Source organism: Lissotriton vulgaris, chromosome 1_1 (assembly GCF_964263255.1).
Source record: "Lissotriton vulgaris chromosome 1_1, aLisVul1.2, whole genome shotgun sequence".
NCBI lineage: Eukaryota > Metazoa > Chordata > Amphibia > Caudata > Salamandridae > Lissotriton > Lissotriton vulgaris.
This window is the reverse complement of record NC_141685.1, coordinates 602,336,210-602,480,388: the sequence shown is the minus strand read 5'-3', so window position 1 is coordinate 602,480,388 and position 144,179 is coordinate 602,336,210.

Here is a 144,179-nt window from a genome sequence, read left to right as displayed (position 1 = left end):
CTGCATACTTTCATCACGAAAGAACCATGACTCCGCAATGCCATTATAACGCATGGCATTACATTTTATATGCTTTTACCACGCATACATTTACAACGAAATTCGTTGTAAATGCATGAATGGTAAAAGCATGTTTTTTTAATGTTTGGATAAGGTAAGTATGGGTATAGGGGTATATGTTTTGGGGTACTGAGGTATATGTTTTGGGGTGTTTGGGTATTTTAAGGGTTCAGATATAGTTTTGGGTTATGGGGTACAGGGGTAGTTTTAGGGTTTAGGGATAGGTATGGGTTTTGGGGTACAGGGGTAGTTTTAGGGTTCAGGGCTAGGTTTGGGTTTTGGGGTATAGGGGTATTTTCAGGGTTCAGGGGTAGGTTTGGGTTTTGGGGTACAGGGGAATTTTAAGGGTTCAGGGCTAGGTTTGGGTTTTGGGGTACAGGGGTATTTTTAGGGTTAAGGGCTAGGTATGGGTTTTGGGGTACAGGGGTATTTTAGGGTTCAGGGGTAGGTTTGAGTTTTGGGGTACAGGGGTATTTTAGGGTTCAGGGGTAGTTTTGGGTTTTGAGGTAGAGGGGTATTTTTAGGGTTCAGGGCTAGCTTTGGGTTTTGGGGTACAGGGGTATTTTAGGGTTCAGGGGTAGGTTTGGGTTTGGGGGTACAGGGTTATTTTTATGGTTCAGGGCTATGTTTGGGTTCGGGGTACAGGGGTATTTTTAGGGTTCAGGGTAGGGTCGGGTTTTGGGGTACTGGGGTATTTTAAGGGTTCAGGGCTAGGTTTGGGGTTTGGGGTACAGGGGTATTTTAGGGTTCAGGGGTAGTTTGGGGTTTTGGGGTACAGGGGTATTTTTAGGGTTCAGGGCTAGCTTTAGGTTTTTCTGGTACAGGGGTATTTTAGGGTTCAGGGGTAGGTTTGGGGGTACAGGGTTATTTTTATGGTTCAGGGCTAGTTTTGGGTTTTGGGGTACAGGGGTATTTTTAGGGTTATGGGGTAGGTTTGGGTTTTGAGGTACAGGGGTATTTATAGGGTTCAGGGCTAGGTTTGGGTTTTGGGGTACAGGGGTATTTTTAGGGTTTAGGGATAGGTTTGGGTTTTAGGGTACATGGTATATTTATAGGGTTAAGATGGGTTGATGTTTAAGGGTGTTGGGGTATTTTAAGGAGTAAGGGTGAGTTACGATAATGGGGTGCAGGGGTATTTAAAGGGAGCAGGCTGGACACCCGGAGCCGGAATGTGCAGAACCTGGGAAGAAAAAACAATGAAATATTGGGCACAATGCTCGTTTTTTTCCCGTAATCCCGCGCCTCGCACACACCCAGGCCCCCAGCACACGCCCACAGCACACGATGTGAGACATGGCATGAAGGGCGGAACGTACCACACGCCCCCAGCGTTTGACACGCCCCCAGCACACGCCCACAGCACAACGCAGACACGCCCACAAGGGACTACTTTGCTGGCACGGTTCTTTTACATTTTAAATGTATATGGTGAGCGTCTGCATAGCCTATGTCCTTCTGCTGCAACTGCCCTTTCCAACACTGTATTGGGTGTTGTGATTGGTGCTGTGGTTCCTGAGAATACCCGCCTCAAAGGTTTGGGTTCTCTCTTTATTATATTAGTATAGATATTTCCACATTGGAGGATGAAGAGTTAAAGGCTGAGAAAAAATGCAAATTGCTACTGCATAGCACGTGGAATTAAAGTGTATAATGCAATAAACAGGAAAGTGAGAGCCAAGAATCAGGGTGACATTTCCCTGAATGCCATAGACGACCTCAATACCTATTACAAACCTACAGTTGCGTGGGTGTAGATAGGTATAAGTTCTTCCATAGAAAACAGGGGAAGGAAGAATCTATCGATGACTTTGATCTGCATTAAATAACCTAGCCTTCAATTGCCGCTTTGGTGGTTTACACAATGAATTTATTAGAGACCAGGTAGTTATGCAAGGGTCTAATTCCAGCATCCAGGATAGTCTATGGCCAAGGGGGAATACCCCCTACAATATATCAAAGACGTTGTGAGGAAAGCAGAGCTACCTGATCGCTGTGCTAAGGCAGTACTTTTGGAGGGTGAAACAAGATGGAGACACAGTTACTAAGGTGACAGAATTCAAACACAACCCTAAACAGACCTGGAACAAAAAAAGTTCTAAACCTACATTCAACAATAATCAGTCTAGCAACAAAAGTTGTTGCTACAGGTATGGAAACACGTCTCATATGGCGGATGACATAAAATGTCCTGCTCGCGGAGTAAGGTGCTCCTTTTGTGGAGTCATTGGGCACTTTCTGAAAGGCTTGTTCAGTCAAACTAGTTGATGTGGAAGAAGCAACTTACTAAGACATGTCTGATGTAGACGATGTCAACATTTTTGTGCTGAGCAGGTGGTTAAAATCACTGAAGCTAGTACATGCAAAACTAAGAAACCAGCTTGCAACATGACGATTGTGGTGTTGACATAAATATAGTTGCTGACTCAGGTTCCCCATACACCATTGTCAACAGTAAAGTCTGGAAAGTGATATTCAAACCAGGCATAGGTGAGTAACTTGATAAGACTGAAATTACCATCAGGTCATTTACGGGAGACCCCAGTAAAGTATGCGGTTTCAGGAAGCTTAACTTCACATTCAAGGGCAGGGAGTCAAGAGGAAAATTATATGTGTCCCAAGTAGGTCCATCAGTACTCGGATGGATGGACCAAGGTAATTTGAGAATTATACTCAACCCCAGCACCCTGGCCCTATATTAGTTGTCTCAAACAACGATGACTATGTCAAAAACTTGTTGAACAAATACCCTACAGTTTTTAGTGGTGGATTGGGGGAACTTAAAGGGTACCAACACAGAATCAAAGTTAAACTCTTTGCCAACCCGGTTGTACATAAAGCGAGAAATCTGCCATTCTCCATTAAGGATGAGGTGAAGGCAGAACTGGACAAGCTCCTAGAGGACGGCATGAGCAAACTTGTAGAATCTTTGGAGTGGGTGGCGCCCTTGGTCATTGTCAAACGACCCAATGGAAGACTTGGGTTGTGTGTCAACGAAAATATAGTTGTTGAACGGTTTCCACTAGCAAAAATAGGCAAAATGCTGCCTACCACTAAAGGGATTAAGTGGTTCTCCACAACTGATTTGAAGTCGGCCTACCACCAGGTGCATGTACCTCATGACAGGAAGAAGCTTACCAACTTCATCACGCCTTCTGGGTGGTTCCGGTATACCATGGTACCCTTTGGGCTGGCTTCTGCTACCGCGATAATCCAGAGATTTATGCATAACTACTTTAATGGAGCTCCTGGCATACTATTGTTCCAGGATGACATCCTCGTGATGGGCAAGACTAGGGAAGAACATGACAATAAAGTCATCCAAGTGTTGGAAATCCTGAATGAAAAGGGGTTGACGGACGAGCACTCAAAATGAAAGTTTGCATGCAATTCGGTAAGCTACCTTGGTCATGAGATCACTGGTGAAGGATTCAGCCCCAAAAGAGAACTTCTGCAAGCTATAAAGGATGCCCCTGTGCCCAACAGCAAGGATGAACTGCAATCCTTCTTGGGACTAGTGGAATTTTACACGAAGTGCATCAAAAAACTTTTGTGCCAGACTTTCGTGTTGCGGCAGCTACTCAAGATGAAAACAAGTATGAATGGACAGAAGTGTGTGAACGGGCTTTCAATTCCCTAAAAAAAGAAATGTGCTCTGCCTTACCCTTACAGGGTTTCGACCCTTTATTGGAGAACATTGTCACTACAGACCCCAGTTCATATTGTTTGAGCACTATACTTACCCATAGGGATACTATAGGTATGGAATATACAATAGCTTTTGCTTCACGCTCCTTGACCCCTGCTGAGGAAAAATTCTCGGTCATAGGGCTTGAAGCACTAGCGTGCATCTGGGCCTTAGAACCACTGGCGGTGCATCCAATGGGGGCATTGGGGCGTTGCCCCACTAAGCCACATGGACAGCACTGTCACGCTAAAATGTAACTTGTGCCACAGTAAAAGTCTTGCAGTCTGACCAGTCCACTAGCGTTTAATTTCAGCAAGACTGCCAGTTTTGCTGAAATTAAACGCTCCGGCCCTGAGTCAATCGGAAGGCGCTGAAGGGGGTGGGGCTGCGGCAGCTTGAGTAACAGACTGTCACTGACAGCGCTGCTGCAGCAGCAATAGTAGTGAGCATGTTCATTTTTGGGCTGGTCATTTTTAGGACCAGCCCAAACATGCGCACACTACTCTACTTTTAGGGTTCAGGGGTAGTTTTGGGTTTTGAGATAGAGGGGTATTTTTAGGGTTCAGGGCTAGCTTTGGGTTTTGGGGTACAGGGGTGTTTTAGGGTTCAGGGGTACGTTTGGGTTTGGGGGTACAGGGTTATTTTTATGGTTCAGGGCTATGTTTGGGTTTGGGGTACAGTGGTATTTTTAGGGTTCAGGGTAGGGTCGGGTTTTGGGGTACTGGGGTATTTTAAGGGTTCAGGGCTAGGTTTGGGGTTTGGGGTACAGGGGTATTTTAGGGTTCAGGGTAGTTTGGGGTTTTGGGGTACAGGGGTATTTTTAGGTTTCAGGGCTAGCTTTAGGTTTTTCTGGTACAGGGGTATTTTAGGGTTCAGGGGTAGGTTTGGGGGTACAGGGTTATTTTTATGGTTCAGGGCTAGTTTTGGGTTTTGGGGTACAGGGGTATTTTTAGGGTTCAGAGGTAGGTTTGGGTTTTGAGGTACAGGGGTATTTATAGGGTTCAGGGCTAGGTTTGGGTTTTGGGGTACAGGGGTATTTTTAGGGTTTAGGGATAGGTTTGGGTTTTAGGGTACAGGGTATATTTATAGGGTTAAGATGGGTTGATGTTTAAGGGTGTTGGGGTATTTTAAGGAGTAAGGGTGAGTTACGATAATGGGGTGCAGGGGTATTTAAAGGGAGCAGGCTGGACACCCGGAGCTGGAATGTGCAGAACCTGGGAAGAAAAAACAATGAAATATTGGGCACAATTCTCGTTTTTTTCCCGTAATCCCGCGCCTCGCACACGCCCAGGCCCCCAGCACACGCCCACAGCACACGATGTGAGACATGGCATGAAGGGCGGAACGTACCACACGCCCCCAGTGTTTGACACGCCCCCAGCACACGCCCACAGCACAACGCAGACACGCCCACAAGGGACTACTTTGCTGGCACGGTTCTTTTACATTTTAAATGTATATGGTGAGCGTCTGCATAGCCTATGTCCTTCTGCTGCAACTGCCCTTTCCAACGCTGTATTGGGTGTTGTGATTGGTGCTGTGGTTCCTGAGATTACCCGCCTCAAAGGTTTGGTTTCTCTCTTTATTATATTAGTATAGATATTTCCACATTGGAGGATGAAGAGTTAAAGGCTGAGAAAAAATGCAAATTGCTACTGCATAGCACGTGGAATTAAAGTGTATAATGCAATAAACAGGAAAGTGAGAGCCAAGAATCAGGGTGACATTTCCCTGAATGCCATAGACGACCTCAATACCTATTACAAACCTACAGTTGCGTGGGTGTAGATAGGTATAAGTTCTTCCATAGAAAACAGGGGAAGGAAGAACCTATCGATGACTTTGTTTCTGCATTAAATAACCTAGCCTTCAATTGCCGCTTTGGTGGTTTACACAATGAATTTATTAGAGACCAAGTAGTTATGCAAGGGTCTAATTCCAGCATCCAGGATAGTCTATGGCCAAGGGGGAATACCCCCTACAATATATCAAAGACATTGTGAGGAAAGCAGAGCTACCTGATCGCTGTGCTAAGGCAGTACTTTTGGAGGGTGAAACAAGATGGAGACACAGTTACTAAGGTGACAGAATACAAACACAACCCTAAACAGACCTGGAACAAAAAAAGTTCTAAACCTACATTCAACAATAATCAGTCTAGCAACAAAAGTTGTTGCTACAGGTATGGAAACACGTCTCATATGGCGGATGACATAAAATGTCCTGCTCGCGGAGTAAGGTGCTCCTTTTGTGGAGTCATTGGGCACTTTCTGAAAGGCTTGTTCAGTCAAACTAGTTGATGTGGAAGAAGCAACTTACTAAAACATGTCTGATGTAGACGATGTCAACATTTTTGTGCTGAGCAGGTGGTTAAAATCACTGAAGCTAGTACATGCAAAACTAAGAAACCAGCTTGCAACATGACGATTGTGGTGTGAACATAAATATAGTTGCTGACTCAGGTTCCCCATACACCATTGTCAACAGTAAAGTCTGGGAAGTGATATTCAAACCTTGCATAGGTGAGTAACTTGATAAGACTGAAATTACCATCTGGTCATTTACAGGAGACCCCAGTAAAGTATGCGGTTTCAGGAAGCTTAACTTCACATTCAAGGGCAGGGAGTCAACAGGAAAATTATATGTGTCCCAAGTAGGTCCATCAGTACTCGGATGGATGGACCAAGGTAATCTGGTAATTATACTCAACCCCAGCACCCTGGCCCTATATTAGTTGTCTCAAACAACGATGACTATGTCAAAAACTTGTTGAACAAATACCCTACAGTTTTTAGTGGTGGATTGGGGGAACTTAAAGGGTACCAACACAGAATCAAAGTTAAACTGTTTGCCAACCCGGTTGTACATAAAGCGAGAAATCTGCCATTCTCCATTAAGGATGAGGTGAAGGCAGAACTGGACAAGCTCCTAGAGGACGGCATAAGCGAACTTGTAGAATCTTTGGAGTGGGTGGCGCCCTCGGCCATTGTCAAACGACCCAATGGAAGACTTGGGTTGTGTGTGAACGAAAATATAGTTGTTGAACAGTTTCCACTAGCAAAAATAGGCAAAATGCTGCCTACCACTAAAGGGATTAAGTGGTTCTCCACAACTGATTTGAAGTCGGCCTACCACCAGGTGCATGTACATCATGACAGGAAGAAGCTTACCAACTTCATCACACCTTTTGGGTGCTTCCGGTATACCAGGGTACCCTTTGGGCTGGCTTCTGCTACCGCGATAATCCAGAGATTTATGCATAACTACTTTAATGGAGCTCCTGGCATACTATTGTTCCAGGATGACATCCTCGTGATGGGAAAGACTAGGGAAGAACATGACAATAAAGTCATCCAAGTGTTGGAAATCCTGAATGAAAAGGGGTTGACGGACGAGCACTCAAAATGAAAGTTTGCATGCAATTCGGTAAGCTACCTTGGTCATGAGATCACTGGTGAAGGATTCAGCCCCAAAAGAGAACTTCTGCAAGCTATAAAGGATGCCCCTGTGCCCAACAGCAAGGATGAACTGCAATCCTTCTTGGGACTAGTGGAATTTTACACGAAATGCATCAAAAACATTTTGTGCCAGACTTTCGTGTTGCGGCAGCTACTCAAGATGAAAACAAGTATGAATGGACAGAAGTGTGTCAACAGGCTTTCAATTCCCTAAAAAAAGAAATGTGCTCTGCCTTACCCCTACAGGGTTTCGACCCTTTATTGGAGAACATTGTCACTACAGACCCCAGTTCATATTGTTTGAGCACTATACTTACCCATAGGGATACTATAGGTATGGAATATACAATAGCTTTTGCTTCACGCTCCTTGACCCCTGCTGAGGAAAAATTCTCGGTCATAGGGCTTGAAGCACTAGCGTGCATCTGGGCCTTAGAACCACTGGCGGTGCATCCAATGGGGGCATTGGGGCGTTGCCCCACTAAGCCACATGGACAGCACCGTCACGCTAAAATGTAACTTGTGCCACAGTAAAAGTCTTGCAGTCTGACCAGTCCAGTAGCGTTTAATTTCAGCAAGACTGCCAGTTTTGCTGAAATTAAACGCTCCAGCCCTGAGTCAATCGGAAGGCACTGAAGGGGGTGGGGCTACGGCAGCTTGAGTAACAGACTGTCACTGACAGCGCTGCTGCAGCAGCAATAATAGTGAGCATGTTCATTTTTGGGCTGGTCATTTTTTGGACCAGCCCAAACATGCGCACACTACTCCACTGCTAGCTTTCCCCTTTGGAGAGCGACTGTCTGGCGAGGGAGCCGAGAGTGCTTAATGCAGCTGCCCCCGGGACCTCAAAATGGGCGGGGAGTAACCCTGCTCTAGCCAATCCTGGCACTGCTAATGCAGCACCTGGATTGGTTGACACTCCACCGCGCAGCCTGTTGCATTTACACTAGAATAACACTGGCCGCTTCTGTGCAATGTCAGTGGACTGCCGCCTTTTGCCATCGTGCCACATGCAAGCCCAGCCCTGGTGCCTCATAGTGCCACTCCCAGTTGCTATCTTCGATTTCGCTACTACACGAGAGACTGGTATACACCCACGCAGCACCACACAGCTCTGAACTGCCCCGCTGTCCCTCTGCCGCCACAAGCAGATTTTTGTATAGGGGCCTGCTAGAGTGGTCGAGACACCTGGTTGCTGTATCACTGTATCTCCAGGACTTAGTGCTGCCTCTCCCCCATGCCAAGGTGGCGCGTGATCCGATCCGGAGTGTAGAGAAGGAGCGGAGGAAGGAAAGTTTCATTTATTTTAATTACTGTTGGCGTCCCCCGCGCAACACTCCTGTGATTGTCCCCCCACCCCCCACCCGCCAGTCTTGTTGGCCGCAACTGCAGTCATACCATATTCCTTCCCGCAAATGATCTATTTGGATAGGCAACCATCCACCCCTTTATGTGCAGCACCAGTTCGGTTGTTTTACTTTAAGCAAATACCCCTAAAGACTCCTGTTCTCCACTAGGACGATGGGTAAGAGATGTTAGTGCTAATTCCTTGTCTACCTTTAGGTTGTGTTTTTTTAGACTGTGTTCGCAGTTCTGCTGAATTTCCTAGTATCAATTCAAATTATGGAGCCAGCAGTGAAAGGGATAAACCTTTGTTCAAAAGGGGCATGCCCTGCTGTCCTGTGTGTGTGTGGGTGGCGGGTGGAAGTGTCTTGCTTGCAGTATACACTGTTTCCACTTTAGCTTTCAAAATGGGTAGTGTATACAGCACTGAAGGTAGTGCTGCCAGGTGGAACTCTGCGAAACTATGCAACGCGTGCCGCAATCCTTGTTGTTGACTACATCAAGACGCAATCATTTGCAACACAATCTTGAAAATTGCAAATGAGGGAGGACCTGGAAGTAAAATCTCCAGTTAACTCCTCTGGAATAGTATCCTACAAATAGGCCTCTTGACTTCGCCACTGTAATTTAGGAAGGACTGAAAGGCTCCTCTTTTAAAGAGTTTTTGCTCTCTTGCATTTAACAAATATCACTTGAGATTGTACAAAATCTCCTCCCATCGGTCTTGCATTTGGCAAAGGTCCCTTTGTCCACTCGCCAGTATTACTGACATCAGAGGAACCTCAGCTCTGTAGTAAACCTTTGAGGTGGTCCTAAACACACTGGTAACATCACCTCTTGGGACTTCCAGCTGTGGGAATATTTAATTCTGTATGTTGCACTGCCCTATATATTGTTGCACCCCCTGGTTGTTGCCCTGAACTGTCAGTTGCTGCGCTGCCACATGCGTTGTTGTGGTGTCACGTCTATTGCAATATCTAGTCTGTTGTGCTGGCTTCTGTGTTTCTGCTGCACTGTGTTGTTGTGCACAGCCCTGCATGTCACACTGCCTAGTGCGTTACCCTTCCCTGTGAGGTCTTGCGTTGCACTGACTGTTGAACTGCCCGCTCTCTGGTTCTGCTTATCTGTCTCCTCATGTGCCCTGCATTACCCTAATCGTTGTGCTGCCCTGCCTGCTGCATTTCCCTGTCTGTTGTTGTGCTACTCTGTCTGTTGTACTGCCATGTCTGTTGTTACGCTGTCCTGCCTCTTACACTGCTCTGCTTCTTGCATCTCTGCACTGGCTGTTAGACTGTCACCCATCTTGTTGGTCTGCCCTGTCTTTGAAATCGCCTGTCTCTTACTAATCTGTCCTGCCTGTCGGACTGCCCTTCCCATATTCCACTTCCCTGTCTCATGTTGTGCTGCACATTTCTCCTGTTGGGCTGCCCAGTCTTGTGGTGCTGCATTGCTTCGTGTTGTGCTCCCTTTTCCTTTGTTGTGCTGCCATTTCTCTTGTTGTGCTGCCATGTCTCTTGTGCTGTCTCTTGGTGGTTGCCAGAGACTGTAGAGAGAAAAACAGAGACAGACACAGAGAGTGAAAGAGGGTACAAAGAAGAGAAAGACAGACCCAAAGAAATATGGATGTAGATAGAGATAATACGACAGAAAGAGATACAGGCCTAGAAAGAGAGAAAACAGATACTTGGAGATAAAGTCAATGGAAAGCAAAGAGAAAAGAGACACAGAACGCACCTGTAAAGCAACATGTCATGCCTGGTGGGTAATGGAACTAACCTGAAGGTAATTGATAACATAAAAGAGAGAATAGAATGATAAATAAAGCAAGAGAGAAGAAGAGAAATTGAAAGAAAGAGGAAGAACCAGAATGAGAGAGAGGAGAGAGTGAGAGTGTGTGAGTTGAAGAGAGAAGCGATGGATTGTTAGAGAGAATGAGAGATAGGGGGTTGAGACAGAGAGAGATGTGGCTAAGGAGAGCCAGAATGAGAGAGTGTGGCAGAAAGAGAGAGGGGTATAACAAGTATGTTGAGCTAGAGTGAGAAAAAGAAGTACATAGGACAGATATAGGTATGAGCATACGTACACAGTTATCTCTACTATAATCAGACACTGGAACAGACCATTGAATGTTGGAATGTAAAATCTTGTCCCGCTTTGGAGTAACTTACAATTTTGTCTGCTGCCCCTCTTAGGTTGTTCGGGTTCGCTCGCTACACTTGCACGCCGTGGTGCTGAATGCCAATCATTTTACGCCTCACCACTTTCAAATGTCACCAGCCGTCACTGCTTAGAACATTTTAGACAATTTGTTTGGGGCAGCAGAGTCACCATATGCACCGACCGCAAGCCCCTAATGAAATTTTCACCAAAAAGGGGTTATTTGCAGCTTCACCAAGACTTGCTAGGTTATCATTGCACTTATTTGATTGCATGCACACCATTCAATATGTTCCAGGGGTCAAGAATGTTGTGGTGGACTTTTTGAGCAGAATGCCTGTTGAACTTACTAACAATGACAATATGTCCGAGGCTGAAAAAGTCTTGCATAGCCAAAGTACTTGAAGAACCTAATGGTATCTCAAAGGAGGAATGGTTAACTGAACAAACTAAATACACCGTTACATGGCAGGTTTTAAAAATGTTAACCGATGGGTGGTAATGCAGGAGAAAATTACCTGACACACTGCAACACTTCTGCGAGGTCAAAAATTAGCTATCCCACGAAGATGGGGCGTTGATGAGGGGAGGAAGAGTTGTACCACCCAGTAGCCTTAGGATGAGATTACTCAATTTGTGTCTCGAAGGGCATTTAGGCATAGGTAAATCCAAATGAAGGGTCAAAAATAGCTACTGGTGGCGAGGCATTAGTTTAGCAGTAGAAAGGATGGTCAGGGATTGCACCCTCTGCCTCAACTCTGATAAAACACAGGTCACTTTCAGACCACCACTGCACCCCATTTCTAGTCCTTCCATGCCATGTTAGAGGATAGGTGTAGACATCTTGGGCTCCATATAAGAACTAATGGAGCAGTGGTAGATCATAGTCATCATTGACCATTTTACCAAGTGGCCCGAAGTAAATTTTGTTGAAAAACCTGATTTGTTGAGCATTGTCAGATTTCTTGACGATGTGTTCACCCGGGAGGGTCTCCCCAAACAAATATTCAGTGACAATGGGGCGCAATTCATGTTTGATACATTCAAAACTTACATGCAAGGAAAACAGATTGAGCATAAGACAACCTCAGTTTACCATCCAGCGGGCAACTGCGCCGTTGAACGCTTTAACGGGGTCATAAGAGGCATAGTTCACTTGGCCAGCAGCAACAACTTATGCTGGAAACAGGAGAACCTCAAAACTCTTTAGGCTTATGGCAATACACCTAGCAAAACCACTGGTCACAGCCCCTCTGTACTCACGCGGGGTAGGACTCGTTTGTCTAAGGACAATGTGGGTTGGGTCAAAGTGGCCAAAAGGGTACACTGGTCAGCTGACCGTGTAAGAGTCCAATTGCAAGGCCAGGTACGACCTCAAGCATGGTTGTAAACCAGTTGAACTCAAAGTTGGAGACAATGTCATGATATAAAGAAGTGGGCACATTGGCAAGGGTCAGGACAGATCCACCCCACCTTTATCAGTACACAAGATATATTGTAATTCCGCTCTACTGAGCGATGGATGATTGTGGCATTTCTCTGCCCTATGCGCCCGCAGACAGACCTCAAGGAATTCCAACAATACCCCACTCAATAATTCCTCCAGCGAGTGTAACAACACCAGCAAACACAGTTTTGCCCCACGTGGAGTGTCAGATGATGATTCTGACCATGAGCCTTCTGCCTCCAACACCGCAGCTCACAGCACCATAATGCAGCCCACATCTGAACCCATGTGTGGTTTACCCAATCTCAACACTACGGGAAGAGTCAGAAGACAGTTGCCTTCCACGCACACCACAACCTGTCAGCACCAGCAGGGCTGGAAGAAGGTTACTGCCACCTGTTAAACTTGCAGATTACATTTGAGACTAGATTCTCACGTTTGTTACTGTAATAGCTTGTTTCAGTGTTGGGTTATTCTTCACTCCGTTCTTTTTCTCGTTCCTTGTCACTCTCTCTCTCACTTTCTCTCCCTCTCTCTCTCTCTCTATTTTTCTCTATCTCTCTCTTGCTCATATTCCTTTCTTAAGGGGGGGGGGGGTGTTGCGTCTTATAATTATGTGTCCCTGCGTGGACACCGTACCTTTCTGTGCATTCCAATGACTCTGCTTGGACACCGTACCTCCTGCTGCTGTCACCAGCTTTCCCCTGTCTCTTGACGGTTGACAGCTGATGACTCATGGAGTTGCCGCGTTCCTTGCGCTCCACCTGCTATGCGGCCAATGCTGGTGTACTTAATAAAGAACTTATTCTTGCTGCATCTTCATCCATGTGGACAGTTCTTAATAGGATATTACAATTATTTCTGCCATTCAATTCGCATCAACGAAAACGTTAGAAAATGTCATGCAGTAACAATGAAAATCAAATGGTGTGCTTCCACTAAAACATATTAGGGACACAGACAATGGCAAATTACCTTGTTCTTGTGCAAGGTTGTGCTTGCAATGAGGCAAGGTGATTCGGGTATGCTGCACTTTCAAAGAGAAGGGGGTTGAATTCACAGCGAGCCATTGGATGTATCTCTTCTTGAAAATAAGAGTGTTTATCTTCTTGCTTTTGGCCTCAGTTTGGGTCACTCTATATCTGGAGCCCTCAAAAGAGGAAACGATAGAAAGTATTCCAGCATAGGAATCCTCAGCCTTATATTAATGAGAGCGCCTCCTGCTCTAGACTGGAATGGAGCAGGCCAACTCTTTGTCACCCGACAAAAGGCCCTTTCGCAGTGATGTTCAAGGAGCTGCAAAGAGAGATCGGGTTTTCTAAGGTAAGTGACTGTTTTCGATTAAACTCAGAAACATATTTAAAATTGTGTGAGTGACCTGGCCCCATCCATACCTCAGCCTTTCTAAACTAGTAGACCTATCCATACTTCAAATTGGACGGTACAAACTTCATGCATTAGGATTTGTCCATACTGGGTTGAGAGGATTTATAGGCTACTCTGTCGAACTGTGTAATCTCCTGTCACACACAAACTGGAGCTATTCACACACCTGCTCTTCAGGAACGTTGTTAACACCTTCCCCATTGCATAGTATATTCACCTGAAGACCCACAAATGTAGGGAGTATATAGCCATATTGATGCAGTTGGTACCTAAGGATGATTAGAACATTGAAAGATTTAGAGCTCCACTAAAGAAGAAAGAGTGGCTCAGGACCAATGATGGCCAGAATTGGCCTCCCGAGCCAGCATTCCAATGTTTGTCTTTCTGTTTGTCGCTTTTTAATATAGAACATTCTACCCTCAGTGGCCTTATAGCTCTTCTGCCTCTGGCTATAGCAGTTGTTAAAGACCCTCCCCATCATCATAGACCTTTACCTCTATCTCATCCTATAGCTCGAGTTCAGAGACTTTAACAACCAGCCATATTGTTTTCCATGGGCCAAGTTCACGGACTGACTTGCACACTTAAGTGACACTTAAAGTACACGAACATTAGCAAATAAGATTGTTACCCACAAAATGTGAATTTGCATACGTAAACGGACTAACAGTATGGTGTATTTTTACATGTGGGTACATTTCCGTAGAGAGGGGAGGTTTGAGCATTCCAAGGTGGGGACACCTGCAAAAGTTGTTGGAACCGTATAAATGCTCATGTTTGCTCCCATACATAACACCTTTGCTGTTAGATTCCCATCATGAAAATAGTCAAATATTTACTGCTGGTAGGTGAGGAATGAATTCAATTTAATGGAGGAAAGGGAACAGGCACCTCTAAAATGTGCAGGTTAAAAGGGAAAAGTTTCTCATGCGGGAAAGAGTTGCTCATTGAGAAAAATAGAAAACACTTAGTAAGTGCATTCTACTGATTATTTGCAGAAAGGACATCATCAATTACATTTTGAGTACATAATCTTTAAAGTATATGCATTCTATATGGAAGTTACTTCCCTAGAGCACTCATTGATCTCTTTGTGAACGGAAAGAAAGTCAGAAATCGGTTCTAAATTTTGAATTAAACCACCCGGACCAAATGTTTGGACTGGGTACACATGCAATAAGCTCACAACAGGAAAAACACACTCACAACATACCACGTTCCATATGCTATATGCTTCTAAACATATCCAGCTTAGCAAAACATTTTCTTTTAAAATGAGAAAATATTACACAATGTCTTCATTCTGGAGGAAAACAGCTTAATGTTATTTTTCTCATGAATGGGTTAAAACTAAATGCTTTTTCGTAGAGCTGTGCACATGAAAGACCAGTAACTGTTGATAGCTCAACATCAGAAGCCGTTTTACAAGATTCTTTAAAGGAGATGTCATTTGCAAAGGAGGAAGTGCAATGCCTGGATGCACTTAACAAAAAGCCATGTGCTCAGAGGGAGTTCTTCCATGAGGCCTGGGTGGATTCCGTCTAGCGTTGGGGATACTGTTTGTCTCATTTCTAAACATTAAATTAAAACAGGGTAAACCCCAGAGGAGTAGTGTACGGCAGATGTCGGTGCCTACACACCGGCGAGAAAAAGGAACCGCATCGATACGATACAGAATACAGATCTGTAATCCTAACATCTGTACGGCTAAAGGATCTGGTATCAATTATTAGAAGAGACATATACAACTTCAATAAAGGTTTAATTAGATTAAACATATTTTTCAGACATACTAAAAATTAATGAGCACATGCCTTGATGCTGAAGTTAAACGAGAATGCGGAAGTACGTTTTGGAATTTTTATTTTCTGGTAAACAACAGCTGATAATAATGCATAGATTGAAATTGAGCTATATGGAAGAATAATTGGATTATTTTTCTAACTACTGTAACGAATAACTGTAATTTTTAATATGCATTGACGAGCATGTTATTCATTACATCTATATATGTTCATCTCAAGAAATACATTAAAAACAACTCATAAAATGCTTTGGGAGATGATCTGTAAAGCTGTCAATACAACAAGTCAATTTAATATATCGATCAGTTTAATAGACCCACCCCTCTTTCTTTTCCATCCTGAAATTTAAAAAACAGGACTCCAGAATTGTGACCGGAAAACTTTAAACAGAGCAACACAAACGACTGCTACAGTAGTTGTCATTGCTCATTGTATGTGCTGTGTGAGCTGGTGACTTCATGCTAGAGACAATTTAATGCTGAATGATCCGCTGCACATCAGGGGCTGTATTATCATGCCGTTTTCTGTGCTGCATCGCTGCAGAAGGGGTCTGTGCGCCTTTTTTTTGGCACCTTCACCACATACATTTACACAACGCGGAAGCAGTTTCTGTCCTGTGTCACCGAATTCTACTGTCAGAAAAACATGCATTAACTAGGAGAATTTGCAAGTTAATTTATGCACTGAAGACACTAAAAAGAAGAGAATAGACCTTTTCTGAGCTGGCACAGCAGAGAAAACAGCATCATGATACCACCATAGAAATGGTCAACTGTGGCAATTACAAGCAGCCCCTCTGTGCATGTCATGACATTTGCCTAGTCTTATTAGAGGTCATGCCTTCTGGAGTAGCACTGAGATGCCAACAACAAGTTTGAAGATGGCCTCCTTGTGGTTACCTGCAAAAACACTCATGCTAGGTAACACTTGCTGGTGGCTTACCTTGTTAACCATCAATGTTTTACTTCATTCCACCCTTCATTGTTAACCATTTCCTTCACAACTACTCGTGTGGCCTCCGGTTACGCTGCAGCCTGGAGACCGCTACCTTGGACATTGAAGAAGGTGCCTTCCTTAAGTCGGGCTCTCCTTTAGACTCATGCCCTCTTAAGATTTTAAAATGGTGTCGAGATCTCATTATACCACATTTTACTGTGGTTCTGAATCTGGCTATCTCTGATGGACAGTTTACTTTATCCTGGAAGACGGCTGTGGTCAAGCCATAGTTGAAGAAGCCCTCTCTCGATCCGGTGGAGCTTAAGAATTATCGCCCGATATCATTGCTCCCGGTTCCTGCCAAGATCCTTGAAAAGCATCTTAATTTTCACCTCTCTTCCTATATTAGTGACCATCAATTGCTGGATTATTCACAACATGGCTTTAGAACCCTGCATGGTACGGAAACGGCCTTATTGTGGTGTTCGATAACATCCGTATGCAGGTGGATGCAGGCCACACTACTTTACTTATCCTTCTCGACCTCACAGCAGCCTTTGATACCCTGTCCCCTGTGAGGCTAGTGGATATAGGATTCGGGGGCTCAGCGCTGGGGCTTCTTGCTTACTTTCTGAATGATTGGACCCAGATGGTGAGCCTTGGGCCTTTCTTTTCTGCTCTCGAGACTACGGGGAGTGGCGTCCCTCAGGGTTCTTCCCTGAGTCCGACGCTTTTTAACATTTATGTGGCCCGCTCGCCAAAGTGGTTAGATCGTTTGGTATGGATGTTTTATCCTATGCAGATGATACGCAAATTATGGTTTCTATCACCCATAATATCAAAGATGCGTCTTCCAACTTTAGGCTCTGCATGGAAGCAGTTGCATCCTGGATGAGCTCAAACTTCCTTAAATTAAATGGGGAGAAGACTGAGGTGTTGATTTTTGGCAATAGTTTGGATATCTGGTGCAGTGATTGGTGGCCTGATTCGTTGGGCGCCTGTCCCTGCCCTGTCTCTCTTCCAAAAAATCTTGGTATTTTGGTGGATAACTCTCCCACCATGAGTAGGCAGGTGAGCAGGACAGTTTCTACCTGTTTCGGGATCATTAGAATTTTAAAGAAAGTCTCACTTTGTCTTTCATTTGATTCCCGTACACAGGCTGTGGCCGCACTTGTGACATCCAGACTGGATTACTGTAATGCCCTCTATTTGGGCATTAACAGAGGTCTTATTCAACGGCTGCAACTGGTGCAGAATGCGGGGGCTAGGTTGGTGATTAACCTACCCAAATTTCATTCCATCTCCCCCTCTCTTAGGGCATTACACTGGCTTCCCATTGATCGTTGGATTCTTTTTAAAACCTTATGCCTAGTTCATAAGGCTCTTTTTGGCACTGGTCCAGAGGGTATCAAAGCACTCTTACATCGCTGTAATCCCTCTAGGAATCTCAGGTTGGTGGATAAGAACCTGCTTATAGTGCCAAGGTTCAGCAAAGTTAGATGGGGAGGTCGTGCCTTTTCCCCGGTCGTCGCCAAACTTTGGAACTCCCTTCCTCATGATCTTTCCAGCCTTTCTTCTCATTTGTTGTTTCGGAGAACCCTGAAGACTTGGTTCTTCCCTCAGTCTATAGCTTAACTCTTTCTGCCTCCTTCACTTACAGTCTGCTCTAGCGCCTTGATGCCCTTGGGCTAAGTTCGCGCTATATAAGATCCAATTTATTTCATTCATTCATTCATTCCTGACCACAGACAATGATGAGCACTGCCTTCTGTTAAAGCTAGACCTTTCAGCTAGCTTCAACACAGTAAGCCACTCCATTCTCTTACACTCCCTGGAGTCTTGAATGGTAATGCGCTTCACTGGTTCGCCTCCTACCTTTCAGACTGACACCACTTTGTTCAGATGGGAACCTCTAGGTCACAAAAGATCCCTATCGCCATTTGAGACTACTACAGTTCCTGTTACTTTTAACCTTTTTCTTGGAGCATCTTGGTCCTCTTCTCAAAGAGGACTTTCGCTTCTCAGAGACAACCTTTTTAAATATTGAACAACATTATGAAAATGCTGCATCGATGATGTCTTGATGATATGGAAAGGCGAAGAGAGTACTACTTTTCTTGGTTGAATTCTCAAACTACTGATATGCAGTTTTCCATGATTTGTACTAAAACAGGGAATAACATTTTGGATCTGAGAACTAATCATGAGGAAGGCAGGATTTGCACCTCTTTATATACAAAAGAAACTGACTGCAACATGTTTTTACATCACTCCAGTTTTCATCAGAGAGCTCTGAAGAATAAGTAGTTTCTACATATCAGAAGTAATTGTTACAGAAGGATGATTATTTTATAAACCGTAATTGTAATTGTATTAATATAGTGCTTACTACCCATGACAAGGTGTCAAAGTGCTTTTCGGTGAGTAGTACGCTACTCCAGAACCAAAAAAGAATTTGTCGTATATTAGTATAGGGAGTTATGAAATTAATTTGAGCAGTTGACATGTGAGTTTGTTATTTGAATTGAAAAAGGATAGTGGAAGGATAGAAGATGGGAGAGTTTGTATTATATAGCGCTTGCTACCCCTGATTAGGTGTCAAAGTGCTTTTCGGATGTTAGCACGCTACTCCGAAACCCAAACAGGATTAGTGGGAAATTAGTATAGGGAAATATAAAATGTATTTGAGCGGTGAACTTATGAGTCTGTTAGTTGGATTGAAAGTGTTTTTTGGGAAGATTATAGCAGTAGAAGGGGGTATGGAATGAGTAAAGGGGTGGTGGAGGGGGGGAAAGTCAGAGGGAAGGATTTAGAAAGGCTTGTTTAGGGGATCTGAATAGTAATGGAGGTTTCAGATGATCTGAGGATGGATAGAGAAGTGAAAAGTATGGAGAAGGTTATTAGGGAGATCATTCTAGTAGAATGGGGTTTGGGATGAGTCAGAGTGAAGGTAGAGGATATATTGAGAGAGGTATAGGTTGAGACATAGGGTAGTGCATCGGAGAGAGTAGTTGACTGAGATTTTGTATGAGGCAAAGAGGGGAGGATAGAGGATATATTGCGAGACGTATAGGGTGAGATATAGGGTAGTGCATTGGGGATGCTGAGTTAGAAGTAAAGTAATACATATAAATACACATATGTACACAAAATATATATGTAGAAGGAAGGTAATATATGTAGAATTTTGTATTTAATAAACTCAGACTTTCAAGTGTTGCTGTTCTTCAAGCCAATTTATTTGTTTTTATAATTCTTGTACATTTCTTTTTTATAATTCAATGATAAAGCAATTGTAGATAGTTTTGATAGTTTGTACTTATTTATGCAGTGACCTATATACATGTTAAACATTGAATGATATAACAATAAGTAATATATACATTTGTCAAGCAGAACCAACGAAAATATATACATTTACAAACTCAACTATTATACATGTTCGTACAAAGGAAAGCACATATGTAGGTACACACATATAGGCGAAATAAATGCGCACATACACATGGGCACATTGCAAATCTATATTTGAGCATAGTGGTTATGTGGGGAAGAGCCAACTTTTGAGTAGTCTTCTGAAGATAAGGTAGTTATTTGTGGATCTCATGTTTGTGGGCAAATAGTTCGATAGTTTGACTGCTTGAACAGAGAAGGATTTGTTACCTATTTCTTTTTTACACTGGGGTTTTGAGGTGAGGTGCCAATCCAGAGTGAAGTTTCCTTTGTTGAATGTATTTGGTGATTTTATTTCTTATGAAGAGCTGTCCTGTTCCATGTATCACTTTGTGGGTGATACAAAGCAGCTTGAATGTGGATCTTCTGGCAACAGGTAACCAATGTAGGGCTTTCATGGCAGGGAAGATGTGGGTTTGTGGCTTTATATATAAAGGTATTCTGGCAGCAGAGTTCTGAATCCATTGTAGTCTTTTCATAGTTGTTAAAGACAATCCGTGGTAGAGGCTATTGGTGTAATTGAGTTTAGACAGAACAAGAGAGATAGAAGCCTGGAACTTGTGTGGAAATCCCACATGGGGGATGATGAGTCACAGATTTTTTTAATAGTAGCAAAGCTTGATCTTGCTAGTTTGTCCCCTAGGGCATTTCTTGATAGCTTGGAGTCCATGGTAATCCCTAGGTTTCATACTTCCTTAGATATCCAAGATAGTCAAACCAGGCAGTGAGTGGGTCACATTTTTCTTATTACGTATGAGTATTTCTCTTTTAGGAGCATTCAATTTGAGATGGCTCCATGTCATTCACTGATCAACAGGTCTGAGGCAACTGAACATTTTTGATTTTCCTGGTTCTTTGGTGCTTTCTAGTTTAATGAGTATTTGTGTGTTGTCTGCATAGTTGTAGCATGTGCGATGAAAATTATTGATCAGTGCTGGTAATTACTTCATGTAGATGTTGAAAAGCATGGGTGAGATGAAAGAGCCTTAGGGAACGCTGCTTTTGTGAAGTAAGATTTGGATGAGAAAAGGGATTTATGGATAACATTAGTTCTTTTTCGAAGGTAGGATGTGATCCAGTTGAGAGAAGTCCCCTCCATGCCAGCTTTGTAGAGTATTTATATTAGATTGTCAGGGTCCACCGTGTCAGAGGCAGCTGAGAGGTCCAAGAGAAGCAGTGCAGCACCGTTCTGATCAACAGTGTTCTTAAAGTCATCCCAGATGGCAATGAGGGCAGATTGCTAATGTGCTCATTGAGAACTTAGTGAAAGGCAGTATCCAAAGAGGCTGAGTAGGAGAGCTATGAAACACGTCCGGTATACATGCAGGAAAAGCCTTTTGGAACCGCAAAGTAAGAAGTAGATGAACTGTCTGGCCTGTGCCACCACTTTTATGTGATTAAGAAGGCAATTAAAATTTGAATATTATTTCAGATTTACCACAGTTTCATGAACCTCCACTTTTTACCTGCCTGTCACGTAGAAACATTAATGGTAACTTGGTTTGATCTAACACAACAAAGTCTACAAACATTAAGGATGTTAGGACATTTTTTAGTCTCCCCCAGTGCAAGGGCACCACAGATGTGGAAATGGTTTCACATGTTTCAGCACAACTAATGGTGTTGAGTTCAGACATTTTAATGAATTAATAAGACACACTGATTTCACAATTTGTAAAACCATGAACGTGATATATTGTCTAATTTGCCCTTGTGGCAAAGTATATGTGGAAAATACTAATCAGGAAATTATGAAATATATCACACAACATAAATCTCAGATCAGATGTCGAACATTACAGGCTCCCATGGTACACCATTTTGTTGAGATGAACCATACTGAATCCAGTGGTGTAACAAAGGCCCCTGTTGCCCCCAGGGTGCGGGGGCCCGAGCTCCAGGGGGCCCCCTCAACACAGTATCCTGGCCTGTGAGCTCCTTACTGACTCCGGAGGGGGGCCCTCCCTGTATTTTACAAGGGTCCCCACAAGTTTTGTTATGCCAGTGACTGAATCTGATATGAAATGAACTGTTCTCAGACATGTGAAAGGCCCAAATGTAGACAACTTGATTGGAGAATGATTTCATTTTACGAGTCCGGTTTGCGGAGGTTGGCTTGAATATGATGTCTGAAGTAGGCAGTATATTTAGCTATGAACAGCTTCTCTGAAGTTTTGGAGCATGGTATGAAAGCAAAGAGTACTAATTTAATTCAGTAACTATAAATGAAAGGTGGACAATGGAGAACTAATAATTCCAGGATCCCCAGAGACTTGCCTCATTAAAGGCATCTGTTCATGACTACAGCAGTAATGAAAGATTTAGAGATATCCCTCTTTGCAAGCTCCACTGGACATTATTGTATAACAGTATCGTTTGTATTACATTGCTTTTGAAGCACATATTACATTGATTCACCTACGTGCGACATGCCCCAGTATTCCTGTGGCCACATGGTACATTGCTTTCACAATGTAGTAATTACACGTGATGGACTTGATTAAGCGTAGCAATGTTTACATGCCGACATTTGAAGAGGACCGGAATATGAATTGGACCAGAAAGTAAACTGTCGGATTGAAGAAGCAACATTCGATTGAGCCACAACGCCATGCTGCTGGGAAAGAAGGGACCAGGAGAGGACAGAGAAGTCAGTTCCTGGATCCAAGCAGCAGCAGACGCTTTAATTATTAAGTTGCAATGCTTAGAAAGAAGACACTGGGATAAGGATGACTGTATATATGTGAAACAGTAAACCACGTTTGGTTCCAAATGCTCCAGACCACATGCACATTTTTTTTATGAATATCCTAAATATGTGTCCATTTTACAGGCTATGATTTGGTAAAAGAGGTACAATTAGATCCCTGAAGACACAATAACATTGACTGCACAACTAGGATGTCCACATGCACCACATTTATGGTTTGGAAGTATGTCATGAGTTGTTTCCCCATGCCTTCAGATTAAATGCAGAAGACTGTAGACATTTATTGTCTCTCTCTTTTCACCACACAGTCATGTATTAAAGGTCCCAGCCATGAGGAAGATCTTCGGCTTACGTTGACCCCTTAGAAGGTTGAAATGCATCGGCATCATGCAGTGGGATTAAGGGTGACCTGTCCTCAATTCAAAGAAGGAACAAGACTGGATGCACACCCCACCTCTAGGCCTATTGAATATTTTCCAATCAATGACAAAGGAATTTTTGGTTGAAAGGGATCTGTGGGACACTTTTCTTCTCTATGAAGAACATATCAGACACTTTGAATGTATATGTCTTTGCAACACTGTGATTTAATTTAATTTCTTTATGATTCATGTTACTTGTGACGTTTTTTGTGACTAGTGGTTAATTCACACTAATACATTTAGCAACATATAAGTTCATTATTCTTCATTCTTCTTCTGAAATTTATGAGAAAGGCGTTCCCTACTGAGCATTACAATATGTAAAGTTTGAAAAATATTTGAATGTATATACCCAGAGTAAGCATGTGGTGTAATGTGGTAAAATCATTTTGATTGATGTATGGTTGTTGGGGCACAACAGAATTAACGCTCCCCGATATGCTGACGATTTACAACTCTACTTGAAATTCTCACTGGCTTCAGAAGTCGGAAGCCTCAAAACAGAGCCTACACATCATCCAGACGTGTATATCTAACGCCTACATGAAGCTCCATCCATCCAAGACAGAATTCCAGTTATTTTTCAAGAACAGCAAATAAGAAATAGCACAAACACGGCAAAATGACATCAACCTTCCTGGCTTTGCTCACCAATTTTCAGTGAATACCTTGTCACTTGGATTCACCCTAGGCACAAACTACGCCCTCAAGGAACGCATTTCCAAAAGAAGACAAGGAGGGCCAGATACCAGTTCTCCCTTCTGAAGAAAGTGAAATTGTTTTCTTCAGAAAGAGACTTCAGAACTGCTATTCAAGCCCCGTATGTCTGCATCTGGATGATGGTACTGCCCTACTCCATACCTCTCTGACTCTACACTGGCACCCCTTATGGACATTCTATACACATCTGCATGTCTTATTCTAGGCCTGAAGACATATGATCACATCATCTTCCCCCACTCTGAATGCATAGTGCTCATCCTTATGCTGCATTATTTAATTTCAACTTGCTCTGTCTGCATGGACTTGATTGCAATGCAGTATTTCTTGACTCAGTTTCCCCTCTGTTAGCACAAAGCTCATGGTGGTTGCATGGTACCTCATTTACTTTCTCCTTATTATTCACAAAGCTTGCTCAGCCTAATCTCCTTCCCACTCACCTCATTGTAGCTCCGCATCCCCTCATTCATTCTCTCTTTGATCTTGACAAATTTTATGAATTTCTGCATCACATCGATATTCCATCCTTTTTCTGCAAAGACCTCATTCATAGCCCTACATCACCTCGGCATCTGAACTACACACACTTGCTTTGTATTCACAAGGAAGGTGTACTTCCACCATTCGCAACCTTGAACCTCCCACCTTGAACTCCCATTTCACTTTCAAACTCCACCATTCACAGTGGACAGACACCATTGCTGCTTTGTAAACGTCATCCTTTGCCAATCGTAACCCCACATTAAACAAATGCAATTGGTGCTAAATCAGAGGGTAGTCCTAGTGAATTTGCCCCAAAGCTATTTGAAACATTCTAGGCACCTTCTACCATCAATACCATGAATGATTGTCAAAGCTTTAATTTTAAGAGCAAGAGCAAGGATTCTGAATCTGCAGTAGCTTCTATTGTTATTAAATGAATGCTCTCCTTTTACGTTCTGTAACTTTATCGGGAATGTGATGTATTTTGTTCTGGCTAAGAAAGAGGTTATCTGCATAACTCCAGTGAAGAATAAAGGATCCTTGCCATAGTCTCATTTGATGTTTATAAGAGGGTCCTTTCTTCTGCATTTATATTTGTTTAAAAACATGAGAGCCTGTTTCTGAGGCAAGATTGTCTTAAGGCATATTTTAGTAAGTTCCCTTGTGATTTCATAAAAAGTCACTGTTAATACTGCTGATGCACCACCCTCGGAGTACACATGCCAAATGGGACTCTGTCACGCCGTAGATTAAGAAATGTGAGGTGGAAGATCTACCATTTGTGCTGCTAAAGGGTAGAGTTACTCGATTTGTGAGACATGGGGAAACATCAATAAGGAAATACTACAAAGACAGAAGACATTATTATGGAAACAAATTGATTAGAATGATACAACCATGTATAGCCACAATTTATGCTTTTCCTGAAGAACATCTACATGAATGAAAAGCGTGGTTATAAGCAACTCTACAAAAATAAGAATAAAAATATGAAGCCCCTGACAAGGACAGGTGTATATTGTCTGACAGAAAAACTGAATTATCTTCATAACCTTAAGGTACTCACACAGAGAAGGATGTGGAGTATCTAATGTGATGGAGTGAAGAAAGACAGTTGGGGCAAGCATCAGAGATCAGGATATTAATAGGTTCTTCAGTGTTGAACTCATTCACTTTCATACCATTTTTCTGCCTTCTGTCCTTCAGCAATCACAGTTTCCTAGACAAGTAGGCCAAAAAGGCCATTGGTTCCAATTGCCCTGCAGGTGATACTCGTGGTATTGAAGATCACCATGGCCTGGAGAGGAAGCCAGTTAGTCCTTCAACTCAGATGTGATATCTTCATTCAAACTTCTTTAATCCTTCAGTGAGGCAAACTACGGGATGTAGGAGACTTTCAAGGGTGCCTGGTTGAGGCATGGCTGGCAGTTGAGGTGAGAGGTGCATTCATCAAAACAGGAAATGACCAGGGTTTTACAGTTCTTTTGAGATTAGTTTGTCATGGAGGAAGAACTTGTAGCATGCCCAAGCCTTTAGGCCCATCAATAAGAATGGGCCAGTAAATATGCTGGATTTTCCACAAACCCAGAGTTACCAATACTGAGGTAGCAGTAACACAACAAGTGGGGAAAATCCAGCACATTATGAGAAATTGCCAGGCTAATTGGAAATCTAGGTTTAATCCCCCAATAATTCCCCATTTTGAGTTAGGCTGTTACACAGAGATTTCAGATGCTTTTAGTTGCTGACATCTCATGGTTAAAGTTAAGAGACCTGTGGTGCTTCCATAGATGTCAGAAATCAGATGGTGCTGGTGCTGGTACCTGCCATTACTGATCCCATCAGAATTAAGAGGTCACTCGTAATGATGGCCAAGGCGTGTTTAGAGCAGGTGCACTAAGGCAAATTTATTTAAATAATTTCAGTATCATATGTCCTGGATTAGAATTCAGAGACCTCACTGTTTCTTGTTTCTTTCATCCTTATTTATTTTTCCCACTGCATACTAGTTATGGTAGGCCCGAAAGTGTTACACTTTTAATTTAGAATACAATTCATACACGTACCCGTCCTCACTAGATATTATTTGAACTCATTAGTAAAATAGGACTCACTTGCAATTCTAACCCGATATGCTGACGATTTACAACTCTACTTGAAATTCTCACTGGCTTCAGAAGTCGGAAGCCTCAAAACAAAGCCTACACATCATCCAGACGTGTATATCCAATGCCTACATGAAGCTCCATCCATCCAAGACAGAATTCCAGTTATTTTTCAAGAACAGCAAATAAGAAATAGCACAAACACGGCACAATGACATCAACCTTCCTGGCTTTACTCACCAACTTTCAGTGAATACCTAGTCACTTGGATTCACCCTAGACACAAACTACACCCTCAAGGAACGCATTGCCAAAAGAAGACAAGGACGGCCAGATACCAGTTCTCCCTTCTGAAGAAAGTGAAACTGTTTTCTTCAGAAAGAGACTTCAGAACTGCTGTTCAAGCCCCGTATGTCTGCATCTGGATGATGGTACTGCCCTACTCCATACCTCTCTGACTCCACACTGGCACCCCTTATGGACATTCTATACACATCTGCATGTCTTATTCTAGGCCTGAAGACATATGATCACATCATCTTCCCCCACTCTGAATGCATAGTGCTCATCCTTATGCTGCATTATTTAATTTCAACTTGCTCTGTCTGCATGGACTTGATTGCAATGCAGTATTTCTTGACTCAGTTTCCCCTCTGTTAGCATAAAGCTCATGGTGATTGCATGGTACCTCATTTACTTTCTCCTTATTATTCACAAAGCTTGCTCAGCCTAATCTTCTTCCCACTCACCTCATTGTAGCTCTGCATCCCCTCGTTCATTCTCTCTTTGATCTTGACAAATTCTATGAATTTCTGCATCACATCAATATTCCATCCTTTTTTCACTTGTAATGATGGCCTAGGTGTTTTGGGAGCAGGTGCACTAAGGCAAATTTATTTAAATTATTTCAGTATCATATGTCCTGGATTAGAATTTAGAGACCTCACTGTTTCTTGTTTCTTTTATCCTTATTTATTTTTCCCACTGCATACTAGTTATGGTAGGCCCGAAAGTGTTACACTTTTAATTTAGAATACAATTCATACATGCACCCGTCCTCACTAGATATTATTTGAACTCATTAGTAAAATAGGACTCACTTTCAATTCTACTAAAATGCAATGCACTCTTGATCTTAGAATTTATTTTGTAGTGTACGCCTATTTGTTTCAAAGCGTTCCAAGACTACCTAATCGTCAGGTAATGTCCTGGTTTATTATAAAAATCATGACTGTTTGACCCAAGAAACCATTCTTACCTCTTTTTTGTTGGTCTTACTCCAAAAATAAAGTTTTGTGCCACATGCCTGATGAAAAGCAGGCCATGGAGTCTCTTCTGTTCTTGCCCTTTCAGAAGAGGCAGGCTGGCAGCACCTATATTGTTATTGTTATTGTTAACTTAGTTTTCTATAGCGCCAACTCACCTACAGGTCTCTAGGCGCTCAAGAGTAGATAACAAACAACAGTGATTGAGGACATGAGAGAGGCAGAAAGGCCTATAATACAGCTTGTTTAGATGAGCCGAGTGCCTCCCTAAATAAAAGGGTTTTTAACAGCTTCCTGAAACGCAGGAGATTTGCTTCTTTCCGAAGTGATTCTGGTAGATTGTTCCAAATCTGTGGAACCGGAACCGAAAAGGATCTCCCTCCTTTGGTTTTTAGCTTGTAGCGAGGGCAGACCAGTAGCTGGGAATCAGCAGACCTCAAGACTCGCTTGGGGGTATACACCTCCAAGCATTCTTTAATATAGGCAGGGGCTTGCCCATAGATAGCCTTATGGGCCGTGCACAGGCTCTTGAACTCCACCCTTTTCTCAATGGGAAGCCAATGTAGCTTGATCAGTAAAGGAGAGGCGTGGGATCTTCTAGGTAGCTTGAAGATCAGACGCGCCGCATCATTCAGGACCACCTGCAATCTGTTGGTCGGGATTTTAGGCAGACCTAGATAAAGGGCGTTCCCATAACCAGCCTCGAGACGATGGTAGCAGAAACAACCATACGGTGTGCGGAAAAGGAGAGAAGAGGGGCCAACTTTCGCAGCTGTCTGATCAGACCAGTACACATCCCTTCTAATGAGGAAATCTGACTGGCCATTGACAACTCATTGTCAATCTTGATACCGAGACTTTTTACTTTATCACACGGTATCGGTGAGGGACCTAATTCCTCGGGCCAATAAAGGTCACTCCAGGGTGAGGCTAAGGTGGAGACCACCAGAACCTCCGTTTTTTCCGGATTTATTTTCAGCAGGTTTGCCGTCATCCAGCCAACCGTATGTCTGAGAATGTTCTGGGCATCTATCAATTCTGGTATTGTGAGATACAGCCTCTCCTTTGCCATATCATACATGTTCAGGTTAGTGAATATACATTGGTCGATTCTGATGCACAGGTGGATGCTCCTGGTCATATGTTAGGTAGATATGCCATGGGAGTATCGTTTCCTGGGTTGAGGCAAATAGGGCTTCTTTATGAAACATTTGTTAACCCGCAATTTGAGCCGTCGTACCCAATGTTTATTTCCGGCTAGAGCCTTTTCTTTGGTGCTGAAGGGCTCCCTTCTTCTTTTGAGTGGATGAAACATTCCAGCAGTTCTTCTGTAGTTGAGGCCAAGTCCGGTGCTTCCACAGGGCAGGGCAAGGCTGCAGGTTTAGGGTGACATGTAGTGGTGGCATAAAGTGCAACAAAAGTCCTAAATGGCCTTTTATCTGCCTATGGAGAGCTCTCCAAGAGATTAAGGGATATTGTGTCAGAAAGGCTAAAAACACTTGCACCATTCCTAGTTGCTTGACTATGGACCATCCATGTTATTAAAGAATGGAAAGAGGAAAGAAGTGGAGATAACTATGAGCATTGAGTATGTATGTGCCAGAAACTGTTCTTTGGCTTCAACCAGTGCTTGTGGTTTGTTGGTTACTTGGGAGAGGGTTAAAAGAGCCTGGCCTTTATGGGCTCTTTCTTGCTTAAGTAGGATGGACCTTGCTCTCTAAAAGGACATTGTTATCTGGGTAAGGCTTTATTAAAATACAAAATACAAATATACAGCAGGGCGATCAAGATACATCAACTTTGATCCCCCAGATGGAGATTCCTTCCCCTTGGAGTTCCCAACATTCCCTAACCATGGAAACAATAACACTCCATGGTTAAGACTGAACACATTCTTCCCCTTATAACATTAAACAGCAAAGATATGTCAAAATAAATAAGAACATTAACAATACAAAATATGGTACATTGAATTAAACATAAGAGAAATTCAAAAGTTCTACGTTCATGAGTGCACGCCTGCCCAGAAAGTACAAAAACATAATACAACTATATGGACATGCGTGCACCACTCACCAGAAGGTTCAACAACAAAGCCATGCATTTCATTAACTTAGAACATAATCATGAAATTTGTTTGGCAGATTCCTTCTCTTTCGTGACACCCTACAAAGGAGTGCCCAGTTCATCATTCGCCTCACCATTCACTTCACCCCCTCACTCTTTTTCCTGACCTCAATCGAGTCTCCACACACCAGATCATGTGCACCAGATATATTGTCTATACTCCACCACGTACCATCCTTTAATCTTACCTCACCCTTCCTCACATTCAACACCTTCTTAGGTGCAGAATACAGGAATCGTATTCATCACATAATCTCCAATTGCCATCTTTACTTTTCTTCCACACTTGCCCACATACTTGCTTTATATCTATAACATTTTTTGAAACTGAAAATTGCCCATATCCTGCCTTATCATCTTGAAAGCAGGAATCCTGCTTCTTATCAATAAAAAAGATGATATTCCAGTGTCAGCATTAGGAGTAGTGCATACAGCCCATCACAATTTCCTCAGTTCTAAAATGCAAGTCGACCCATTGGCCTTCACCAACTGCACACTGTCTTTGATGACTCTGTTAAACCTATCATCAGTTACTCCTTGGATGATACAATGAATTGTTTATATGATTGAGCCCAAAAAATCAAAAAAATCAAAAAAGTGGCCAAATGTGAATTAACTCCCATTGTCTATTAAGGACTCATCAGGAATTCCCTCCTTAGCAAAAATGGAATCTAAAAAGTCAATTTCCTCAGAGCTATTGGAAGTTTTCATAACTGGAACTTCTGGCCAACAACTGTAGACATCTACAATCACTATGCCATATTCTAGCATGCCCCCTAAGACAACCATGGGACCAATGGCAACCATTTACTCAAGGCTTTGTTGGGCACTCTTTGGCTAACATGGGACTTGAAACAATGACTTGAGATTTGTCACAACTGGCACAACTCATGCAATCTCTTACATAGTGTTTAACACTTTTGTCCAGACCTTGACGACAACATTTTTCACAAATTCTCCTCTTAATTGCTCGCAAGCCAATGTGCCCCTTGTGGGGCAAGGCTAACATTTTGTTCCTTATTCCTCCAGGCACAGATAAAACATTTAAAAGGAATAAAATCCCATTGGCAATGGAGAAATCCACAAATACCTGTTTGTACCCTACACACACCCTTCCTCCTAACTTCACTGAAGACCACCCTTGAAGGATACTCTCTCTTACCTTTATCATTTCCTCATCTGAACTGCATGCGGCTAACCCTTCAACCTGTGACATTGCACTTTCGGAGTGACTCTTAATAGTGCACTACATCCCTGCCTCATCTCGACACAATTCTTCCTCTTCTACATCTTGATCACGTCCTGGGAAAGGAGAGAGACAATCGGCCAGCAATTTCTTGCACCTGGTACATATTCCACCCGATAATCATACTTATGAATTCTGTACTTACATTAGGCAATTCTTAGGGTAACTCTTTCACCTCCTTTAGTGGAAAACAGCTGTATAAGGGGTTTATGATCAACAAGTACAGTGAAACGTGTACCCCACAGGTGAGATTTGGAGTGGCTGGTCCCCCATCAGAAGGCCAGGGCTTCCCTTCCTATTACAAAACATGATGATTCCGCCCCCCTCAAACTCAATGAAGCAAACGTTACTACTTCATCTCTCCCTTCCCTGTGTTGTAGGAGAACTGCACCTAGACCCTTCTGGCATCAGTCATAGTTACCCTTTTATCCCTGGTATCAAAAGGCTTAAGTGGAATAACATGAACTACTTCATTCTTTAATGATTTCACCCATTGGCCTTATTCACTGCTCCACTCAAATTTTTTATTTTTCTTCAAAAGGTTTCTCATATTGTATGCTTTTTTTGCACACCTGGGAATAAATCTTGTGCATAATTCTACTAATCACATGAAGGATTACACTGCAGACTTGCTACCTGCCAGACTTATGGGTCCACTAGGGAGCACTCTGGGCCCTGACGTTCAGAGGCTAGTGAACCTCTCACTTACATCTGGAGTTGTTCCTCAATGCTGGAAAAAAGCTCTCGTTAGACCTATCAGGAAGAATACAACTCTTCCCTGGACTAATTTGTCTAATCTCAGACCTATTTCCCTGTTACCATTCTTAGGGAAACGTATCGAAAAGCATTCCAATAAACACCTATCCACCTATTTAGAGCAATCTAGCAGCCTCGATCCATCTCAGTCAGGCTTTAGGCCAAAATATAGTACCGAAACGGCCTTGCTGTCGATAACTGACGATCTTAGACTGTACCAGGACAAAGGCTATTCTGTGATCCTGGTGCTGCTAGATCTATCGGCAGCGTTCGACACTATTTCTCATAACATCCTTATCGAACGCCTGTCTGGGAGTGGCATCGGTGGTACAGCACTGGAATGGATCAGGAGCTTTCTCTCCAACCGCACCCAATCTGTCACCATGGGTGATTTTAGGTCGGAGGAAGTTGACATCACCAAGGGGGTCCCTCAGGGTTCATGCCTTAGCCCGACCCTATTTAATACCTATGTGGCCCCCTTGGCAGATGTAACTAGAGCTTTTGGTTTTCATCCAGTGTCATACGCGGATGACACGCAGCTGCTTTTCCCATTTAAACATCTTACTCCGGAGATAATACAATCCTTCTCCGAGGGGATGAAGGCAGTTGCAAGGTGGATGTCCTCCAATTTCCTCCAATGCAACGTTGGAAAAACGGAGGTGATGCTTTTCGGGGAAGTAAAGGTCCTTTGGTCTCCTGATTGGTGGCCTCTTGATCTGGGCCCAGTTCCCGAGCCCAAAACAGTAATCAAGAATTTAGGAGTCAGATTAGAACCAGAATTGACCATGAAACATCATGTCACCACTACAGTAGGAACATGTTTCCACGTAATAGGTCTTCTCCGGAGGATCTTTCCTTTCCTCCCTGACTCATACAGGAAAACCTTAGTCCAGGCTCTTGTTATCAGCCGTCTTGATTACTGTAATGGACTTCTGATGGGAGCAAACAAAGAGGTTCTGGACCGCCTACAGGTGGTACAAAATACAGCAGCTAGGTTAGTGCTTAATGCACCTCCTATGTCCCCTTCGAAACCACTTCTTCACAAACTGCACTGGTTGCCTATTCGGCAACGAGTGAAGTTTAAGGTCTGCTGTATTATTCACAAAGGCCTTAATGAATTGGGCCCAGAGTACCTGGCTACTAAATTTGTTCCATATGCTCCCACTCGTAGCCTCAGGTCTAGTGATCAGCTGCTGCTAAACATTCCTAAAATAACTAAAGCTAGGCTAGGAGGCAGGGCTCTGTCTGTGGTAGGCCCTAGTCTCTGGAACTCTCTTCCGCTCTTCTTAAAACAATGCAGGAATCATCTCAAGTTCAGAAAATGTCTGAAAACCTTTCTGTTCAGCTCATTTTAATATGCATGCTGTTGGATCTGTATAAATCCCCGGATATATTCTTCACTACTGTAGCCTAATACCTGTTTTATACCTGGTGTCATCAGCGCGGAGATACTCCTCCGGGAGTTTATTCACAGCGCTATATAAACCTATAAATAAATAAATAAATAAATGTATCCTTATTTTCAGGAGTATTCAAATATTCAGTTCCCTTTACCAGCCAAGCATTTGATTCAATAGCCTTGCAGATGATACTCCTGCTATCCCCTTGGTCAGATAGTTTGTATTCTAGGTGATCAATGTAGGAAGAGTATAATTTGCATTCTCCACTGTGAGGGTCACTCCCCTCCCTTTCAAAATGGACAGCACTCGATGCTTTGTCTTGTCATGCTGCTCTTGATTACCAATATAAACTAGCGCCATCCTGAAATGCTACAATGCCATCCAGACCCTTGAACAAACTCTCAACCACTCTTTGAAAGATGGCAGATGCAAATGCTAACCCAAAAGGCATGATTTTAAATTGATATAGTCCCTCAGGAGTTCTGAAAGTTGTGAAATGCCTGGAAACTAGATGCCGTTTTTTTAATGGTATGCAGAGGTCCTGTCTAGCAGATTGAAAACCTTGCCCTGAGTGTGGATGACATTTCTGTGATATTTGCAAAGGGATGACAATCAACCCATATCTGGTTGTTCAAGTCACACAAATCCACACACATTTGAATGGATCCATTCACCTTGTGGGCCAAGACAATCATTGTGACCCAGTCTGGACACTCTATAGGTTCAATGATGCCCTGCACACACAGCTTAGCTAATTCCTGCTGTAATTCAGAGCACAAGGCAAAGGGCACTCTCTGAACCATGTGTACTACAGGACGTGCATTGTCTATCTCTCTTATTTTTGTACATAACCCTTACACAGACCAAGATTCCTTTGAAACACTTCAGGGTAAGCATTCGCCCGTGCATTTATCTCAATAGAAAGAACAACCAAGATTCAATTGTAACCTTTCAGGGTAAGCATTCTCCCATTAATTTTTCTCAATAAATGGAAGTTGGACATTATCCTTTCTCGGTATGACTTGAGCAGGGTTACTGGGATCCAAGAGTATATACAATTTATTTTGATTCTACCATCTCAAGAAACAAGTGTCATCACCTGCCACATATATTACACCCTCCGTGATGCTATTCTTAAATTTAAGTTTTGCCACAAACTCACCCACAACTTCAATGGGTTTGCCCTTGTAACCAACCATCAGCAAGTCCTCCAGCTGGCTTCCACTAAAGGCCATACTTTTTTGCACAGGAAGGTAAAAGGAGAACCCTAGTCTGCCATAATCCTTCCCCCCCCCCGCTTATGCTCAAAATGCAAAAAGGCATTTTTGTCTTACTCAAAGACAATCTCCACCCTGTCTTATCCTCCACATCCTTGAAAAGTTTCAAAACTTCTCTCTCATCACTTGTGGAAATGTCATTTTCACTCAACTTGCTGCCTCAACCCTGTGTATTTTGCTCATTCCTTAGGGATGTACAAGCCCTGGCAAAATGCCATTTTTACATGCATTTGGCAAAAGCCAAATCAATGGCAGGGCAAGCGCTAGTGATTCCCAAGTGAGATGTGCTTCAACACCTATAAAACTGTACCTGTTTTAGTGGCTTCTTTCTGTAAAATTTCTCAGTCCTTCCTCCTTCCCTGCTTGTGTTTATCATTGTCTGATAAAACATTTTGAGCATGAGACTTAGTGTCTGTTATAGTAATTTGTTCTGTAAACAAAGGTGTTCTTTCAATTCTGGCTGCTATTTCCTAAGCTTTCTCTAAAGTTCAGCTAGAAGTAGATACAAACACCCACATGCATCAAGCAGAATTGCATTCGCAAACGGTGCAAATCGCAAAATTCGGCCGTTTGCGAATGCAATTTCCTTTTTTGAGATGCATCATGTGAAAAAGCATTTTTCGCAATTTTAGAAATCGCAATTGGATTTGCGATTCCTTAAAAAATCGCTATTTTAAGGAATCGCAAAATTTTACCAAAAAAGTGTATGCATCAATATTCGCAAATTGCGATTTTCTAAGGAATCGTATTTAAGAATTCTTAAATTTAGAAGTACTGAGAGCAGGTGGTAATTTTTTTTTTTTTTGGAAAACATGTGAAACCAATTTGGAGGGTACTTAAGGGGTTCCACAGTTGAGCAAGACCTCTTTGAGGATGGCAGCAGTCATTGTCCTGGCACGTAGGTGGAGGTTGAGAGCAGCAGGAAGGAGAAGGAGGATGTTTAGTGAAAGAATATTTAGATTGCGCATCACTTTGTTTGGCCAGACACAGGCTGAAATATATGATAAGTATAGGCGTAATGCTGACTCAATTTTAGATTTCATTGCTGAATTAGACCCTATTTTGCGTAGAGAAACTCGTAGGACCCTAGCCATACCCACCCATGTGCAGGTGTTATGTTCTCTACACCTTCTAGCCTCGGGCTCCTTCCAGGGAGTTATAGCTGTTGCTGGGGGGTCTCACAGAGTGCACTATCTAGATTTTTTAATGATTTCCTAAATGCAATGCTGCAAAGGATACGTCATCACATTTATTTCCCAAGAACACAGCAAGAATTGATGGAAACAAAATTAGACTTCTATAACATGGCTAATTATCCCCATGTCATAGGCTGCGTAGATGGCACTCATGTTCCCATTTGTCCCCCATCTGTGATTGAGTACATTTTTCGCAACAGAAAGAGTTATCATTCTTTAAACATCCAAGTCATTTGTAATTCAAAATCACTCATCACAGACTTAGTTGCAAGTTACCCTGGGAGTGCCCATGACTCCTACATTTTCAAACATAGTGCCATCCATGCTCGACTGCTGTCAGGAGAATTTGGAGATGGATATTTGCTTGCTAAATACTGTTCTTTTTCCAAAACGTCATTTTGTACCATGCAGTGGCATGATATGTTAACTGCATGTCTACCATTTTCCCACCCCATAGGTGATAGTGCATATGTTGTGAGATCATATATACTCACACCATACCTTACTCCAGCAACCCGCAAAGAACAGCACTACAACCATGCCCATATATCCACCCGCAATGTTATAGAGAGGACCTTTGGTGTCATGAAGTCTAGGTTTCGGATACTGAACAAAACTGGTGGAGCACTGCAATATCGTCCTGAGGTGTGCTGTAAAATAGTCGCAACATGTGCCATGCTGCACAACATAGCCACAAGGAGAGGCTTGGGACTGGATTTAGAGGATATGCTACCAAACATTGACAACCAGCCACAACAACCACATGCAAGACTTCATGGACCAGATGCAGCAGAAGGAAGGAGATGGAGGGCAGAAATCACTGAACATTATTTTTAAAAGAGGTAAGAAGCATGTCAATTTTCAGTAAATCTGAGTCAAATTTATCTAGAAACATAAAATGAAGTAATGAGAAACAAAGGTCACATTAATGCATGACAAGTTTAAATGATAGAAACATGTTGCTTTGACTTTCAGCAGTCTCTGGGCAGTATTTTCATTTTGTCAATCCTTCAGAAGGCAGTCCATTCATATCCAAAAACTTTGTTTTCTTCCTCTCACACCTAAAGCTTTGCTTTTTGCATTGTTCTGAACTGTAGATGTGTTACTTTTTTGTTCAAAATGTCTTGAGCTGTGGCGTTCAACAACTGGAGTAGGTTTTGAAGTACAACTGGGTTTAGCACTCTCATCATTATTGCCCCCTTGTACTGACTGAAGTACACTTATGTCTGCTTGCGTGACATCCTTGGTATTTTTTTGGGACATGATCCCTTCAGAAAGCTTAGTACAACATTTACTTAATTCCTTTTGCATGCACACTGTATGTTTCATTTTTTTAGCATTGCTATTGCACAAGCTATTTATTGCTCTGGTGTAAGTGTGCATGCTAGACATTAATCTCAATTGCAAATTGCAATTGGCAATGTTCTGTGCCTGTATTGCTTCACACATGGTTTCCATGGCTGTTGCCATGCGGTCCAGTTTATTACTTGACGCCATATGTGCACTTTCAATCACATTTGTCAATTTAATTAGACTGTTACTCATGGTACTGATGTCTTGACTGATATGATTGAGTTTGCCCTTCATTACCCTTATATCTTTCCCTTGCAGCCTTTGGACTTTGAGGAGCTTTTTTTCTACTACACTGGCCTGGCACTCATCTTGTGAGGATGATCTCTGGTTTGCTGAACGTGCCCTTCTTCTATAAAATTGTTGCAGTCTACTACGACGACTTATCTGTGTCTTTTGAATTGCATTCATTTCAACAGTTTGCTGCGTGTGTGCATGTGCATTGGGCTCTTCTTCAGTGTCTGAGTCTTGCAGTTGCTGCACTGTTTTCCTTGTTTTTTTCTTTGAAACAGTGGGTGATGAAGTCATTTCATTTTGTGCTGGTGTGTTCTCAAATTCAGTATTGATAGTGTTGCCCAGATCAATTGTTTCACTCTCATTTTCTTTATCTATGAATAAAAAATTTATGTAATCTGTACTTTCAAATTTTCTGTTAATTTGGGTCTATTGTGAAAGTATGCATTTGTGTTTTAAAATACACATCCATTTTGCTTGCAAACGTATACTGACAGATGTGATAATTAACATTGCATTGGGAAATCATATTCATCAGAATGCAACTTTTCATATGGAGAAAAAACTACATCTCCCATAATAAAGCATTGCTTCATTGCTATATTATGACTATTTGTCCACCTTCTTTGTATGCTCTTACGGTTACATGCTGGGGATTACTTAAATCCTTCAATGAAGATTAAAAAGGCAGCTACACTCTGACACATATTCAAAAGAGAAATAATGACAATTACACACTTACCTTGCGATGTGCCAGCATGCTCAGAGGTGTCTATATCAATCACCCCAATGACTGCTTCAGTGACCAGGGTCCCCTCAACCATGTCCTCCAGTGGGGTATTTGGTTTATCCTTTGGGGGACCACCACCAGTTTTTTTGGAACTTTTAATCCTGCTAGCAATTTTTTCCTTGGCACGGCTGCGTAAATCATACCAGCGTTTTTGAAGATTGGTGATGTCTCGGTGGGCAACCCCCACAGCATTAACTTTTAATTGTATAGCCAGCCACAGTCTTCTCTTCACTCCTTCAGGGACCTTAAGGGAATCTTTGCCAAAAATCTGATCATGCCTCAAAGTAACCTCTTCTATTAAAATCTCCAGCTCCTGGTCACTAAACTTTATTTTCCTTTTTCTGGCAAGCAGGTCTTCCACAGCATTTTCAGTAGCCATTTCTCCTTCAAGAGCACACCAAAATACTCCTCCTCTTGCTGCAAGCAGAGCTCCAACTGCCAAAAGCCACTCCTGCAGTTTGAACTAGGCTTCAGGTGTGTGTAATCAGTCTCCTGTCTTCCTGGGTGTGTCCTCATTGATATGCATCAAATTGCGAATTCGCAAGTTGCGAAATCGCAAATTGCGAATTTTCACTTAAAAAATCGCATTTGTCTTGCGATTCGGTAAAAATTTCGATTTTTACCGAATCGCAATAAAATTGCGAAAACATTGATGCATAGCATTTTGCGATTCTTTATTTGCGAGTCGGTATTTTTCGCAAATAAAGAATCGCAAAATCTTAGAATGATGCATGTGGGGGATAGTCTCTTTGACCTTTTTGTTATTAGCATTTTTGAACAGTTAAAAAAGTTAGAGATTCTATCCCCTTGGATTCGCAAACATTCCCTAACCATGGAAACCCAACACTCCATGGTTAAAACCTAACAGTCTCTCTGAGCATTTTCTATGTGAGAATGATTTTGGATAATTTTATGGTAGCATGGTGCCTGTGGTGATTAGTCAAAAAGTCTAATCTAAAACATTAAATAATGAGATAAGAATGAGTGAATTGGAGTAGTGAGAATTATTGGTATTTATTTAATCTCAATATTTCCTATGTGCTTTTTTCTTTGTCAACTATAAATGTGCATTACAGCCACATTGATGACAGGTGATTCGTTTTAATTTAAGAACTCATTATTAACTAAAATCTATTCTTAGAAAGATTTTAACATGTCATAGGAAATGAACGACTTTTTGTTTTGACTAGAAGGTTTGAGAAACAATAATTATTAGAATATTATACGTAGGGCTCCCGGTTTTATGGTATTTATTTTTTTAACATTTCCGTCTGTATTTATCCATATTTATTTTTTGGCCATCTTATTGGTATGTACCTGTATTTATTTTGTGTTTTCACAATAAATGGAATCAATAAATGGTATATTTCCACATTTATTTAGCTCTTAGACGTGCACTCATACATGTATGCCGGTCACAGGGTGTGGCTTGGAGGCCGATGGAGCTGGCCGCTTGAGCGCCAAGCTCCATGAAGATCCCACAGTGATCCTGAAATATTGAGGCCCTTCGGCCCGATGGTGTCGGGAGTCGCTGGCGTGAGGTGACCCTGTCTTGGTGGCTGCCCAGCGACACCCGAAGTGCGGTGTGGGGGCTCTGGGACGTTTTCCAGATGGAGCGCAGGCCGAGAGATAGTGGAGCAAAATGGTGGCAATGCTGGGGTGAAGCGCCTGACCACCAGCTGAGGTGTGGCGGCGCTGACTGAGGTGCCGAACATAACCAGAGCTGCAGTGAAACACGGGCGGGTCGGCCAGCAGAAGGACTTTGGCTGAATCACAGCAGAATTCAGCCGGTGGAGGGCTGCGTGACGAGAGGCCTGGTGTGGGCCGCTCGGGCCTGGTGAGGCGGCGCCATCGAGCAGGAGACGATCGCCGTACGGGGGCTCACGCTTCGACTCCCTACCCGGCGAACCCTGAGTAGCGGTGGAGCGCTGTGGAGTGCTACGCGGCGGAACCTGGCCCCTTCCTGCCTGTCCCGGTGAGTGAGGCATGGGCTGCTCTGTGGCCAGGGGCTGCAGAGGCGGTCGCGGGCCGGGGGATGGCTGCGCCTTGCGAGCTGGGGCGGAGGTAGAGGGGGACGCGGGAGAGAAGCGGAGGACCGGCTGCAGGAGGCGGCCAGTGGGCCACTTTGAATTAATGCAGGTGGAACCCTGGAGCTCCGTCGGCCCGCTACATGAAGGGGGATGCCCAGCAGACCGGGGCATAGGAAGAGGAGGCGTGCAGTCCACCCAAAGACAAGGCTAGTGACGCTGCAAGGCATCATCTGGGAGGTGAACTGCGGGGCTGAGGCATGAAGTGGTGATGCTGGCAAGAAGAGCACAATTAGACTAGTGCTAAAAGAGCAGTGGTGCACAGACTCCCAGGAATTGACCTGGCCCTTACGCTGAGTGGCGAGCAGGTGCTGAATGGTGTGGCGCATGGGACAGCAAAACCACCTTGGCTCCCAGACAGGCGGGGCTGGGGTTCATCCTTTTGGCACCTCAACTGCTGTGTGCTGAGGCCTACTAGCACGAACTGAGAACTGGGGTGATCTGGTTCCATGACAACCACTGGGTTTTGGGGTACACTGGTGTGTTCAAAGCTGCAAGTGGAGGGAAGAAGTGGTTGTATTGTTGTGATGGGGACTATACCTGATTTACGATGTATTACCTGCAATGTAAGGGGGCTGCACACGATGACGAGGTGCCACAGGGTTCATGCATATCTGGTCAGAAGGGGAGTGCACATAGCGCTACTCCAGGAAACACACCTTAATAGGTCGGAGGGATTAGCGCTGCAGCGTAGATGGAGAGGACAGGTATTTAGCATGTTGTACTCGGCGTTTACGCAGGAGGCATTGATTTGGATTAGGGCAGGAGTTCCTTTTTAGATGCTTAAACAGACAATAGATGGGGAGGGCAGATTTGTAGCGGTTGAAGGGCGCCTATATGGCATGGATGTGACCATTTGTAGTATTTATGCCCCTAATATAGAGCAGGCACGATTCCTGGATCGAATGTCGGGCACTTTGGCACAATTCCTGGCAGGCCCGCTCATAATGGGAGGGGATTTTAATTCAATAATGAACACAATCATGGATAGGTCTCATCCCCTATTGCCTGATTCCCCTGTTCATCGACTGTCCAAGCATAGGCAAGATTGGCAGGCTAGGTGGCATCTGATAGATGTATGGAGATCGCATCACCCGCAAATTAGAGATTATTCCTACTTCTCGGCGTTACACGAACTGCATTTTAGACTGCATGCTATGTTGTGCTTCCCACTGGTGGCATCCGCGGTGACCAGCTCTGAATATCTCACTAGGACCCTGTCCGACCATAACCCGCTCCTGCTCACCTTGCATTGGACACAGGAAAGGGCGGAAATTCCCACATGGCGATTGCGCCCTGAAACCTTAGAGGATCCGGTGTTTCATAGGGAGGTGGAAGAAGGGATAACACACTACTTTAGTGAGAATGCGGGGTCTACTCCTACTAGGGTGATGGAATGGGACACCTTTAATGTAGTAGTATGGGGATATGCATAAGTAAATATGCTGGGGTGAGGAAATCACTGCTGCAGGATGTTGAGAAAGCAGATGAATGGTTGAGGTTGGCAGAACAGGCACGCCCTGAGAACCGGGTGCGTCAGAGGGAAATGTTAGAAGCTAAAGGGGTGCTGGCCACAGAAGTGGAGAGACTGCGCTGCTTCGATTATCGGAAGTATGTCTAGAAGGCACACGCAGAGTGTGAAAAAGCAGGAACGCTGCTAGCTTGACTAGCTAACCCTATACCACATAACTCCCCGATCCTGGCACTAAACCCGGTTAGGGGAACGACAGTCTATACCCAGAGTGAGATCATGCATGGGTTCAGGGAATATTATGAGAGGCTTTACAAGAGTACACTAACGGCGGACAAAACTGCTATTGTGTCCTTCTTGGGAAATGTGATGCTTCCTGAGTTGGAGGAAGAGCAGGCGCGGCATCTTGGTCGTCCAATTTCGCTTGATGAAATTCGGAGCGCCATTAAGCAAATGGCAGGGAATAAGACACAGGGGGTGGATGGCTTACCTGTGGAATTTTATATGCAATATATTGACATATTAGCACCACGGTTGCTGGAAGTCTATAGCGAAGCGTGGGAACTGGGGCAGCTACCGGAATCGATGCGCGAGGCCCTAATTGTCCCGTTATTAAAACCGGGACGGGATAGTACGGATACGGCAGCGTACCGCCCATTGTCAATGCTCACTACTGTCTATAAGATCCTTAGTCAGATCCTGGCATCGCGTTTACTGCAGCATATGACTGTCTTGGTACATGAAGATCAGGCGGGGTTTATCCCTACCAGAAATACTGCCACCAATGTGCGGAGGTTAGTGAGGGTCTTAGGAGAAGCTGGGATAGATTCTTCTATGGCTGCAATCTTATCTGTAGATATAGAAAAGGCCTTTGATAGCCTTGAATGGCTGTATTTGTACAAAGCGATGGGACACTTTGGACTGGGCGAGGAGTTTGTGAGGTGGACGAAGGTACTGTATACTTCAGCGGTGGCTAGAGTGAAAGTGGAGCAGATGATTTCTCCCCGTTATGTGGTGACCCGTGGGACACGACAAGGGTGCCCGCTCTCCCCATTGCAGTTTGCCCTAGCGATAGAACCGTTGGCACGACCAGCTCGGCTGGGACAGTGGTATGAGGGCCTGGCCTTTAGAGGAGAACAACAATACATATCATTATACGCGGATGATTTGCTGTTATTTTTGGTGGATACAGATGGTGCATTGGCAGGGCCAGAGCGATTGTTGTCAGATTTTGGAACGGTCTCAGGCTAAAGGTCAATTGGACCAAAACGTCCTTGTTCCCGGTGCAACCGGGGAGGATAGCGCCTAGGATGCCGCAGAATGCGAGGTGGGAACCTTCTTGCTTAGCATACCTCGGAGTTCATATTTATCATGGATCCGGCGATCTGTTAGAAGGAAATATAGGGAGATGTATACGCGCCCTTAAGGGGAGCATGGCCTTTTGGAGTACCCTTCCACTCTCAGTGATGGGTAGGATAGCTTTATTGAAGATGGTGGTTCTCCCTAGACTGCTGTACTTTTTTAGGACGCTGCCTATATGGGTGATGTGCTCAGTTTTTACCAACCTGAAATCTATGATTGTGGGATTTATCTGGAGATCAGGGAGGCGCAGAGTGGTGCTGAAGACATTAATGAGACCTAAGGTGGACAGCAGTTTGGCGATTCCTGATCTGGAGTTGTATTATATAGCAGCGCAATTGCATGTTCTTACACAGGCAGTGGCCAAGGAGTTTAGGGGCACGGAAAATGTGAGAGGTGGCGGAATCCCGAAACATATTCTGTCTTCCATAGTGCTGCAACAAAAGCTAGACCTTAGGGATCTCACTTTAGAAGAAAAGACTCTGCAGTTGTGTTGGAACAGGAGCCAGCGAAGGGCTGGTGTACAACACCCTTAAGCGCCTAAGAGTCCACTAGGGATGCTGACAGCATTTCCTCATGGTGGAGATTGGTCGTCATTCTGGGAGTGGGAGCAAGCAGGGGTCCACATGCTGGGGGACTTGTACGACGATGGAGTGCTGTTATCCCCAGCGATGGCGGAGTGTTGCCGGCGTGTAGGTCTGCTGGCGTTCTCATCTCGAGGCGAGATGGCGAGATGGGGATTTTGTGGTTTTCTCGGCTGTGTGGCAGTGAAATGAAGTAATTTCTGGCCTCCGTGGTGCTTCTACCCCGCAGCCTGCTCTGATGTGAGAGCATTCCTGATTACGGCGTTTGTGCTTGTCTGTCCCCCCCGGTGGGGTCGGAGGTCGGAGCCCGCGGCAGGGGAGAGGGGGAGAACGGAGAGAAGAGGGTGAGCGGAAAAAAAATGCTGCGGTTAATGCTGTGGTGGCGGCTGTAAAGTGATTGTAAGCACATACTTTGATTGAAGTCACATTTGCTGCAGCTGGTGAGGTAAAGGATTTCATAATCTCTGCAAACATTACGCTGCTTCTGGGACTATAGATTGTTCGTATGCTTCGGCGGTCAGAGAATTTGCTATAATTCTTGAGGCACTTTTTAGACTTTGTCACACGCTGTTTGGGGCTGACTGCCATTACTTGCCTGAACTGCTTGCAGGTACGCTGACCAGGGGCTGTTGACATTGCGCTTCTCCTCCACCGCCGCCGCAGATCTCCTGCGGCCACCGAGTGTGGACACAGGGGAGACTACAACTCCCAGCGTGCCCCTGCTTGTCGGGGGATGGCTGACGACGCCTACTTCCACGCCCGGAGGTGCCTAGAGGAGAGCTACTCCTCCCGCGTCGCCCGGGACAAGGGCGGGACAGTCTGTGGCAGTCCGGGGCAGGACAAGGCTGGGCTGGGCCCCAAACCATGGCTGTTGCAGCTCGCGCCTCCTACCCCCCTATTTTTAGTGAGACATTTAAACTTTTTAAGACTTAAGGACTCTGATTTGTTATATTTGTTTTAATTCTCTGCTTCATTGCTTTTCCTTCATGATAGCTTTTGGATTTTAACATAAGTATTGTGTGCTTTGCTGGCGGCTCTACGATGTCTAAACAGAAAACTGTGAAAAAACCCTCAGTGCCTGCCACAATGGATAATTATTTAGTTAAAGTTGTCAAGAAAATTAATAGTGACCGGCGATTATCACTGGGCCGTGGTAGCCCCCCCACTCTGTCGACTTCTTTAGACGTATCTGCATTAGATGATAGTCGCGAAGCAGAAAGTGTGGATATTATAAACAATGAGGTACCAGTTGTAGCTGTATCCAATCAGGTTGTGATGGAAGATGACACCTCCGACACACCAAACACACCAGTCCAGGCTTTCCCGACCTGTAGATTAGTTAGAGTATGTAGGAAAGTACCTAGTAAACGTGGGGGTATTCGGAATAAAAAAAGAGTAGCAACCCCCCCCAAAAAATATAGTAGGCGAAAAGTGTGCCACGGAGAAAGAAGGTACAGCTAAACTGAACAGCTATTAGACCTCCTGGTTAACCTTATTGATGCCAAGTTAGAAAGCATTATTAAACCCTTGGTGGCTAAATTAGATTTGATCTCTGCAGAAGTAACCAGATTAGGGAGCCTTCTGGATACCCACATTGCCTTGGGTGGAAAACATAAGATTAACAAGAAGGGCCCAAGAGTGAGCAAAGATATAAAAATTCCTTCTGAGGGGAGGCATAGTGTTAACAATACGGTCCTACTAGATAGCCCACCAAGAGTCAGTCAGGAAAATAAGGCTTCTTCAGTAGCTGAGAGCATAGAAGGGTGTACAGAAGTGAAGAGAAGGCATCATATTAACCTTCCCCCTGATTGTGCTCCTTATGTGGTCGTCTTAACTAATGTTCCAGCTACAGATACATGCACAACCCAACCCGAGCAAGAAATACATGACTCTCTAAAAAACAAAAACGTTTCATGGTTGCATAGGCAATGTGGGTTCCAAGTTGCCTATTCCGACCAAATATTAACTACTAGAAGGGTCAACTGGATCGGAAACTCCACCAAGAATAGCAGGGGTGATTGTGTTATTATTAATTTTAAACACCCCCTACATGTAGCTACTGTTTTGTTAAGAGCTGCATCCTTACCGATTGCTGATAATACTGTCTGTGCCCGTCCACTTGGTTATTTTTATAGCCACCTCATCAAAGCACCCCCTAATGACAGCAATAGTACCAGGCAATTTCCATGTATTTACCGGCCTGGCTTGGTTATCCCATTGCAAAACCGATTTCATGCTCTTAATAGCTTAGACTCTAATGATTGACTTCCCCAGATTCACGAGCCCCCCCCCCGTGTGAGATCACAGATACCTTAGTAACTGAGACAAGTGAAAATCATGCGGGCCATGAGCAGAACCGGGAGGACAACCTAGATCAGATCCACGCACTTGGGGTCTTATCAAATGGAACTCAAAGGGAGGAAGATAGTAATAATGTAACAACGATATCAGATACTATTGGAAGAAATGGTAAAGGGATAACAATTGCTAGCTGGAATATCGCCGGGTTGAAGTCAAAGGGTAATGTGCTAGATTGGCTGATCTTATTAATACCTATGATATGTTATGTTTTCAAGAAACGTGGCGCAGGGAAGATAACAATTTTGAGGGGTTCGTCTCTTACAACTTGCCGACGTATGGCGCTGGCCCAGGTAGAGCCAAAGGTGGTTTATTGATATTAGTTTCTATTTATTGCCCGGTTGTAGTTAAAAGGTACACAGCTGTGGGAGCACATGTGCAGATACTTTGGTTATATGAGGACCAAGGAAGTAATATTCTGCTGGTTAATTACTACAATAATATTTTTGACAGCTCAAGGGTAACCGTAGTACATGATCTGGCAAGTGCCATTGAAAATCTAATCTTGATTTCATATGAGTTGGTGACTTTAATACTCCATTATGTGAATTCTCAACACAAAAAGTCTGTGGGTTCACAAACAACGCCGGATTCGATGACTTGCATTTTGGTCATAACAGCTATGGTGAGGCATTAAACTCACTCATGGGCTGCTATGATCTGGAAATTTTGGGTTTTGCAAAAGATAAAAATGGTGAAACTATTCCTACCTTTAAGAACCGGCACACTAGTTTGGTCATCGACCATGTGATTATCTCTTCTAGCATTATTTCTAGTTGTGCTGTTCCTAGGATCGAAGAAACGTTTATAAGTGATCATAACTGTATCATCCTGGAAACAACTTTTTGGGGTGGAAGTCCCGTTAATATGAGTACTACAGTTAATAATGTGGAACCACACAGACCAAATGGAGTAAGATTAAGATGGGCGGGGGACAAACCTAATGAACTAATCGGTGCTATCGTCAGGGATTGTCTGGTTGATATTACCTTCATCCTTGACAATAGCACTGACTTCGGGCAGGTTTTAGTCTCTTTTAAAGATATTAATGAATCAATTGATGCCAGGTTCACTAGGCCAAAAAGGGCTCAGAGTAGAAACAGTCCTGGTTGGTTTGACCATATGTGCACTAGCCTTTTAACTGAATTGAAATATGCTCTTGCCAAAAGGCCAAGGGACATTAACAGCATAAGAAATTTAAGAACAGAATATAAGCATGCTCTGAAACGGAGGAAGTGTGAGTAACAGCAGTTGGCCTGGGACTCTCTTAACGAAGCTGCTGAATTATCTAACAGTACCTTGTTCTGGGCCACTGTTAACTCGCCTTTTCTGAAGGGAGAAAATACACCAGAGTTAACCTTGAATGTCTCGAGTGGAGGCTGGGTTGCCCATTTTTCAAACATTTTTGACACAAACAGCTGTGTAGATCCCAACCTTAGTAGGTGGACTGTTCTACCATTGGATATTACGGTTAGCGAGGTTGAACTTGCCATACGTGCTAGTAAGGGGGGGAAAGCCCAGGGCCCCGATGGGGTACCCGTCGATGTTTATAAAGCAGCGCCTGAGACGTGGAGCCCTCTCTTGCCCATTTTTTTTAACACCGCCAAAACATGGGAGGAATCTAATATTATCCCAATATATAAAAAGGGCAGTAGGTCTGAAGCGAAAAATTATCTCCCCATTTTCCTTCTTAACTCCTCAGTTAAGATCATGAGCAGAGTCATGCTGGCCAGGCTAGAGGAATGGGCTGAGCAAGAGGGAATCCTTGCTGATAGCCAGTACGGTTTCAGAAAGGGTCGGGGTACTCTCGATCAGTGCATAATCCTTGACTTACTGATCGGGAAATATACCGAAGCAAAACAAGGATCACTGTACCTTTGTTTTGCAGACCTAAGTAGCGCTTTTGACATGGTTGACCATTCTATTTTATGGCCAACCCTGTTAGAGCTAGGAGCACCTGAGGGTATCATCTTTTTCCTAGCGAGGTTGTACGGGAAATTACAAACATCTGTGCGTTTCGGCGCAAAAGGTGAATGCACCCCAAAATTCAGTGTCAAGAGAGGGATTAGGCAGGGCTGTGTATTGGCCCCCTACTTTTTATACTATTTAATAACGGAATCGATACAATCTTAAAAAATGATAAGGCAGATGCCCTCCAGATCAAGGGTGTATCAGTCCCGGTGTTATTATACGCCGATGATGCTGTTTTACTTTCTAGAACTCCTTTGGGACTACAGCGCCTGCTCGATAAATTTTCGGTCTTTATCAAAGACAGAAAACTGATTATCAATAAGGGGAAAATGCACACCATGACTTGTGGGGCCAAAAGTAAATTTTTAAATGCCTTTTTTTAGATCATGAAAAGGTGCAACAAGTAGATACGTTTTGCTACCTTGGTATAACCTTTTCCAAGGATAGAAAATGGTCCAATGAATTCAGCAATATCCGCATTAAAATGGCCAAAAGTGCTCATGGTGTTTTTAGATTTGCTGCAAAGGTGGGGGACAGACGCACCAGGGATATGCTTAAGATTTACCAAGCAAGATGTGTTACAATCGCTCTTTAGAGGGCAGGCGTGTGGGGTCACAGAAGTGACCATCACTTGCAGCAGGATGAAAACTCTTTTTTACAAAAGCTACCGTGTTTATCAACCTCTGCTCCCACTGAGCTAATCCATCGGGAACTGGTTTCCAATTTTCTAATTGATCTGTTATCCCTGAGGCCACTTATGATTTGGCGGTCAATTTGGCTCCAGGATGAAAAATCTTTTAACAGATCAATTATTGAGGATTGTATCTCGCTGGATAAACATCTAAATATACCCATATTGTCGTCTGTTTTTCAGAGATTTTTAATTTAAATGTCTTGAAAGATCCCAGTGCAGCATCCCAGATACCCAAAATAGAGCTGAAAACCAAATTCTTGGCTTTTACAAAAAGGAAGCGGGCCTTAGCCAATGGATCACTATCTACTGTAATGTTTTATATTAGCTATCTCACCACTGGAGGTTTCCCTAATTATTTGGTTTGGGTGACAAGGCCATCCCACAAGTTTGTGCTGACCAGACTAAGTTTTGGAGTAGCACATCACTTAGTGGCCCTGCCGAATTTGAAGAGACACCCGCTAGGGACATGTATGTGTGATGACGTATCTAAAAAGAGCACTTTGCACTTTTTACTTTTTTGTAAACTGTATATGAATTTCCGTACTGCCTTTCTGAAACCTATGTTTGTTAAATATGGCGTACGCACAGTTAACCAGGCAATGAGTTCAATTTTTAACCTGCAATCTATCGATATCTGTTTTTATACTGCGACGTTTTTAACCCAGTGTATTCATGTCAGGAAAAGTATGTGTTTTTAAGAACCATGTCTGTAACGTTCTTTTGTTCTTTGCCCTGAAATTTGTTGTATTTTATCTTATGTATGATTCTTTTTGTTGTGCTTTTATGGTCATTTTATATGTACCGAATAAAGCTTCATGAATTGATTTGAGTGCTGTTATCTTATCAGATACTGCAGGAGAGGGTTTTGATCTCCCCAGGGGGGATTTTCTGCTACATGCGGCCCTGGTCCGAGCCATCCAAAAGTAATGGAAGGGGGGACTGCTAGAACCAGAAATAACGCAGGCGTGTCAGTACGTGGTGATGGCAACAGGTACATTCAAAGCAGTTACATGCCTCTACTCTACGAATGTTAAATGAGGGTTTGGCCCCGCTGGATACGCTTCGTTTGAAATGGGAGGTAAGCACAGGGAGCCCATAATGGAAACCACATGGGGACACATTGTACGGAGGGCATGGAAGGGCACCAGGAATGCACGCTTCCAACTAGTGCATTTCTTTGTAATACATAGGGCGTATTTGACTCCGAGTAAGATCATGGAATATTATAATGTTGGGGAAGTGATGTGTCCTAGGTGCTGGACATTGGGAGCAGATTTAGATCATATGTTGTTGGGGTGCCCGAAGATGGGGAACTATTGGGGGGAAGTGGGGGACATACTAAACCTAGTTACGGAGCGCCAGTTGACATTTGATGTGGCTACATGCATATTACACTGGTACCCACACACCTCCAGAACGTAAAGTAACAAGTAAGTTTATAGATATGGGCCTAGTACTGGCGAAAAGGGAAATAATGATGCACTGGAAGGCGAAGGAAGGTCCAAGCAGTAAAAGGTGGAGTGCTGAGTTGCTTAAGTGGTCTAGTGGGGAGGGGGCTATACGTTCCAACAAGCGTGACGCCTGAATAATGCAAAGGCGCTAGACATAGCAAGGGCATGGGAAGACCTGGTTCAGACGCTGAAAAACCAATTGGCTGAGGACAATGGGGAATAGTGGGTTGTGGTGAGGTGGGGTACTGGAACGCCCATTACAATTACGTGTATCTTGATTGTATGTCAACACAAGCTCTAGATGCTGAATTGTTGCGAATAGTTGGAACACAACGGTGGGAGGGAGGGGGGCTAGGGGGTTGGGGGGGAGATCCTTAGGGGTTTGCTTAATAAGATTATGCCATGATTCTTGATTGAAGCATGGGGAACATAAGTTGTGAATACTATTGGACAGTAACGTGGACCTGAGTCTGCAGATAACAATTTGATGGGGGAGAGAGATGTTTGATTATTGTAATGTTGAATATCTGATTGCTGCACTGAAAACTCAATAAAATGGATGCTGGTCACATTTTAGTAAATTAAGCAGCCATATAACACTACAACAAAACACTACACCTATAGGTACATATTAGTGTTATACTACACATATATATAATATATGCCTGTACTTAAGCAAATCTGATCCTATTTTGTAACTCCCCATGCTGCGTATCTGCTCAGCTTTTGCCTGGAATTCATGAAAGACAGCATGGAGAGTCTTTTATACAAAGCACAATTTTCTGCTTTCAAAAATAAATACAGACAGGAAACACATTGTTTTCTATCTGTATTTATCTGTAAAAAACAGTAAAAACTGAAAAATTGGAGACTTAATTATATGCTATGTGTATTTTTTCTTAGGCTTCTCCGTCATTTATGTTCATTAGTAAATTATCAAGGTTTTAGTGTACTTTCTGAGTACACTCAATTGCCCTGTTTAAACAGTACAGGTATCGCATGTTGAAAAAAAATTATGGCTGCAGTAAACTGAGCACCCTTATTACATAGAGAGCCGGAGGGTCTAATTTTTACGAAGTGACATTTGTCAATGGAATCTTTTTCAGCTCATTTCCCAGCCTACAATCTGAAAGAGTTTGTTATAATCAACGGGAAAAGGGCACTTTTGGCAGTTAGGGCTTTAAAGAGGAAATTCCCAACGTATGCATCTAAAGGCTTCAATTTCAGCACACTTCAGTGGAGCATACATTTTTCCATTTTTGTAAATTCCGTCAAGGCACATATCACATCCCTTTCTACTTTCCACGTAGCAGTAAAAAACGTTTCTTTTAAATGTATGAACAGAAGTAGAATTTACATAAATGCAGCTATGCATTTAGTGTTGGGAAATGTAAGGTCGCACAGCTTGCATTTGATTGTAAATATTAGTCACATTATGAAAATAACTAAAATCACTCTGGGTTCAGCCTTCATAGGGTTCAGTGTGTCTTTTACTTGTCTCCTAGTACCTTCTGTGGAGAAATGTATTTCTCTGCTTTATTTTTACCCTGTAATACATGTTTTATTTAGTTTTGTTTTCCATGTAAGATTATTTCCTTATCTTTCTTTTCTTTACCACTACTAATTTTTCTTTATCTTCCCACTCATGCCTCTGTTAACTGCATTTTTTCTTCTTTTTCTGTAGCGTAAAAGGTGTATTTGTAAAGCATATGTTCATCCAGAAGGATAACTCAGTGTTGTCATCAAACTCAGTGATGCAGATTTTATCAACCAAGTAAGGGATGAAAGACTGACTGGGCCCTTTGGGGTTTGGATTTGTGACCATGAGGTCAACTACAGATCCCGTTAGTATGTAGAGACATTAGTATGTAAAGACACCAGAATTGGCTATTGGCCATGGTCTCTCTTTCAAATCTCTATTCATAGTAATTTGTTATGTCTTCTAATTCACTCTGTTTATGTAATCCAATTCTTGTTTCAACTTTCACCTTTTCTTCATGGACTTTGCCCATCTTCCTTATGGAAAAAAGCCCTTTATCTTGTATTTGTAGGCTTTTTTTCTTTCATTCTTTATCTATTCGTAAACAAATCAATATTTCTCTGCTTTCATACTAAAGATTATCGAGTGTGTTTTTCTTCCCCTCTATTTCTTTCCCCATTTTACTCATTTCTCCCAATTCTCAGTTGTCACTTTTACACCTGGTTTCTATTCTCACTCCTCTCACACTGTTCTCCCTATGAAAATCTTAATTAATTTGTCTTTTTGTCATCTTTATTTTACCATAAGTAAACAGAAAGTTCCTGTGGGTCTTCGAAGTGATTCTGTCTACGGCATGAAATCAACATATAATAGACTATGAGGGAGGTAAAGAACAAAAAGAAAAAGAGAAAGGATGTCCTATGTGAATATGGCACAATTGGATATCTCCAGGGTATGAAGTATACCCATCAGTTATCGTCCGATGCCGCCCTTGTCATCATCTGGGACTCCTCACACCAAGGAGAGTTCAAATTGTAGCCACTTGTGTAGAAGTGGGTACTGAAGGACCAGTAATATAAGATGGATATGGGAGTATCTGAACAGATGTATCAAGATAACAAATTGCAACAGTGAGAAGTTGATCTATCTCATTACATGCCCTTGTCAGCTAGGATATGTTGGAATGACAACAAGAAAAATCAAGCTCCAAATCTCTGAACATAAAAGCACGATTCGATGTAAAAACAGGCCACACGCTTAACGAGTCATTTCCTTGAGGTTGGTCATGGTCCGACAGACTTTACATGGACCGTGATGGAACAACCCTTCATTCCCGACCATGTAACTGATATTGGCAAGTATTTATTTGCGAAAGAGCAGAAGTGGGTATATAGATTCAATTCGGATAAGGAGGGCCTTAATGAAGACATCCCACGGATGTCACTGTGATGACATTTGTATCTAGACCACAGTTTCTTAGTCCCTAACAGTCAGGCTGACTATATGCACTCACCTCCGTTAGGTTATTAGCATGAGTACAACTGTTCTGTACACCACATACATTCTTGGTGTGGACCATCCATCAAATGAGACGTGTGTATGCTGTGATTTCAATCACAGGTGCACTTATTCAAATTTTTTCGATGATTAGCAGAAGCTTTTATCGCTGTAGCCACAGATGTTTATCTGGTGGATTAGCTGTAACCTGCGGCTCTATATACCATCTATCCTCTTGCTAATGGTCGAGACTAACATAAGAGCCAAGATTTATGCTGCGGTTCATGAGGTCGGAATCAAAATGGTGTAGTCTTGACAAATATGTACCATTTTAATTTGCCCCTCACATATTTGCCCATGCATTTTCATCTGTTCATCAATGAATATATAGTAGTAGTTTCTTCAGGTGCTGCGAGCTTACCTAATGTGCTCTCTCTTAGACAACATATTTTTCATATCTTGTGGACATTATGGGCGTGAGGCTCTCCCTACATAAGTAATTTGTTACATAGATTTGTCCTATCAAGCACACATGTGGAAACTTGGTCTTCACTGTGAGGTGAATAAGGGGAATACTACATTTCCCAGCAATCTTTAGATCTGGCACGCAATTTGACGCATTCACTAACATACAAGCCTAGATTTGTATTCTGATTAATGAGATTGGATTTGCAATGATTAACCTTTTTCTAATAACCATTACATTCGCCCCTAATATTCTTTTAATGTTGACTGAGCATGCACAGTGAATATATAATAGTAGTTTTACTGTGTGCTGCGAGCGTACTTAACATACTCTTTTTCAGCCAACAGAACCTAATTTCTTGAGAACATGTTCGTTGTGAGGCTCCTGCGACATCAATATTTGAATACATAGACTTTCCGCATAAATGATACACGTAGATATTGGGTTTGTTTTGGTAATGTGAATTAATGAGAATACTACACTTCCCAGCATTCTTCAGATCCGGCATACAATCCTACGCATCCACGTTATGTGGTGGCCCGCCAGACACCGGATTAAAAATGGCCCTCCCAGAATTGGCTCAGAGGCATGCCCGGAATACCGACAGAGAGGTGAGTGAGGGAGAGCGTGCTGTTGGTCACGGAGTGAGGTGCTTGCCCGTGTGTTTATTTGGAGTTGTGGCATTAGAATGTATACTTTACCTTCGAGGTGGAGAAGGCTTTTTTTGCGCTTCTAATGCCGAGTGCCTGGGAATGCTGGCTAGTTGGTCTGCTGCTCTCAACGGCGACAGAGGTTGATCTAGACTACCGGTGGAGATGTCGGGTGTACTTATGCTTGGGGATACAATCCTGCTTGTGATATCTGGGATGATTAGCACAATAATTCTATGAGCAGACACAGAGTTTTCAGTCTCCTCGTGAATGGCTGTCCATGTTATAGAGTTGAATTGATAACTTTACTAATCATCCATGCACAATCACTGGGTGTTCTGCTATTTTAGTGACACACATGATCTCTGACTTATAATTAAGAAATCGCGTCATGTGCGATTAGGCTTACTTATAAGAGACTTACCATGATACATAGTATCTATCATGCGCATTAAGAATACGTGTGTGTGTGTATGTTTTGTGCATAGATGAGGTTTATGAGTGGTAATTCATCGATCCCTCATTTCCCTCCTTATTTATTTTTACTAGAGCGGTGCTCCTATTTACCTGAGCCGTGGCCAGGTGGGGTGTAATTTAACCCTCCTACCCAATAGGTAAGAAAGCACATCTAATTTATATACACAGAGGACCGATGTGTACCTCAGTTGACACATTTGCTATTTTCAGCGCCTGTCGCTGCTTGTTGATGTTATGCAATTTGTGCCACCGACATCTCTTCTTTTCCCTTTTCTGCATTCTATGACATGACTTCTTCTGCTTCTGGAAACTCATCCAGCGATACAGAGGATATACCCCATACACCTAGGATCTCCTGGTAATATGGTTGTCAAATTTTTCTTTTGCACTTTCATATTTTCATTTTTTGCTGTACCGAAATATTGGTCCTGAAGAAAGCAGCGGACAACTCTAGTCCTTTGACTGCTGAAACATGTCGACCTTTAGTTCATTTTAGCAGATATTTGTTTAACCTGCTATTTTCTCTACTTTGTTTTTAATATTGGAAGAAAGTAGGACAGTATTAAAGTCAAATTCCTTCCTATCTCTCCAATTGTATTCACACTATTTAACACACATCACTTCTTTTTCACTATTCACAAGCACTGCAAACCAGATATCTTGATTCGTGTGTTCAGATACTCCCATATCCATCTTATATCACTGGTCCCTCAGTACCCACTTCTACACAAGTGGCTACAATTTGAACTCTCCTTGGTGTGAGGAGTCCCAGATGATGACAAGGGCGGTATCAGACGATAACTGATGGGTATACTTCATACCCTGGAGATATCCTATTGTGCCATATTCACATAGGACATCCTTTCTTTTTTTCTTTTTGTTCTTTAGCTCCCTCATAGTCTATTATATGTTGATTTCATGCCGTAGACAGAATCACTTCAAGGACCCACAGGCACTTTCTGTTTACTTATGTTCTGGTTTGGGGGCTGTGCCACTGTGGTGGTCTATAAAAATGCCCTAGGACCCCTTCCCTACTATATGTTTCTATCTTTATTTTACCCACATTACTCTGCTCATCAAATTATTCTAGTTTATCTCTTCACACCCTTCTCTTATTATCTACTATAGTTATTCTCTTGTCCATAACAGATCCAAGTCCATCTGCATTCACCTTATCGAGTGTTCTCTTTCTTTTTTCTCCCCTCCTCAATCACTGTGTTGTTTTCTCTGTCTAACTCTCACTCCCCCCTCTCTCTCTATCTCTTTCTCTCTTTACATCTCTCACTCTTCTCTGGAGAAATGTTACAGTTAGACACACACACATAATAAAAGTCAAGTAAGGATAAAAGCCAGCAGCACAGTTGTTGCAGCTCATCAGGTGGTGATGCCAAATAAACAATTGTTGGGCAACACAATGAATATGTAAAGTCTAATAGAGGTAAAAGGTGATGCACACATTGCCGTGTCTGAGGTGTAGGTACTTTCATTCACCTCGTTGATGTTGCCTCCAATAGGAAAATTCTTAATATAATGCTAGAGGACCTGTAACAATGTATACCAATTAACACTTTCCTGCTCTCAAGACCCAACACTGAGGGAACACATGAAGCCTGCTGTAAGCAATTCAAAGCCGTCCCCCTACAACCAAAAGGTGTTCAGGAAGTATCAGTCCTAGCACCCAGTGGTGTAAGGATGGGGAATGGCCGAATGGATGAAATCTTTGGAACACAGGGAGGGTAAAGATAAGATTAACACACTTTGTGAGAATATGCCATTTACTGAATTATCAGGTTCAAAATCTTACCGGTAAAAATAAATACAGTGGTTCAAACAACAACGGCAATGTTAGCATAAGTACAAGTGTTAAGATTTGTAACATTGAATTAACTTGGTAATTCTCTCGAACTGCTTCGTGTCACTCCACCAAGTCCTAGAATATAATCCCCTTAATGTTATCACAAACTATGTCAGCTGCATGTGCTTGCTCTCACTCCATAGTGTCTGTTTGCTAGATGTATAGAGATTGTAAATCAGCAATCTGTATCCGATAGCCATGAGCCACTAGGTAGATTTTACAGAGGCCTTAAATCATATCTGTAAATGCATACCACACTATATGAACTCTGGTTCTTCCAAACTTAGCTGAGATAAAGTGGTCTATTTATTATTCGCAAAAGCAGACTAAAATTAGAAGGTAGTATTCAATCTTGACGAAAGACCCTAAAGTAACAGCTGTATACCCATTTTAATCAATAGCTCATGGCTCACATCCAGATTCTCTTACCCCTGAGGCTTTGTTTTTTGTCTGACTGCCGATTCATCAACGATTTTAGTTGCATGCTGATAGGGTGGGAAAACTCACTTACATTTTAAAGACGAACAAAAATTGGATATGACTTTTTAAGATAAACTAGCAGCCCGTCCCGACCTTGTCCGGGAGCATTCAGGCTTCCCCTACCCCCGCCTGCCCCGACATTAGCAAGCAGCCCGTGCCCCCGCCCACCCCGTCCCCCGCCTGCCCTGACCCCCGCCTCCCCCGACATTGCCTTTCCCAGCCAATCTGTTTTCCCGCCTGGCCCGACCCCCGCCTGGCCTGAGTCAATGGAGGTCGGACAGTACTACCTTCAAAATGTTCCACCCGTCACCTTGTTAGTCTCTGTCCCCCACCTGCCCCGACCCCCGCCTGCCCCGACATTGCCTTTCCTCAGCCGATGTGTGTTGTTGTAACTCCCCGTCCTCCGCCTGGCCCGACACCCACCTGCCCCGATATTGTCCCCGGAGACTTACCTCAGCCGCCGCTCCTCATTTCACCGCTCCTCGCCGCTATACTCCTCCCCCACGCCATGTCCACCTACCCGCTGCTCGCACCGCCCCTGGCCTGTCCGCTGCTCCTCAGGTCCCCGCTCCTCCCCGCGCCATGTCCGCCGCTCCTCGTACACCGCTCCTCCCAGTGCTCCTGACATGAGCACGCACGTCACGGCTGGCGCTACTTTGGAGGGACTACTTTTTTTTAATATAAATTTTGTAAATAACGTTTATTTTTAAAATTTATATAGCCTATGTCCTTCTGCTTGCCCTGAGGTTTTCAAAGATGTCTTGGGTGTTTGGATTGGTGGTGTACTTTTCGAGTTTACCTGGCTCAAAGGACACAGTTCTCTCTTTATAATAGTAGTATAGATAAATAAACATGCGTCAAGTATACGTTATAAAAAAAATAACAGAAGCAAAGAATTTTAGTTACTGCATCCTAAAATGCATGCAGAAAAAGTGTAGTCCGAATGATATCCATACTAATATTATAAAGAGAGAGCCCAAACCTTTGAGGCGGGTAAGCTCAGGAACTACAGCGTGACTCGGGACACTAAATACAGCATTGCAAAACACAGTATCAGCAGATGGACATAGGCTAAACAGCAGCCCACCATATACATTATAAGGGGAAAGAACGTTAGGGGCAAAGTAGTCCATTGTGGGCGTGTGCGTTGTGCTGGGGGCGTGTGCATAGAGCGATGGGCGCGGCATTCGTCAAAAACCCAGCCCTACTGAATTATACCGCTTGCAAGAAGTGTTGTGCTGGAGGCGTGTGCATAGAGCGATGGGGGGCGTGTGCATATAAGCGATGGGCGCGGCATTCCTCAAAACCAAGCTGGATTCCACAGCGTGCGAGAAGCGGGCTTTGCATTTGGAATTGTTGTGGGAGTTGGCCGTTGACGTCATGTGGTGCGTCTAAATGGCGCTACAGCAGACAAACTCGTTCGCGGGTGCCACAGTTCGCATGTTGCAGTGGCGTCAGGTACAGCGAACAAACACGTTCGCGGCTGGAGCCGACACAGATGTTCCCATATTGCTCGGGGGCTAAGGCGGGTGCTGAGGCGATTCCGCGTAGCAGCGGGGCTGAAACACATTCCACAGAACACATTCACAGCTGGAGCCGACACAGACGTTCCCATATTGATCGGGTGCTGAGGCGGGTGCTAAGGCGATTCTGCGTAGCAGCAGGGCTAAAACACATTACACAGTTTGCTGTTTCACACACACATACCATCGCGTGACCGCTGTCAGGCACTGTCAGCCCAAAGAACTTAACAGCAGGCGCACAACATCGTCGGACCGCAGTCGGGCACTGTCTGCCCAAGGGACTCAACAGCAGCCACAGGTGGTAAACGTTAGAGCTGCAGAGCCACATATCACTCTATCACATATCACTCCACCGCGGTCACCTTACGACCGCGGCAGAAAAGCTCTAATATGGAGGCGGTGTCTAACAGACACCGCCAGCCATATTAGGATGGGGGTAAACAGATGCCTTTCCGCTGCGGCTTTTCCGCCGTGGAAAGGCATACAGTGATTTTTTTGGGGGCCCGTTGCGGGCCCCCAGGGTGATGGGGTGGGGGTGCACATGGGGGGTACCTATGGTACCCCCTGCATTTGCATGCACAAAGCGGCAGGCACCGCGCGGTGCCTGCCGCTTTGTGCATGCAAATGCGAAGAATGCATTTTTAACATTGCGGCGGGTGCTGCTTCAAGCAGCACCCACCGCAATGTTAAGCATACAGGATGTGACCGCCAGGGTGGCGGTCACATCCTAATCTGCACGGAGGGACCGCCGCTGCCCCTGCGGACGGTCCCTCCTACTCTGGGGTGGCGGACGGACGAAGGTCTGTCCGCCATACTAATGAGGCCCTTAATTGGCAGTCTGCTTCCACAGGAAGGCAAGCCTCCACAGTTTCTACAAATATATTTCCTATCTCAACACTAACAACTAGACGCACGGTCACACATGGTGCCACATTTAAACATACAAAGGTGGGTGGTGATGGACGCAGCATCTGAATCAATCAAACACTCACACCCAGTCAAAAGATCTGGGTTTAATCCATCACCGTGCATCAGCATACATTAGCTGATGCTGCACTTTCTGATTCTCCGTCAAAACTACATGAGTTGTTTGTCACTATAACTCGGTTGCTTTGTAACCCATCTGATCCTATGGGTTTATGGGCCGAATTTAAAGATCCTCTATGTGAAGATATACTGCACACTATGCATCAGCAAGGACATGATAACTCGATGGCAATCAGCAATGAAATCTTTAACCAAGGACTCATACAAATAGAAGACTCGCTGTATCTATTAAGGGAGAAATCCTTACCAGATTTCAACCAGCCGGCAGCGCTCAGGACAATCCAGAGACCATACCACCATACAGAAAACAGAGATAGTATCCACAACCTACGTGAATACCTTGCACAGCACTTGTCAAACTTAGTTCCTGATCAAACACTCGCCTACAACACTATAGTTCATAGTGTGGAGAACAAACAATGCAATTTATTCTTCTTAGACGCCCCGGGAGGTACAGGCAAAACTTACTTAATAAACCTCATACCAGCCAAAATACGCTCTTTAGGACTATTGGCTCTTGCTGTTGCCTCTTCTGGAATAGCTGCAACTTTGCTAACTGGAGAGAAAACCGCACATTCAACCTTTAAACTACCTTTAACTGTTTCCCAGCAAAAGGAATCTACATGCTCTGTACGGAAAAACTGACCTTTAGGCACGCTGCTTCAAAATGTGTCTCTTATCATGTGGGACGAATGTACTATGACACACCGCTCACATATAGAGGCAGTCGACAGAACTCTAAAAGACATTAGGAATTCCACAAAAATTATGGGTGGTGTTACTTTTGTGTTTGCAGGTGACTTCCGAAAACTCTTCCTGTAGTCCCAAGAGGAACGCGTGCTGATATACTGAAAGCATGCTTAAAAGCATCAAACCTCTGGAACTCAGTACAATCTCTCACCTTACCCACTAACATGAGGACACATTTGGGAGGTGGAGATACTCAACTTGCTGATCCTCTACTACAACTGGGTAATGGAGAACTAGCTAACACAAATGGCAATACTAATATACAAAACTTAGGTAAGCCAGTCTGTAGCTTACATGACCTCATACACCATGTATACATTCAGCATGTTCTCACAAAAGACTACAGATGGATTTGCGAAAGAGCTATAGATGAGCTCTGAAACTCTACTGTAAACCATATCAATGAACACATACTACTACAAATCCCGGGTAACGCCAAGATCTATAAATCCATTGATACAATATTAGATACTCAGGACGCCATGCATTATCCTCAGGAATTCCTCAACTCAATTAACCCTTCCGGACTTCCCCTCATACACTCCAAATTAAAGTCGGCGTTCCTGTCATGTTATTAAGGAACCTATGTCCACCAAATCTATGCAATGGGACGCGCCTATAAGTTAAAACTCTTTTGCCATATGTCATTAAAGCAACTATTCTCTCTGGCCCAGCTGCAGGCCAGTTAGCTCACATTCCCCGCATATCCATGATCCCTACTGATCTACCATTTCAATTTAAACCTGTTGCAGTTTCCTATTAACATTGTGTTTGCTTCCACCATTAACAAATCACAAGGTCAAACATACAAAGTCATAGGCGTCGACTTACAAGAGGACCGCTTCACTCATGGACAGTTATATGTCGCACTCTCTAGGTCCGGGAATGTCGAAAACCAATTTCTTCTCAAACCAAAAATGTCGTATACCGTCAAGTTTTGAAATAAATTTGCCTTGCCTATTCCAACCATTGCAGACATTCTATTTCAATCCCGGACAACGTCGGGACGGGCCGCTAGTATATATATATATATATATATATAAACTGGCCAGGTGAAGGGATGGAGGCTCCCAAGTGTAAATTTTTATTGGTTAAAGTTGGAAAATAGTGACAGAAGTTATCCTGTGAAAATTAGCATTCTGGGTGATTTTGAGTTTTCGTATGATGGATATTTGATGCTCTACATGTGTTGGGACAAATATCTCCTTTAATAAATGGATACTTGCTGCTGACTGCATACCTTTTGCAGTGAGGGTGACTGATGTTAGATATTACAGATCAATGTCTGTGCTTCTTCAGGAGTGAAGGCTTAGGGATGGTCCCTTGTTATTGTCTATGTCTAACCCGGCCAAGTACCTGCTGACCCTCCTCATTTCTGGGACCCTGAAGCTGAATTCATTGATCCATGTTTAAATGTAATGGGTGAATATCTTGCTCAATGTGCTGATATATGTTCTTACTGTGGCTCTTCTTCAGTAGAGTGAGAGAAAGTGAGAGATGCTCCTAGGCTACATGTGGGCATCATGCCACTTACTTGGTGCATCCCCCTATTCCTGGCTGGAAAGTTAATGAGTTGTACAGATGCACCTGTTCACCAATTAAGACTTTCAGGGCCACATTTCTCATTTTATTTCAATTAGTAGAACTCTTGAGAGCAATTATACATGTTGATACATGTTTTGTTTGATTTTAACAATCCATTAATTGCTAAACTGTTTTTGTGAGCAAAATGGCATAGGGACAAATATATGTCTAACGAATAAATGGTAATTTAATTTTTACAGTAATTACTTTTTTCACTGAATGCATCTTAGAACCTTCCATTTACCTAAAATCGCCTAGCTTTGACTCAGTTCACTTAAAAATTATTCATCGACTCATCATTATATTTTACTGCCACTGTGAATAGATGCACTTTTTGTTTACTTGATTTGTTTCAAATATAGTACTTTTACCCAAATCTCACAGTGTTGTGTAGCTTCAAGGTTCAAGGTTCAAAGGTTCAAAGACACTTTATTCAGATAATGTTGTATCCTTAAAAGCACAATAACAAACAAATTAGTAATTGTGTAGCTTCATAGATTGCCAGATCATTTCAACAGATCAAGCTCAGACCACCTGTTTGAAATTGAACATCCCCTTGTTCTTAATATGGTAACAATCAAGCAGTTACAGCGCACCTTTGCAGTTTGGAGCAATGGGGGTAAAGCTGCAAAAAACAACGAGTTCTAATTGCTCCTCAGCCAAACTCCAGAAAAGACTCCAGCGCATACAGATTGCTTCTGCATGACTCATCCTTGACATCCCTCCTCACAGCCACATCTCTGCCCATCTGAGAAACCTGCCCTGCTGCATGCGTAGGCCCTGAATTAATCTTTTCCAGCCCTAAGGAGGCCATATTTGCCAAGAAGGTAGCTGCGTCCACATTCTCACTACTTTCACTATGTATGTTAAAGTTCCCTAGTACAAGAAATTCTTCAGAAGAAATTACGTCTGGAGCAATACTTTCCATTCATTTTAAATAGAAGTCTTTAAGAGGCCCTGGGGGGCGATATACAAAGGCACCTTTCCAGCAATCCTGGGGTGTAATTTCAATCTTAAAAAGACAGATTTCATTGTATTACCCAAGGAAGTATCCATTATAGTAATATTCAGAGATTATTTAAAGACAATAGCAACACCTCCACCTACTTTGCTATCCCTATTAAGGTTAAAAGTTCAGTATTGGTCTGGGAGAGCTAGCATAGTAACCGGAATGGAAAAGGGTTTGAGCCATGTGTCTGTTAGTAATCCTACTTCAGGAGACTGGGAATTCAATAAATTCCATATTTCAGTGTAATTTTTGGGCAAAGATCTTACATTTATTAAAAAGGCTCTCACATTATAGTGAGGACTAAGAGAAGCCTTCCTGCCGAAATTCACAGAAGTGCAGCCTTGGTCCATGCAGGGAACAGCGGAGGGGCTGTGTGATGCGGGATATCAAGGGACAAAGCAGAGAGAAAATTAAATAAATAAATAATTTTCCCTCTACGTCATCCCTCGAAATCTCCCCCACGCGGCCCCACTGCCCATCGCTGTTACCTGCACGTACCGAGGCTGCAGAAGTGCTTAATTCTGGCTTCGAATCATCAACTGAGTCTTGGAGGAAATGTTGTACTCCCCCTGTTGTTCTTGATATAAGACTCTGGAAGTGGCAGTGTTTACAAGAAAATGGCACAACCAGTTTGGATGAGAGAACATTCGCATGACACCCCGTAAATCATCTGCCACGTTTGCCAACTGGCTGATGCAATTGAGCTTTGCCCTAGAATAGGTGTATCTTGGTAGGGAATGGCTGTTACAAGGGGTAGGAGTCCTGGCTCCTGGCGATGGCAGGGTGTGGACGGGCGCAGGTGGGCTTGCCACCTGCAGCAAGCCCACTGTTTTATAGGAAAACAGGATGCATTTAAGGAAGAAAAATGAAACTTTTCTGTTTCATTTTTTTTAAGGGCAGGCAGTGGTCTCTGTTTTATCCTTATTTGGGCTGTAAACGGAAGGTTGTCCTGTTTGCGGCCGCAATAAAGGGTCATACATCTGGCCCCTTGTTCATTTAATAGACTGGCTAAGGAAAACTATCCCGCGAGTCCTGGAACGCAGTGACCGGAAATGGCATGACCAGAAGTAGGGGAGGAAAAGAAAAACTAGTCTGCTCGCACTTTCCACTCAAACGGGAGTGAACCCGCGGTGGACAGGAGTGCAGGCAAAGAAGCAACTGAACTGAGGAAGGGTGCAGTTAAAAAGTATGCAGTTTAAAATCACACCATTAAAAGAAAAACATTAGTAAACATTAGAGCAAAAGCTGCGCGTGAGGTTTGTTACACTGTACTCATACCGTGGGATCACTGAAATAATATCGAATTCCAAAATATCGACCTGCAAGAATATCGTGTCAAAAATATCGACTGACAAAATATCGAGTTTCTATCTACAAACAGGTAAGTACAAAAATATCGAGTTTAAAATATTGTTTACAATAATATAGTTGTAAAAAATATCGACTTTAATAAAAAGACTATTAAATTAAATTAATATAAAAAACTAAGTACTAAAATATACTTAAGAATACTTAAATTAACTAATGATAATTAAATAATTAATGAAAGTACAAAAAAAAATATTTTATCATATTTCTTAACACATATATATATAGTAACAAAATATAATTAAATAATAGCCAATATTATTAATATACAATAACAATAGAGTAAAAATTACTATTCCCAATCCAGTGGGTGCAACAGTAGGGAAAGCGTTGGATAGCGTAGGGGTTAAAATTACTATTCCAACTCCAGTGGGTGCAACAGTAGGGAAAGCGTTGGATAGCGTAGGGGTTAAAATTACTATTCCCACTCCAGTGGGTGCAACAGTAGGGAAAGAGTTGGATAGCGTAGGGGTTAAAATTACTATTCCCACTCCAGTGGGTGCAACAGTAGGGAAAGCGTTGGATAGCGTAGGGGTTAAAATTACTATTCCAACTCCAGTGGGTGCAACAGTAGGGAAAGCGTTGGATAGCGTAGGGGTTAAAATTACTATTCCCACTCCAGTGGGTGCAACAGTAGGGAAAGTGTTGGATAGCGTAGGGGTTAAAATTACTATTCCCACTCCAGTGGGTGCAACAGTAGGGAAAGTGTTGGATAGCGTAGGGGTTAAAATTACTATTCCCACTCCAGTGGGTGCAACAGTAGGGAAAGAGTTGGATAGCGTAGGGGTTAAAATTACTATTCCAACTCCAGTGGGTGCAACAGTAGGGAAAGCGTTGGATAGCGTAGGGGTTAAAATTACTATTCCCACTCCAGTGGGTGCAACAGTGGGGAAAGTGTTGGATAGCGTAGGGGTTAAAATTACTATTCCCACTCCAGTGGGTGCAACAGTAGGGAAAGCGTTGGATAGCATAGGGGTTAAAATTACTATTTCAACTCCATTGGATGCAACAGTAAGGAAAGCGTTGGAAAGCGTAGTTGTAATAATTAAATTAGTAAAAATCACATATTAACCAATTAATCAATTAATATAAATTTATTAACAATTACTATTTAATTATTTAACACATATAAATTAATTATCAATTATTTACTAATTACTATCAATAAATATATTAACAAATTTAATTATTATTAATTAAATTACTTCCCACCCTATTCCCCTATAATCCCACAACCCGCTACTGCATTCAATTAGTAAAATTTACATATTTACCAATTAATCAATTATTATTAATTATTTTGCAATTACTATTAAATTAATTAACACATATAAATTAATTAACAATTGATTTTAAATTAATATCAATTAATTAATTTACATATTTAATTAATTAACAATTAATTTTAAATTAATATCAATTAATTAATTTACATATTTAATTAATTATAATTAAATTACTTCCCACCCTATTCCCCTATAAACCCACAACCCGCTACAGAATTACATTATGCAATTATTATAAAAACAAAATCCATTTAATAAAATTATTTATAACATTAATACACACTTTTCACACATATTATTACATAAAAATACACTATCAAATATAATATATTATTAAAAATTCGATATTTTTGCTATCTATATTTTATACAGTCGATATTACTTCACTTACCTTAAAAACGATATTTTTGTAGTCGATATTCTGTCCAGTCAATATTTTGTCCAGTCTATATTATTTACTCGATATTATGTCCAAACGATATTTTGGACTCGATATTATGTCTGTGCACCCATACCGTGTGACCGGTACCCAGACACACACACCGAATCTCTATGTAAAGTGAAGCAAATCAGTTAAAATTAGTAGTAACAGAAAGTAGGAATGCAACTAGTCTCTGTAACCGCTGCGCGTCTGCGGGATCATGTTCATTAAATAGGCTGACAAAAACTATCCCACCAGCCCCGGAGTGCCGTGACCGGAAATGGCTTAACTAGATGTAGGGGAGAAAAATAAAAACTAGTCAGCTTGCACTCTCCACTCAAACGGGAGTGAACCCGCAGAGGACTGGAGTGCAAGCGAAGTAGCAAGTGAACCGAGGAAGGGTGCAGTTAAAAGGTATGCAGTTTAAAATCACACCATTAAAAGAAAAATGTTAGAAAAACATTAGAGCAAAAGCTGTGCAGGAGGTTTGTTACACTGTACTCGTAAAGGTGTTACCCGTACCCAGACACACACCGAATCGACATAAAGCAAAGCAAATCAGTTAAAATTAGTAGTAGCAGCAAGTAGGCATGCAACTAGCCTCTGTATCCGCATGGGTTGTTGTGTCACACATGAGATACATTATATTCTATGGCACTTGTAAAAGGGCAGACAGTAAATCTATCACATTGTGAACGAGTAACCCATCCACCAAACTCTACAGAAGGCCATCAGTAATCTTTCACTCAGACAGTGCTAAGTGCAATGCTGCCATGAATGAGTACTCAGACTTTCTCAGAGCCTGGCATAAGTATTTCTATTTGTTATTCATACTAGTTGATTTAATTTGCAATTGGCCTAGTCCAAAAGTGGGGAATAATGGTTGAAGGCTGTACTTAGGGAATACCAATCCCCATTGCCATCAACCTCTTGCCTAATGGCCTGTTCCTCAGTTGATCTGCCCCCTCTGAAAATCACACATAATGCATTAAATCACAACACGTCTAATAGCCAAGACCTTTACTCCACTCCTTATCACATTGTCCCTTCAGTAAGCCGGGATACCTATCTGAAGTGATGCTACCTACAGAGACACATAAACAGCACAAAAAATAATCAACACATTATTTGAATGAGTCTAAGCTAGTGGTAATCACTAAGGGCCACATGTATCAAACAATTTTGCATTTGCAAATGGTGCTAGTTGATAATTTTGCCCGTTTGTGATTGCAAAATGATCTTTCAAGATGTATGAAAGGCTTTTCTGACACAATTTTTGTGATTACCTAAAAGTGTGACTACAAAAATTCCCTTAGTACATGTACCAAGCATTTTCTAAATGCAAACTGTGCATTTAGGAAATTCTATTACGATCGACTCCATGTTGTTGGTAACGATGTGCAAATGTTGAAAAATGCACACAGAAGAATTTTTCAAAGACCCATGTAATGCACGCATACCCCAGGGCATGTATGTGCTTTACATGTGCACATTTTATTTTGGGGTGCTTCAGGGAGGCCTTAGACCCGTGGGCACCCTTGATATTGCATTACCTAATTTGCGATTACCAATTAGGTAACCGCAAATTAGGAAACGCAAAACCATTCCCACCTATTGACCATTAACCCCATAGGGACGAATGGAGTACTATTACCTATTAGTGGTTACCTAATTGTGATGGTGAATCTTTAGGAATCACTATTAGTTAATTTCTGTTTTCTTACATAGCATTTTGCATTCCTTAAATAGCAATTACCTAAAATTCACTATTTAAGGAATGCAAACTGTATTTTATAAACACGTGGCCCTAAGTGCCACTTTGCAGGCCATATTTCCTTTAGCAGTTCTATTCCACTACAGACAGTGGCCAACCATATGTCAATCATTCTTACCCCTGTCCCCCAAAGACTGGTTCAGATTGGACTACTTAGTAAAGATACCTCTTCATGGAACACCAACCACACAGGGCTGGTTCCAACCTTGTTGGACCTCATCAGTGAGCATCTTGAGTCCTATGGCACAGCAAGCTCAGGGCCTTTGCTCTCCTCCCTTAGACACACACATTGTTATTACTCCCCGGGGAACTTTGTACCTTTGTGATATATGGTTGACTGGACATGTACACTGGACCCCGTTAAATATCGTCCTCTTGAGGTTCCCATTTTTGTATTGAACAGCAAGCTCAGGGCCCATGTCTGAGCATGCCACTCCTATTTAGGGAGACCCACACAAAGTAATGAATTGAATCTTAGACTGCTTAGATTCATCACTGCTGTTTGCACAGGACACAGATAGCACAGCAGCACATGGTGATAATAATGATAGAAGGTCCAATTGGGAGGGCAAATCTGCAAAGGGCAGAATTGGAGGACATAGGTCTACTGCAGGAGAGGTTTAGATTCGAAATGCTCGCTGCAGGGGAGAGGATTTTGAGAAATTCAACGGCAAACAATTCATTGCTAGTTTGGGTGTTGAGACAGTTCAAGCTGAAACACCCCCACTCTAGCAGCTTAAGTGTGGGCTGCCATTGGGCCCGATGAATTGGTATGCTGTGTTTGGCTAAAACATTAACGAATTGTTTATAATCCTCCTCTGCATGCAGACAAAATGTTCATAAATAGCACTGTTAGTGAAAAAAATTATAGATGGGTGTGAAGTGTTGGGTGCGGGTACTGGGATGATGTAGAACGAAAGAAACAGAGAAAGAAAAACGATGAACAGAGTTCAAAATCACAAACAGAGGGACAAATGAAAATAGCTAGTAAAAGAGACAAAGGTAAAGGAAAAAGTAAGAAGTAGCTAGTGTGAAAAATGGTAGGAAGAAAAATGGGAAGAGAATGTGAAATGAATGAAGGACAAAAGGGTGAAAGGTAAGATTGAAACAGGAAAGGAAGGCTGCAGGAATGAAGGAAGGATGAATGGGTGTCTTAATGAAAGGATGAAAGTAAGAATAGCAGGGGGAATGAACAGATGGAAGAGTGAAAGGATCATTAGGTGAAAGGGCATGGATGGCAGATGAGGAAGACAGAAAGGATAGGTGGATTAAAAGATGTATGAATGAATGAATATATGAATATGTTGATGACTCGATGACTGAAAGGATAGATATATGTATCAAAGGTAGCATGGATGAATGGACAGATGGCTGGCTGGATGATAAAAAGGGTGAAGGGAATCCTACCAAGGAGGGTTTATGCAAAGTATGGTTCAAGTATTTTAATTTTCTGGCATAAAATATTTTCGTAGAAAATTATACTTTTCTTTAGTCTTGCACAAAACAGATGTTTTTTTCCAAGTCAACGGTTCCTTGTATGAGCCATTTGTGAGTGTGCACTGGCTCTTTCAATATGAGTATTTCAAAGCAATCAGTTCTTTCTGAACTTTTTTGCCAGGGTTTAAACAGAGATATAAAGGATTAGCAGGTTTCTTCTCATTTACAATATGTTTCTTGGCTGGAACCCATGCATATGTTTTGCTTCACAGCTTTTACTTAAGGAAAGTTTCAGGGTGAGACATTGAGGGGTAATTAACTGAACATATGTTTGATTTAGAGGCAATATTTGCTGGCAGCTGCAGATTCTGCCGCGTTTTACTGCCAGCAGGGTGTGGATCGTAAAAGGCTGCCCATCCTGATTCAGCATGTAAGGTTGTCATGGTGCCATGTTGAGAGGGATTCAGGAGCATAGCTGTCAATAGCACACCAGCTGCAGTGGCAGCAGAGATCAGGGGTGCCAAGTGTCCACTGAACCCCAATCAGACAAGTGGTTTAATGTTAACTGAATTGGGGTGCATGTTCAATGCTTGCATTAGGGTACACGGCATCCTTGATAGACTACTCAAGTGGTGTTTGTTGAATGGCAGTTGTTATCACACAGACTTTGACAATAGCATACATCACAACGCATAGAATACAATACATTAACCTGTATAACGCATATAATACAATTAATTAACATTTACTAACCCTTACACCTACCCAGAGCTAAACCCTACCTTTTCTTCCCACCGATCCCTAAACACTAAAAACCCCTTACTACACCTTCCCCCAGTAGGAACCATGAGCCCTAAACATCTTTTACTACCATTTAACCCTACCTATTCCTGAAACTTAATGATTCCTAATTCTTTTTTAGGATACATAAGTAATTATTTACATATATATCTGTATATATGTGTGTATAAATACGTATACATATGTATCTATATACAAATGTAAATATAATAATATACGCATATAATGTATATTTACACATTCATACGTATGTACGTATCTAATTTAAAATAAAATTATACCTTACCTGCTTGATAAAGTCCCGCGTTGTAAAGTACCTGAAAATAGCCTACGTGATAATCCCTCCCTATAGGATAAAATCTTTGTGATAGAGAAATCGTTGCTGTTTCTGGTATTGGGAGGTGTGCACGACGTTCTTACTTTGGCTGCAGCAGGGACACTTGGCATTAAATTTCTGGGGGACCGTTTTGGCAAATGGTGTCCGTGTGGGGTATTCTTTGAATATCTCTTTATAAAACATAACGTTGATATTTTATGTGACCGTCCTTGATGTCCTAGACATTTCCAGTATGCGCACCAAAGTCTGAACTGCCCCTTAACACGTTTGTGCCAGTTTTACAGTAGTGTGCCAAGGCCTCACATCTGTCTACACACATGTTGCATTTCATTGCGAGCTTTGCTTGGTAGCTGTAGAATATTGCTTTTGAATCAGGTTTCCAGGATTGTCTTTGCTTTGGCAAAGGTTTTAGAGGGTTGAATGACATACTTTGCATTTCATTGCTGATCTGGCTTGTGGCATCAGTCTTCATGAATCTAACAATCTAATTTTAACTTTGTTGCTTTCTACTTGTGGTTGACATGCATACACTCCCTGTGAGGACATTGATTCCTGGCTTTGCTTGTTACATCCCTCCATCTTTCTGTGAAGATGCTTTACAAGTGGTCGAATAGAGGTGCAGTCCCCTAATTTACTGAGGTGCAGGTAGATGGAGCGGGTGAGCGCAGACTGATCGAATCTGCCATATTATTCGTCGTGCTCACGAAATAGGAACCAATTGGGATCATTAAAATCAAGGCCCAATTAGCATCTCAATGGGAATAGTTTCATGGTCAACACATGTCCGCAGACCAAAGGGAATAATACACCATTATTAGGCGATCACATAGCTTTCAAAGAGAACCTGCACTGAAGTCGGGTACCCACCCCAAGAAAGAAAGGGGCTGTATCTGCAAGACAGGATATTCAGTTTTGGAAATTGTAATTTGATAGGTGTTTTGAGAACAGCTCTAAGACAAAAACATGGGTAAATTGTCCACGAAATCTGTACTGGTATGTGGCAATAAAAGTCATGAAGCTGGAACCCATGCAGGCTCTCAATCTGTAAGCAGCATGGCATGCGGTGATGAGGAGGAGGAATGTGGGCAATTGAACTCTCCCATCCGCAAATTCCAGATACTTCATTCCCGATTTGACAACACCAGGGAGATGCAGGAGCGGAGCAAAGTCTCCTGTAAAGGGGCGCTAGTACGTAAAGGGTAAATGTTCCTTGTTTACACCACAGTGCACCTTCAAACAGGTGTCCTGTGCGCAAAAAGGGAAAGTGTGCCCTATTAGGTTGAATGCCATACATCAGCCCAGTCGCTAACTCATGCTGCCCTGGTGGCAGCGCTTTCAAGTGAAAAACGGAACAGCTGCTTTAAAGCCGCTATTTGTGTCCATGTGCAGGCGGGAGAGATGCCCTTGCAGACGGGTGCAATGAGTGACTGCACGCCCCTGCAGGGAGATGTCTGGAGGGACCATAGAACCCCTTGGACTCCTCAAGAGAGCGCCTCCTAAGAGCTTTTTCACCTCTGCGCCTTCATCCATGATACGGTGTGGGCGCAGAAGTAAAGAGAGTCGCTCTTTTGCATGGGGCCATGTCCCCATGCAAATGAGGGAACGCCCCCTTGAGATAGCGCTGGTGCAACATATGCGCCATTGCTATCTGTATTATAGAACGGGCCCCACAAGTGTCTGTGGGCCCTTCTATAATGCCAGAGTGCCCCGGGGGCACACAAACCGGGCACAAATGCCCATTGCGCACCCAGGGCATTTCTTCAATATGGGTCAAGGTGGTCTTTTAGTGCTCGTTAAGTGCAGTACTTTCAAGGGTTCGGAGTACAGTGCCCTGAAAAACTCATAGGTTGGACTGAAAATGTTGTTAGAATGACTGTGAAAATCCACACAAGTGAAGTGAAACAAACCTGCACTCTTCACAAAGGTAGAATTTGTGTACTAAGGGGCTGATTATGATGGAGGATTTTCCGCATCCTCTGGCCAGGCGGAAGCCACCGCTGGCCCGGAGGATGCGGAAAATCCTCTGCGGACCCACCAAAGACCCACTGCCACATTAGGATGGCTGGTGGGTCTTGGTTTCAGTCCGCCGCTTTTCCGCCACAGTTGGCTTACCACCACGGCGGAAAAGTCCTAATATGGTGGCGGTGTCTCTCAGACACCGCCAGACATATTAGGATGGCTGGCAAAAAATGCTTTTCCGTGGCGGGTTCTCCGCCGTGGAAAAGCTAAGGATCTTCACCTCGGGGGCCCATAGCGGGCCCCCTGGGTGAAGGGGGGTGGGGGGTGCACATGGGGGGTACCTATGGTACCCCCCTGCTTTTGTGTGCGGAAATCGGCAGGCACCGCGCGGTGCCTGCCGCTTTCTGCATACAAATGCAATATATGCAATTTTAACATTGTGGCGGGTGCAGCTTGAAGCTGCACCCGCCGCAATGTTAAACATAGAGGATGTGTCCGCCTGGGTGGCGGTCACATCCTAATTGCACAGGAGGGAACGCCGCAGCCCATGCGGATGTTCCCTCCTACTCAGGGTTCGGGGACAGACGCAAGTCCGTCCGCGATCGTAATGTGCCCCTAAGTTTGTAAAACCTTTGGACAGATTTATTATTTGTTTTAGCACATTGCAGCTCAATAAGCACATTTGCTGCACTGCATTGAGCTAGAGGGAGAGGGTATCCCAGAGCCATGTCTACTAGGATATGGCACTACTACTTTCTTCCACAGCTCCGGTGCACAAACCGGCTACCTAGTGCCACACACATGACTTTGCATTGTAGTTTAGGATAGCATTCCAGTACAAATCCAATGCTCAGCCTAACTATAAACGTTTTCACACCTTTGAAGTGTGTTGAGCAGAGTAATTTTCAATTCTTTAGGTGCAGCGATAACATTTGGAATCATGAATTCCTATACTAGACCCTAGTGTATTTGAAGTTTTAGCTGAAACATCAGAATCTCAACATGAGTAGTGTGTTTGTAAAATTGTAGGTTAGACGATACCTTTATATTTAGCCATTACCTTTCTCTGTGTTTGCCCATTGAGGAAGGTAACTAAAATAAATGTCTTGCAGCTGAACTGAGTGGTGCAGAAGCGCTCTAAAAGCCACCAAGAGAGTCTTAAAGTTTTGGTATGTCTTCTGCAGCCATGTTTGTACATTTGATGTTTATTTGCTTAACTGAATTGGTTTTAAGTGTTTTTATCAGGAGAGGTCTATGACATTAGCGGGTCACTCATAATATTCATTTTTGTGCATTATAAGTAACTATAAACCAAGGTTAGTGTGAGAGTACGTAGTCTAGTTGCATGAATCACTGGTCGTTTCTTTGTTGAATGTGGTTAAGGGAGGATCATCTGGTCCTTGTATTGAGGGTCTTTTGCATCAGTCTTCACAGTTTGTCTGCTCGGTCTAAGCTTGTGTTCAGATCTGGACACTTACTTATTATCGGAGTCCAGGTCTTCAACTGTCCAATGTTCAGGCGAATGTTTCGGAAAGCCACACTGTAGCTATTCACTGAAATATGTCCTAGGAAAATACCCTTGAGAAGCTGCTGCTTTCTCATGAAGAAAAAGGCAAAGGTGTGAAAAGCCTCCTTGCTGGACTATTTCTTCAAAGATTTCAAAGAAAATCAGGTTTCTGAATCCAATAGTGAGATTCTTCAGAAACAAAGAGTCAGGATCAGTCAGCAGAGGGAGTGAGGAAACAAGTGTAGCACCACAAAATTGTTGCAATGCAACCTCCAAATAGACTGAACCCTTTACATAGTAAAAGGAAATGACATGAAAACATCACATGACAGGAAACCAGCAGTGACCAGCACCAATTGGGGTGGAGGCGTGGCGGGGTGTGGTGCAAGTGGGGGTGGGGGGGGGGGGTTAAATTAAAACATATATTTAAGTCACCTGCTTGCCGAGACCTCCTTACCACTCCCCCTGGTCGCTTATCTTCTCCTTCCGCCTGCAGGAACAGGAAGCAGCCTGGAGGTACCCAGGCTCCCCTGAGCCAATAACAATGCTGCAGTGCAGCATTGTGATTGGTCTGAGTGCCGTGATTCGGCACTCAGACAGGGCATGGGGGCCAAGGCTTCCAGATGATGTTCACATGAAAGAGTTCTCAGACTTATCTGTGCAGCTCATCATCGAAAGGCCTTTCAAGGCTTGAGTAGGGAGTTCAAATTGGTGGGGGTACAAACCTCCTTGGTACAGCAGTATAAACTTAAGGTTCCTATTGAGGGTCACTTTCACTACTTTTCCATGATCGAAAAGGCTCAGACCCCCCTTTCACAAACCTCAAAGGTGAGCAAAGAGGGTAGGGGTTTGGAGTATTCCAGTGTGGAAAATAATCGCTTTTTTTGATGGATGTTTTTCCGAGATGGGATTTTGGCAAACTTCTCTATTTAAGTGATTTTTTTTGCATCTTGGCTGTGATGAGAGAAGGTCCATTTAGGAGCCCCGGTGCTCTACCAAAGCACAGACTACCGTAAAGGTGGCTCAAAGGAGGAAGGCGGGCAATCCCTGTTGCGAGAGGTTGGGTGGGTTGTTGGGGGGTATTTGCAGTTAGAAAGAGCAGGATGAAAAAGAGAAACAAGTCTTTGATTAATTTCTGTCTAATCAAAATCATGTTGGAAGAAGGAGCATTTGGAGCTTTGTTTTTAGGCTGTTTGAGGTGAATTTTGAATGGTTATTTATTGTTCTGATGGAGGCAAAGATCAATTCAGCTGATCAAAAATGGCTCAACAGCTGGAACTGACCAAAGCCAAACTAGCAGCTACAAGAGATAGAGTATACGAGCATGGGGACAAAGCTGGAAAACTTTTGGCCTGGCTTGAGAGAAAGGAAATAGTGACTAGGTGGGTACACACAATTACCACAAATTTAGGAGAGTTTCTGAGTGATCCGCAAGAAATAGCAGAGGAATTCTCACAATATTTCACCTCAATCTACACAATATCCCAACTGCTACAAAAGAGGCCGCTAGGGCCATGCTAGCAGATTTGCCACTCCTTTTTTTTTTTTTTTTTTTTTAAATATATTTTTATTGCAGAGTTATAAACCACAGGATACAATTAAGCAGCCAGTACACTTGTGAGATCCCCCCGTCCAATAAGAATTCCCAGTCGTACACAGCCATTCAGCCCGCATCCCGGAGGCCGGGCGGCATATTATATCGCTCAAGAGGAACACATCACAGTGCACGTCCCATAAGGACCCTGGTTGAAAGATCGTTTTGCGTATCTGCTTTTACCCCCCCATCCACAACAACATTCCCGTCAGCCATCCCAGTGATAGTTAGTGATGTCGCCTTTGTCGGGACCTGCCCTAGGCGCCATGGGTCGTCACACCTGGCCACTCTACCCAGCCATTCTACCCTCCACATAGTAACCATCGTCCCAGTAGATCCAGGGCCCTAACAGGTGACCATCTAATGGCTTCCGGCCCTCCCCAAACACCCAACAACCAGCCCCCCCAAATCCCCCCCCCCCGGCAACTGCTAAGGTGTGTGCCTCGTCCTGTCGAATTGGATGGGTCCACTACAGCGCGTGATGCTATACTTCTGTGTTCGCCCCGCGGTGTCCAGCGGCTTAGGTCTCGCCATCCTCATCCTCTACCAAAGAATCACGCATAGCCTGTACCACTAACTCCCATGCACGCGCCGCATCCAGTGCCTTCTCATTCCCCAACTTTACAGCTTGCTTCATCCGGAGCACACTCTCGCAGTCAGACCATCGCAGCAGCTCATTCTTCCATCTACGCAGTGAGGGTCCCCCCCTGGACTTCCAATGCCACGATATTTCCCTCTGTGCCAATATCAGGCCCAGGTCTATGAATTTGCTTGTCACCCTGGTGTGCTTAGTATGCGGGAACCAGAGCAGTAGGCACGCCGCCATGTCGAATTCCACCTCCCTGTCAGTCACTTCATTCAGAAGGTCCCCTACCTCCGCCCAATAGGTCCCCAGTTGTGGGCACCCCCAGAACAAGTGGTCCATGTCCGCTCCCTGGGACGAACACCGCGGGCAACAGGCATCCGGCACCTGAAAGTACCGCTGTAGTTTCTCAGGAGTTAAATAGGCCCTATGGAGCACATAGAAATGCACCTGCTGAAAACGCGCGTTTCTAGTGCCCTTCCACGTGCGTCGCAGGATGTGACCCCATGCCGTATCCGGTATGGGCCGGCCGATGCTCACCTCCCATTTAGCCTTGAGCCCTTGGAGTGGTTCCAACCCCTCGTTCAGCATCCTATTATGGAGGCACGTCACAGCTTTGAACGTGCCAGCCGCCATCACCACATATTGGCACGCCATAGTCGTCGTGGGTTCCAGGAGCCCCTCTTTCCAATGCTTTTGTATGGCAGCAACTACTGCCGCGTGTAGGAGAAAGCCCCCAGCAGGCAGCCCGAACTGGTCCCGGAGCACCTCGAATGGCGCCAAAGCCCCATCTATGTACAAGTCGCCCACCACCTGCAGTCCCGCCTCCTCCCAATCCAGCAACGGGGACCAATCTCCTCCGTGCGGCAATGCCGTCAACATCCCGATCGGGATCTCCGGGGCATAAGGCCGCGATGCCCTCGCTCTCCGAAGGCTCCGTTACCAGCACAGCCGGAGCGTCCGCTCTTCCATGGTGAGGGCCCGTAACTCGAGCCGCTGCTGCATAATGATGTAGGACAGCACGTGGCGTTGCATTCCCCGATCCCGGTCCTCCTCCGGGCCCCGGAACACCCTGGCCACGTTCTGTGTAAGGACCTGCAACTGCGCTGCAAGATAATACAGCTCGAGGTCGGGCACAGCCATGCCCCCTTCCAGCTTGGGGCGAAGTAGCGTGCTCAGGGCTACTCTACGGCGGCCATGCCCCCAAAGAAAGCCAATTATCATTGACCGCAGTTCTCTAAACACCCCCTGGGGAATCCAGACAGGCAGCGTTCGGAAATAATAGAGGAAGCGGGGGAGCGCCACCATTTTCAACAGTGCTATCCTGCCCAGGACTGACAGCGGGAGGGTCGACCAGAAAGACAAGCTGCCCCGCAGCGCCCGGACGCAGCGGCCGATATTGCCCTCCAATAGGTCCGCAGCCGCGTGGTAAATGCGGACACCCAAATAGGTGATGCAAGAGGGTTCCCATACTACACCCAAATTGCTGCTAGGGGCTGGCGATCCCGCTCGCAGCGGGAACACACAAGTCTTCGCCCAATTGACCTTAAGGCCCGACAGCCGGCCGAACTCAGACAGCAGGTCCATCGCTCCAACCAATGCCCCCGAGGTGTCAGCGAGGTACAGGAGCAAGTCATCCGCGTATAGCGATATATAATGCCACTGCCCGTCACTAACTATCCCCGCGTATCGGTCACCTGACCTCGCTTGGACCGCCAAGGGTTCCATCGCCAGAGCAAACAATAGGGGGGAGAGAGAGCATCCCTGTCGTGTCCCCCTGCCCACTGGATACGCCGCAGACACCAGGCCACCCAATCGTACTCTCGCCGTCGCCGAGGTATATAAGACCCTCGTCCACCTCCGAAACCCCTCGCCCATGCCAAACCTCTCTAGCACTCCATCCAGGAAAGGCCATTCCAAGCTATCAAAGGCCTTCTCGATGTCCACGGACAGAACCGCCGGTGCTCCCTCCCTGTCCAAGATGGCGTCCATTATTCCCACCAGGCGGCGGATATTCAGCGCCGTGCTCCTCGTGGGTATAAACCCGGCCTGGTCCCTGTGCACCAGACCCGTCATGTGCGGGGCCAGCCTGGTGGCCAGGATTCGGCTCAGGATCTTATAATCCACCGTCAGCATGGACAGCGGGCGATAAGACCTCACATCCGCGGCATCCCGGCCAGGCTTGAGGAGCGGTACAATCAAGGCCTCCCGCATGGACCCAGGCAATGCCCCCTTCTCGAAGGCTTCCGTGTACACCACCAGCAGCCTGGGCGCCAAGCTGTCCACATATTGTTGATAGAATTCAATTGGCAGTCCGTCCACCCCGGGCGTCTTGTTGCGGGCCATATGTTTGATGGCCACCCGTATTTCCGTGAGCGTGATCGGGCTGCCCAGCTCCCTCACATCTTCCTCGTCCAGGACCGGGAGCTGCCTCTCCCCCAGGTATTCCGCGATGTCCTGAACCCCCACTCCCAGCTGACTCCGGTACAGTTCCTCATAATACCCCCTAAATCGTTCCAATTCTGCTGCCTGGGAGTACACCATCTCTCCCTGCGCATTATTAATGCCGAGAATCGGGCAGCCCCTAAGTTCCGGGTTAGCTAATCTGGCCAAGAGGGTACCCACCTTGTCCCTTTCTGCATGTGCCCTGATGATGTACTGCCTATAGTCATAGCACCTCAAACGTTCCGTCTCGGTGGCAACCACTTCCTTCGCCTCCAACAACTGGGCCTGTAGACCTGGCCTAGCCGGCCTGCGGCGCTCCAAGTCCCTCAAAGTTTCTTCCGCTTTCATTAGGTCATTCAGCACAGTCGTACGAACATTCGAGAACCTACCCAAGCACACCCCTCTCACCACCACTTTCATTGCATCCCATTCAATAGACCTACTCGCAGCCGTTCCCTCATTCACTCCGAAATAACTATCTATGCCTTGCCGAACCGCATCGCTGAACACAGAGTCCTCTAGTGTCTCCGGCCGAAGCCGCCATGTTGGTATCACTGAGCGCTCTCTCTGCCACTGAATGTGCACCAATAGGGGGTTATGATCTGATATAGTCCTAGCCAGGTACTCCGCATGGGTGATCAATGGGGCCAGGGATCCCCCGCAAAGCACCGAATCGATCCTGACATGTAGATCATGAAGAGCGGAATAAAAGGAATAATCCCTGGCTCCCCTGTGCTGCTCCCTCCAGACATCCAGCAACCCCCATCGTTCCTGCCAGTCCTTCCTGTGCGCGGCCAGCCTGCGCACCGGAGAGTCTACTAGGGGGGGATGGGACCTATCCAGAGCAACATCCGTAATCGAGTTAAAGTCCCCCCCTAACACTATCGGACCCGCCAGGAAAGAGGCCAAGGACCCCGAGAGACTATCAAAGTATCGGCCTTGGTCAGTGTTCGGTGCATATACACAGCAGAAAACCACATCCCGTCCATATAACCTCCCCTCCACCGCCACATACCTGCCATTCGGATCTACTACTTGATTCAGCACTTGAAAGGGTATCCCCGCCCTCACCCAGATCAACACCCCCCTGGCATATGCTGAGTAAGTGGTGCCAAACACCTGGCCCCGCCATCTTTTCTGCAAGGCAGCGCACTCTTTTTTGGTGAGATCAATCTCCTGGAGCATAGCAATCTGAACCCCCCTGCGTACCAGATATGCATGTACTTTGTGTCGTTTCACCATGGTCCGCAGCCCCCGGACATTCCACGTTAGGCATTTCAAGTTAGGTAATGTCCCCATTCCAACTTCGTACAGTCCGAATCAAAAAACAAAGGTCCATGGCCCCCCCATTGCAGTTGCCCCCCCCCCGAACATTCCCAAAACTGAAACGCTTCCCAAACCCCACTCCCCAGGACAGAGCACACGAACCCAGTGGCCGCCCCCATCCAAACCTTGAACCAGCTTCTCACACTCTTACCCTGTGGTCTCCACCACAGTCGACCTTAAGGGCCCAAGGGGGGTGAGTCGCCGCCGACCCCAGCTAGCGGAGCCCGCACCCCGCACCTCCATCCCCTCCAATGCACACAGCTCCCCCTCCTGGCAACCCGCCCTCCATCAACAGGATATCACCCTACCATGAAGTCCCGATCTAGTCCCAGTTCTATCTCAGCCGCAGAAAATACCATCCGATGTCTGTGGGGTCACTATCGGCCCCTTCGAACTTTCCGCCTCCGAAAGTTCCTCTCCTGTTCTGCTGCCTTCCCCTCCCGAGTCCGTTTCTGCCCGTTCACTGTTCTGTTGCGACCCTGTAATGGCCGCCGTTGCTGCAAGCGCATCCCTCTTCTCCGCCGCCATTTGAGCCTCCCGCTTCTCCCGCTGGCGCCTGTTGCGGGATCTGATGCGTTGTGACTGCCTCACCCGGGGCTGCTTGGGTTGGTCTCGCCTACTTTGGTGTGATTTGTCCGTCCCCGCTCTGTATGACTCGAGCCATTGCCAAACTTCGTCCGGAGTCTGGAAGAAGTGCGTGGTACCGTCCATAATGATCCGCAACTTGGCTGGGTAGAGCAAGGAGTACTGGATGCCTTCCTCCCTGAGCTCCTTCTTCACAGCAAGGAACGATGCCCTGTTCTTCTGGACCGCTTGAGTGTAATCCGGGAAGATCGTTACCTTACTGTTCTCCACCCCATACGGGCCCGACATCCTGGCCCGCTGGATGAGAAGATCCCGGTCCTTGTAGTGGAGGAGCCGCACCACCATCGGTCGGGGGGGGCGGCCAAGCCCCGGCGGGCGAGCGGGCACCCGGTGAGCTCGCTCCAGAGTGAAAAAAGGAGTAAGCCCCTCCGGTGCCACCACAGTGCGGAACCAGTTCTCCATGTAGGCCACCGCGTCCTCCCCCTCAATCCGTTCCGGCAGGCCTACGACCCGCACGTTGTTCCGTCTATTGCGGCCTTCGGCATCCTCCGCCCTCCGTTCCAGTGAGTCCAGTCGGGCCAAAATGTCCGTGATCCTATGCTCCGCGGTCACAACCGATGGCTTCAGGTCCAGCAACAGCTGGTCATGGTCCTTGACCCTGTCTGCCAGTTTCGCGTGATCCGCGCGTAGCAGCCCCAGGCCAGTGGCCACTTGGGCAATGTCATTGTGCAATGCTTCCTTAGTGGAGGTGATCGCATCCAGGATGGCATCCAAACGCCGGTTCAGCCGCTGTTCCTGGTCAAGCTCCGGGGAGGGACTCTCACTCAGCTGAGTTGATGTCGCCGAGTCCCCCTCGCGGCTCCCGGGCATCGGCCCTCCGATCGCCGCCATGCCAGGGTGCTGCGTCACAAGTCCTGTCGCCCGTTTTGCGGTTACGCCCGTGGGTCCGTGCCGGTCTCCGGGCACCCGGCAGCGCAATGTCCCCGCCGACGCTCTCAGGAACAATGGCCAGGTGGACGGGCTCCGTTCCGTCACCCCCCTCCGGCCTGAGGGGGGAAGGAGAAGTCTCAGAGCGGTGGCCAACGAGGGTCCCCGGGCTCCTGGGTGAATCAGGTCAGCGTCCCCTGGTCTCAGGACACAGCACCGCCAATCCTAGTGCCTCGGGCAGCCAAGTGCAGGATCTCGTGCCACTCGGCGACAACTTGGTTCAGGGCCGAAGTTCGGGACCGTCCGACCTCCTCGCCGCCATTTTCTTCTCACCCTCGGCAACACCTCGGCCGCCTCTTCACTCGATCCTCTCGGGGCTAGCAGTCCCCCAACGACTCTCCGATTGCGCCCAGCTGTCCCCTTACACTTTAGAGGGCAGGAACGTCGTCTTCGGGTCGCCTAGGGTTCCGAAAACAGGAGAATTAGCGGGATTCCGCGCGGAGCTGCGAGCTTACGCCGCCATCCCGATCGGCGTCCAAGCCACGCCCCCAGATTTGCCACTCCTGACCTTCACCCCAGATGTGAAATCTAACTTAGACAATTACATAACAGTTGAAGAAATAGCCTCTGCCATTCATGGGGTTCAGTCTGGAAAGGTGATGGGTCCAAACGGCATCCCAATTGCACTGTTTAAAGTAGTAACATCCCAAGTGATTCACATGTACTCAGAAAGTATGGAAAACAGGGAGCTGTCTCCAGAGCAGTGACTCGCCATGATAGTGATCATACATAAACCGGGTTAACCAAGTGATAGTTGTTCCTCATAACGCCCAATATCAGTCCTAAATGCTGAAATAAAAATACTAGCTGAAGTCCTGGCGTCTAAACTCATACAACATAGTGCTCACCTGGTTCTTCCGGACCATGCCGGTTTTATGCCAGGAAGGAATACGGCACTGAAATTGCGCCGCCTTCATGGCCTGCTCTGCAGGACAGATCCGATTAGAGAAGAGGCGGTGATCATGTGATTTGACACACAAATGGCGTTTGATACAGTAGAGTGGACATATTTATTCGTTGTGCTGGAAAAAATGGGGTCGGTGCCATATATCAAGCATGAATGAGACTTTTGTATTCCAGACCCATGGTGCAGGTAGTGGTGAATTGGAGAACTTCCACCACGTTTAAGCTCTGGAGGGGGACACAACAGGGTTGCCCCCGTAGCCGCTCCTATTCGCACTAGTGCTAGAACCAATGGCAGTATGGATAAGGGGAGATCATCTGATATGCGTAGGCAGAGGGATGGGAAGATCACATATCTTTGTATGCAGATGATGTCCTACTGTACTTCGCATCACCATGCCACTCCATGTCTAGAATCATGATGATCCTTAAAAATCTGGGCAAGCAATCAGTGTACTCAATTAATTAGTCTAAATCCATAATATACATCCTAAGCGGTCACACCCCGACATTGCCAGAGGGCTGTCAGGTAACTGACAAGGAAAGGATTTTGATACCTAGGCATATTGGTGACTTCAGATCCTGAGGTATTCTTTGCCCAAAATATACAAAGCCCACTGACTCACCTCCGGAGAGATGTCCAATTGTAGAGAGAATTACCACTGTCATTGCTGGGCCGAGCAGCACAGATGAAGGCTTTGCCTCGCTTTTTATATTCAGTACAAAATACGCCATTCCTGATCCCCCAAGCGTTCTTTCGGGCAGTCGAGGGAGAGGTGCAAGCTGTATTGTGGGATAAGAAACCCCCAGGGATAGCGGAGTCTAAACTGGCATGGAGATAGTGTGATGGGGGCATCGCACTACCACACCTTGAAACATACTATTGGGCAGCCCAATTAGCAGTAATTAATCAATGGGTCCACTGACCACATGATGAACCGGCATACAGAATGGACAGGTTACCTATGAGCAAGGGGGGGGTACACGAGAGCCCTATACACAAAACCAAGTAGAACTGCTTTGACCGGACCTACCTCACACAGATCACATTCTGGGATAAGTTGAATAAAAGGCTGGGATGGGCTAACATCTTAATGCAAAGCACCCCATTATGGGATAGCAAGGGGCTAGGAAGACTTTACGTCACCCAGTGTTTTGATAGGGGGGACCTCATAGGTATCCCGAAGGTAGGAGACATGTGGAAACAGAGGACAGTCATACCCTTTGAGGAGTTACAGTCTAAATATGAAATGGCTCCAACCGAATCTTTTAGATACTTGCAGGTTAAGCATGCTTTGATGACATATATCCCACCAGGGAGCAATGCCCCGGAAGCCTCTTCGTTAGAGGACAGGCTTCTCACAGAATACATGGAATGTAAAGCAATTTCCCTGACCTATCAAAAACTACTGCATAATACCCCAGATGCTCTCCTGAAACTCAGGACCCAATGGCACAGAGATGTGGGTGAACTTGAGGAAGAGGACTAGCAGGAGGCCCTTGGATCTCCCAGAGAAGTCACTATCACAGCGAGATTTAAACTAATCCAATTTAAGATTTTGCATAGCATTTACCTTTCAACAATCAAACTATTTAAATCAGGAGAGAGACAACCACACATCATCAGTGAGGCTGTGGACAAGAGGTTACCTTCTAGCATTTAGTATGGGACTGCCAATCGATCCAGCAGTATTAGAGGGAAGTAATAGGTGAAATGGTCAGTGTCTGTGGGAAAAATATAGAGACACAACCAAAGCTGGGTCTCCTTAATATTTGGGAAGAGACAGGCCTAAGTCGGAAAGAGCAGATATGGGTGACGTTAGGTATGATGATTGCAAATGAAATTTAGGAAGACTCTGGGGGGTGCAAACCACACCAACACGCCAGGAATAGGGCAAAGACATGGATGCCTGTATGATAGCAGAAAACACTGAATACTCAATGATTGGGTGCCCGGTGAATGAGATCAGACTTGGGGCAAATGGAACACCCACAGGGGAGGAATATGCACCAGTCCCTCACATAATTTGGGGGAGGGCACAGAGATGCATAACAGCGAAGGAGCTCCATCTTAGACACTTAAGAAGCGGTCGATGGGGGGGAATACCGAAAACAATGCTCTAACATATTGCTTGTTAAAACCCACAGTGAATTTCAAATAAGTGTAAATGTTGTACCTACCTGAACAGGTTAACTCTAATAAAAAGATTTTATAATAAAAAAAAATAATGGCTCAAAAGATTAAAACTATTAACTGTAATGTGAATGGTCTGTTGAATACGCAAAAGTGTGGGGCTTTGTTAAAGTGGTAAACTTTGTTTAATCATGAAGTGATTTTCCTCCTAAAATATCTATCCCGGGAAAATACTTGCTTGCTTGTAATGCCTCAGCAGGAGTAGCGATGTGGGAGGCAGGGGGTAGCCATTTAATTTTCTAACTCCTTAGTTTACCAAATTAAGGAGGTTCTAAGGGATAGCAAGATGTAGGTGAATCTCGATCAAGGTCTGTATGTCCGACAAAGTGTGAAACCTTCTTAACTATTATGGCCCCATATTGGATGAAACTGAGGCTCTAGAGCAAATATACAATATGCACTAGAGGCAGAGAGATCATTAGAGATGGGGGGGTCATTTTATACTAGATTCGAGCTATGTGACCACCAATAGGGATAAGAGACAGATCAAGCCCAAACAGTTAAGCTTTTTAACATTATTGAGCAAGATTGAGCTTTGGTGGACCCTTGGTGCCTAGACTATCTCAACTCCTCACAATAACCATAGTATTCTCTGAGATTTGGGTCAGCTTCACAATTAGACTTTTTTCTTGAGGCAAACTTATTGAAGAGAGGCCCTGTCGAGATAAGGGCTAGCCCCTTTTCAGATCACTCAATGGTTTATATGGTTGTAATTTTAGAAGTGATTTGGAGTAGGAGACCGGAATGGCAATTCAACAAATCATTAATCTCGGTTCAAATTTGGGTAAATGACACAAAAATCTTTATTCTGGAATTCTTTTTAAATAAACTCTAACTCACCTCTTGTATTTATGGTATGGGAAGCATTCAATGCTGCTTTTAGAGGGCGGGTGATTTCATATAAAACTAAAATAACCAAGGTCCGGGCTAGTAGAATTCAGGATCTACAGACAGTGGTAGATAACACCTGAAGCCAACATTCAGGATGATTGGGAGGCCCTCTTTCTGCAACAACTCATCCACTAATGCAAGATCAGTTATTGAGGGCAGAACAGGAACTTAGAGATTGTTTTCTGTTAGAGGAAATGGCAGGTAGTAGTGCCTTCCAACAGAAGTTACATGAGGAGAGCCAACAGGTAGGGAGATTTTTGGATTTTTGAACAATCAAAACTCAGAATGATAGACAGAAAATTAATAAAGTTATAAATCTAGACACAGGTGTAACAGAGGCCGAAAATAAAGAGATAGCTAAAGTGTTTTTACATCATTATAGACACCTATATGAAGAAGTTGAGCTGGTCATATAGCATGAGCGAGAACAGGATTTTAACATCTTGCAGCTCCCGAAAGTCTCTCCTACTAAAAAAAATAGGTTAATTAGACAAATAGAGCCTTGCGATGGAGCTAGAGTCTGTAAAAACATGGCCAATGTTCAGTCCAGTGGGAGTGATAGGATCCCCATGGAATTATATAAATCAACCATTGGTAGAATAACTACTCAAATTTCTCTAAGTTCTTTTTAGCTATATCAAGGATGGGGTGGAAATACCTAAAAAATTTAAAGAAGTGGTTGTAGTAAGCTTAATGAAAAAAGATAAAGATCCAATACATTCTAATTCATATCACCCCATGTGTGCACTAAGCATGGACTATAAACTAATTATGAAGGTGCTGATTGGATAGGTTCCATTTGGACCTAAATGGGCTTTTTTCCTAAAGGATTGATGAATGCTTATACCTACTTGCTGATACAATCCATTGATTACTTTACAGTTAAAAAGAAGAAGGTATCAGTTTTTACGATGGAACTGAAAAGCCATTCAAACTTGTTAACTGGAAAGCATTGTTTATTATTTTGGATAGATTTGGCTTTCTAGCCACAGTTCTAGATATACTCTAAAACTCTACAAGGGGGCTGATGCTAGCTAAGATTATCATTAACTTGCAGGAGACTGGAAAAGTGAAGATAAATTGTGCCACTCACCAGGGATGCCCCCTATCCTCATTACGGTTTACCCTCAGCCACAAGGATTCAAAATAATCTATCTATTTTTCCACCTATAGAGGGAATGGCAAAAATTAAGCTAGTCGCTGATGATGTGATTTTATATTCGAGGGTTGAACATTCAGAATGATATACATGAAATTAATGATTTTACACAATGTGGGGGGCTACAAAGTAAATTAGGCAAAGACCAAACTTTTACTGTTTAATTCACCTCGCTCCAAGCTCCTTGTTTGCCTACAGGTGGTACCCCAGTACCCAGTCAGGTATTTAGAGATTTTCGTTACAAATGATTTTTCACAATTAATTCATCTAAATTATGGTGCAATCCTGCTAAAAACAAGAAATCTGTAGAAAAATAGACTTTGTTACCTTTGTCATTGATTGGTAGGGTTGCTTTAGTCAAAATATCTATTCTTCCTTTGTTCTTATTTCTGTGTTTGAATCTTCCTTTAAACATACCCAGCACTTATTTTAAATAATTTGTCTTCATTATTAGAAGTTTTGTTTCATCCAATAAACAACCTTGGGAAAAAATCAATTTTGCAACTTGACACAACACAGGGAGGGTTAGCCATGTTGTATTTTCAGTCATACTGTCAGGCTGCATCAGTTGACTCTTTGGTGAAATAAGTAGCAGCAAATACAGGTTATGATAACTTTCTGTTATGTTGTATGATAAGGCAAAGCCAAATTGGTTTACCAGTTTTTCTTCAAAGTGCCAAGCTCCCCAGGAAAACAAAGTGTAAGGCTCTAGAGGGCCTAGCATTACGTATTCAGCTATTTTTATTAGGGTTTGAGAAATTGGGGGATTTTTATAATGGCCCATGTTTGATTTCATGGGACTCAAGAGTTCAACAATTAGTAGTTAGAACTTAATATTATGTTTTATTTTAACCAAATAATCAGCTTTCTTAAAATGAACTATGTGATAATGAAGGAGGAGATTTGTCTAAAGGTCTATTGCATAAGTAAACCAAGGTTTTAGGAGAGGGAAACTGGCACCATGTGCTACAGCAGCAGGCCAGTCAGACTCTATTACTAGACCTGCTGCAAAATGTTTTCCAGGTAACTAACTGTAGGTTTAATATTAAAGCATTGCAGCGAGTCAGTGCATAGATTACTCAGAGCTGAGAATTTTAGAAGAGTGGCATTTCTATCCAGATGGACAGCATAGGTCACACCACATAAGCTACATAGGATGTTCCCATCCAGACCAGAGTTCTAGATTCAAACCAACTGGGGTGGTTGGGTCCACACTTTCTTTGAGTGTTCTATGGTTCATCAGTTTTGGGATGAGGTCATCCATGTAATCAGCCAAACCACACAAACTCTGAGATGAATGATGAATTGTACTTTATTTACCTTCCATACTCACCTGTTAAACTGGAAAACTGTGTTGCACAAAACACTTTTCTTCACTGGTGCCTTTAAATGAAATGTTCTGCTGCTAATTTATAACATTGATCCTTACTGGTAACCTTTTTTTGCACTCCTGCCCTTTAATGATTAGTGGATTAGTGGTAAGAACTGCTGTTCTTGTTTGTTTTCCAAGATGAAGGTGATTAATACGCTGCAGATAATGTATTTTGCTTACCTTCTTATTGGTCCTTCTTAATACTTTTTCTTTTTTTTTTTTAAGTTTCCATGGTTCTTTGAGATGCCCCTACTGCAACAGCCCGTTGAGCTACCATTCTGGGAGTGCCCAATTTGGAAGGTAGTTGCTTGCAAGCTTGGACTATTAGCATTGTCCTCAAATCGGTTAAGTTCCGCATCTTATGAATGCTGGAGGGGAGGCCCTAAATTAGAAACCTTGATAAACTCTTAACTTACAGCAGATTATAGGAATCAATGCAATGCCGCTCCGGGCAGAGCAGAGATGGCAGCTTGGTTGGAAGCATGTGATTTTGTTCTGTTCATAGGCTGGAGTTGACACTTCAAGGCTTTTGTGAGTGAAGTATAGTAAAATCTAGTTGATTCTGCTCTATACTGGTAGTCTACTCATTTTTGAGGTGGAGCGAAAACTAGTGTTTTGGAACCTGACGATGACTGCGGACTGCAGCTACAGCATAGACGGCAGCTGCCGCGAGGGCGAAGAAGGCCATTTCTGCCACGGAGCACAGAGATTTAATCCGACCTGAGGCTTGAGTCCGGGTTCAACACTGGACCCGGGTTGCACATCCTGTCCCCAACTTCCATAAATTATTATTTGTGCTTCCCCTCTGAGTTATAGAGCCAAACTAAGGTTCTACAAACCCATGGACCAGTAATTTAGATGCAAAAGATCCTCTTCCCCCACTGAGTTGCAAATCCTACTTGAATGATAGTCTAAGCAGACCGCGAAGAGACCAATTTTCACTGAAAAAACAGACACCAATCCTTACGAATAACCTATCTCCCTAAATATTTCAGACTGCTCACCCTGTCCTGATGATGTTCTTTACTTACTAAAGATCAAAACGTCATCGACCCCCCCATTGAAAATCCCCCCATTTGTATATATTGTTATGGATTTCTTTCTTTTGTCCGTGGGATATTTCATATATTGTCCCTTTCACTCAGTCACGTTACGCACTTTTTTCACTCATGTGAGCACCTGAGCGCACTTGTGTAAATACCAACTTGCAATTACAACGATTAAAAATAAACATGTTGCCCTACGAACTCTGCTCCCAAATTGATTCAATATGTAGACAAAATATGTTTTACCCTTTTGTTACCGGACCTAGTCAGGCCACCCTTGAACCTTGTTCTTTTTATAAACATTACAACCCAGGTTCACTTAATGGGGTACCCTTGTTTCTCATAACCTGTTAGCTAGATTTGGTATTCCCATAGCATGAATTCTGGTCGCTAGGAAGCCTTCCAGCACCATTTTCTATGGAAAGCGGTCATGAATGGGCATGTTCAGAGGGCTGCTTTTGGAGTAGATGTTCTACTCGAGAAGCCGTAAAATCAATTTGCATTTGAATTTTCAAGTAAGTATCCTAACCAAACGGATGCAAAACACATTCTTTATTTTACTTTTATTTCAACAGAAAGAAAGTGCCACAGAGATTCCAGCTTCCTCTTCCTGTCCAGAAGGCTCCTCCCAGTGATATGTCTATTCCTTGATCACTTTTCATTTGGATTTTGAGGGAAAAGGAGAACTCTCTTCTTTGTCTGCAATGCCTGCTGCATATACCATTGGATTTTAAGAATTTTTGTGTGAAAATTCAAGTAAGCTAAAGAACTTTTGCATAAGTTTGTTGTTTAATGGAGGGCATGCACCAGTATTTTTTTATTTTATTTATTTTTGAGTGACCTGGAGTTGCAGTAGGGGACTATTTTGCAGTAACCTTTTTAGTTTTTTCTGAGGGAAAAATGTGCAGATTTCTGGGAGGGCTGCAGTCCTAGTTTTAAAACTTCTAAATACATTTTTCTCAATTTTCTTGTGTGTTGTTTGTGAATTTTACAATATTGTCATTGTCACTAGAATTATGTGATTGTGCAGCCACTGCAATTTTCACCTAATTATAGATTGCTGCAGTTGCTACATAATCCATCACCTGCAGCATAATCTGTAGATTTAACAAAAACATTTTTTTAAAGTTAATAAAAATGCTGCACGGAGAAAGGCCCTTTGGAAAGCTGGACTGGTCACCTTTCTGTTGCTTATTGCTATATTTGGGTGTTAAACTGGTATTAATCAGGTGCAACCAATGCCCAGATAGTATTACCAAGTTTAAAAATGATAACATTATGAAGTAATACTATTGCAAAATGTGGCACATTATGCCACTCGATTTGGCTTTTCTTGCTCATAATTTACTCAACCCTACAGGATAATTTGGCCTCTGCTGCTGCATAATTCCCGTGACCATGACTATTATTTTGCTCATTTTGCTGTGGGGCCTAGTCTGCCCACAGGCCTTGACCTGCCATTAATTACTAGGCATTGGGCATATATTAAACAATTGTTTCTATGATATATGTTTTTTAACACGTCTGTTGATTTAGCAATGGCTGTGGATTAAAATTCAAAATGTGTTTTTTTGCTTTTTATGTTTTTCTGCAAACTGTTAATGTATTTTGGTGAGGTAATTTGTGATGCCTTGGGATGTTTGTGGTTGGTGAATTTTTAAAGTTGATTCTGTGATACATGTTTTTTTAACACGTCTATTGACTTAGGAATGGCCGTGGATTAAAAAGCCAAATGTATTTTTTTTAATTTTTATGTTTTTCTGCAAAGTGTTAATGTATTTTGGTGAGGTAATTTTTGATGCCTTGGGATGTTTTTGGTTGGTGAATTTTTAAAGTTGATATAGTTTTTTCATTTTTAGCATTGCTGAATTATTAGCAGTGTTTTCTTCCTTGTTTTAAATGCCTTCTTTCTATGCTGGCCAAGCGGCCATTTTTGTGTATTACCAGTGTGTCTTTGCCATAGGCTACCTTTTTGTCTTTGTACTTCATGCCATGTGGTAGGCTGGCCATTTTGTGTAGACACCATAGGATTGCTTGTATTATTTGCTGACCCCGGTGGCCATTTTGGTAAACCATCGTGCTTTGCTTTTGTCATAGGCCTGAGTGCGTTCTTTGTTGTTCATGCCTTCGCCCTTGATGGCCATGTGTGAACATTGGTGGCCATGTGCCAGGACGACGCTTTTGTTTAGCAAGTGTGTTCCTTTTCTTCTACTTTTCAAAGCCATTTTCTGGGGACATTGATAGACGCCTTATTGGTTTGTGTTAATTTCTTTTTCCATGATATGAGTTTAAAGTGTACATTAGGATGATTGTAGTATGAATGTAGTGTTTCTATGCATTTTTCCATTTTCCCCTGCGCCTTCCGCTCCCCCAGAGGAATTCTCATAATCTCTAGGGCGACACCTGCAACATTTTTTTTCAATTATAAGATTTTCCCTGGACCCACTGCCTGTCATAGGCAAACACCAGCAATATTTTTTTAAGGATTATTCAGTTTTCGCATACACCTCCAGCATGCCATAGGCACACACCAGTGATAACATTTAAAAGGATTATTCCATTTCCCCCTCTACCCCATGCCTGTCATAGGTGTCTCATAGGAGCATACCAGCAGTAATATGTTTAATGTTTGCCCCTGCACCGCATACCTGCAACACCCATTCAGTCATAGGTCTTAGAGGCACTTAAAGTAAAACTTTCAATCTGTATGTAATTGCAATATTATATTATGGTTTGCAAAGGATACATTGTTGTTAATTATTTGCGATGTGACTGTACCAAATTATATTGTCTGTAGATTCAAACTACACATTTCATGTTTCACAGATTTGTTTTCTTGTTTGTTTGATTGTAAGTGCACAAGAGACATCATCACACAGTACAGTCAGACAGGACTGGAGGTGACGCACACCACCTGAGTCCTCTTCTGCTTCTGATTGGGCAGTTAAGTTGCAACTGCCAGAGCTAGTAAATAACTTGAAGATGGCCCTAAAGAAGGTTGTTCCTGCCTAGAACGTCACCAGTGATGGGTAGTATATTTCCACCACTGGCTTGCCACCTTCTAACATTTTAAGGACATGTAGTGTACCTGCCACACCCTCCTCTGGGCAGCTAAAGACGGGGAGGAGCACTCCAGCATCATCAACAGCACCACCCATGCCCATGTCTCTCATTGATGCAGTCACTGCAGTCTCAGTGATGAGCAGTGGGTCAGAATTGATTTTCTCTCAGCTGCAAAATATCAAATTGTAGCAGGAAAGTGGACAACAGGAGCAAAACCAAGCAACAGTTCTTTCTAAAGTAGGAGCAGAGCAGGAGGTTGAGCTTCCTGCTAAGCAAGATGTTGGTCTTCAACCATTGGCTTAACATTCTCCAGCAAGAATTTCACCATCTTCTCCTAGCCCCTCTTCTGATGATCTGGACATGGAATGGACCCCGGTCAAATCCGAGACTCGCACCAAGAGACAAGGGAATAGGAAAGTTCCAGAAAGCCTTAGAATTAAGGAAAGTGACAGTGATGATGACAAGCCAGTGCTTGTCAGTATGAAGGATGGCTCAGAGGTCACCAAGATGACGCCTCCTATTCAACCTGCTCAGAGTGATTTTGTTCCACCACCACGACAGCCGGCTCCCATATTTGTAAGACCCCATCTGCACCTGCATCCACCACTACCACAGTCAAAGTATGATAAACAGAGAGGCACCTACCTCCGGTTCTTTGGGCATTGGCACACTAAAAACGTTATTCTTAGAAATAGGGTTCTTTAGTTGGCAATGGTTTGCACCTTTGTCCAAGTAGGGACCCTTTTACCTAGTCAGGGTAAGGGGGATGCACCTCTACAATAATTCCTGCTCACCCCCTTGGTAACTTGGCATAATCAGACAGGCTTATATCAGAGGCATTGTGTAAAGTATTTGTGCACACATAGAGTAATACACTGAAAACACTACAAATGGACACCACATCAGTTTAGAAAAATAGGTAATCTTTTTCTAAACCAAGCAAGACCAAACTGAAAAAAATTCACAATACAGTAATCAAAATGTACTTCTTAAAAGGTAAAAACAGTTCTGTTCATAGCAAACTATAAATGTGACACTTTCAACACAAAGCACCCTGGATGCGTCACAATGATAAACAAAACCAGCTGCAACTGCAACTGCACTGCCTTGGTCTCACCAGCTGCAGTCCCATGATGTGTTGGTTCTTGCAGCCACACAACAGTGCTTAAGTCGGAATCGTTGCGGTGATCTTGGACTTCGTAGATCGGTGCACGTGATTCGGCATGCGTCGATTTCTCCAGCTATGGGCTGGCATTGTGTCGGTTTCTTCAGTGGCACGATGTCGATGCGTGGAAATTCTTCGTGCACGGCAGCTATGCATTGGAAACAGGTGTGGATGTGCCACACTTCTCATAATTGCATCTCTTTTCCAGCTCCCAACTGGCAGGAACAATCTACAGAGGCCAAACTCGGTTTCAGGCACCTCTTGGCAGGTCAGAACTCCTGTAAGGAAGTTCAATGGAGCTGGTGGTTAAGTCTTTGTGTCCCTGAGACTTCAGAACTGGAGACAAGCTCTACTTCAAGCCCTTGGAGATCTTCTTCAAGCAGGATACGCAGAACACAGCAAAGTATTTGTCCTATCCTTGGGAGAAACATCCACTGCATGCCAACACCAAACAGCACACAGCGAAGGCGCATCACTTCTCTTTCAGCTTTCCCAGCTCTTCTTCTTGGCAGAGGTTCCTCTTGAGTCCAGAATTTCGGGGGTCTGGGCCCCAATATTTATTCAGCATTTTCCTTTGGTTTCTTGTGGCAGAGAGGCTTTGTGCTCAGTCAAAACCAGTTCTGTCCCCTCTGGTCCAGTTTTCTGACAGGAGGTGGAGGCATCATTGTGTAGGACAGACCAGGCCCCTTAAGGTAAAACAGAATCTTCTCCCCCAACTCTAAATACAGCCCAGGTCTATTTAGCCCAGCCCTGACACATCCAGGAAAAGCAGGACACACCTCACCTCCCCCAGTGGCTGTCGATAGTGAATGCACATCCCCAGCCCCTGTCACTCCAAAGCCAGACAGTCAATACACAACCCAGCAGAGGCACACAGGATAGCTACGCAAGAAAAATACCCACTATTTAGAAGTGGTATTTTCAAATACAGAATGTAAAAATCATCCTTACTAAAAGATGCTTCATACATCGCTTAGAGACCCCTGTGGTTATAACGCGCCATATAAATTAAATAAATAAATAAAATAAATAAATAAAATATGTTCTGAGTTCAGGCATACTTAACTTTACCTTCCCATCTTGTCCCAGTGGGAAGTTATATTTACAAGATGTTATAAGTAAACTCACATTCTATCCCATGGGCCAGACAGGGGTACCTTGGGCCTATCTCAGGAGTGACTCACATGTAAGAAATGGGAAGGTTAGGGCCTTACAAGTTGGTGAACTTGCCAGGTCGACATGGCAGTGGAGACTGTGCGCAGACACTGCAGTGGCACGTCTGAGACCCCTTTACAAGGCTACTTGTGTGGGTAGCACAATCAGTGCTGAAGGTCCACTAGCAGAATTTGACTTACAGGCCCTGGACACACACAGTGCACTGTACTAGGGAGTTAGTAGTAAGTCAAACAAGCCAATCATGGAAACACCAATCCATATTCACATTTTTTAGAGGGCGCACTTGCACATTGCCACTGATCAGCAGTGGCAAAGTGCCCAAAGCATCTAGAGCAGCAACAACTAAATTCAGCACACAGAAAAAGTACAGGAGGCAGAGACAAATTCAGGAGAAAATCACTCCAAGGATGCCAGGTCTAACAGTTATCCTTCCCAGTTTGGGACTTCTTTACGAATACCAAGCAGGAGGACAACATTGCATAATGTTCCATTTTTCATGTAAGTGTTCTTCAAGTTTAGCCAGGCTTGCAATACAGTACTGGAGACCAAACATTCCATCGAAAAAACATCACACAATCCAGTGGGATGAGCACCTTAAAAAGTTTGCTGGTGGTGATGGTGATGAGAGAGGGGAAGCAACACAATTCACAGGGATAGACAAGGTGGTCATGAAGAAGAAGAAGATGATGGCAATGCACCAAGTAGCCCTGTCCCCCATAGTGCGCCAGCATCACCCACATCAGCAACCTTCAAATGTCACAAGGCTCAGATGCAGATACTTCTTCACATGCAGTGATTTCCCAAGATGCACATTGAGTCACCTCCTGGTTCTCTCCTTTGTGAGTGTCACAAGAAAAAAAAATCAAGCTACTATTACAGACCTGTTTAGGCAGGAGGGGCCCTACAAACACAACCACCCAACTGCACATTTGGCTAAAATGTTAGCACTGGACCTTCTCCCTTTTTCTGTGGGATTTTTATAATTTGTGGCAGACATCTGCCTGAAATGGAAGGTTATGTCTTGGCCCATAGGAATCAATGGGAATGGTATTCCTTAATCACGATTCACAAATTGAGAATCACAATTAAGGAAAAATAAGAAATCGCAAAAATATTAGCGAATTTTCAATTCCTTAATTTTCGCAATTATGCATTTGGCCGTATGTGTGTTAATAAATAAATATGCTGCCATTAATTAGTTAGGCGTACATATGCTCCACAATTACTTGACTATATGTACAACATTTATGGAGCCATGCTTTCAGGTCTGCTCCTCTGCAGTATATTTTTGGGGCAGCTGTAATTGCATGTTGTTAAACTATTTTCATTAATATCAACAGCCCTCCTCTTCTCCATCTGCAATTCTACCCTGAGTCCAGACTTAGGGGCCGAGAGGTAGAGTCTGGCAGATGGGATACTCCTGTATAAATATAAGCCCAGGGAAAACCCTGGACTACTAGAGGCACAACGAATCGGCCATGGGCCTTTTGCAATGTAAGCACAAGTCAAATCTATAAATTGAATGCATAAGCAAATAACATTTATTTCCAATACTTTGCATATTCATGAAAACACACATATAGTATATGAGTACATTTTTCACATTCATGTACAATTCATATATGGGTTTCTATATTTAACTGAAAATGTTCAGTAGCCACATAATCAGATTACATATTATAACAACTTGAAAAATACACAAGAAAGAATATAATGATTAAACAATTAAAGTTGATGTCCAGAGTCCCAATGCATTTCGGGTTCAAGTTGAACCCTTCGTCAGGGGATATATATGTATTGAAGAAGATGAACAAGCAATCTTGAAATTACAGCGTCCTGTAGTGAAGTCTCTACTGGATCTACAAAACAGCAACATAGAAATCTGTATTCAACTCTCACATGAATTACATATGATACAGTAAAAGACTGGGGAGTGCCACTGAGAAAAAACCTCCATATAAAAAGAGATGTGCACCGTGCAGAAATATCTATTCCTATATCAATGAAACGTGCAGGTCACTACAGATATGGTGAAAGACCAAAAAGAGTAGATTTCATGCAATCAAAATGTGAATGGAGTGAAAAGGATTTAAATTCTGTGTTCAAAGATTCATGCCGATAAGGAAAGAAGGCGTGCTCACTATAAAATCAACTAAATGAACTTAAATGCGCTTACTGAAAGGAAGGCGCGCATAAAGCGTGAGTTACAAGAGATCTCCTGACACAGTCAGAGAAACTAACCGTGTGAGTCCAAAATTCCCTGAAAAACAATAGGAGGGCGATTTGTAACTACTAGTGTCAAACTACGTGAACACACTACGGTAGAAACTAACAGAAGGGCTTACCGCCAAACGTGGAGTATGAGAAATGGCTCCGTGAGCCCGGATGAAAAGACCTGAAAGTGAATGGTGCAATCCTCAGCATTAAGGCAGCTAACTCATTAGACTGTAAAAATCGGAGAGAAAAGTCCATAAACATACCTGCAGATACAAAACGCCGTTACACTAGCTCCGATGTTAGACGCGAGTCCGCCCAGCATGTCACGTGGTGCGGAACTCGCCGGAGTTTAAGGCAACAAAAATAGAAAACGGATTGGGACGGCAAGAAATAGAAAGAGACTAGTGGAGACGAGTTAATGAACCAAGTCTCATCAAAAGTGCCTAAGAGTCGAAGGGGTACATAAAAGGTTGTGCGAAATACAAGGGTTATTGTGAGGGGAAACTACAAACGTGGAACATCGTGCTCAGAAATAAAGGTGTGTGTGTCTGTGCTGCCAAAGGTACATAGTAAAGAGGGTTATATACCCAAGTACTCAAACTCATAAAGGTGTGACGAAGCTAAAAACACAATGTAAAGGGAAAAGACTTGAGTGTTAATAGGAGATGTAGGAAGTATAAATCAATAAGTGAACAGAGCAGTATGAAGGGGATCCCAGTGTACTCTCGTACAATCTAAGTTTGGAAGCTCCATCTTTATAGAAAACATAGTAATTCGTAATGGTAATTAAGACCCCCTGGAATAACAGTTCCTAAGGTCTTTATCCAGTGTGTTTCCCTCCTAGCTAGAAGAGTATGGAAATCCATTCCTGAAATGTGTTGAATACGTTCTAGAACGGTATATCTTAGTAGGGGAATAGTGTGTTTCTCTTCTACCCAATGTCTGGCTAATGAAGAGTTAGTGTTCTGGTTCCTAATTCGGCTCTTATGCTCCACTATTCGTGTCTTGATTTTTCTACTGGTTCTACCCACATATACAAGCCCGCATGGGCATTTAATTGCATATACTACTCCGTCATACACAGTGTATAATGGATATCCTGTCCACTGTATTCGGAGGCCGATTTATGAAGTACCGATGGACAGAGCGGTGCTTCCCCTTTTTTCCTGAGCCGTGGCCAGGTGGGGTGAGGTCTGTACCTCTTACGAGTCTGTGTGTTTACATGACCAAGAAGAGTGGAGAAACGATACGGACACCTAGTGGGTTCAGGTGATCTCTGTATTGGTTTAATTTATGTTGGGTTTGAGCACTTTTTGTTTCATTATCACCCCGTTGCAGTAGCTATCAGTATATTTGGTCCTGAAGAAAGCAATGACAGAACGTGTCGTTAATTGCTGAAACATGTTGACCTCATAGTACATCCGGCCAGTCTAAATTTTTGTGACTGTCACTGACTACTTTTTAATGTTGAAAAAGTGGGTAGCACCAGAATAAATATCATTTTCAGTACCCCCTCATCCAATTTCATGGTACCTTTTTTCTTACTCTATACACACTTTTTTGTGCACTGCGACATCATTCCCCCCCTTTGTGCCAACACCCTCATAACCGAGTAGCAAGACCATAGCAAGACCTGTTTGACCGGTTGAGGGCTCTCTTCTACCATCTGGGCCCTCCTCCGTGAAAGCTAAGTGGCACCCCTAGTGGTGGTCTCGATGGAATCCCAAATGAAGAAGGGCGCTTCCGTGTGGTGACTGATGGGCATCCTTGTCGAAGGGATGACCTTAGATAGATACACACATGGTAGGGATATTTAGGTCTTCCTGTTAGTTTACACTTTGCGTATACACTAGTTTTTCCTTGCTAGACCCTCTGATATTTTTGTGTTGTTCAATGTATATAGGGAACATGTCAGAGCCTGGTCTTAAAAATTCCCTTGGGTCCTAATCAAATGTTGTTGTTTGGTTTTTTTATCCTCTCTACATTACCATAAATCTGTACTCTTAACAGTACTAACTACACAAGACATGTAAAAGAGGGACAACGGAAAACTTAATAAAAGAGGCAGCAGAGGCATAGAATAGATAGAAAAAAAGGAAATGTAGGGATAACAAACATTAACATGTGAGATGAAATAAAGGAAATAGTATAAATACACAATACAATAATTTTACTAGTGGGAATAGTTCAAACGAAGAAAGCGTGACTTACTGAGATCAACAGAGCCATCTGCTTCAATGATGGTGGTGGCTGTCTTCCCACCACCTGTGTTATTGGTGGCGGTGGCAGCTGCTTCTCCTGATTCCCTCTTGCAATTCAGTGCTTCTGAAATGAATAAAGATAAAAAGAACAATGATTAGCGGTATTTTGAGAGGCTTTGTATTCCTTGTTTCCTAACCTAACATTACATTTTGAACTATTCAATAATTCCAATGAATGATCTTTGTTTTTAGCCCCTTTTCGATGAGCCAAGTAGATATCCTGGGCTTACTTCACATCAGGGAGATTGAGACTGTATGAGCTACATACAGAGTGTAAAAGACTGCAATTGTACATTTAGGGCCAGATGTAGGTGGCTAAATACCGGTCGGTAACGCCGAAATTCGGTAAATTTCAGCGTTACCGACCGGTATTTAGCCATGTGCGATGTAGATATTACTGAATGCCATTGGTAATATGGAATCGGAGAAAATAAGGGAAACCAGTTACCGATTCCTTATTTACTGATCGGCAGACACCTAAACACCAAAATACCGAATCAGTAAATGAGAAATAGGCAACAAATCGCAAATGCGGTGTACCTAAAATCGGTAATACTGAATGTGCTATAAATCGGTATTTAAGAATCTGTAATTACCACTGACTCAAAGCAGGTGGTAATCAGGTGCACTGCATAAAAACGGCCCCAAAAGGCAACAGTGTGAACACAATGGCGGCCCACTACGTTACTGCAAGGCGGCTACGTTTGAGAGCAGCAGGACTGAGGTTCTGGAGATGGGAAGAATGGGTGCACAGACTGCGTGTCACACTGTTCCAAAATTCTGAGGCAGAAATAAATGAGAGGTACAGGCTACACCCACAAACCATCCTAGACCTGATACGGGACCTGCACCCATTCCTGGGTCATCAGACACCAAGGATGTACACCATACTAACACATGTGCAGGTGCTTTGTAGCCTGCACCTTCTTGCATCAGGAAGTTACCTGGGTGCGATAGCTGTGGCAGGTGGTGTGTCACAGAGTTGCTTGTCCTGTTTCTTCAACTCCTTCTTGGATGCCTGATGCAGAGAATTCATCACTACATACGCTTTCCCAGAACACAGGCGGAACTGCAGAAGACAAAGCTGGATTTCTACCAAAAGGCACAGTTCCCACATGTAATAGGGTGCCTTGATGGGACACACATACAATCTGCCCACCTGCTGCTACATAATACATATACCGCAACCGCAAATCCACACATTCCATCAACGTGCAGGTGATATGTGATGCAAACAACATCGTTACTGATATCAGGGCCAAATTTCCAGGGAGTACCCATGACTCCTACATATTCCAGAACAGTTGGATCTACACACGTCTGGCAGGTGGTGAATTCGGAGAAGGATATATGCTAGGTAAATGAATGTGACACTCCCTGATGTACACCTTAGATGAATGTATTGGTGACTCCAATTAATGGCACTTTCTTTCCCATTTAGGTGACAGCGCATATGCCGTGAGGTCATTTATCCTAACTCCATACCTCAACCCTTCCACCCCAAGTGAGAGTAGATAGAATGTGGCACATAAAATGACACACAATTTTGTGGAGCGCACCTTTGGACTACTAAAAAGCAGGTTCCGTTGCCTGCACAAAAGGGGAGGTGCACGTCAGACCCACCCCATCATCTGCGGCAAAATAATAGCAACATGTGCAATGCTGCAAAACCTTGCTACAAAGAAAGGAACAGCAGTGGAACTAACGGACTCTGAGGACAAAGGTGAGGACTGTCCACAGCCAGAGCACAGCGCAGCAGGTGTGGCAGCAGCACCGAATGGGAGACACAGAGGGGCTGAGATAACACGCAATTATTTTTGAGTAAGTAAGGAGACATAACCAGTTACTGTATGTGAGTGATGGTGTTTAATGATCATAGCACACCACCACAACTTGAAGTGCGTCACATGTCATGCCTAAATCAAATGCAGTATCCTAACAAAAAATGGGTTACATCACCCAATTGAGTAAAACTATGTTATGGCTGGCTCTGCACTGCTGCGTTCCTTCTCACCACTGTCCGCACTGCCAGTCTGTCCAGTGGCAGCGCTGTGGCATTCGCTGTGCCTCCTGGACTCTGTGGGAGGGAGCGTGATACTACTGCGGCTAGTAGCCTCTTCACTTTCACCCCCATCACCTGTAGTGGGATGTATGACGTTACAACACATGCTTTTACCACGCATGCCTTTACAACGCGGTTTTTACAACGCAAGCTTTTACAACGCATAGTGCTTTGGGGTGCAGGATAGTGAATAGTTTAATTTACTATTCCAACTCCAGTCCCCGTGGATAGTAGGGAAGGTGTTGGATAGTAAATTAAACCTATTCCCTATCCTAGAGCGCACCCCAGCGCAATGCGTTGTAATGGTTTGCATTGTAAAAGTTGCATTGTAAAGGCACTGCGTGGTAAAAGTTGCGTTGTATAGGATGTTTCCCCCTGTAGTGGCCACCTTGTCAGTTTGTAACACTTCAAGTGCACTGGTCAATGTGACCAGCCCCCTTGCCACATCACGGCTGCGGTGTGTCATCTCCTCCTGCATGGTCACTGAGCATCTGCACAGCAGAGAGGTGGCAGTGAAGAGACGGTTCACCGCCTTGGTGTAATTATCAAGTTTCTGCCTCTCCCTGCGCCTTGACAGACTGTCCTCATCTAATTTGCTGCACAGCAGCCTCACAGTCTTGGACATGTCCCGCATGCCCTCAGCCATGGTAGTGTTGATGGAACTGATGCCCTTCTCAATACGGTGCATGTAGTCATTCATGTGTGCCTTCTCCCACTGCACTGACCTAATTGCTCTTCCTTGCAGGCGCTGGACTTTCAACATGTTCCCTTCAAACCCAGTGAACACACTCTGATCTTCGCCCTGAGAATGAGGACTAACTGCCCTTGCCCTGCAGCATCTGGAACTTGTGTGGGCGCGCTATGTGGGGGACTGTGACCCTGCCCTGTTGGCATCCTCAACCACCTGGGACTGTTGTCCTCCTGTGCTGTCCTCCGCGGACACCTCCATCTGCTGTAGGGTGGCCACTCCATGCCTCCTGCCTCTAGGTGCTGGTGGCGTGGATGGTGGCAGTGGTGATGGTGATGGTGGTGGTGGTGGGGTGGTGTGTCCAGCTGGCGACTGGACCTCCTTCTCTGTCCTGGGTGCCTTTGCTGTGCTCCCCTCAGCTGCCCTGCGAGATGGCTCGCCTGTGTAGACAGAATGTACATATGCTCACTTATCTGGCAGCATTTGCATTTAATATATTTCATGCCTGCCAATCACACTGAGTGTCCTCTGCTTGCTATTTGCTAATTGGTGTCACATGCCTTTGGGTTCAGTGGACTGATTGTTCTGACATGTGTTACTCCTGACTACATCTCTCATAATGCATTGCAGGTTTTAAGTAAAACGTGTACTGGAGTGTGAGTCCCTATGCCTCTTTGGGGATAGGGGGTAGGGAGTGGGGGGCACAGCATGCTGTGAATGCATCTTACCTTGTTTGTTGGCAGCTCTGGCTGAGCTGTCTGCATCACCAATCCAACTCACACTCTCCGGCTGGAGGGTGGACTCAACCAGGAGTTCAAGAGCAGTTGGTGCAGGTGCTGTGTTCTTCCCACCACCTGTATGGGCGGCCTGCTTCTACCTCACCTTAGCTGTCTTCCTTAGGTCATATCCTCTTTTTTTCAGGTCATCAATGGAGCGCTGGATGACTCCGATTGCAAACAAAGCAGGTGATGGACCGAATGTGGATCAATGTCACACATTCATCCCAGTCCAAAGATCTGGGCCCAAATCCATCGTTTTTTTGCACTACACACCACCCTGGGTTAGACAATGGCGATATGCAAATCAGCTCTGACCCTGTGCCCCATGGGAACAGTCCAGTCCGAACTACAAAAGCCATGTCCTTCCCAGAACGGAATCAAGCATCCGAGAACCGAACCGGTTTCGAGGTAACACCTCTCATCAGCCCGGCTAGCTTGACTCCAGTGGTGTGGAGTGCCTGGGACCCACGTCTGGGCATTGCCGCCATAAGTGCGCTGGGGATGCTCAGACGTGGGTCCCGGGCACTCCACACCACTGGAGTCAAGCTAGCCGGGCTGATGAGAGGTGTTACCTCGAAACCGGTCCGGTCCTCGGATGCTTGATTCCGTTCTGGGAAGGACATGGCTTTTGTAGTTCGGACTGGACTGTTCCCATGGGGCACAGGGTCAGAGCTGATTTGCATATCGCCATTGTCTAACCCAGGGTGGTGTGGAGTGCAAAAAAACAATGGATTTGGGCCCAGATCTTTTGACTGGGATGAATGTGTGATATTGATCCACATTCGGTCCATCACCTGTTTTGTTTGCAATTTCCGCCATAAGTGCGCTGGGGATGCTCAGACGTGGGTCCCAGGCACTCCACACCACTGGAGTCAAGCTAGCCGGGCTGATGAGAGGTGTTTCCTCGAAACCGGTCCGGTCCTCGGATGCTTGATTCCGTTCTGGGAAGGACATGGCTTTTGTAGTTCGGACTGGACTGTTCCCATGGGGCACAGGGTCAGAGCTGATTTGCATATCGCCATTGTCTAACCCAGGGTGGTGTGGAGTGCAAAAAAACAATGGATTTGGGCCCAGATCTTTTCACTGGGATGAATGTGTGACATTGATCCACATTCGGTCCATCACCTGTTTTGTTTGCGGGTGACTCCGATGGCATTTATTTTTTCCTGAATGGCAGGCCAGATCTACCTTTTCTGTGACTGGCACGTGCAGGGACTGTTTTCCGAATAATTTGTCGTGGTCCTTGGTCACATCCTCAATGAGGACCTCCAGCTCCCTCTCACTAAATTTGTGTTTCCTTTTTCTTTCAGCAGCCTCCTTCTCCCTCTCCTGGTTGGCCATTCTGCTGAGTATTGTTAGCAAAATTCAGTTTGTTTGCTCCTGACTTCTCTGCTCTGCTCCCTGCTTCATAGTCAGCTCCAGGTTCAGTGCAGCTGCATGGGTGTGGCTACTTCCTGTTTGGGAGGTAACGAGGATGCACAGGATTGGATGATTCCACAATTACCAATTTTTTTAATTACCGAAACGCTATTTACTGATTCGGTATTGATGATTCAGTGATAACGAATCGATAATGGGGATTCTGTATTTTATTTTTACACATTCAGTCCGAATCGCTATTTTTAGCGATTTTTAACGAATTGGTAATTTTTACAGAATCATTACATGCATCTGGAACACTGAGTTCTTAAAATAAAAATCGGTAAAATTCACTATTAAGGACTCAGTATTCTGGATTACCTACATCTGGCCCTTAGTGACATCTCTTATATCAGCTCAAGTGAACACTTGACTGTCTCACATGGAAAATTCATCCAGGCAGTATCATTAACTCTCGGATGCAAAGAGTGCATTTATGTAAGTGGCACAGACTGAAATGTAAAAACTCTTGCATGAACATGGTACCATGCTCCTAAATAAATATGCATATATTTATTTACAAAGTTTTGTGTAGCGCGAACATGACCCAGGCGGGTATCAAATCACTTCACAATTAGAGTAGGAAGAAAACAATAAGGGGGCAAAGAACAATTGTTACAAATAAGTGTGAGATGTGAGTATGACCCCAGTGCGATTTTGAGCGCTTAATATTTGAGCTCGAACGAATGCAGTAATGGGAGAAGAGCAATCAATATATACAATACCGATATGTGCATGACTTGCCAACACTGATAAACACCGGAGTACAAGCATGAAATAGACAATCACAGCATACTACCCGATCAGGTAATGGGAGAAGAACAATCAATCAATGAAGGAATTTGTAGAGCGCACTATTCACCCGTGAGGGTCTCAAGGCGCTGGGGGGGTGGGGGATGTTGCTACCGCTCGAACAGCCAGGTCTTGAGAAGCCTCCTGAAGGTTAGTAGGTCTTGGGTCTGCTGTAGGAAGATGGGGAGGGTGTTCCAGGTCTTGGAAGCGAGGTAGGAGAATGATCTACCACTGGAGGTTGCTCTTCAGATTCAGGGGACGGTAGCGAGGGCGTGGTCGGCAGAGCGGAGCTTGCGGTTCAGGGTGTAGAAGGTGAGTCGTTTGTTGAGGTATGCTGGTCCAGTGTCATGGAGTGCCCTGTGTGCAAGGGTGAGGAGCTTGTTGACGGGGAGCCAGTGCAGGTCTCTCAGGTGGGGTGCGATGTGGCTGTTTCACGGGATGTCGAGGATCAGGCGGGCCAAGGCGTTCAGTATGCGTTGCAGTCGTTTTTAGTAGTTTGGCCGGGGCTACCACATAGAGGGCGTTTCCATAGTCCAGCCTGCTGCTGACAAGGGCCTGGGTAACCGTTTTTCTTGTGTCGGTGGGGATCCATCTGTAGATTGTGCGGGGCATGCAGAGGGTGTTGAAGCAGGAAAATGAGACAGCGTTGACTTGCTTGGTCATGGAGAGTGTTGAGTCGAGGACAAACCTCAGGTTGCATGGGTGGTTGGTGGTCAGTGGGCGTTGGTGCTGTTCCCAGGGCAGTCGGCCACCAGGAGTCGCCCCAGGCTGAGGGGGTGGAGCCGAGGATGAGGACCTCCGTCTTGTCTGAGTTCAGCTTCAGACGGCTGTTTTTCATCCATTCGCTACGGCTTTCATTCCTTCGTGGAGGTTGGTCTTGGCGGTGAAGGGGTCCTTGGTGAGGGAGAGGATTAGCTGTGTGTCGTCGGTGTAGGAGATGATGTGAGGTTGTGCAGTCTGGCGACATGGGTGAGCGGGCCATGAAGAGGTTGAACAATGTCGGGCTGAGGGATGTTCCATGGGGTACGCCACAGATTATCTTGGAGACTTCGGAACTGAAAAGGGGGAGGTGGATGCTCTGGGCTCTGCCGGCGAGGAAGGAGGTGGTCCATTCCAGGGCCCTGTCTCGGATTCCTGAAAAAAACATATATACAATACAAATATGAGCAATGGCCTATTAACACAGTTAATCCCCAGGTGTATAACCATGTAATCAATAATGAGAATGACAGAAAAGAAGGCAGCAGTGAAGCAGCAGAGCCAGGCCTTTAGGGCAAGAACTTTATCATTAAGATGTTTTTTACTTCCCTTTTGAAAGAAGCGGTGGATGGGATTCCAGTGGAAGAGAGTTCTAAATCTTTGGGGAAATGCCAGAGAAACCTCTGTTACTCTTTTTGTGAAAAAGTTGTGGTTTCAGGAGCAGTGAGCTTGCATTTCAAGACGGACGGCCACCACCTGATAATTCTAGTTTGTTCGGTAATTACCGATTCTGTATTTACCGATTCGGTAATTCCAATTCATTCCTATGGGACTCCAGGCCCATAGGAATGAATGGGAATTACCGAATCGGTAAATACAGAATCGGTAATTAACAAATGCTACCGATTCGGTAAAATTTACTGAATTTTTTCCTACATAGCATTTACCGAATATAAAATACTGAATCGGTAAAATTCGGTATTTTAGAATCAGTAAATGTAGATTACCTACATATGGCCCTTGGTGTTTAGCAGCCTTGGTTGCATTGCTGACATGATTCTGCATGTTCAGGTGCCTGTCTAGGGTGAGTCCTAGCTATTTGGCAGACTCAACAATGTGGGGGGAGCAGTTGAAGGCTGTAAGATGTTTCATCCAGAGGTCAATTTTGGGAGCGTGGTTATGGGGCGTGATGAGAAGGAATTCTGTTTTGGATGTGTTGAGCACGTTATTTTCAGTAAACCAGTTTTGAGTGTTCAACAAGATGGAGTTGAGTGAAATAAAGTCTTCCGGGGAGGAGACTTTCAGATAAAGTTGAGTGTCATCTGCATACATATGAAAAAGTATGTTCATGGTGTTCAGGGCCTTAGCTAAAGGTTCCGAGAATAAGTTGAAGAGTATGGGTGAAAGGGCGGACCCTTGTGGAACCTCCATAAATAATTTAGATGGCTGAGATAGGGATTGAATCAACTTGACTCTTTGAGATCTGTTGTGGAGAAAGGACGTAAGCCATTGCAATACCAACCTAGACCTAGATAGTCCCATCCTGTGTTCTTTTTTTTTTTTTTTTTTTTTTATTGACAAATTCATAGTTAATACATAAGATTCAAAAAGAAACAGAAGTAGGTACAGCAGATGATCAAATAGCTTAATTAACAAAACAATTTATAAAATATCAAGTGGGATAATAACACCAGAGAGGAAAGAGAAAAAAAATGAAAAATAAAAATAAAAAATGACAACAGAAAAATATAAGCAGATTAAACGATTAGGAATCTGAGAAACAAAAGAGATGTCCATTAATCATCGGCAGAACCTAATTGGCGAACCTCATTTGTGTACCATCTTGTAATCGGGTCCCAAATCTGTGCTCCTATTGCTTTTATTTTTCTCCCCCTAGTAGCATATATTGCGATTTCTTGTTTATAGATTGCAAGAAAGCGACTAAGCCACATATGAAAAGTAGGGGGGTCTACGTCTTTCCAGCGAGCTGCTAAAATGATACGAAGTACAGCATACCCCAGAAAAACTACCGCTTGCTCCTCTTTATTATGACCCAGTGAGTCATCGAGGCCTAGTATACAGAGAGTTAGTGAGTCCCTTATCTGACGTCCAAAGACCTGAGCCCAGAACTCCAACATCATGGTCTTTAACCGCCTCAACTCCGAACATTCTGAGAACATATGAAGTAGATTGGCGAGTGGTTGTTTGCATCTTGGGCAGTTGTCGTCGGCCCGAAGACCCCAACCAAATAATTTTGCGGGTGTATAGTATAGGTTGTATACTGTTTTATAATATTGTGCTCTTAAATTTGAGGCTATAAAGTATTTTGTAGATAGCGCTAGTGAAAGATCAATATCAACATTAGGATTTGCCAGTTTTACAGCCCAAGATTGTTCTGTTTTTTCGATATCATCAGGGAGATTACCCATAAGAATCTGATACAGAGTCCCTATTCTTGTCGTTTTCTTACCAATAGCTTCAAGAAGTGGGAGTCTGTCTCGTATTATTACTGGAAAAACATTGCGGATACATGACAGTATTTGAAAATATTTAAGAAAATCTTGCGTAGGGACACGATATTTTTCTTGAAAATATTCAAAAGATATAGGGATATTATGTCCTAATATGTCGCCAACTGTATTGATACCTAGATGTTCCCACCTCTGCGAGGTAGCATCATTAAGGGATGGGGGGATGATCTTACTATGCCAAAGAGGAGTATATCTTGTAAAATTGGGAATTGATAGGTATTTAGAGATTGCTTTCCAACCCACCCATACGTCTAAGACTGTCTTCAATTTGATTTTTTTATAGTATGAAGGCTCTACCTGTCTTAAAAAGAGCCCTTTACACTTATCACCGAGACTAAGTTCATAGATCGATGGAATATATAGGTCTGGGGGTGTATAGGTATTAGTTTTTTTTATCCGTAAGCAGGGGATCCATAGATTGCATCAGTGTTGCCCAGAGATATAATTTTAGATTGGGGATAGCTAGTCCCCCTCTATCCTGTGGAAGCGACATTAAGCGGAGGGATCTTCTTATCTTTCCGTAGCTCCATATAAATTTAGATATAGCAGACTCAATAGTCTTAATGAAATTATCTCCAGCTAGCAACGGGATCGCTCTAAAAAGGTAGAGGACCCTCGGGAAGATATTCATTTTAATATAGTTAGCCCTCCCAATTATAGATAGATGTAAGTTGTCTATTCTTTTGAGGTCTATTTTAATTTTATCAATGAGGGGAGTGTAGTTCAAATGAATAATTCTCTCCACTTTAGTAGTAAGGCGTATGCCTAAGTATGTAGCTTCTTCAACTTTGAGAGCACTTTCATAATGGATATTATCAGTAGCTAACACCATGGTTTTGTCCCTATTTAACGAATATCCTGAATATATGCCAAATGCCTGGGTAATTGATTCGATTTCCAGGATTGCCACCGTGGGGTTGTTAGTTACAACGGCAATGTCATCCGCATATGCCATGACTTTGGTGGAATATGGCCCTATTTTAATAGGCTGTATTAAAGGGGTCAAAAGTAGTTTCTGAATAAGGGGGTCTATGTATAGTGCGAACAGGATCGGGGAGCATGGGCAACCCTGTCTTGTACCTCTATGTACCTTGATAAGCTCTGACTCATTGCCACATATAGAGATTTTTGCACTAGGATCGGTATATAAGGCTTTGATGGCTCTGATGAATTTGTATCCAAAATTCTTTCGTTCTAATATGTTCCAGAGATACTGCCATGCTACTCGATCAAAAGCCTTTTCGGCATCGAGGAGAATCATCGCCATCTCGCCCCCCGTGGTTCCCATGATATCGAAAAGGGTAGTGGCTCTCCGGGTATGATCTGTAGTGCCCTTTCCGGGTATAAATCCGTGCTGCCAGGGGGATACGAGATGTTTGATAACCCCGTTCAGTCGGTTGGCTAGTATTTTTGAGTAGAGCTTTGAGTCAGAGTTTATCAGGGATATCGGTCTGTAAGATGATGGAAGCTGAGATGGTTTACCTTTTTTGTGAAAAATTATAATATTCGTTAGTTTCCAGGAGTCTGGTGGGGCGGAGTTATACTGCACTCCGAGAAAGAGATCTAACAATAACGGAATAATTTGTTTACCTAGGATTTTATACAGTTCTAGGGGGATTTTGTCGGGGCCTGCCGCCTTACCATTGGAAAGTTCGGATAGGGCAATCTCTACCTCAGAATAGGTAATTTCTCTCTCGAGTATTATTTTAATCCTGTCATCTAACCTAGTATTTATGACTTGGTCTGGGAGCCAGTTGTTCAAAAATGACGTGATGTCCGAGTCCGAATTTGTCAGATCACTATGATACAATTTCTTATAATATTTTTGAAATATGTTTAGGATATCCTGCTTGGATGTATATTCCTTGGCTTCATATTCAATCATCTTTATATTGCCTTGTGATTGTTTTTGGCGTGTTCGTAATGCTAGGTATTTGCCTACATTCTCCCCTGATTCATATAGCTTATTTTTGTTAGCTTGATAGGTTTCGGCTGCTTTTTGGATCAAGATGTTATTAATTTCATTTTTTAATATCAGTATTTTTTTAGAGGTTTCAGATGTTGGGACCCCCCGACCTATCTGAGTGGCATGGAGTGTCTCAAGATCAGAAAGTTCCTCCATGAGCTGTGTATTGATATTGTCTTCCCGCTTCTTTTTATTGGCGACAAATGAGATAGTTTCTCCCCTTATTGCCGCTTTAAAACAGTCCCAGACCGTTACTCGTGACGCGCTAAAGCGGTTACAATCGAAAAAGCCCTGTGCCCAATTTTTCATATGTGTTATGTATTCCTGATTAATCAAGAGTCTTCTGTCAAAGGTCCAATTACACTTTGGTTTAACCAATTCGGGGAGATCAAAGACAAAGGTGAGCGCATTGTGGTCCGAAATTGTTTTAGGGGATTTGAACATTTCAATCATTACCAAGCCCTCTAACGATGACATGATGTAGTCGATCCGGGAATATATATTGTGGGGGTAAGAAAAGAATGTATGACCGTCCGTCTTTTTGCCTGACTGAACCCACATATCTAGTAAGTTATGGGTTTCCATTAATTGCCTAAGTGCGCTAAATACCTTTGGTTTGCGTCCTTTATAATTCAGAGTGAAACTGTTATTGATGAATACGCCTATATCTATGTTGAAATCCCCACAAAAAATTAAGGAGCCTGTCCAGGAGGCCAGTTCTATCTCTAACTCTTGGAAGATGGTGGGATCATCCATATTTGAGCCATAGATTGCGCATATTGTAAGACCGCATTCTAGTTGAGCTATCGCCCATCTGCCATTCTTATCCGCTAATCTGCGAGTCGGGGGCCCATGATAGGTTTAGCTAAAATAGCTATCCCTCTAGTTTTAGAGGATTGGGTTGTGGCTACCAGCAGATTATATCCTGGTAATTTAAGTAATTCCCTATCAGCAGTTACAATATGAGTTTCTTGCAGGCAAAGTATGTCTACTGGATTCTGGCGTGTTAGTTGGAATAGTTGAGCCCTTTTACTTTTATCGTTTAAACCTGCCACGTTCCATGAACATAAACTCACTCTCCCCATTTAAAAAAAAATACGTTCAACCTGGTTTCCATATGTCGACCAAATGAGCTGTAGCTAGCGTCAAAAATTATACTGTCTCTTGTTTCTCTGCCTGTGTTCTACAGTGGATAGTAGTTTTCTGTGGTGAACAGTGTCGAAGGCAAAGGATTGGTCAAGGAGAATCAGGAGGCAGGATTCATTTTGGTTTAGCAACTTTAAACTATCATCTATGATGTGAGTGAGTGAATATTCAGTGCTGTGACCCCTCTGAAAACCCAATTGATATTGATCCATCAGTTGGAATTTCTCAATGTGAAAGCAAAGTTGAGATTGCCCACACTTTTCTAGAAGTTTCGCCAGTGTGGGGATGTTGGAAATAGGACAAAAGTTATTCAGATCAGAACTGTCTGCATTAGGTTTTTTTAGAATGGGGGATACTTACACTTCTATGAGGCAGATGGGTAAAATGCCTAGCAATAGTGATGCAGTTACCATCTTGGCCCAGACGGGAAGGATCACAGCCTTATTTCATTGAACATGAGTGGTGTGAGAGGGGCCCTGAAGTGGCTAGATGATTTGATCGCAAGCAGATTGTTGTAGATGTCATTTTCACTGAGGGGTGTAAAGGTGTGCCAAGAGGCATTGTTCTTGGGGCGAGAGCTAGAGGGGACAAGCAACTCCTTGGTGGCAGTTAGAGGAATGCACCCAGAAATTGTAAGAAGAGCCCTCTTTGATTCTAGGTCGGTATTGATATTTGATGTTTTCTCGCCAAAGAAGGTGGCCAATTTGTTACAGGTAGGAGAGCCTTCACCTGGTTTGGGGTGTATGGGCACCTTGATCACTTGTTGACGAACAATGTCGAAAACATTTCCTGGGGCGGTTTTTGGCTTGATTAAGTTGGGATCTGAAGAAGTCGGCTTTTGCACTCTTGATTTTTGCTTGTAGGAGCTTTTGACAGCTTTAAAGGGGTTTAGGTGTTCAGTAGATGGTCGGAATCTCCAGGATCTTTCTGCTGCCCGTGGATTACGGCGTTCCGAATTTAGGGTGTTGTTGAAGCACTGTTTGTAGATTTTGGAGGAGGCATTTTTTTGCTTTAGAGGGGCTATAGTGTCCATGATACCGGAGATAGAGTAATTATTGAAGTCTGTGAGGACATGAAAATCAGTCACATCTGATTGGGAAGTTCAGGCCTTTGTGCAACAGGTTGCTAGCTCTTCCGTGTTGATATTTCTGAGGTTTCTTTTCCATTTCTTCATTTTCTTGGGTTGATCTTCCTTCACGACCACCTCCCTGTTAATGAAAAAAAAATGCAGTAGTGGTCCGTCCAGTCACATGGGATAATGAAGTCCAGTTTGATGGTGCTATCTTTCGAAATTATGAAGTCCAGTATTTTTCCCTTGATGTGAGTATAGCTGTCGCAGAAGTGAGTCAGCTCATGATCTGATAGGAAGGATTTAAGACAATTCAATGCTAGATCATTAGGTTAGGACCTGTGGAGGGTGAATTCTCCCAAGAAGATTTGGGACATTTGAGGATCGTCATTGGATGAGCTGATATCCATTAGGTGCTCAATGAAGGAAAGATTGTCTCCGGGGGGATGGTAGAATATCTGCAGTTTGCAGACAGGGAGATTTTTTACTGGAAATGTTGATGCATAAATATTCAGTGGAGGCCGGAGTAAAGGTTTCTGATTGCGTAACCAAGAGTGTGTTTTGGTGTATACAGGCTATTCCTTCACCCTGTTTCCTGTATTTGTCCGTTCACATAATGTCATTGCTAGGAGGACTAGAAGGTCAAGGAAAGGGGTAGAGGAGCAGTTTATCAACACAAAAGGAACACAAGGGGAAAATAAACAGTCAGGCCAGCCCCCACTCAACAAGCTATCAACAGAAAAAGGCCTGACTCAAAATTAACACCAACCATTGTATTCAAGACATTAGAGGGGTCTATAAAACATTTTCAAACACTCCCTCAAATGAACGACTTACTGTCGCCGATCAAAGTGTCTATGTGTTCTATCTAAAACCAAAATGTCAATGAACCACAGGAAAGACTCCCAAACAAATACAAGAAAAAATGTGAGAAAGGAGAGAAAGCACCTCACGGTCGCAACACCAAGGGGGGCTTGATGGTTGGTACATACTAGCACCCCCACTTCTTATCATCGGTTGCTTTCCCCCCCTAAAGATAAGGTGTGTACGATCCGTGGCAGTTGTTCTTTGGCGTCCGTAATCATTGTGTCCCTCTTAATGGTTTCTTCAAGTTCAAGGATATCCGTCAACAATTCCTCACTCAATCTCTTAGCGGTGTTCATAATTAAAATCAACCAATCACAAGTGCACTTAGTAGCTATATAGCTCCAGTCCACTCGAACTGTTTGCCTTACAAAAAGATATTTGGTTCAATTCTTACCAACAGACTTGGTGGGGCCGCTCCAGCTCGGAGGTACTCAGTAATGAGTGCCCCATGGAGGGCTATGCAGGTTTGACGCTTCTTTGTGTTGGTTAACTTATCCCCCTCTTCCTTGGCTGTTGTATTACTGGTTGGTGGGGCATCGGGCAAGTATAAGGGACTTGAAAGGATGAGTCCAATCTGTTCATCAGAAAGTGCGAGACAGTGCCGGTCCATAGCAATGGCACTGTCACTGATCCTCACTGTCTAGATGGGGAGGTAACACGCCGTCCAGATCACAGACCTAACCTACCCTATTCAAGGTATATTTATTCACAACTGGCACAATCATTCATCAAAGAACTCTTTAAAATGGTCTCACGGCTGAGCCGTACGAAACTCATCAACACAAAAGGAGCACATGTGGGAAAGAAATAGTCAAGCCGCCCCCCACTCAACAAGCTATCAACAGAAAACGGCCTGGCTCAAAATGAACACCAACCATTGTATTCAATCACTTGAGGGGTCTATAAAATTTTTGAAGACACTCCCTCACAGGAACTACTCACTGTCGCTGATCCAAATGTCTATGTGGTCTATCTATAACCAAAATGTCAATGAACCACAAGAAAGACTCCCAATTAAATACATGAGAAAATGTGAGGACGGAGAGAAAGCATCTCATTGTCGTAACACCAAGGGGGGCTTGCTAGTTGGTACTCACTAGCACACCCACTTCTCATCATCGGTTGCTTTCTCCCTATCAAGAAAAGGTGTGTGTTCCATCGTGAAGTTCTCAAACAATGAAGGAAAAAAATTGAACGAGAAAAAAGACAGTGAAGAAGCAAATATAAATGCACTGTCAGTGCTTAGTGACACTAAAGTGCCCACTGGACCCCGTGAGAAAAGAAATGCAGTTCCCAGCGTTTAAAATGAGGTACTGCTCACTGGCTGGACATAACTTTATTCAGTGCTGTAAGAGTGCTCAATTAAAAAAGGGTTTAAATCAGACAATTTTCAATTCAAAAGAGCCGACATGTGTCGTTGCCAACAGTTTGCGCAACTTCATCAGGGCTACAGGGGTTACCAGTCTTCACTTCACTTGATATTAACACCAGACCTATGATTGTATGACATTAACAAAGAGAAAGAACATGCCAGGAGTAAATACCACTTTATTCTTAAATGCACTCAATAATTGCTTTGTTAAAAATGCATAGTTACCGAGTGGTTGCAAATATTCCTTATACCTGCAACCACCTCTTCATGGCACACTCGCCAACCGGTCACATGTCCAATGGGTGACTGCACACATTCACGTCACCTGTAAATATGCATTTGTTATAATGTATTCCAATATGAAGTAACTCATTGCGTCACATGCCCTGACTAATCCTAATGCTGATGTATGTGATGTGCCTGATTATCACAACAACATTTGCATCAATACTCCCTCCGCATCCTCCGCGTTCCCATATTCGAACCTCACTTTTCAGACCTGCGCGTTAATCAGCCCGGAGAAAGCCATCAACTGAAGTTGACTTTCTCTGTGTAAACTGTCACACGTGGCTGATGCCATTCACTAAGACCCCTTACTGATACCGAGTCCTGCCGGTGTATTGAAGCTCCGTCCTCAGTTCTTCAAAGGACGCAGGCCATATGTATTTACACACCTCCCTTCCGTCAAGCATAATTACGTGACGCGCGTAACCGCGTTGCCTAGTCACTCACATGTTATCACAGCACCCATATTGGAATGGGGAATTTTTCTGAACTACCAATATATCATTCAACAGTTTTAGGGGTGCAGAGCCTTTTAAAGCATGCCACTCTGTTAGTTCCAATGTTTCAAAATACACATTCTGTATTAACACCTCCCCCCAACAAAAGGGTGAACTGATTAGCCAAGCTTCCACTTTTTCGAAAGCTACAACTTTGCTAATTGTCAGAGAAAAGCAGGGGTTTAATGGTTCCCATACTAAAAAACGGGGGTAAAAATAAAAAGGAATGTTGTACGAAGTAGAGTTGTTTTGTTTTATGAAGGAGACCTACAGGGCAGCCCCAGGGAACAGTCAAAGGCAAAGGGGCCACCATTGCAATGAGACATCCCAAAAATTACTCAGTTTAACCTGCCTATATATGGTAACCTCCTACAAGGGCAGAGGAATTCCCTGCGTTTTTACTGTCTACCGGTTTTATTCCACTCGATGGAATCATTCAGCCCCACTCGATCTGCTTTTTCAGAAAAAAACTCCATTTTACCTCTTTTCTTGCCAGGATGGTGTCAACATTATATGTCTCACCCATCACCCTCTCAAGTAACGTCCACTTCAGGCCCCTGAAGTCGTGTTGCTTCTCTTGAAAGTGTTGCACCAAACGAGTTGTCAGCTTTCCGGCTTTGAGGGTACTTAGATGTTCTTGTACACGCTCTTCACCTTGCGAGATGTGAGTCCGATGTAATGTAACCCACAGGTGCATGTAAGCCTGTAAATAATGTTTGAGGTGTTGTGGTTGCTAAATTTAGTCAAATACCTCACTTTGCCATTCTCAAGGAGAACACTCTTGGTGTCTTGTGTGAGATTACAGACCGAACAGCCCCGCATGGATAATGGCCGGAGGGCCAATTGGATGCCTGTTGCATAACAGTGGGCCGAGTGTGGACCAATTTATCTTTTAAGTTGGGGGCTCTTTTAAACGTGAACTGCAGAGGTGGCATATTCTTAATGCCCGTGTCCAAGAGGGACCAATATTTCCTTATTATCTGTCTGACTTTTGTGGACAATGGGTCAAACGAGGTGACAGCAGTTAGACACTCATCCTTCTTTCTCACATTTCTCTCCAGCAAGACATCACTGGGGTATTCAAAGCACGTTTACGGGCTCTCTTCATCACTTTGACCGTATTATCCCTCTCTCTCAGTTTGGTCACATGTTCTTCAGATTGCTCCATAAACTTATCTGTAGTTGAACAATTACGGCGATATCTCAAAAACTGTCCCACGGGGAGATTGTCACACAGCGCTCTGGCATAAAATGAACTGTAGTGCAATAGGGCGTTTCTATCTGTGGGCTTCTGGTGGACATTGGTGAATAACCTATTGTCCACAGCTGGAATATCCACATTGAGATAGACCACAGAGGTGTGACTAAAAGACCACCAGAACTGCAGGCACCCATCTGCCTGGTTAAGCCAAGTCAGGAAAGTGAACAACAGGTCCTCTGATCCACTCCAGATAAAGAGGATATCATCAATATACCTCCTCCAAATAGAGATATCTCTTTGAAGGGGTTGGAGGCATCATGGATCACATTATCCTCATACTGGCCCACATAGATGCAGGCCAGGCTGGGCGCAAATGTAGCCCCCATTGAGGTCCCTGATAATTGGAGATATAGCTGGTTCCTGTATTCAAAAACATTTCTTGTTAGAGCGAGTTCAATGCACTGCAGAACAAAGGACTGGGGGGTGTCATAGAACTAACAAGAGCACGCGCTGCTGCCACCAGCATGGTATCCTGGGGTATGCTAGTGTACAGACACTCCATGTCGATGGTAACCAAGAATTGACTCTTAGGGTCAAAATCCACTGTATTCAGAATGTTCAATATATCAGTGGTGTCCTGCACTATCAAAGGTTGCCTAATGACCGATTCTCTTAAAAAAAAAGTCTGCAAATTGGGACAAGGGCTCCAACACAGATTGAATCCCCAATACAATCGGGCGACGTGGTGGTGGGTGCTGCGGTTTATGGATCTTCGGCAGGATGTAAAATACCGGTATACGCTGTTTCTGGGTTACAAGTAAATCCGCTTCCTCATACGTTATCCATTTTTTTCTCCCGCACCCACCACCAGACTCTTAATTGTGTCTTGCAATTCAGATGTGGGGTCACCCATCAATGGTTAATAATTTGTACGCTCCCCTAGGAGTCTCAAAACTTCTGCTTCATAATATTGGGTATTAAGTACACCCATTGACCCGCCTTTATCGGCTTGTTTGATCATTATTCATTGTCAATTCAAAATCGGTCGCACCCCCACAATATGAGCAAAAGTGATTGGATGGCTGTGAAATCCCTACAAGTAAATAAACAAACTCTGCGGTCTATCTCAATGGGGATATAACAGCTGTGGACAATAGGTTATTCACCAATGTCCACCAGAAGGCCACAGATAGAAATGCCCTATTGCACTACAGTTCGTTTTATCCCAGAGTGCTGCGTGACAATCTCCCCGTGGGACAGTTTTTGAGATATCGCCGTAATTGTTCAACTACAGATACGTTTATGGAGATATCTGAAGAATTTGTGACCAAAATGAGAGAGAGGTATTATCCTGTCAAAGTGATTAATAGAGCCTGTAAACGCGCTTTGAATACCCTACATGATGTACTGCTGGAGAGAAATGCGAGAAAAAAGGATGAGTGTCTACCTGTTGTCACCACGTTTGACCCAATGTCCACAAAATTCAGACAGATAATAAGGTAACATTGGTCCCTCTTTGACACAGGCATTGAGAAGATGCCACCTCCTTGGTTCGCGTTTAAAAGAGCCCCCAATTTAAAAGATAAAATGGTCCACACTCGGCCCACTGTTATGCAACAGGCATTCAATTTGCCGTCCGGCCATTATCCATGTGGTGGCTGTTCAGTCTGTAATCTCACATAAGTCACCAAGAGTGTTCTCCTTGAGAATGTGAGGTATTTAAATACATTTATCAACTGCAACACCACAAATGTTATTTATAGGCTTACATGCACCTGTGGGTTACATTACATCAGACTCACATCTCGCAAGGTGAAGGTACGTGTACAAGAACATCTAAGTACCCTCAAAGCCGGAAAGCTGACAACTCGTTTGGTGCAACACTTTCAAGAGAAGCAACTCGACTTCAGGGACCTGAAGTGGACGGTACTTGAGAGGGTGATGGGTGAGACACATAATGTTGACACCATCCTGGCAAGAAGAGAGGCCGAAAAAGCAGATAAAGTGGGGCTGAATGATTCCATCAAATGGAATAAAATCAGTAGACAGTAACAACTCTGGGAATTCCTCGGCCCTTGTAGCAGGTTACCATCATGGACAGGTTAAACTAGGTGAACTAGGGAGGTCTCATTGCAATGTTGGCCCCTTTGCCGTTGACAGGTCTCTGGGGCTGCACTGTATGTCTTCTTCATACAACAATACAACTCTCCTTCATACAACATTCATTTTTTCCCCCCGTTTTTTAGTATGGCAACCATTAAACCTCTGCTTTTTTCTGACAATTAGCAAAGTGGTGGCTTTCAAAAAAGTGGGAGCTTGGCTAATCAGTTCACCCTTTTGTTGGGAGAGGTGTTAATACAGAATGTGTATTTTGAAGCGATGAAACTAACAGAGTGGCGTGTTTCAAAAGGCTCTGTACCCCTAAAACTGATGAATGATGTATTGGTAGTGCAGAAAAATTCCCCATTCCAGTATGGCCGCTGTGATAACCTGCGAATGACTAGGCAACGTGGTCACGTGCGTCACGTGATGACGCTTGACAGAGGGTGGCGTGCAAATACATATGGCCCGCGTCCTTTCAAGAACCGAGGACGGAGCCTCAATACAACAGTGGGACTCAGTATCGGTAAGGGATCTAAGTGCATGGCTGATGTTTGATAGTTTACACAGAGAGAGTCATCTTCAGAAGATGGGTTCCTCCTAGCAGATTAATGCGCAGGTTTGAAAAGTGAGGTTTGAATATGGGATCGCAGATGATGCGGAGAGAGAATTGATGCAAACGTTGTTGTGATAATCAGGCAGACCACATTCATCGGCATTAGGATTAGTCAAGGGCATGTGACGCGATGAGTTACTGCATATTGAAAAACCATTGTAACATATACATATGTACCAGGTGAAGTGAATGTGTGCAGTCACCCATTTGACAGCTGACTGGTTGGTGCGTGTGCCTTGAAGAGGTGGTTGCAGCTATAAGGAATATTCGCAACCACTTGTTAACTATGCATTTTTTAACAAAGCAATTATTGAGTGCATTTAAGCATGAGGTGGTATCTACTCCTGGCAAGTTCTCTCACTTTTTTAATGTCATGCAACCATAGGTCTGGTGATAATCTCAAGTGAAGTGAAGACTGGTAACCCCTGTAGCCCTGATGAAGTTGCACAAACCATTGGCAACGAAACATGTCAGCTCTTTGGAATTAAAAATGGTCTGATTTAAACCATTTTTAAATTGAGGACGCTTACAGCACTGAATAAAATTATGTCCAGCCAGTGAGCAGTACCTCATTTTAAACGCTGGGAACTGCATTTCTTTTTTCACGGGGTCCAGTGGGCACTTTAGTGACACTAAGCACTGACAGTGCATTGATATTTGTTTCTTCACTGTCTTTTTTTCCTTCATTTTTTTTTCATTGTTTGAGAACTTCACGATGGAACACACACCTTTTCTTTACGGGGAGAAAGCAACTGATGATGAGAAGTGGGTGTGCTAGTGAGTACCAACCAACAAGCCCGCACTGGTGTTACAACCGTGAGGTGCTTTGTCTCTTTCCTGACATTTTTTCACGTATTTGTTTGGGAGACTTTCCTGTAGTTCACTGACATTTTGGTTACAGCTAGAACACATAGACACTTGGATAAGCGACAGTGAGTCGTTCTTGTGAGGGAGTGTTTGAAAAAATGTTCTAGACCCCTCTAGTGTCTTGAATACAATGGTTGGTGTTCATTTTGAGTCAGTCCTTTTCCTGTTGGTAAAGGAGCAGTTTAGCCAGGTTTCTGTGAGGATAATGATGTCAAGATAGTTGGTTAGGATGAGAGCATAGATGTCAAGGGCTTGTTTATTCACTGATCTGCAGTTGAGCAGTACGCATTTCAATTGATCAGTTGAGTGAGAAGTGGGAGTCTGAAGGATGTTGATGTGCTTGAGGTTGTCAATATTCATGCCTCTCAGGTTGTGGGAGGATTCTCAGTAAGGGTTAGTGAGAATGGCTTGGATTTGCCCCTTTTGGGACTTATCAGAGCTTAATGGTTGGGAATTAGAGAGGAGTAGATCACGAATATCACTGATTGAAAGATCAGCCTTTGGTCTTCTAGGGCGGGAGGGGGCATTTGGGAGGCTTATATTTTTCAAGGTATGGTGAAAGGTGTGCATGCCAAGGGCAGGAGCTGTGCCAGTAAGGATGCTAGGTTAATTCCCTATAGTACTAAGAGTTCTAAGTAGAGAGAGATGTTCGATAGTGATGGCTTTCAAATCCTGGAGTTCCATTGTGAGAAGGTGCAGGTGGCTAGAGATCACATCCAGACAATATATATGATTATTTGGGGTGGATTGCATAGGATTAGATAGGATTGCAGGAGATTGAGAAGGGGCATTCTTCTAAAGTGCTACTGGTGTTTTTGGTAACTTGAAAATGAAATTCTGCATGTTCCACCCAGACCTAGTTTTTTTTAAGTATCTTCAGTTGAAGTAAGGTAGCTTTCACTACTATATATCATACCTATGTTTCTGAATTTAGCTTTCAAGTGGTCCACATTTCTGAAGATCATGGAGGTGTGTGTAGATTTCTGAGTGATATGAGGAGTTGGGGTAGTCCTTGTATCAATATTTCAATTGGGAACCTGTTTAGTTTTAAACAGTTTCACCCGTTCAATTATTTATTTCTCGAGAGCTTTACATACATTACCAAAGTGTTCAGCTTCCTGTGACCTGCAGGTATATTTGTGTGTTGTCTACATATGACAGTAAGGATAGGAATTGCCGATTGCTGGCTTTGTATATAGATATTGAAGTAAATATAGTATTGATGATACCTTTAGAAGTCTCATAGGGTGACGTGAAAAAAGGAGGACATGATGTTGCAGAGTCTGTCTTTTTGGGACTTTTTTCAAGGCAGGAAGAGAACCACTTGATTTCTTTACCAGACACATGCCAGAAGAATCCGAGGTGTGCATCAGAACACCTTCCAATTGCAACTGCTGCTTGAAGGCTTGTGGAAATGCCAGGGTGCAAATTAGATATCTAGGTTGTTCCATTTTGGCCATCAGATCTTCTTGCAGCTAACTGGCCAAATGCATAATGTATCTCATAAACCTGATGATTGCTGTCTTCACAACTAATGTAGGGGGCATATTTACGAGAACTGATGCAATGCTGCATGTCAGCAGTGTTGCGTCACAAAAAGTCGTGCTGCATTGCGTTACTTCTCTGTGACATGGATGCGCCATCTTTATGATATGGTGCGTTGTAACTTCTTACAAATCGGAGAGTAAAATGATGCTAAGAGCTGTAACGCAACTGCAACCTATGAGACGCAAGGCTGATGTGTGTGCCAAAAAGCAGCTTTACGCGCCACAAATCACCTTTGTATGTGTAGGAGTGTGATGCATTTGCAGGAAAAAATTACGCATTGGAGTCCATAGCACTTATGGACCACAACAAAGCTCAGAAATAGAGGTCAGCAACACCAACCCTAGCCAAGATGATTAGACGGCAGCCTTGGGGAAGAGGAAAACTAATTTCAGTGAGGAGGAGAACCAGATACTAGTAGTTGAGGTGACAAAGAATGAACACCTTCTCTTTGTAACCTCAAAAGTGTCAATAAGGAAAAAGGAAGTTATTTGGCAGTCCATAGTGGATAAAATCAGCAGTAAAGGGAAAACAAAAAAAGGACAGTGCTGGAATGCCAGAAGCACTGGCATGATTATAAGCACAGGACCAAAGAGAAACTGGCCACGACCTTGAGGACATCTTTGAGGACTGGAGGAGGAGGACACAATTTCTATGAGAAGTTGGACCCCCTGCAAGAGAAGGTGTGTCTGTCATCCCAATAGAGTTGGAAGGAGTGGAAGGACATGCCCGTTCTGAGGTTGAGGACCAGGAAGAAGTACAGGGTAAGTCAATACAAGGAATCATATGGTCAAAACTGTCATACAGAGCAGTGCAGCAGCACATTTAGCTGTGGGAAAGAGAAGGGGTATGAATGTATCATATGTCAACTTACACATCGCGGGGCAATGATTATCCATACAGCCCAGTACAGCCCTGTCAAGTTTCTCAGAACCACACGTAAAGTGCTGGCCCAGTCCAGATTGCCCTTTGATTCCTGAGATGGTAGTGTAATATACGACATGATAGACCAGGGCTACAAATCCCGCATTACTAAACAAAAACCCTGGACTGGAGCAGCACATCATGCATGGACTTTGGAAAATTTGCAAATATGTCAGTGCAATGCAGGTTCCCTTGCACCATGTGGCAAGTAGGCTTGTCTAGGTGCCACGGTTGGAATTTAGCAATTTATGTACTTTCATTTGCATTGCATTAGGTGAGCATTTATAAGGCTATGTTAGTAACAGCCGCCACACCTAATTTACCCCACTGAGTTTTCCTTGTCATGCAAGCTTAAGTTAGTGCTTGCGGCTCCATATTGCGGTTCGTAGGTCATGTTACACTGTGACTGGATTAAGCTCCAATTATCTGTATTGCTTGCTTCAGCAGAAGACTGTGTTCAACTATTTTTTTCTCTTGTTTTCAAAGTTGGATTCCAACTTAATAATGAATAGGCCACTCTGCCTCTGCATGCCTATCCTTCTCTGTAGCCCTGCTCCCATGTTATGAGGAGCCGAGCCCTAGCAAGGCAACCTTGAGATAGTGATAGTGTGTACCCATCTCGCAGGTGGTAGCCCATTCTTCTATGCCTTCTTTGTTCATGTACGGATCAAGCGGTAACTTTCCACAGGGGCGTGGTTGGGTATTGTCGGAAAAATGATTATGCCTAACCAAGTGTTAGGGATACAGTCCCCTCGACAGTCATCCCTGGATGCTGGTCAGATTGTGCTCTGCTGCAGTGTATTTTACTAATAAATGATTGTTCGTATTCTCTACTGTCTGACCGACTCTTCACTTGTTTCGAAGGCTACGAGGTGGTGTTAAGTGACCCGGTGACCCTAATCCGGTCATTTCCTTCACCACAGAGCCAACAGTGGAATGTAATGGACTGCAGAGTGTCAGAGGGTAAAATGCTCACCCGAGAGGGGATCCAGGTGTTGAGAATTTGAAAGCTTTCCAGGTAAAGTAGGATCTTGGGAAGAGAAATATGTACAGTCGCTAGCACTAAACAATATTGCACACAGCCGTTCTGATGTGCAGAGTGAGATTTTTTTGACAGGTTTTGCCTGCCATGTAAGAGACCACATTACATTCTGTCTTGCACAAATGGATATTGGGTGGGGGCAAATGAAAGTGATGGACAGCAGAGGTCCATGGCTGTGTTTTTAAATCATAAATCGTGTGTGGGCCAGGTGAGCCCCTGGTATGTTGTGCCTTGTAGATCTGACTGAATCGAAAACAAATTACCCATTTTGTCATCCTATTTTGGAAGAACTGGCAGTGCCACCGAATGAGCAGCCGTTCAATCTCAGGGAGGTGGTGTGTAATGTGTGTGCTGCACGGTAGGCTGAGTGATAGTCAACCACTGCTGTGTATGATAGTTTGCCACTTGTGTAGCATGTGTGGAGAGCTGCCTAGGAAGAGGGCATTGGTTTACCACAATCTACATGTCCTGATGACCTTGGTGATGGTGTTTCAGGTATCAGGAGGGAGCCGTAGGAAGAAAAGTCTGATTTTGCAAAATACATGAAAGCAGGTGTATGTGAAACAGGGCATTGTGAAGTCTCAGGGTGAGATATGTGTCCTCGATGATGGGCATGTTTCTGAGATGGTTGGAGTGTGAGGTGTTTGGGCTTAGTTGTGTGGCCAACCAAGCTGGGTACAGGTGACAGATTATCCTCACTACTACCTTGTGAGGTGCAGCATGAGCCATGACTCTCACATACAGGTCGGTTTGTTGGAAATTGCATAATGTAACAAATGTTTGTGGTGTTGGTATCGCCTCAGGCAAATATATGATACTAGCAGCCCGCCCCGGCGTTGCCTGGGGCAGAAGGGGGCTGGGGGCAGCATTTTAAGCCTCTGTGCACTCCCGGCTGCCCCGACATTGCCCAGACCACCTCCCGCCTTCCGCCCGCCTCCCGCCTCCCGCCTCCCACCTCCCACCTGCCTTTGCCTTACTTGAGCCGCCCGCTCCGGACTTCACCGCCACTCCTTGCCGCTCTTTGCCTTACCTGCGCCGCCCGCTCCGGACTTCACCGCCACTCCTCGCCGCTCGTCACCGCTCCTCCCTGCCTGTCGTCATCACGTCTAGGTCGCAGTCAGCGCTACGTCGCGGCCGGCGCTAGTTTTAGGGGACTACTTTGTTTTGAAATTTAAATTTTTTAATTTACGTTTTTTTTTTATTTTATGTCACCTATGTCCATCTACACACCCTGAGAATTCCAACAATGTATTGGGTGTGTGGATTGGCGCTGTGGTTCCAGTGTTTACCTTGCCAAAAGGTTTCTGTTCTCTCTTTATACTAGTAAGTATAGATGAACGGGTGTCATCAGTGTGTGAGAAGGTGTGAGTCCCTGGGTCTGTATGATGAGTGCCAGAGAAGTTATGGACAAGTGAGTGGGCCTGAGTGTAGAAATGTGCATAACTCTGCAGGTGAACATCTTGGGTTATGAGGAAATGGAGTGTGCATGAACTGTTGCATAGTTCCACCTTCAGAGATGTTACTCAGTGCCTACTGTTCTGGACTCTGTAACAGTGTTACATGGTAACATTTACTTGTGGGAACATATGGTCCACATATCCCTGTGTACTTCACAGCTCGAGAGGACCTGACACAACATCAACAGGGAGTACAACGAACAGGGACTGGGAGGACATGGGCACAATAGCATACATGCACAACAAGGTGTAGCACACTGCACACCCACAATCAACCACAAACATGTCACAGATACCCTTGGCACACTACAGCACACACACATAGCACAAACAGTACACCCACATTGACTATAACATGGAACAATGCGCATAGCCGACACTGCAGAAAAGAGGACACAACAAGCACATGCACAGAAACATGCCTACTACATCTGACATAGCCGGAAACTGTAAATGGAAATGTACGCGTACAACCTCACATCTGTCATGTTGTCCAAATGTACACTGTCCCGCAGAAGAATCCAGCACCCCCCAAAAAGTCACAACGTACATTGCCATAAAGTCTGAATACAAACCAGCACAATGCGCCAACATTTATGTCAACACAAAGGCAACACGTACCTCCCCATCACATCGCAGAGGGGCACACAACACCTTCAGCAGAGCACAGAATACAACACATCAGTGATACGGAGAGAACCACCGCACCTTCGACACCGACACCCTACAACAGTCCATGCATAGCCCACGTAACCCTCCACCAGGTCCAGGCCAGCTAAGCAACTCAGAGGAGAACACCGAGCCTGCAATAGACCACACAGCAGGAATGCACCCACAAGCACAGCTGGCTCAAGACACTTCACCCTGCCACACATTACACCCCAATGCCATGTGTCAGCATGCCAAAAGGAGGTGACCCACCTGGTTTTGGTGGGGGCCAAACCAATGGAATGTGAATCAGGACATATACATAGGTGTCTATCACCCTTCAGGGCCCACCCACATCCCACTAAGGAGACCCACACTGCCATAGAGACACTTGCAGATGCAAATTCACAGTATCGAACCACGCCCACGGGTGCTCCAACAGCAGTCAAAAACTCAAGTTGGCTCTGCGTACCTCGTCTCTGGCCACCCCCCTTACGAATTGAATGAGTGACAACAAAGCTACATGTCTAAGCTCCAACCCGCTGCCTGGGTTGACATGTCTGCATCCGATGTACATATCACAATGTAATGTTGTAGGCCCCAGGGCCCTTATGCATACAACATGACCACAGGGACACGCGCAGATATCACGTTGGACTGGCTACGGACACATGCACCCGGCCCCTTTATTGACAAGGCCACATGTACAGTGATGCCTGTGTTGGATGTGCGTGAGGTGAATATAAACCATTCCTCAAGGAGGGCCCAATTCACAGAACTAACTTAAGACATAATCCTAAACGTACTACTTTTGCTATTCACAGAAGGCATTTAGTAGTAGTAAAGTTAGGATTTTGTCTTAAGTCTTTCTTAAGTCTGTCCTAAGTTTGTCTTAAGTCTGTCTTAAGTCTGTCTTAAGTCTGTACTAAGTTTGTCTTAAGTTTGTCTTAAGACTGTCTTAAGACTATCTTAAATCTGTCTGAAGTCAAATTTAAGAGAAAATCCTAACTTTACTACTACTAAATGCCTTCTGTGAATACCAAAAGTAGTAGGACAGACTTAAGACAGACTTAAGACAAACTTAAGACAAACTTAGCACACACTTACGACAGACTTAAGACAGACTGAAGACAAGATCCTAACTGTACTCCTACTAAATGCCTTCTGTGATTACCAAAAGTAGTAAGTTTAGGATTTTGTCTTAAGTTAGTTCTGTGAATCGGGCCCGGAATGTCTTCTGCTGGCAACCACTTGAACATTGGATACCAGTGCAACAGAAACAGAAAATACATGCATAACAGTGCAACATTGAGTGAGCCGGAGAAAGTCCAGAAGACAGCCAACATGCAAACAGAAGTGTCCGTGAGTTGCAGTGCACTGGGGTTGGGACACTAGAGATGAGCGCGCTCATGTGGAGAAAAAGTCTCAGATTGTGTCCCTTTGATAAATTCCTGATGCAGATGCAGTGGGCTGTGTTAGACCTGCATCATTTTCCCCATCAAAGTCTCGGGCCCCCACACTGTTTGAGGTGACATAGCTGTGCAACCGCTCCACAGCACAAAACACAATCAGCAACGGACAATGGCCTGCGATGCAATGAGTCACTGGCACCTGGAGTGCAGAGCAGGGTATCAGGCCGATGATGGCATCCACGACAGGTGTATGTTTTTCAGGACCACTGTTTCAACTCTGGCAGATGGCAGTTGGAGGTGGTCCTTGCGGTGTTGGCGTGTGCCTCCTGTGGTGATGTGACATCCGGGCCGGTCTGGACTCGCTTTGGTGTGTGAGCCCTGGTGGGACGCATTTGGGCCCGGAGGCTGCGTACAGCGCAAGGCCACAGAGAAATTGCGTTGATATCCCCAAGGCCTACGCTTAAAAAAAAGGTTCAGGACCGGACCAGCACAGAGTTAGTGGCCCCTGATGCACTGCGGCCGGCACAGGCACCAAGCCACGGGACGGTGACTTGCGGTGCAGTCATATGGGCCAATGCAACCTGAGCGGGTCACCATCAATGTCCGAGGTGTATGTTGCAGAGGGTTGCAGTGGAAGGTGTCCTTCAGGGCAAATCGCCGAAAGGTTTGATATTTTCTGGAAGCAGCAAATTGTGGGGTGGAAAGCATAAGCCTCGTTTTCACCACCAATTCGGTGTCAGCTATATGAGGATGAAAACTAGCCCCTAGTCCATTCACTAAGACGCCACCAATGTATGAACAGTGTCCATGAATGTTGGGTAACAGACTTAGTGGCATCAGGACTGAGAGGGGATGCAGTCTGCGATGATGTCGGTACACTGATATGATCACTGCCATTGCTCAATCATGACTCTGTGACCTACGGTCAGCAGCGGCCCACAGCCACGTGTCGTTGGCTTGCGATGCACAGCGCTAGTGACACCAGGGCAGTTGTTAGTAGTGTACAAACACCTCCATAACGATGATCCTTTTCTCTCTGCCAAGATGCAAGGCGTCATCCTCTTACTCCTGTCCTTGTGTACAATGATATGTAATCTGCCTTTACATACTCAATGTTTAGTTCCAAATCTGTGACCCACTCGAGCGCAGCCTATGCCGAGAGCAGTGTAGGCTGGAGGCAGCGGTCAGCACGGGCCATTCACTGAGTTTCGCAGGCATAGGTTGGTGGCCCCACCGGCCTGCGTAGTTCAGGTTCAGTGGCACCACGTGTTCGGTCACCTCCATCACTGTGACCCAGCTTTCTTTTGGACTGCGCCGCATCTTCTTCTTACTCCTCTCCATGCGACCACTGGTGTGGACTCTGCCATTTGTGATTCGTGACTAGGTGCTGGATTTGAGACCTACTGGTCTGCAGGGTAGTCCTGGTCCCTCATCCACGTGTCGCCAGCTGGTGTTGAACAGGGTTTGTGGCAGCACCTGTCAAACATGGTTTCTGGCAGCACGTGTCGCCGGCTGGCGTTGAACAGGATTAGTGGCAACACATGTCGAATGATGCCCATATGGAACTATGCCTCACTGATCGGGGGTGTGGTGCTGTGGCCGCTGGCCCGGATTTGGGGTCACTACCATTCAGAAGCCAGGACACAGTTTCACACATGAGGACGCTGGTGGAATAGGTAGGGTTGCGGGCCTCGGGCTTGGAGCTTACACAGGCCCGTGGTGGGCCCTCCATGACATGCCCCGGTGTTGGCTGGTAATCAGTGTGGCATGGCTGCGCAGGGTCGGGCCTGACGGGTTCATGGTCCAGCGGGCTGGGGTACGGCAGGCGCACAGGATCGCAGGCAGCTCCGCTGATGAGGATGGCATCGGCCTCGTGGCTGGGTGGGAGGCGCCGCCCTGGCAGAGACGTTGGCCTTTCCAGAAGAGGACCACACCCAGGGCTATGTTCTTTTTATTAACACCCCAACTCTGGCCTAGCGTACGCCGGCCCTTCCCACTCTGCTCACGCTTTGGGGGGTACGTAACAGGCAAAATATCTGCAAAGACCCCCACTGGCTGGGGTGACATGGTTGCATCCACTGTCCACTACACTCCATACACCTGATGTGTATGTCGCCGTGGATATGGGTGTATTCTGCATACTGAGGTCTGTCCAGGACATTGCCACCACTTTTGGCATTGTGTACTTTCTCAATCTTGGTTCTACTGCATACTTCACACATGCCTGGTTGCCACCTCTCCCCACATACGGCTATTGTGTGCTGAATTGCCATACCATTGATTGGTCATGTTCACGGCTTGCCCAGGTTACCATTGTAAGTTGTTCTATTGTGTCTGGTGGGTGGGCATGTTGTTGTGCATATTGGTTGTGATTTTGTGATGTGTGCATTGCCAGAGTTGTGGATTGCATGGTTGCGTAGTTGAGGTGAGTAGGGTGTTAATTTGGAACTTGCCAAGGGGCTCTCTATTTCCCTTGCTGCCATCATGGGAACGCTGGTTGCTGATGGACTGTCGGCGGGTGAAGGGATCACGCACACTGACTGTTTATTTGGAGGCAACATTGGTGAGGTCCCAAGGTGTTCTGATGTTGCCTGCAGATTGATGTGTGACCTGTGCTTCCTGTTGCGCTGATTATGTGCTGTTTCACCAGGGGCCATAGGTGGAACATGTGTGCAGTGGGCTGCCCCCCAACACTTGCATGCATCTGGCGTATGGTCCTTGTTTGGTCTCCATAGGTTCCTGCACATTGTGCAGGACAGGTTGGGGGACTTGGATGTGGCTTGCTGTGAGACTCCGCCGACTCTGGCGGGTGTTGGTTGGGGTGTGCCAGGGGCCAACAGGTGAAAATTGCAAAAAACACAGTTGATGGACAGAATGTAGAACAATGTCATACATTCACCCCAGTACAAGGATCTGGGCCTAAATCCATCGTTTTTTTGCACTCCACACCACCCTGGTTTAGACACTGGCTATATGCAAATCAGCTCTGACCCTGTGCCTCATGGGAGCAGTCCAGTCCGAACTACCAAGCCATGTCTTTCCCAGACCGGAATCAAGCATCCAAGGACTGGTTTCTGGCTATCAGCCTTCTTCAGCCTGGATAGCTTGACTGCAGTGGTGTGGAGAGCCTGGGACTCACGTCTGAGTATACCCAGCACACTCGGGGTGAAAATTGCAAAAAACACAGTTGATGGACAGAATGTAGAACAATGTCATACATTCACCCCAGTACAAGGATCTGGGCCTAAATCCATCGTTTTTTTGCACTCCACACCACCCTGGGTTAGACACTGGCTATATGCAAATCAGCTCTGACCCTGTGCCTCATGGGAACAGTCCAGTCCGAACTACCAAGCCATGTCTTTCCCAGACCGGAATCAAGCATCCAAGGACAGGTTTCTGGCTATCAGACTTCTTCAGCCTATATAGCTTGACTCGAGTGGTGTGGAGAGCCTGGGACTCACGTCTGAGTATACCCAGCACACTCGGGGTGAAAATTGCAAAAAACACAGTTGATGGACAGAATGTAGAACAATGTCATACATTCACCCCAGTACAAGGATCTGGGCCTAAATCCATCGTTTTTTTGCACTCCACACCACCCTGGGTTAGACACTGGCTATATGCAAATCAGCTCTGACCCTGTGCCTCATGGGAGCAGTCCAGTCCGAACTACCAAGCCATGTCTTTCCCAGACCGGAATCAAGCATGCAAGGACTGGTTTCTGGCTATCAGCCTTCTTCAGCCTGAATAGCTTGACTGCAGTGGTGTGGAGAGCCTGGGACTCACGTCTGAGTATACCCAGCACACTCGGGGTGAAAATTGCAAAAAACACAGTTGATGGACAGAATGTAGAACAATGTCATACATTCACCCCAGTACAAGGATCTGGGCCTAAATCCATCGTTTTTTTGCACTCCACACCACCCTGGGTTAGACACTGGCTATATGCAAATCAGCTCTGACCCTGTGCCTCATGGGAACAGTCCAGTCCGAACTACCAAGCCATGTCTTTCCCAGACCGGAATCAAGCATCCAAGGACCGGTTTCTGGCTATCAGCCTTCTTCAGCCTATATAGCTTGACTCCAGTGGTGTGGAGAGCCTGGGGCTCACGTCTGAGTATACCCAGCACACTTGGGGTGAAAATTGCAAAAAACACAGTTGATGGACAGAATGTAGAACAATGTCATACATTCACCCCAGTACAAGGATCTGGGCCTAAATCCATCGTTTTTTTGCACTCCACACCACCCTGGGTTAGACACTGGCTATATGCAAATCAGCTCTGACCCTGTGCCTCATGGGAACAGTCCAGTCCGAACTACCAAGCCATGTCTTTCCCAGACCAGAATCAAGCATCCAAGGACCGGTTTCTGGCTATCAGCCTTCTTCAGCCTGGATAGCTTGACCCCAGTGGTGTGGAGAGCCTGGGACTCACGTCTGAGTATACCCAGCACACTCGGGGTGAAAATTGCAAAAAACACAGTTGATGGACAGAATGTAGAACAATGTCATACATTCACCCCAGGTGCAGCACAGCCAGCAGCTTGGTGTGGGATGGGATGTTGGTTGTCTGCTGTGTTGGTGCCGTTGGCCTGGTAGGCGATGATGGCCAATATGCTTAGGATGGTTGTCCCTTTCAGCCTGTAGTGGACAGTGACATTGTCAGATTTTGAGCCTATGAGCCTATGGGGCCGCTGTCTTTGTCTGCGCTGCCCCTGTGGTGTTCCGGGGGGGGGGGGGGGCCGAGTGGGTGTTGTGCCCTCTTCGGTGTCCAGGCTGCATGATGAGTGGCTCCCTGGCATCTGTTGCCCTACAGATGACGCCCCTTTTGTGGTTCAGACTGCTGTCCGACTTTACACCAGGTCGGAGCAGGTGTTAATTTCCTGCTGCTAATGCGCCTTATCACGTGTTTAGTGTTCTTATTGCAGATCTGGCTGTTCGTTGTGAATGTTGAGGTGTGGTGTTTTTGCGGCTTTTTGCACAGGAATGCCTACTTTGCCTCTCATTAGCGATAGTTGCAGAGGTCCTATGTGGCGATGTTTTTTGCGGATGCTATCGGGGGTTAACTGGTACTGTGAGCTGTTAACCAGCTTGTGAATGGGGCGGTACATTTATCATGACTTTGGTTGTGATAAAGTGCCGTCAATTTGGCGATAGCTCCTTCTGAATATGCCCCTAAGAGTGGAGGTAAATCATTTGCATTCCTTGTTCCCATACTTTGGAACGTGGTTTCACAGCATATTAGGAAAACAGAGTCAGAATCTAAATTCAGAAACCTGTTAAAAAACGCTCTGTTCAGCTAACATAATCAGCTTGATTTTTACCTGAATGCTGGATTCGCTCTGGGAGGCCCTTCTAGGTAGGCCTAAGCTCTAGAAAACCACGAGAATAGAATAGAATAGACTAGATTGATCCACTCAGAGAGTGGAAGCAGAGTGCCAAAGTAAGCTCCGTGGAAAAACCAAAGACAAACTGGGGTAGGGGGGCATGGATTACACACAATGGCAGACACTTTCGTCCGCTGAAATGAACAGGCAGAAAATGTGTATGTCACATGATGTCTGTAAGGGGTAACATTTAAACATGATCCACAAATTTTTAAAGAATGTGCTTCTTTTTCACTGAATTGTTGTTTTGTATACATACCAATCAAAAATACATGTTTTTCACAGGAAACTGCAAAGTGCACATACCTGATGGAAAAGCACTAAACACATGTAGATTCATGAAAATTAAACAATACACTACATTTTATATACGAAAATACATGCATATGTATACTGCATATAAGCCACGGCCGGTAGTGGGCGTACCGGCGGGGCGGTTACGTGGGGAGGGGTAGGGGCAGGGTGGGCGGTAGAAATGTATGGATTACTGAGTTTAACAGGTAGGTAAACATATAAATAAATAAAACAAATGTGTTGCGTGCACTGCATCACCAAATGCGCCCAATTCATTGCATTACATTACTACCCCCCACCCTGCCCCTCCCCCTCCCCACGTCACCGCCCGACCTAACAGACAAGAGGGTAAATATATGTATTCTCAAAACAACACTGGATTTAGTGAAGGGAGGCAAAATGCATATATTTCGCCCCAAGCACAAACCTACACTTACTATTTCCTGCATAATCCTTACTAAACGTATATAACTTCATAAGTAAAAAAGCTAAGTAATGTTAAATCAATTCAGGCAAAAGTGTTAAATCTAAATATACATACATGTGCACGTTTTCTAGTTTTTGCAATCTACATAGCTTCCCATTACAATACTTGGAAAGCTACACCACGTGCAGGTGATCGGGCTGTATTCCTTCAATGCCATGCGATTTTTCCCCGAGCTTCCTTCACCCTTGAGCCAAATTTCTCACAGAACCATATTATTAGTGGACTCGTAATTGGTTCAATATTTATCACACCTGATCAAATGTGACTTTGTTGAACCACAATTATTTAGGTGTAAAAAGCACTGTCCAATTAGGAGTTGCTCCCTGATAATGGGGAATAGCACAGATTGTGATGCTTACTGCACCAAAATCAGCATGTCCTGATATTTTGGGTTGAACTTTAAAAATGAATGCTGAGGATTTGATTTTTTCACAATTAGCATAATTTTCATATGTGAACTAAAAAGAGTTACCGCACATTTTGGAATTCAGAGGCCAACTCGTATTGAGGACAAAAATGTAGAATTGCATATAATATATTTAAAAAAAAAAGAAAAAAAGAAATAAAAAAAAGAAATACAAGCCTATTATCCATATGCAGATATGTTTCCACATTGGGGGAAATATTTTCCCTCCTTGTCCTAGCACTTCCCCTAACACCCACCAGTGATCTATTCTTGTTTACCTACACTTCCAGGATGGAAAGGGTCAGATCAGCATTTGGAAATGCCCACAAAAAGAGTTTCTGTGCATTCCTAAACGTACCCAGTTAACCATGCCTAATTCTGCTTACTTCCCACATCTTGTGTGGGATTTGCTACACTGAATTTTGCACACTTATGGCGGAGAAAGCTGCAGCAGTGAATCCATGTATACTTGCCAGGAATACTTTTGTGAATTTATGGCCATACTAAATAGAGATATTTTTGGCTATAAGCGTACATTTACGGCCAAAAATGCCTTAGTGATTTGGGCTCTTAATGTTGACAAATAAGCCCCCGAATACAATGGTATTCATGAAAAAAATATAAAAACACAATTTTCTCGGTAACAGCAGGGAGTATGCATTTGTCATCATCTACACCAATTAATACAAGTGCCCGGAACAGCAGCCTTTGTTTGCACCCTTCTCTCCAGCCATCTGTTTGGATGCTCGTGGGCCCATTTCCCACTCAGCTGCTGACTACTCCCTGATCGGCGAGCATACAGCTCATATCAATGCAATGCTGGGGCAGATTAGATGTCATTGTTCGAAGGCTAAAATAAAAAGTCTAAAAAATGCTGCAGAAAGCAATTCTGTGCTGCAAAATATCTTGTGCATCTACTTTAGGCAATCCATGCCGCAATATCCTTGGGGCAGGGGTGTGACTAAAGCCACACTATTAGAGCTAGGAATGCATGCAACACCTTGTCATACAATATTAAGTATGAATGTATAAAAATCGTCACCGCGTGGTACTCCCCCCAATGTTTTTGTCTTCACTCCCCTGCTTTGCTGAACTCATTTCTGTTAGCATTAGTACTCTGTGTACTTTACCATTGCTAACCAGTGCTAAACTGCATGTGCTCTCTCCCTAAAACATGGTAAAACTGGCCTACGTGTGATTGGAATATTTAATTTAAGTAAAAGTCCCTAGTACACGATACTACATGTACCCAGGATCTGTAAATAAAATGCTACTAGTAGGCAGCAGAACTCATTGCGCCACCCACTAAAGTAGCCTTTTAAAAGTGTGTCTCAGCCCTGCCACTGCAGCTTGTAGTGTAGTTTTAAACTACTATTGAAACCTGGTATAATAAACCTTTTGCCAGGCCCAAAGCTTCATTGTTAATACATATATGTCACCCCTAAGGAGGCCATAAAGGCAAATATGGCAGGGTGCATGGTATTTAAAAAGTAACACATGTTTACATTTTAGATGTCCTGATAGTGAAAAGCTCAGAAAGTCTTTTTTCAGTGCTGTAAAGCTATCCTTCCATAGATTAACACTGGGTTACCTTATTACACTTAATAAGTGATAACTTCAAGTTCGGAAATGCTGTTTAAAATCAAATTAATTTGTTAAGATCACTTACAAAATACTCAGGAAGATTTGTAGATGGATTTATTCCAAGAAATGTTTAAGCACCATCAACAGTTTTTAGCTTCATATACATTTAAAACGTAGCATATACATGTTGTCTAGACCAATGTGGAGGTTGTGCATTGTGAGTAAAACAAGTAACCCTTCTGCCCTGCATTTGTCAGTCACCAAGGATCTCTGATGTCCGAATTCCTTGACCACTGCCAAACATTCTGTGAGTACTCAAACAAATACATTTTAAGGCACTTTGCCTGGCTCATGTTCTGTGCCAGCCTCACACCGCGAAGTCTGGTAGAGGGGCAACAAGAGGTCCAAGTGAACGTTCCGCTCATGATTGTAGCCTCCCCAACATCAACGGTGTCTGGTCATTCAGGGAGAGAACTAATGCCAGGAATCCAAAAAATTGTGACTGAAAAACATTTGGTGAATAGAGGCAGCCTAGTACAATCTACAGTCTATCCAATTTCCCAAACCGGATGACATAAACACCCTCTTTATCTATGCAGATTTTCATGACTGCCAATGGTGTTCTAGGCTTCACCCAAATCCGGATTCCCTTGGAGAATGCTGAGTAATCTATGGCATAGTTCAGTCCCTTCCATTTCCATTGTAGCTTGGCCATCTGTTCTCTCACTAGATGAGTCTCTTGTTGGAACGCCATGTCTACACCTGTACGATTCAGTCAGGAATGCCAATATTATGTAGCGTTTACTTATGGAGCACATCCCCCGAACATTCCTTGTCAGAAAAGAATATTTTGTCATTCTCTTGTATGAACTGAATCTCTCTGCTTCCCTCTAAGTCAGTCGGTGCCTATCCTCCAAAGAACGCCAGCTTGGGACCACAGTGCCTCTATCACTGTTCCTTGGTGCTGATGACCCCTCCCACAGTCTAAACCAGGTTAATGTAAAACAACAATCCCCATCTACCAGTTCCCAGGTCAGACCTGCCAATGCCAGCCATCCAAAACTGTATAACGTGAACAATGTAATTACCAGAAAAACTCCCAAAAACCATATCAATGAAGAAAGTTTTTGAGGAGTGGCTGTCTCGGCCCTAGATCAAATGCCATCTCCAGCTCCAATTCCCCTCTGAAGGGCAGTTATGCCAAAATGTCCCCACAAGTAATCCCAAGGTCAGCATTCAACTGGCCTGCTAAGAATGCCTTAGGCAGTGATATATTTTTGGCCAAGAGGGCTAGTCATGATTGCCTTGTACACAGTTACAGCATTGGATGAGTACCATGGGTCTGTAAAAGGTCATCTGAAATGTGGGATGTTATCTCGGGTCCAAGGAGCAAGTACCCCCTGTGCAGGCCGAGTTTCATGACTCAGATATCGAGTCCATGTGCCACTCAAGGGCGCACCGCCGTGCAAGCGCATTAACCCTTTTGCACAGCCCAGCTCGTCATGAGTCACAGTGGATCTGTGCTCAGGTTGAGCTGGGCTTGTCACGACTCCTCCCGCTGATTAATGCTCCCGCACAGGTGGGGAATCAATCACGCATTGGCGGCGCGCAGCTATTATGAGCCCAGCTCGTTATGAGCACAGCACCACTGTGACTAAGAACACATAACACCTGATAATTCGCTTTTGCAGCAGGAAATTAGCACCGAAGGAGTTCAAGGTGATTGTAATGTCAACAACAATCTGCTGTGATATGGAGAGCCTCGCAGCATGTCATTTCACCTGTGCTGTTTAGGTAGCAGCGGTCTTATCCTGTCCGCAGCATCTGCTCCCCACCCTGTGTTTCTCAAACCAGTCCCATGCCTCGGTTCAGCAAAGAAAAGGGCCTGTTCTTTGTCAAGTATCTTCAGGCGGATCTGACAGAAGAGAGCATAGTGAACCCCTGCCTCATGCAGTTCTCTCTTAGCGGCAAGGAAAGAGGACCTCAGCTGGTGCACTGCAAGTGTAAAGCCAGGAAAGATAGTGACTCATTAATTCTCTACTTGGATGTTGCCCAATGTACAGACTCTCTGGAGGATCAGGTTCCTGTCCTGAGGGAGTAGCAAACCTGCCACCACTGCTCTGGGAGCATGCTTGGGATGGAGGCTTGGCCGGTTTCCTTTGCGCTCTCTCCAGAACAAAGAAATTAAGCAGGTACCACGGTACTCAGTGCTTTGTTAGCCAGTATTCCAGATAGGCCACCATGCCCTTCTCCTCTATTTTTCCAAAGAGCCCCACGACTCACATGTTGTTGCATTGGCTGCGACCCTATGCGTCTTCACCTCTGTCCAGCATCTCCACTCTTTTAAAAAGCTAGTGTACTCGATCCTGTAACATGTTGACTTGCAGCTGCACCAGGCTAGGTCATCTAGGTTTTGGTGATCATAGCGGAGAATGCTCGAGTAAATCTGGGGTGAACATGCAGAAAAGGCAAATTTGCTTCAGTAACATAAAGCACAGATGATTGCCATATACTGGCTCTGAGCCCAATTTAGATTCGGGAGTAAAGGAAAACTGCATAAGTATTGGAGCATAAGGAACATTCACTGGTTCTCGACTGTCTAGCAGTTGAAAACACTCTTGTTAGAAATCCACCATAGGATGAGGATTCATTTCTTTGCTAACAAACTGGAGAATATTGAGATACTATTCGGCTTAAAATGATGCCTTTGGTGACAACAGACTAGAGTTTAATTCAGCTCCATACAAAAAGAAATGAAAACACAAGGCAGCCCTACACTGTACTTAGGGTGACACAGGAGTAAGGCAAATCAAGGCACATCTTTTTCTGGTCGAACAAATATTAAACATATCAGAAACACAAACTGTCAGAGGCTCTATGAAAAAGAAAATGATTTCTCTGGAAAGGAAACTGCATCAGTATTGAAGGCATATGGAAAAGCTGTTGGATATGTTTCATCCTGTCACCAGGCTAGACCAAAATGTATTGTCAAGCATATCTACCCTGTTAAAATATGTTCACCGGTATGCTTTTGTATAATTACTGAATATTAATAACATGCTGTTGGTTACATGCCAGGCATCGGCATTGGTAATACATCAAGAACATGGCATGGTTATTTGAATTTGATAAAGCTGTTCTGCCCTTTTCTCCAGCCTTGTTTGTGTATAAAGATTTGCAAAATGACATCTGCAACGACACATGCAAAAACATTTCCAACCAAAAGACCGGTTCGCACAAATGTCCCTTTGCATGGAACAATTTCTATAAATATGTGCACACAATCGTACTTGCCAGGCTGTCTGATTCTCTCCTTTCTTCGCGTTCATCTCTATTTTGTTTTCCACCTTTTCTCCCATGTTTAGTGCTAATGCCTTGTGCTGAAACATCTAACAGACTACTTGTTTCATCATTAAAACGTGACTATCATAGGATCTTCAACAGCCAGGGGTGGCGAATGTAGATGAGATCCACACAGCTTTGAAAGCACAGGCACTGGAAGTAGAGGTGGGAGGGGTGCGGTGTTGCAAACCCCCAAAATAACCATGTTGGAATTCTGAGTGAATGAGAAATAAAGATGCCTTTAAATTATATATTTTTTATCTAATCACAGTAATTGTGCATTTCAAAGACATAGGCCAAATAGCAGATGGTGTATTCTGACAAATTGCTGCTTACTCTTTTAACATGGAGATTGGTGTTTACTTTTTGTTTCTCTGACTGCAAAGTTACAGGATCTTGTAAAGTGAACTATCTGAAAATCGTGCCCAGGTACACGGGCCTCATTTATGAGGCCCCTTGCGCCATCGGAACTTCACTTTTCATGAAGTTCCGTGGCGCAGAAGCCTGCGTGGTATTTATCAGGCAGCAGTACGCCAGTTTTTGTGGCGTACTGCTGCCTGATAAATATCAGTCACTTTAACGCAGTGTTCTGCGTTAAAGGGGCGTGCAATGGGTGTTGCTGGGGGCGTTCCCAGCAACATCCATGGCCTTTTGACACTGCCCCAGATTTACGAGAAATCGTAACTCTGAAGCAGTGCCAAAAGCTTACGCCTCCCCAGGGGAGGCGTAAGGGAGGCGCAACAGGGAAAAATGTCTTTATTTCTCCTCGTATTTCCTTTTTCTATGTGTGCTGCATTCTACAGCACACATAGAAAGAGGAAAAGCCTCTTGTGATTATTTTTGTACAGAAAGGTTTCCCTTCCTGTACAAAAATAATCTTCCCCGCAACGCAGGCACCCTTGCACCATTGTGCAAGGGTGCCTGCGCTGGCGCAGGCAGCCCATTGTGCGCCGGCGCAGGGGAAAAGGACAGGAATGCGCCGTATCTTATAGATACGGCGCATTTCTGCCCTTTTCTTTTGCCGTAGGGAAGCGCAGCAGGAAGGCCTGCTGCGCTTCCCTACGGCAAAAAGTCATAAATGAGGCCCACGGATTGTAAAAGGATGTAGGGTGGCAGTTTTTTTCTAACATACAACATTTAAATACATGTAAAATAACGATATGAATGTCTAAAAATATATCAGCAGCTAGATAAGCACAAACGAAGCACACCCGTTTTTTGTCATTCTGAAGTGCGAAGGAAACAAATGTTTTAGGATCAGAAAAATCATGACACTGTGCTTAACGATGTACAATCATTAAACATTTGCTGTAAACTAATTTCTGCACCTTATTGTTAGTGCACCATGTCGTTCTATCAATAACACTACATGTCAGACCTAATTTTGTGGCCATTCAATGGAAAATGTACTATCAGTAAATGACCGTGCTCTATCATTCTAGGGTTTAGTAATATATTTGTGCCAGAATGCACCACTAGCCACAGACAACAACCCCACCACTCTCCTTCGGAACAGGCTTGTCTTATTTGCTAGACTCGTTGTTTGTGGGACACTAGATTAGTTCACAATACCTTTGACATCAGTGATGTAACATTGATGTCAGCACCCCCACTCTGAAAATTGTTCCAACACCACAGTTTGAAAGGCAAAGCACGTTGCAATGAAGGTAAGACATGTTTACACAAGCATGTGCAATTGTGAAAAACTGATGAAAGAGCTGCTGGAAGGGTTTGTCTTTGAAGAACAATCAATGCATGTATGTCAATTGTGTCTCCGTGTACATCGTGGCTCTGCTTTCCTCACAAAGAATAACAAAATCTGGCACTCATCTTCGATCAAAAGATAATTTTTCACTCAGGTGAAAACGAAAGCTTTTCATTTTGCCGAATCGGTTCAGGTCCTTACGCCCCCTCCAACTATTAACTGAGAGCTTTTTCAGGCCAGAGGTAGGCTTTGGGAGGTATGGGTTACATCTGTTATTCAGTCAGTATCCATAAAAATTAGGCTGTACAGAAACAATAGTAACTCCTTTCATACTTACTCTTCCTGCCCACGAGCACTAGGGTAGTACTCTCAAATTTTGCATCCAAGAAAAAGGCCATTGGGTGGAAGCCACACATTTATTTCTGTGTTCTGTTGTTCAATGTGGCTTCTTGAACTATATAGGAAGGCAAAAACCGGTCTCCTTTAAAGCCAAGGGGGCATACCCATTTCGCTTGCCTTTGACCCAAAAAATGAAGGAAGGCCGCAGGGGATTTCCTAACGGAAAGCAGTCGCGAAATCGACTTTATGTTCTCTAAGCTGCTTATCTGCCGCCACAGGAATTCTTTTATTTTATATACGTCGAGTTCAGACTCGTACCTCTCCTTGTACCAGACAAAGTAGTGTATACATGTGGCTCTTTGTTAATCACACACTCATCAGGAATGCTGAAAACCCTCTCTCTGCCAAAAATGTACAGAAGCTAATGAAGATTTCTCACCCATGGATCACCTGTCTGTTGCAGAAGAAAAACTGTACAGCAACTTTTTCGTTCTATCTCAAGCAGAACCTGGTATTGGAAGGATGGAGAAGAATTGAACAAACAGGAAAATTAGTTTTGGGCTGGCGACAATGCCCAACTATGTTGCCAACTGTGCCAGTATTTATTTTACATGGCCTCTCCTTTTTATTTGTTCTGTACAAGGTGTTTGGTGCTTGATCTTGGTATCCAATGAGTAAAAACTTTCTCGCAGCATTTTGTGATTCAAATGTTTTTTTAAATTAATGTTTAATGTAGTCACAATAAAGGTAGGGAGGGAGTCAGTGTGAATAACGTGGTTTCTGTGGCCTAGATTCACATTTTTACCCCTAGGTGTCATTGGCAGGCTTTTTATTCAAGTCATGCACATGTAGGGCAACATAACAATATTAGTGGTAAGATGGTCGGTGTTCCATCAGTGGAAAGATGGGGTCTCTGCCTCAGCTCTATTCGCCTCGGCCGCCATTGTGCCGCACCATCCCAGCTGCTTAATATGCCAGGACGCAACAGAAAAAAACCAGAGACTGTACCTTGTTACACACATTATTTTTTCAAGTACCTTTTATTGCAATGCAGTGTAATTTGTACATATGTGTGTAAATATTTACATCTCAATGTACGTATATAAATGTATATAAACACACATATAAAGTCAAAGCCAAAATTTTAAGCAGTATATATTTATATATATATTTTTTTTTCCCACTGAAAAATCCAAAGACTAAAGTGACATTATAGTTAGGTGAAAATTAGCTGTGCATGGCGAGGGTTTGAGTTATAGTAACATCAGGGCATGAGTGTTGCAGAAAGATGTGCTTGGCAGTAAGATTGGATGTTTGCAGGGATTCGGCCACAGGACCTGGCCTGGGGCCAGGTCCTCCAACTATTCCCCCCTGAGGCAACCAAGTTCTGACCGTACACAATGGAGAGGTAATTGCAGGGCGTGGCCAAGAGTCTAACCCCCGCAGGTAGCTAAGCACAACACGGTGCACTGCTTTTGCCCATGCGTGACTGGAATTGACCACAAGCCAGACCATGTGGCCAACTCTCCTTGAGCAGCCAATCCTACAGCCAAGAACAGCCTTCTGCAACACAATAATGTACACAGTGAGCCAATCGGCATAATGAACGGTTGAGTGTATCAATATATATAAAGCATCTATTATCTTTCTTCCAAAATATCCAATATTTTAAAAAACAAATGTGTAATTTAAAGATTCACAAGATGCAAAGTTGATTAATATTTTTTATTACATAAATGCTTTATAAGACCATCTGATACGCAGGAAGCAAGAGTTACGGGAGGAAGCTTGGGACAACCTTTTAAAAGCGGTAGTGTTCCATGATAGTAAGCTTTTCTGGAACACAGTGAATAGTCCATTCCTTCTACAGAAGGAGGATTTCCCTGTATTATCTGCCCAGGTTAGTTAGGAAAACTGGGTTGTGTTTTTTACTAGTATTTTTAACCCGGGGGGGGGGGGTGGGGGGAAGCCTCCATATGTTCAAGGGCTGTAGCCTCCGGCCCAAACCTCCCCTCAATATTACAAACCTAGAGGTGGTTAACGCTATCCGGAAAAGTAATGGAGGGAAGGCCTCTGGGCCTGACGGGGTGCCGATTGATCTTTACAAAGCGGATACTTTGTTATGGGGCCCCCTTTTGACCAAGGTCTTTAATGCGGCAGCTATGGAAAGCACCCCTTTAACATGGGGTGAGTCGATAATCATACCAATTTATAAGAAAGGAGATAGATGCGAGGCCAAGAACTATCACCCTATCTCCCTCCTAGACTCTTCCCTAAAAATAATGAGCAGGGTGCTTCTGTTGCGACTGGAGGAGTGGGCATAGGTTAATGGTATCCTTGCAGATTCCCAATATAGGTTTCGCAAGGGCCTTGGTACCATCGAGCAGTGTATTAACCTAGATCTTATTATAGGTAAATACACACGAGCCAAGCAGGGCTCGTTATTCCTCTGCTTTGCGGATCTCTCCAGCGCATTTGATTTGGTGGACCACGCTTTATTGTGGACCACGTTATTAGATATGGGTGCCCCGGCTGCGATTGTTCATTTCCTGGCTAGATTATATAGTAACTTATCGGCCCAGATTCGATTTGGCCAAGCGGGGGAATGTACCAATAAAATCAAGGTCAAATCAGGTATTAGGCAAGGCTGTGTCCTTGCCCCTTTACTTTTCTCCCTTTTTATTAACTCCATGGACTCTGAGCTGAGATTAGTTAATGCTGATGCACCACTTGTTGAGGGCCAAGCGATCCCCGTATTGCTCTATGCAGACGACACTGTCTTACTATCGAGAACACCAGTCGGCCTGCAGAGACCAATGGACAAATTCTCTGATTTTATTAAGGGGAGGAAACTAAAAATTTATAACTCTAAAACTTTTATCATGGCTTGTGGGAAGAAGGTAAGGAAACTAAGATCATTCCAGTTTAAGGACCAAAAGATCCAAGTGGTAGATAAATTCTGCTCTTTGGGCATCACTTTTAACAGTAATAGCACCTGGGCACAGGAGATACTTAATGTCAAGGCTAAGATGGGCAGAGGCACCTTCGGTGTTTTTAAATTTGCTTCTAAATTAGGAAGTCGTCGTATATGTGACATGTTGCATATCTATCGACTTAGATGTGCCTCAGTGGCACTTTATGGTTCAGGTGTTCGGGGACGTTGTTGTCATGGAGATCTGAAAGTAGAGGAAAACAACTTTCTAAAGAGACTTCTTTGTCTTCCAACCTCTGCCTCTACCGGGCTGGTTCACCAAGAGGTTGAGTTGGAATTCCTGACTGATCTCATAGGTTTAAGACCACTTATGGCCTGGAGATCTATCTGGGCCAAGGAGGAAACTGGTTTTACCAGGAGAATCATTCAAGACTGCCTCCGATTGGATACATGTAGTCTGATCCCATGGTTTAATTACGGCATAACATCATTTAGGGATGTATTTGATTTGAATGTTTTTTTGGCCCCCGCTAGTGCCACTGATATTTCAAAAAAGGAGCTTAAACATGTCTATCTGGGGTATAAACCAAATTGCGTAGGGATGCCACTTGCCTGTATGTAACACATCAATTTTATCACTCTAATAATCAGACAAGCTTCGGCTTTTCCAAGTATTTAAAAGTGGTTACCAAGCAATCCCACCAGTATGTCCTTACCAGACTACGATTAGGTATTGTCCATAATCTGGTGGCTTTCCCCCAGATAAAAAAGTATACGTCAACCCCCTGCCCATGTGATGGGTCTTCGAAGCAGAGCACCGAGCACTTTTTGCTTCTTTGTCCTTTGTATCTCTGTATGGCCTACCTTAAACCGCTTTTTAAAAAATATTCTGTGTCAACTGTTAAAACTGCTATGAGGCTTCTATTTGCTCTTGACGAACCGGATGTGTGTTTTTTTACAGCGGTATTTATTCTGAAATCTGTGTCCGTCAGGAAAAGTATGGCCTTTTTAACCTAACATCGAATGCATTGTTTCCAGTAAAATTAACAGCCCTTGCCTATTTTTGCTGCCCCTCTCTTTTATTGATTGTATGACTTTTAATATTTCACCAATTGCTTTGTATGATTGATGTATTATATGTGCTTTTATGATTGTTTTTTTCAAATGATCGAATAAAGCTTTTGAAATGAAAAATGAGTGTATCAATATATATAAAGCATCTATTAACTTTCTTCAAAAACATCCAATATTTT